This window comes from Paroedura picta, chromosome 12 (assembly GCF_049243985.1).
Source record: "Paroedura picta isolate Pp20150507F chromosome 12, Ppicta_v3.0, whole genome shotgun sequence".
Classification (NCBI taxonomy): Eukaryota; Metazoa; Chordata; class Lepidosauria; order Squamata; family Gekkonidae; genus Paroedura; species Paroedura picta.
In genome coordinates, this window is record NC_135380.1 from 14,014,314 (window position 1) to 14,158,128 (window position 143,815).

General features: G+C 47.2%; 2 protein-coding genes and 1 long non-coding RNA gene across 5 annotated transcripts; 1 reads left to right on the forward strand and 2 right to left on the reverse strand.

Moving 5' to 3' along the window:
- Nucleotides 1-2,618: 2,618 nt before the first annotated feature.
- On the reverse strand, nucleotides 2,619-6,027 carry PPIA (peptidylprolyl isomerase A). The gene is made up of 5 exons (XM_077306446.1): nucleotides 5,800-6,027; nucleotides 3,850-3,880; nucleotides 3,653-3,741; nucleotides 3,203-3,375; nucleotides 2,619-2,954 (listed from the first exon to the last, which is right to left on the reverse strand). The coding sequence occupies exons 1-5, from the start codon at nucleotides 5,866-5,868 to the stop codon at nucleotides 2,819-2,821; spliced, it is 498 nt and encodes a 165-aa protein (XP_077162561.1). The 5' UTR covers nucleotides 5,869-6,027; the 3' UTR covers nucleotides 2,619-2,818.
- Nucleotides 6,028-13,131: 7,104 nt separating this feature from the next.
- Nucleotides 13,132-18,095, forward strand: LOC143821935 (uncharacterized). The gene is made up of 3 exons (XR_013225982.1): nucleotides 13,132-14,420; nucleotides 14,538-16,472; nucleotides 16,958-18,095. It is a non-coding gene; the product is annotated as an uncharacterized LOC143821935 (long non-coding RNA).
- Nucleotides 18,096-19,578: 1,483 nt separating this feature from the next.
- On the reverse strand, nucleotides 19,579-121,181 carry ZMIZ2 (zinc finger MIZ-type containing 2). Of its 3 annotated transcripts, none has more exons than XM_077306443.1 (20): nucleotides 120,640-121,181; nucleotides 82,866-82,924; nucleotides 56,467-56,603; nucleotides 54,263-54,377; nucleotides 50,497-50,699; nucleotides 46,661-46,853; nucleotides 45,153-45,416; nucleotides 40,961-41,140; nucleotides 40,163-40,243; nucleotides 38,852-39,023; nucleotides 35,910-36,051; nucleotides 34,115-34,325; nucleotides 32,243-32,348; nucleotides 30,502-30,659; nucleotides 30,044-30,111; nucleotides 29,411-29,479; nucleotides 26,384-26,631; nucleotides 25,626-25,798; nucleotides 22,988-23,242; nucleotides 19,579-21,422 (listed from the first exon to the last, which is right to left on the reverse strand). In XM_077306443.1, exons 3-20 carry the CDS (start codon nucleotides 56,514-56,516, stop codon nucleotides 21,315-21,317), a joined length of 2,796 nt encoding a protein of 931 aa, XP_077162558.1. In that variant the 5' UTR covers nucleotides 56,517-56,603; nucleotides 82,866-82,924; nucleotides 120,640-121,181; the 3' UTR covers nucleotides 19,579-21,314. The 3 variants fall into 3 exon arrangements, with proteins under 3 accessions (XP_077162558.1, XP_077162559.1, XP_077162560.1); XM_077306444.1 differs by having other exon boundaries at nucleotides 121,064-121,085; XM_077306445.1 differs by lacking the exon at nucleotides 82,866-82,924.
- Nucleotides 121,182-143,815: the final 22,634 nt, after the last annotated feature.

The following is a 143,815-nucleotide window of genomic DNA, read 5'->3' on the forward strand; positions in this document are numbered from 1 at the left end:
ATCATGACCCAAGCGGAGCACATCTCAAAAGCCCTTCGGCACTGACTGACCTTTGCTCTGGCTAGGTCCCTTCTGTGTGCGGGGACTGACCTTAGCGCTCTTGGCATTTTTTTCTTGATGCACCTCTGATATGTTAAAGAAAAGCCAGGGACTGAGCCTGCTCCCTGCTTGGGTGGAAGGTACTGTATTTTTAAGCCACAGCAAAATGGGGACCAGTGTCAGCCAAACCCCAAAACCAGCTGCTTCTCAAGAGGGAAGTCACATCCATTAACGAGCTACAATCATTGCCATACTTTTGAGGCAGGCAGGTACCACCATGACCTGCAACACTCCCCCAGGATGCCCAGAGGCCCCAACCTTAACCATGGCTAAACATTTTCTAACTGAAATGAATTAATGCAGCTCAACAAGTTTTTGTGCAAGCAAAGGGCTTTCTTGGAAGACGGAAGGCTAGGTGGGGTCAGTTTAAAATCTCTTGCCATGCTTGGTGTGGGTGAATATTGGGGGATGGTGATCATGAGTTAGCCCAACCATTTCTCTCCAGTGTATTTTGCTGGATTGGTACTTTAACAGTATCTCTTCTTTTCCCAAAATGTTGCACCTCATGCTCGGTACTTTCAGCCAGAGTGCTATTCTTAAAATACAAAAAGGGGGAAGAATTCAGGAAATGATGACTTTGAGGCCATCCATAGCACAACAGAGGCTACTTAATACCACTGAATTTTATCCAGTGCCTGCTACTCTTGTCAGCTTTTCTGGCTTCCTGGTGCTACAGATGCTAAGGATTCATCTCTAAAATGTTCTAGGGCAGTGCATGCCAAATAGTTCATTAAGCTAAATGCTCCGGCTTTTAAACAGGCTGCCCAAATGAAGCCCTACTTCTAATGGAATTAGCTGCAGTTTCCTTAGGATGCTTTGGAGCAAGAGCAACTTGGTAGATAAACCTAGCTCTCAGCACAGCAGGATCAGTGGATGACGTAATACACAGCAGTGGCTCCTTTCTGCTGTGTCCTCCCTCCCATCTCAATTTCAGCCAGCAGACAGGATAGGAATCTCCCTGTTGTATAACGCCTGCAGCACCACCTAGCTGTCTTGGCTACTGGGGAGGGGGGGAGCTGCAAATATGTTGACTGGTTCACATTTACTCTGCACCTTTTTGTGGTCAGATGAGTTAGATCAAACGGTATAAACATGGGAAAGATTTCAGTTTTCCTGCATTAGAAGTGAGGCTTGTTGCACACACAAATCCTACCATTTATAAACTAGGAAGCAAACTGTCAGGTCAATAGGGAGGTCAAGTCAACCAGGTGATTCCCAACCAGATTGCAGAGACATGACAATATAGCAACTGGGCAGGACAACTCTTGGATTATAAATGAGCCATCCTGTAATGGAAAGTACCAAAAAGCAACCACCCAATTACTGCCCAGGTGTTATAACTAAAATTTGTGAAGGCATGATGGGCCTCTGAAGCAATAAAAATACCATCTGCCCAAAAATATCCTACAAGTTTTTGACAGGCAAGAAGTCCATCTCCATGGAAAGCAAGTAATCCAATCCTGATTTATGCTCACAGCTGATGCCTAAAATGTATGCAGCATATTCATGCATTTGAAATACTGTCATTAAGCCAGATGGGTCCCAATTTTAGGTTTTCTAAGAAGTTCCAATTGCTATCCTCACCCCAAATATTGCAGGCATTAATTATGATTTCCTGCTTGTGATGCTAATTAACTGAATCAGAAGAGCCTAGTATAACCTAGTATTGTTTGCACCATATTCTTTCAAGTAGCAGGGGGAAATTCCCTTTCAGGTATACACATAAAGCACTTAAACACATGAGGAGTCAAGTAAAGGACAAGGTGAGTTTAAGTCCATTATAACCCTAAAAGATGCCCTTTTTGGGGAGACTACAAGGCATACACAATTGAATTTGCTCATTTAAGACACACCAAGTCCTGCAGCACAGATCAGGCCAGACATAGTTGTCCTTGTTGAAAGCATGCGCATTTTAATATACAGAACACTACATCGATTAGGATGTAGACAAACATTGAAGCTACTGGAAATGAATATGCTAAATCACTTCCCAGGTGGGCTTCCTTGGCAGAAAGAGCCCATTCACTTCTAATGCCTTGTGGGATACTATTATTCAGAACTGTATGGAAGCAGTTATCTGCTAGTTAGCAACACCTTTTCCTGTGAAAAGCAGGATCAAGACCAGAGAGCTGAACAAGTGGAACCTGCCTTACCCTTGCTGCGTTCAGCTATCAAGTTGGGTGGAGTAACAGATTTTAATTGACAGTTATGTAGACATGGCTAAACCTTTACAGTGCTAATACACCATTTTGAAATTTTGTGTTGAAATGAGAGTCTAGCAGGCCAAGTTTCTTGTAACCCTCTCCCCCAAGTCAAACTACTTGGTTCCACAGATAACTTTTGTTTCTTCTGTTAAACAAATAAATACTCTTTAACAGATGTTATCAACACTTTTACTCTGATATACAGAAAAGTCCTCATTCAACGCCTGGTTTTGAGAACTGGAAGTGCCAGGGGCAGAAGCTAATCCATCAAATTACCCTAAAGCTTGGCCCAGGGCAGAACACACCAAACTAACATGTGGTTTAACTTGTTTTATTCATTTTGCAAACAAACTTGTCTTCAGTCCAGCTGGACTTGTGAGGGAGCAGAAATTGAAACCCAATAAAAAAGCAGCAGTAAATCAGGAACACAAGGGTCACAGGGGACTAAAGCACTCCAGGTGGTGTGCTAACCCCAGCTACAGAAGGAATGGTTGATTGGTTAAGACAAAGGAATTTTATGACAGCTGCCCACAGTCAGCGATGGTGATCCTCTCGCTTGTCTTGCCGTTCCTGGACCCATAGCGCTCCATTGCTTCCACAATCTTCATCCCATCTTTCACCTGGCCAAAGACCACATGTTTCCCATCCAGCCTAAAAAGAAGACACAGCTCAAGCCAATGCTTGAATCTCTAATGCATTATTGTTACCACCCCCCTCCCAACCATTTCAAAGCACCTCTTCCTTACAAGCTACTATTTGGAGAACACTCAGAGAAGGTTCCAGAACAGATACAGAAAGTAACAAGATACTAGGAAGCGATAGTTACAGCTCCACTTTGATTAATGCCTTAATGCATACACAGGGCATTCTACGGAGTCACTGGTCCACCAATTACTCACCAATCAGTCTTGGCAGTGCAGATGAAGAACTGAGATCCATTTGTATTGGGGCCAGCATTTGCCATAGACAAGATGCCAGGGCCTGTGTGCTTAAGGAGGAAGTTCTCATCAGCAAACTTCTCACCGTAAATTGATTTGCCACCTGTTCCGTTATGGCGAGTGAAGTCACCACCCTGTAGAAAGGCAGAGCAGTATTTAGCTGCAGTATGATATGATGTTTTAATGTTCGCCATCTTGGGACTTTGTGTCGGGTGGAATGGCAGCATAAAAGTGCTTTAAAAAAGGGCCCACGTTTTATGGGATCTTAGGGAAGATGAGCCACTGTATTAGGACACTGACGGCTATTTAACACAGTCACAACAACAGAATGTTAACACTACAGATGTAAGGTTTTTTACACAACAAAACTGCAACATCGACTTATAAAAACCACATAGAATGGCTACATACCTGGCACATAAACCCTGGAATGATTCTGTGGAAGCAGGACCCCTTGTAGCCAAACCCTTTCTCTCCAGTGCTCAAGGCACGGAAGTTCTCTGAAATAAGAGAAAAGCACTTGAGTATGCTTTCATGTGTGTTTTAAGTATTTGAAAATATAATGTAACCAGGCAAGCAGCAATTAAGTTATTGACAAGTCTACAAACCTGCTGTCTTTGGAACCTTATCTGCAAATAACTGTTGGGGAAGAAAAAAAAGGAGCCATTAGTGAACTTTGCATTTAGCTAAGATAGGCACACTCATTTCTATATTGTGGCCTGCAAGAGAGACAGCAATTCCACTCTCACTTCTTCTAGTAGCTAGACTTAATAACTTAATCTCACTGGTTTTTAACCATTAGAACTAGATAATGTAGGATAACAAAAGGTCATTTGTCCCCCAAAATATGACACATAGTTATAATTAATCAAGATTGGGATTACATCTACCTGCCACATGAATACCAACTGGATTATGGAAGAAAGTGTTGCCAGCGTTAATTTAAATGCAATTTCAAACAGTGCATATAGTCAGTCATGTCCGCAGATGAGCAAGAACCATGCAACAACAGAAGCAAATTTATGCATCTAAAAAGCTCTAATAATTCTGATGGTCAAGCCATCAATGAATTCAAGCTACAGGATTCTAGCCCAGCATGCTTGCGGGTCAGTGAAGAGCCCTAGAGGGAGCTCCAACAAAAAGCACAGAACTTGACTAAGGCATACTCTGGCTAAAAAACAGTGACTTGCCATCTATGAAGAAACCAAGAAGGCTAGCTAATCTGGGAAGGAAGCCATTTGTTCTGCAGATTGAGACTCATCATTTCAACTACTATCCTATCAAGTTTATTGCTTATGGCTTTTGTCACAGGAGGGATTATCTGCCTACCCCTCCTTCAAATTAACAGCTTTTTAGTTTCAAGATATGCAGCAGTCACAGCTACCTTCAAGTTACTTGCTGTCGACTTATTAGGAAACACACTTCATGTTCGATAAATTTTAGGCCTGCTCATAAAGTCAACAGTGTATATAAGTTTGACAATCAGTGTGCTCCTCAATTCCAATTTCCCTGGCCTCTGGAGGCCATACAATCTTAACTTTACAACAACAAAACCCATGCTGCTACACAACAGCTTGGGGTTCCCTGAAATTCTGTACTCCTAAGGGATCTAGATCTGACCATGAAATTAAAAAGCGGGGCGCATTAGCCCTTACAGGGCAAGATGAAGCGGCCTCGGCCACTCAGGCCTGCAAAAAGGCACGCACCCAAGCAGCAATCGCCATTCGGACACGCGCAGATGGCAGCCGCGCCCGTTAACCAGTCTCTTCCCCCGCCCTCCGCGCACGCACCCGAATCCTGGCCGAGCGCAAGCAGAAGGGCGGTGCAAAGCGCGGAACAGGAGCGGAAGCTGCACCCTCGGCAGCAGGCGGCCACTTGGGAGCGGGGGGGGGGGCTCGCTACCAGGAAGAGAGCACAAGCCGAAGAGCTTGGTGGGGGCAAGTTGGCGGAGCAGTTGGGTCAATTGCCTGTTCTGCACACGAGAACGAGCGAGGCGCTGGGCCTTTGCGAGCAACGCGTGGCCGGAGGGGAACCACTCGCCCCCCGGGATTCCCTCCTCGGTCCCGGCGCTTCGCCTGGCGGAGGCACGCGCGCCCCTCCCTTCCCCGGATTGCGGCACGAGGAGGAGGAGGGAGGGGCGCGCGCAGCTGCTCCCCCTCCTTTCGGGGGGGGGGGTGAAGGAGGAATTGACGCCGGATGCGGCGGGGTGGCCTGGAAGGAGCTGAGCTTTATTCGAGGGAGAAGCCCCCGGCCGGGGAAACAAAGGTGGCGGAGGAAGCCGCGAGAGGGAGGCCACGTGGAGGCGCCGCCCGACCGCCCCCCCCGCCAGGGCCGCGCGCCCCTCCCCCCTCCGCCGCAAAGAGGCGGCCTCCGCCCCTCCCCCATTTCAGCGCTTCCGCCCCCTCCCCCAGAGCCCCTCGCCGCTCTCTCCCTCTGTCTCTCTCTGGCGTCCCAAAATGGCCCCGGCGCTGCCTGCCTGCCGGCCTCCCTCCCTGCCGCCCCACCAAGAAATGGCGCCCGCCGCCTCAGGCTGCCTGGCCGCCAACCGTCTCTTATACCTCGAACGTGACGCGCCCCAGAGGCTTGCCGTCGGCGCATACGTCGAAGTAGACGATCGGATTGGCCATGGCGGGAATGAATCGAGTGAGGAGGGGGGAAAAATAATAAAAGCAGAGGTGGCGTTAGCACCAGCAGCTACGGCTCTACAGGGGCGAGCGCGGCGCAGCAGAAAGAAAAGCGGGCGGCCGCGACCTTTATATAGCCGGCGTGGCGGCCGTTCCCTCCTCCCCGCCTCGACCTTCCCTCACGCGACTTTGCGCCAATCACGGCTCGAGAGAGGGGCCGAGTGAAGCGTCCCGCCAGCCAATCGGCACTCGCAGTTAGGGTCGAGGGCGGTGCTTCAGCGTCCCGCGCCTTTCGGTGAGGGCGGTGTCTCGGTGAGAGGCGGGAACCCAGTAAGGTATGTGCTGTGGCGCATGCGCTATGCTGCACTGGGCGGGTGTCTGGGGAAATGGGGAGCTGGGTGGGGGAGGGGAGTGGGGGGTCACAGATGGGGCGGGGGGGGGGGTTAAGGGGTGCGTCCCGTCGCGATTTTATCCTGGCCATGTTTACACTGCAGTTAAATATAACTTCCGAGGCGTTTGACTGTGCCCAGGAAGGGTGCATAGGATTGCAACCTCTATGGAAAAAATGGCCTGGGGCAAAGGGGAAGACGGGCGTGAAACAAACCCGAGATTTGAGCTCCTAAAACGGGAACAGCGATGTGTCTGGACGGGATGCTGGGCAATCCTCTTCAGCGTCACTTCCGTGTAAACGCCCTGCTTTCTCAAACAAATTGAAGTGGAAAACCAGTTGAAATCAAAGGGTTTAGATTGCAATGATTCTGTATTGTATTGTGCTGCTTGATGATATTTTGTCAAGTTTAGGGAGGGAGGCACTATGTGCTAGCTTGTCCCTTCACCCCCTGGGGGTGGAATCAATCCCTTAATTGGGATTCAGGCAGTTTTGGAGGTCTGCACCCATGGGCTATTCTTAAAAAATATAAATCACAAGTACATGAGTTGCACATTCATAACCCTGTACACAGTAATAGCGCTGCCTGGTGCTGTCTCTCTTCTCTCCCCAAAATAGGCACGGGTTCTTCCTGCGGTATTTTTGGCATGAAGTCATAAATTTCTCGCACATTTTTTTATTCCAGTCTCAGATGGACTTGCTCCTCAAGGAGCTCCATTAGTTTTGGTAAGGAAACCACTGCAAAGAACAGCAGCCTGGTTCCCCTCAAGAGAGTGGGAGACAAAATGGATATCCCTGTTTCAGCCCTTTACCTGAAATCATTTTTCAGTGTCAGGCATCTTTGGGGAGTTTCACATGTCCCCTTGCATGTGACACCTGTGTGAGAGTCAGTGTGAGAAGCAACACCTGTGTTAATAAGTTGGCACTTTTATTGTCTTGGTGAATGTGGCGCTTGAGGCAAATGTGACAAGGCTCTTTCCATCCCTTTGCCTCGGAACTCTGTGTTATGCATTATCAAATTATGGCAACCCTATTAATTATCTCCAGAACATCTATCATTATTTGAGAGAGAAGATGGGGAAAGGAAAAAAAAACTTTGCAAACTAGGTAGGTGCAATTCTCACGCTTGTCCTTTTATCCCTGTGATGGGGACCCTGTGGCCAGCTACTTCCACAATCCATTGTGAGGGGACAGAAGATCTGCTAATTCCTTTAATTTAGGATGTCGGTCAGGACAATCCCACAAAAAATAAAGTGTTGGGGAAAGGATACATTGTTTAAAGGCAAATCCTCAGCTATACAGGAGACTACCAGTTGGTCAAAATGTATTCGTCCAGCAACAAATTGTGACGTTTCATAGGAATTCCCCAACCCAGAGAAGTAGCTTATAGGGGAAGTGTTTGGAAACCCACCTTTAAAAATGCAACATGTACACAGTAGTGGTAGTACAAATGGTTTATTTTGTGAAAAGCTTCTGAACTCCTGCAGTCACTGAAGCTGTGACATCAAGATGCACTTGAACCTATAACAATCTAAACCAGGAATTCTTAATTTTTTGCAAAGTGAATCAGCTCTAGGCAGTAGTCCTAAGTAGACTTGGTAGGAAGCATGTCACCTTGAACTCAATGGGATTTATTCCCGAGCATACATTAAGAGTGTACTGCATACCATGAATATGGTTGTATCCTGGAGCAAATGTTCATATCTCCTTTAAAGAAACTCACTGCGCATTTTGAGAATCATGGTTGAAGACAAGAGAACTGCTCTATGAGGAGGGAAAAAACCCACCCTGATAATCATTCCACTAGAACTTTCCCAACAGCCTGAATGGCCAATCTCCCTATAGGACAAGGGATACAAATAGGAAACCAGTTTTGGAGTTTGATGCCACCCTCCTGATCAAAGTACCAACAAAGCATTATGGGTGTCCATACAAAAGATGGTACCTGTTTTCATTTGTTGTAGAGCTCTGCACAAATTCTTTAGGAAAATAGTTGAATCCTATTAATTGCAATAGAAAAGATCCCTTGGATTCCAGAGAAGATGTCGTTATTTATGTAATCCTGGGGCATCTGAGTGGCCATAGGCATCTTAGGCAACGTATCACAATGGAACATCCCACCCCACCTTCTTGGTAGATCCTGGAACCCTGGGATCTCATAGCCACTCATCTCACTCAGTTGGTAGGGATCCAGCGAGACCTTGTTCCACCTGCATATATTCGCACAAATGTCCAAGCAAACCTCTCTGCACTGAGAAGGAATCCTCCAAGCTTGCACCTTTCTCTGTATCAACTGAGCTCCTGTCCCTCAGTTACCAGGTTGTTGCTCACTTCCTCATGTCCAGGCTTTGGTCAATTCCTAAGGAGTTCTGTCTTCTTGCCCAAGCTTTTCATGTGCTTCTGTCCTGACAAGCTGCTTCTTGAAGCATTTACCTGTACTCCCAGGATGCACTGGGAAGAGAAACAGCCCCAAGTCCCTTGCCTCTGGAGAAGATTGGAGCAATGGCAGCTCCAGTATTATCCTAAACATGTTTGGGGGTTATGCCCAGGACCAGAACGACAAGGCCTTTAATTGCATTATTGACTCTGAAGCCAATAATGAAGGGCTGCAGACAGCACCTTTTGTCTTGCTCTTCCCTTTGACTTTGTTGCTGTTTAGTTGCTGCTCCAGCAGTTTGAACATCTTGGGGTTTTGATCTCTCTCCCCACACACGGCCGCCTTGCTGAATAAGGGATTTTTCCAGCATGCACTGCAGTTATATGTAGGTGACCTGGTGCTTTGCAGGGAAGGAGGTGATGGCTGCTTTGGCCAAGGTGATAGCAAGAGCTCAAGTCCCACTTCTGTATGTTGAGCAGGAATGGTAATTAGTCATGGCAGATTCTCTACTCTGGAAGCAGAATTTGTGTAGCTGAACAGATGCAGCCCTTTGCAAAAGACAACACTGTCTTCAGAGAAGCCCCATCTTCCCCGATATCAAATTCTCGTGGGCCAGTTGAAGCGCTTTTGAGTCTCCTTCCTTCTGTTGGTGTGTACATATGCAAAACAGAAAATTATTTTTAAATGTGTTCAAATTTAGTTTCTAATTTGATTGATGGGGAGGCACATATGTCTGATTTTTGGCCTATGGTTCCTTAGCATGCAACATTTAAATGTTTAAGAGCATTGTTCCATTTTGGATCTGGTGCCCTAAGGCTGGGGGTAGTCAACCTGTGGTCCTCCAGATGTTTGTAGACTACAATTCCCATGAGCCCCTGCCAGTATTTGCAACAACAACTTCTCTTTCTGGCCTCATGCTTTTATGTTCCTTGTTGGATTGGATTGAAAAAAACACAGGTTGGATGTGAGTGAGAATTGCCTCCATGATATGCATTTAGGAGCTTGTCTGAGGAACTGGCTGGTAGGGGGCAGGGAACCAACTTCCCATCCCTTTCCAAATGCAGGTTTGCAGCTTTCCTAACATCTCCCTGTTCTGCTGAGTCCTCTTCCTTCTCTCCTATCCACATCATGGGCCCCACCCCTAAATTTGGAGGATTTAGTTTAGGTAGATGTGAGTATCTCCGGAACCCCATAGCAAGTGATAGGAAGGAAAGAAGATAACAGAAACACACAAAAACATACCTCTGCTACAGATCAGACTAAAAATAGGCCCCACATCCAGTGGGCCTAAACACTGAAATGAATAAAAGCAATAGGCTTCCCATCTCTTTCTGTTGTTACTTGTGGTCCACACTTACTTGGGAGTAAGCTCCACCATACAATAACAGCATAGGCTCTCAGCCTTCATCTGAAAGCTATTGCACAAATTTCTTTGGGGCATTTGAAATTGCTGATGGATTATCCTAAGTAACTAGATCAGCTTCAATTAGAATTATAGTTAACTCATGTGGTCATTGCCACTGATGAGCTAAGTATAATTCCTACAGTGGGCAGTACCCTTCCAGCAGTTGTCCACCAAGCTAGTGGGATCGCCGACATAGATTCATTTTACGTTAGTTACGTGATGGAAATGTATAGATCTTCCGGGTCATGAACATGTTGCTGATATTTTACTCCACCATTTAGGCTGGTCCCCCAGTGTTGTGAAACACAGGACGACTATATTTTAAACAGTTTAAGGCGTCCTCAATCTTTTTATCACCGGGGTCCTCAATTTTACTGAGGCCCGGGGGGGGGGTAGTCTTTTGCCAAGGGATGTTGTCACCGCCTGAGCCTCTGTTCCACTTGCTTTCCTGCTGCCCACTGGGGGGCACTACCAGCAGCAGCTGCACAGTGCCACGCCAAGAGGGAGCCCCAGCCATGGCAGCCGCTGGAGAGCACCAAAGGTGAGCCGGTGGCAGAGTGGCAGGGCAGCCCCCAAGGCAGCAGCCAGGGAGGAGGACGAGGAGCCGTGGCCTGGTACCGACTGATCCACGGACCGGTGCCGGTCCCCGGACCAGGGGTTGGGAACCACAGGTTTAAGGCATGCACTTTTATGCATTCTAATTTAGGATTAAACCCTACCGAAAACAATAGATCTGATACATGGGATCAAGCTATATGTGCAGCATCCTTGTTGCAAGTGGCTGAAAATATTGTTTTAGGATGACGCTTGCTCCCGAGCTCATTGACCTAGTACAATCAAGCTCCTTTGAGTTGCCTTTTTGTCGGCTTCTTTGAGTCAGACCCTGCATTTAGGGAACATACAAGGGACCTGCCCACACCATGTGATGCCTAATTTAGCTTTGGAAGGGAAGAATCTTGCCATTCATCAGTTCATCAGTTCTCGCCTTATCTAGCCTTCCTCCAACGAGTTCAGGACAGCTCTTGCAGGGTTGCCCCATTTTTATGTCTCTGTGAAGAAACAAAATCTACTGGATGTTCCGGCAATTAAAATGCAGTGTGAATATCAGCTAATTATCATGTGACACACACACAAAGCGCAGGCATCTCTTTGATGCCGTATACTGAGCCAGACTGTTAAGGTCGGCATGCTGCGTTCTGATTGGCAGTGGCTCTGCAGGGTCTTGAGTGAAAGTCTTTTGCATCATCCATTCCATGATCCTTTTAACTGAAGAGGCAGGGGGTTGAAATCTGCAGTCTCTTTAAGTACTCTGTCCTGGAGCCATAGCCTCTACCTTGTTGATAAGCAGTCCTTAATTCAGATGGGATCTTTCTTATCCCAGCCAAGAATGGATATTTATAATGTTGTAACACTGTGGGACAAAAATGGCACAGGAGCAATTGCAAATAGTTAAAAGTGTTGGCCTAGGATCCAGGAAACTCAGGTTTGAATCCCCAGTCTGCCCTCAAAACATGCTGGCCTAGCCTAACTTTGGGGGATATTATTAATGAATTAATGAATGCGTACTTAAATTCCACCGATTGAAGGCAATGCAGCCTTTAAGGTGAGTGGCCGATCATACTTGTGTGGGCCATGTTTTCTATGAAAGCCTATTGCATGGCCTCTGCATACATCGCAGAAGCACCTGGGTGGCAAAAGTCAAGCTTTGAGATTGTATTGCAATCTGCCAGTGGGTTGGATATCAATGGTCTATCACCAGCGGTAAGGGAGTTATCCTGTGCCAGGTAAGCACACCAGTATCATTCCTACAGTGGCATGGCATCAACCATTTTATTTATTTAGAAAATTGCGTGTGCCACCTCTTTAGGTCTGCTGGTGATGGCCTAGAACTGAAACAATTCTCTCTAGGAATTGTGGAAAACTGCACTTTTACCAGGGCAGTCCTCTTTTAAGTAGTTTAAGCTGAGTGTGTGTGACTGATCCAAGGTCACCTTGCAGGTTTTCTTGGCAGATTGGAGATTTATCATGAAATCACAGAATCCTAGAGTTGGAAGGGGCCGTACAGGCCATCTAGTCCAACCCCGTGCTCAATGCAGGATCACCCTAAAGCATCCATGATAAATATCTGTCCAGCTGCTGCTTAAGACTGTCAGTGAGGGGGAGCTCCCCAACTCCTAAAACAGCCTATTGCCCTACTGAAGTACTCTATGAATCCCCCCCCCCCCAATATCTAGCCAGTACCGTTCTACACGTAGTTTAAACCCCTTTGAACTGGGGTCTCGCAGCTGTAGTCTGATATCATGTCATAACACTGGCTCTCCTTCCAATCCTTGTTCGGAGATGAACTCACTTGGTGCCTCAGCTAAATCAGTTCCCCAACTGCATGGAAAGAGTCATAACAGTCGCTTATATGGAAGAGGTAAAGATGAGGTACTTTCAATTTCTTTTGTACTTTTCTGAACTGTTTCCTTTCCCTGTTCTTAACTATTCGTTTCATAGATTCATCTGCCTTAGGTAGGCACATGGTAAGATTCTGGACACAATTTACAAGATACAATTTACAAGTATGTGCATAATGTTGGTCTGGCAAACAACCTGGAGAATGTGTACTTTTTATGGCAAGGGGAAACAAACGGCCCCCCAGATAAAAAGCCATGGATTTAATCTGCCCCTGGGAGAAATGGAACAGATATTAGGACAGTTGAGCCAGAAAGGAAGGGGTAATGAATTCACAACCATCACTGGTTGGGAGCACTAGTAGGGACTGGGGTGCTCTTTGCACCATAAAATGCTGTGAAAATCTTGGCAGAAATCACAGGGCCTTACCTTCGTGGCTGACTTTCCCCTCCTAAATCGCCTTGTGAAGTTATGGCAGCCTTCTGGTTTTTACCAATGCTGTTAGCAGTAAGGCCGTGTCTTTGGGGGGAAGGGAAGAGCAGTGTTTAATATTGCATTGCCTTGGAGATCATCGCAGGAAAGATTAACAAAAAATGAAGTAACTCAAAAGAGGTTCGGAAGACGTCCCCCTGGGGATCCTCAGCCGTGGTACCACCGTGCAAGCAGTAACAGCATTAAGTCTGCCACAAATGCTGGTGGAGAGGAGCACGCAGGGGGCTGGCCAAGCCTTGGGGAGCCCCATATCTAATTAACCAAAGTGGTGGATGTGAAAAATGCTAAAAGCCTTTCTCAGCAGTGCAGGGTCCTCTGGGCTGAACGGGAGAAGCTACCAGGCAGTGCTGCTCTCTCAGCTGCAGCTATCCTTAAGTAACATTTTTAGACGAGGTAGGTGCAGTGGGAGGTGGGTGGGAAGACTGCAGCAGAGACTGAACAAAGAATAAGGATGCAAGATGAACTCTGTTTTTTTTTTTTTCCTGGTGGAAGGAGCTGGCCCTCGGAAAGACCGGAGACGGAATTGGCAACCTTTGAGGCTGAGATCTGACACGAAGCGCACACAACGTCCCACAATTCCTGTGCTGTCATTTTACAGACACATAAAGCTGCGTCATTCTGATTCACTCCATCTAGCTCAAGTCCGATGTCCTCTAGCCAGCAATGGCTCTCAGGGGTTTCAATTTAGCAGAGAAAGGCCTTTCCAGTTTACTCGCTGAGATCCTGCACTTGGCCAGGGATTGCGCCTGGGGCTTTCTGGGTGCAAAATAATTGCTCCACTGCAAAGCCATGGCCCACCCCCAATTTAACTTCGGGGACAAGCTTGTAGATAATTTTGGGGCTGCTTGAGCAACTTTACTTATTCAGCATGTCAGATGTGATGCAAAGTGCCAACAAGTTGCAGCCAACGTCATGACAGCCCCACAGGACAGGGGTAGTCAAACTGCGGCGTTCGGTGGCAGGGGCTCATGGGAATTGTAGTCCATGGACATCTGGAGGGCCACAGTTTGACTACCCCTGCCATAAGGTTTTCAATGCAAGAGACATCCACAGATGGACTGCCACTGCCTACATCTGTGGAGGGACCCTGGGCTTCTATCCAAGCACAAACCAGGGCTGACCCTGCTCAGGGAGTATATAACACCCTCCTATGTAGGCACCACATCGAACAGCTTTTTAAATTAACATTGCTCAAAGCTTTTGGAAATAATTGTTATTTGCAGCATTAGTCATAATTGTCAAGAGTCCCTGGAAGGAAAAGCAGGGCAATATTTTAAAAACAAACTTTTCTAGTTAATTCATACCCCTTCCTCTGGTAGCATTCGAGATACGCAAATGTGAACGGGGCTTTAGCTGGCAGAGAAAAGCCGATGGTCAAGTTAAGGATTATAATGTGGTACTTCAGTCAGCAGAGGCCTTGTCCCCCCCAGTGGCCATTTACCCATATAATATCAAGTGAGCAGGTCTTTTTGTCTGTTGGGTGCTATAGAGCATGGGTAGTCAACCTGTGGTCCTCCAGATCTTCATGGACTACAATTCCCATGAGCCCCTCCCAGCGTTTGCTGGCAGGGGCTCATGGAAATTGCAGTCCATGAACATCTGGAGGACCACAGGTTGACTACCCCTGCTATAGAGCATGGGCATGCTGAAAGTTATGATGGCCTTCTATGACAGCATATTTTCTTTGCGAGAGGAAGATCCCAAGGTAACTTGTTCGCATAAGCAATTCTTCAGAACCTGGATTAAGTCGGCCTTTCTCAACTTTTTTACCACTGAGAAACCTCTGAAACATTCTTCAGGCTTTGAGAAACCCAGAAGAGGCGTGATCCTACAGAATATGGTTGGGAAGCATAGCTGTGTACGTGCCCACTTGGAGGCCCTCCCCTTCCCACCCCCTTCCAGGCTTGTCAATGGCCATTATTTTGGGGGGACAACAACAGGCCAACATGATCATAAGTGGTCATATCACCCGCTATACATTTAACAAATTTAAAAAATAAATTAAAAATTAATGAACTCTCACCTATTTGGGAAACCCTTCCAGGGCCAGTTTCCTGAAACCCTGCTCAAGAAAGCCTAGATTGAGTTTTCAAAGGAGCGAGACACAAGCCCTGACCCTGCAAATGAGCTGTCCAAGGGAGGCCTAGTCCCTTTCTCTCTGAGTGAGCCATTCTTGGGTCATGGATTTAGCATCACTGCAATACACCCTAAGCAAACAACATAATCATTTATTAATCAAAGTGAATGAAACACCCTACAGAGGCTGCACCTGCCAAGCTGTTCTGAAAAATGCTGGCGTGATTGAAACTCATCCTGCACATGCCGTGCAACAGGATGGCAAAGTCCTCAGCGGGTCGGAGTGGGATATACTGTTTCAGCTGGCAAATGGAAGATAATTAAACGCTTCCCCCCAACCAAAAAAAAAAAAAAAACCCTGCCAAACAACAACAAAGTACCAAAGCAAGAAAAAGTTCTAGGCCAGCCTTTTTTCGAGCAACTGGGCATCCTTACCTCAAAGGTGGGGGTCAGGCCAGACACAGCGTTCCAGAAAGGTATGCTTTTGTATGCCTTCCTCATGTAAAGAAGCGCTACAGCTGTGAGCATCTCCTGCAATGTGGCTTTTTTGGGAGAGAGGCAGAATAATCCCCTGAGATTAGACCCAGTGGAAGTGAGAAGGGCATCTGGCCCCCACCTGTTCTCTCGAATCTTCTCCCCTCCCCAAGCAGCAGCAGCAGTCCTGTACCTGTCACTTGAAGCTGTGACCATCTGTTTTGGGAGGGGGGGGTTCTTATTGCAGCCAGGCGTGTAAAGCAGCCCTGGTATGCAGTGTGCAAGTTTCTGATTTAATCCACCCAGCAGCTGCCAAGGTTTTTTGATGCTACTGACTAGTAGACAAGCTCTGTCTCCTGTCACTGCCTGGCTTGGGATGGGGCTGTGAGTGAGAATGTGAACACTGCTCCCTCTGCAACAGATAAATTAAGTCCTTGAAGGGTTTTTACGCCCTGCTTTTGACTACCCAAAGGGGTCTCAAAGTGGTTTACAGTCACCTTCCCTTCTTCTCCCCACAACAGACACCCTGTGAGGGACAGGACTGCGGCTGTATGACCTGATGGAAGAGACCCAAGGCACAGAAATGTAGCATGTGGCAGTAGGTGAACATGGTGATTTCTTCCAAATCAAAAGGCACTGAATTCTTTGTTAAGTGCAGGCAAAACTGAGCAGAGAAAGCAGGAAATAAGCAACAAAGCTGCTCCTTTACCAAGAATGTAAAATAACAGGAAGGCAAGGCCTAACTCTTATTCTAGGTACCTTGCCCTCATCTGGAATAGCTACCCAAGTCGTGCTCTTTTCTAGCCTGGCAAGCCTGGGAAATTCCATCTGTCATTTGAAGGACACAGAACCAAATTGCATAGAAGGAGGGGGGGAATTTTCGATCACTCTCTATTGGTAGCTGATAGGAATTCTCCATTGTTCGTAGGAAGCTGCTGGATGCTGAGACCACAAGAAAACAATCCCTTGCTCAGTGAGCTAGTGGCTCATGCCCTGAGGTGTGTGCATGTGGGGAGCAGGGGGGGGGCGTTATGTGAATGACCCAGATCTGCTTTCCCGGGAGAGAGGGAGGAAAGAGCCAGAACAGCCATGAAAGGTGGGGGTGAGCAAGATGACGCAAGGGCTGTGCTAAGTTTTCCAGTTGAGAAAGATGGCTGTAACCAATATCATGAGTATTGCATCCGCTTTGTAGAGATGGCGGGAAATCAGCTCTTCTCTGGGACTGATGTACAACCTGGGCAAATAGAAGAAGAGTCGGGTTTTAATTAAATTCTTCTTAAAGGTGCTACATACACTTTGGCACCATCTAATCCAGGGGTTGTGGCCCTCCGTGGACTACAATTCCCATGAGCCCCTGCCAGCGAATGCTGGCAGGAGCTCATGGGAATTGTAGTCCATGGACATCTGGAGGGCCGCAGTTTGATTACCCCTGATCTATTCTATTGTGGATGAATGGCAACCTGTTTTTTTTTTTTTAACATAGTGTGACATCCTTGACATAGAATTCATCATGCAGTCACTGGAGGTCCCTGTAGGACCTGGTGAATGTCAGCAATTAACACAAGTGCCCAGAATTAAGAAATGGAGACACTTCATCTTAAAAAAGGAGACTGATATGTGAACAACTGACGGACATCTGGTAAGCCATTTAACGAGATGCGGAAAAGACTCTCTTGGTGATCACTGATCTTTACATAGACGCAGTTCTGAGCTGATTCATCAACTAACTGGTTCTTGAGCTTTCTTTACTCACACGTAGGCTGTATGTCAAACAAGTGCTGGAAAATGTGTGTGTGGGGGAGGAATGGTATATGGCAGGGACAATGAGGGACAGATCATGAGATTAAAGAGCAGAATGTCTGGAATATTCAACACCCCTTGATTTTTAGACTAATGCTTCTCTGAAGCAGAACTTGCTAGTCCTTGTTTACTGGAGGAGTCAGCTTTGATCCACTGTGGGAATTTCTGTCCTTCTCTAGGCAGTTTGTGCTTTTATCTATTGGCATTAATTTCCAGCATCACACTAGAGCAGTGGTTAGCGCCCCCTGGAAATTAATTTTTTAAAAATTTTAATAGCAATTAAACAGAAAGAGGTCATTCCATCACCACCCCCTGGATCACTGCAGCACCCACCAGGGGGCGGTAGCGCCCACTTTAGGAATCACTGCACTAGAGTAGCGATCCCCAACCTGTGTGCCATGGACCACATGTGGTCCTTCAACTAATTGGAGGTGGACCCCGAAGGACGCCTTCTCTCCTCCCCCCCCCCCGGCCCTTTACAACACACTTTGGGTGTCATTGTCTCCCATCAATCCCAGATGGGACTATCTCGTTGCAGAGAAACAAGCTCAGGGTTCCCATTGATTTGTCATTGTCATGAGTTAAAATTTCCATGAAAATAAAATGTTCCTTATGTTCATTGTTGTGGCGTGTCTGTATCTTATTTTGAAGGGATGTTTAAACATTACCATAGCGATCAGAGAGCGTTAGGGCAGGGGTTGAGAGTAGAGGAGTAAGCTACCCCCCCCCCACTGGACCTCAGTAAAAGGCGTTGAGTGGTCCCCGGTGATAAAAAGGTTGGGGACCACTGCACTAGAGAGAGGGTTCGCTCAGCCGTCGGCTCATTTCCAGGGCAGCTGTACTTACCTTTTTTCAAATTTGGTACGTTTGTATGTCTTCTTTCCCTGAACAATCCAGAACTTTAAATAAAAAACAAAACATTGGCACACCAAAACGTTTCCAGGATGCAAAATAAGTGGGCCAGATAAGGCCATGCTTATTCCATGCTTCTAGATGCCTGTTAATTTGTCATTTCTCCCCTTATTTGTGAAAGATTTCAACGATCACTATGTGGCCATTTAAATTCTTAGTGATACCATCATCTTCTCCAAAGAACTTTATTTGAGCTTAAAGTTTTCTCTGCAGGCAGGCATGTTGTTCTTGGTTAGGAAAACTGCCTCATGACATTTGCTTCCCTTTGCTCTGCTAGACACAAGGCATTTGTATTAAATGCCTGTCACATCTGGGATCCCTCTTTGGATTCCTGTTGTTTCCCTACCTGTTTGAGCAGAAAGGATTTCCTTTGGTGCCTCGTTGTCTCCTCAGAATCGCCTTGCTCAAATCCCCCCCCCCCTTTTGCAGGTCTTTTCAAGTCTCCCTTCCTGCTTGATGCACTAGCAAATTTCCACCTTTCCTCACTCCTGCATTGTATTCTCAGATCTTTCTTGGTCCTCTGCATTTCCTTTTAGACAGTCACAATGGCGTATGAATTTCTCAAGTTAGTTGCTTTGTAGTCAACTTTCAGTTACATCCTATTTCTTTTAAGCTAGAGACAGATCGGGAGAAATTCTCTTCCTGCCTTTTCTCCTGGGATCTCCAAACTGTCGGCCAAGATGTTTTGATAGGAGTCGGCTTGACTGTTACCCAGAGGCACTTCAAGTTGACAGCAGAATCTGATGGGGTTTTCTGCAGTGGTTCACATTTCAACCTCATGTAGTGGCAAGATGGGAGTGGACAGTTCTGATCACTGAGCATGGTCTTTTCTCATTTTTCACCCCAGGCAGTATTTAAAGAGGATACTAAGACACCTTTGACTAAGAGATGGAGCCTAATCCTGATCAGGGACTTAATCCAGTAGGTTTGTATATTGGGGATGGCCAGGATAATGTAGCCACAACATAAAGAAGCTAGGATTTAAAATGTTTCTATGGTGAGAGTGAGGGCAAGGGACACCAGGAAGGGGAAAATCCCTTATCCAAGGATTTTCCTCCTACTCTCTTCACTGCCAGATTTTACCACTGCAATACCACGTTCAGTGCTGTTTTCTGCTTGGCTCCTTTCAAGAAGAAGCAGGCCGCTGTCTTCACAATGTTTCCAGTGACTCCTTGGTGCACATAATCTTTGGTGCAACATAATCTTTGATTATTTAAGATTTTGCCCTTCAGGATTTCCTGGAAAACGAACCTGCGCATTCCTTCAAGTAGAAAGGAAAAGTGTGCCCCGGGATTCCCTTCCCCTGCAAATTCCAAAAGTGCTTAAGGACCCTGCTCGTGAGTCCCTTGAAACTGCAAGCACTGCTGCTTTAAAACGGACAGTAGACAGGTATTTGGTGAGCCCCACCAAAAAGAATCCTTTAATATATATAGCAATAATGAAACAGGATACACAAAACTCAACAGAGCTGTCAGCATGGGACGCAGGGACTCCCCGGCTCAGGAAACCTGGCCACAAGCCGGTCTGGTTCTTTGCAGTCAGGTAACCTTTGGGATCTTTTTTGTCACCATCCCAAACGCAACCTCCACTCAAGTAGGTTCCCGAGCGGGATGGAGGGGAATGAATGGCAGGCTCACGTGGGCACACGCATTCATTCGCACGGATGCACGCACACACATTGTTTTGGACTGACTCGTTGCGCTTATTTCTGGGGCTCAGGATTAAAATGAGTTAATGCTCAGCATCCAGATCCTACTTTGGTGGGACGCACAATGTCAAATGCAAGGGACTGGCCCTGGCTATGGCTAAATGCATCAAGTCTCTGGATGGCGCACGCAGCCCCATGTGGAATGGTCTATATTACAATCTAGGAAGCTTATGCACATTTATACAGAGGACTCTTGCCCCAAGGCTGGGAAGCCCTAGAGACTGTACAACAGAGTGATGCGGCTTGCTTTTAAATATTTTCCCCCTCCCTTCCCTCCCCTCTCTTTCCTTCCACCCTCGCTTTTGTTTCCTTTAGTGTTTCTACATTATTTACATTGTTGTGCTTGTAGACCATCCATCGGCAGATGGAGACAGTCTGTCGGTTGTGTCCAGGGAACCGCCTGTTCTTCCAGCCAGAGATAGGTTGCTGTGCTGCTGTAGTCCAGTGGGAAGCAATGGAAAAGTTTCCCAGCTCGTGTGGCTCTTTGATGGGAACCAACCCTTTGGAGCAGGGAATGTGGACAGGTTTTGGATCAGGATTCTGGCTCGTTTGGACACATCCAGGACACTGGGTGCTGCCAAAACAACCTCAGCTGCTATGTCCACCTCAAAACTGTGGCGTTGGGCTAGGCAGAGCTGGTTCCTGGGGGGACTCCTGGTCCAAAGACATGCAAGAGCAAAGCAAGCAAGCTCTGTTGACTTCACCCAGGCACTGCAGATCTCTGCCCTTCCGGGCAGCTGGTAGCTGAAGAGCATGTGGAAATGGATCAACAAAGAGGGGGAACCTGTTCCACTGTACAGCTTCACGTGTTTAGGCAGATCTGATCTTCCCAAGACTAAGATCAAGCAAAATGCATAGGAAGAAGATGAGAGCCATCAGTCCTACCAACATTTGAAGGAACTGTTCAGCTTTGTTCCTTCCTTCCTCCCTTCTCTGGCTGCAGGTTTACAGGATATCATGTGAGTAGGTCAGCAGGGACAATACAGCTGCCATGTGACTTGACCAGTTCTTTTAACCGGGTCTGAGCCTCTTGATAAAACCAAATTCTTCATGAGCAATCCCCACCACCAGCACCACTATTTCTCCTGGGCCAGAAGGCATCATCCCCAAACAGCTAGAGCAAGTTGCCCCAGCGTCCACAGGACCACCTTCTCTAGGGTAGAGGCAATTCTGACAAAATGGGATTATAAAATGCCTGCCCAAAGTCCCTGGGCTGCCTTATCACGGTTCTGATTTGCTGGTAGGACCCCGGGGGAGAGGGCCACTGCCACTGTACAAGGCAAGATCTCTCTCGTGAGGAGAGCCTGGGAAGTTATGGGATGGATTGTGTGAGCTTGTGGGGGTCTGTGTGAGAGAGAGATGTGCAGGTGTGTGTACATGGGGCGTGGAGCTTGGTGATCGTGTTCCACGAGCGGTGTCTTCAGTTGTTCTCAAACAAAGAAAGCAGGTCATCGTTGCTGTTGTTGGGGAGATCGGGAGGTCCCAAGTAGGAGAGCAGCTCATCTGGATTCGTCAGTTCAGGAAGAAGCTGAGTACAACACACAAAGGACGGGGTTACCGTTAAAGCTTTGAGCCGCGGAGCACCACAAAACACGTTTGGAAGACTAACTTTGGGATGAAACCTTTTGGAACTGGGAGTGTGGACTCTAAGCATCTTACAGCAGGCAGAGAAATTTTGGTAACTGCTCACGGAAGAGCCACCCCATCTCGTACCTAGCAGCCAAGCCACAGCCCCCCTGACCTGGCTGATCAGTATAATCTGAACAGAAAACACTCCCCCTTCCTGATAGAAGTGTCATGACTCGGAGCAGTACTCTATTCCCCCTCCCTGATTTTTACAAACTCTGCTTTTAGAGGAGAACCACGTGTGCTCCAGGGATCCCAATGTCCAGTCACATTGCCGATTCTGCCATTGCTCAAGTGCAGAGAAACCACTCAGGTTTGGCAGGGGGAATTCATTTCACCAGTACAGAGATCCACCCAAGCTAGCGGACTCAATATGCAGATGACACCCGAGCTCTCTTGCTTTCGTCTAACTCTGGGAAGGCAGCAGAACTTCTGAAATGGATCGACAATGGAGTGCTGAAACCAGTTCTCTTGAATTAGCAAGCTGCCTATGCTGCTGGCCAACTATACTCTCGCTGGCTCTAGTGGTGATTTTTATTCCATTCTGAGCCACTGCATCCCATTTATCACTTTTGATCTTTGATTTCCCAGCTGGCTGTCAATGTGATATGCTGTTAATTTTATGCAGAGTATGTTGCATGTTTTATAACAACTGTGTATTTACACAGTTTTAAATTGATTCTGCACTCAGATCCCTGAGATCCCTATTAGGGTAGATGCGACAGAAATGTTTCAATTAAATACAATAAATGGGCAGCCATGGAGGGGTAGATTCTAGTGGGTATGGATATGGAAAAAGAGAAGAGGTGGCTTCCAATTCCCTGTGTGTCTAGGGAATACTACCTAATCTTAGTCACAGTATAGGGCAGGAAAGAGCCACGTATACCACAGCAGAGAGACCAAAAAAGGTCACTCTTGTAGCTGACTAATTCTCAGAACTCTCAGAATTCCTGAAGCATTGTCCTAAAAGGCCAGAAGCTTGCTAGAAGAAGAGTGCAACATGATGGGAATTAGCTCTTTGATGGGGCAGCATCTCAACTTGGCTCTCTTAGATGCACCAGGATAGCTGAGGCATCAGTTTAGAGGGACCACTGAACCCCAGGAGATCACCCGTCCTGTTTGCCAAGCGATGGGAGCAACCAAGAAGACTGCTTTGCAAGGGCTTCCTTACCCAAAGTCCCATCCTGTCTGTCTTCTGGGCAAAAATAAACCTTTATTGGATAATGTCTGGCTGGACCTCTACTCCATGGTTTACACAAACTGCCAGCTTAGCAGTGATTTAAAAGACAATTAGCCAATTCCACCATTACTTCAGTCCTGGCTTGTCAGAAATTCATTACTTGACATTGTTCCAGAATTAGGCCTTTTAAATCTCTATAGTATTGTCAGAATGGCTTTATTGCCCTTTGTAAGGCTTATAGGAAAAAGAGAGGAGTTAGCTTGAAGAAGGAGACTCATGCTACTTACATCAAGGGAAGGCTCTGATCCTTCCGTGGCTCCGGGTATCCCTGGCTGTCCCACCATCCCAGGACCAGGATTGAAGGAGAGATCCCCTCCATGTGCCTGACCTCCAGACCCTGACTGTCCAATGGGCTGTCGTGACTGTGGTGGGGGAGGGTTCCGATGATGCAGCTGCTGTCCTGGTTGGCTGGTGAGGTTGGGGTTGTTTAGCCCCTGCTGCACAGGGTTGTGGGAAGGATCCATCCTGCTAGATGGAGGCATCTAATGGCAAAGAAGAACAAAACAGTCGGGCACAATACTGTGGGAGCAGGCTGTTTTCAGAGCATTTCTAGGTAGCATATCCACTCCCATATCTTTATGGTTCCCGACTCCTTAAACACATTAAGCTCCAAACACACCGAAAAACTCTCAACTTCTCTCCAAAATGATAGAACAGGTAAGATCTATCTATTATGATGAATTCCTGTTTCAGGGTTGTGGCTCCAAGAAAGACATATGCATATATCCACTCCATTACAGGAAGTTGCATATTCTGTCCCTGCACTCAGAAAACACACATTTCCCTTTTTCATGTGAGTCTGGGAAGTAAGGAGAGAAAGCATAACATGTACACAGAGTATTCCAGGGATGAATGGTATCTCTGTCATGCAAATTGGCACAATGTCATCTTTTTACTCATCCAGAACTTGTTCCCGTTTCATCAGCCATCAAAAAGCTTTGGCATAATTTTAGTTGCTCAACTCCTGGTTGCAGCCAGGCAAAACACCTGTTCTTACAGAAGGCCCAGAGAGAGGATTTACAAGCACAGATTTCAAAATAAGGACTATTGAAATTTCAGGGCGTTTTTAAGCTTGATGTTTTTCTGCTTTACAAATCCCATACAGGTGGCCTTTTATCTGACATGGAATGAGAACGATGTTCAAAAAGAGACAGAAAATGTTATTGTTCTTCCACATTTCTATAGCATGACATCAGATTCATATTGAAGTTGTCAGGAGAAAAGAGCATCAGTTGAAATCATTTGGTTGTATGTCTTTGTCAGACACATGCAACCCAGGGTTGTGCATAGAGACCTTAAGTTTGGGCTGTCTCTAAAATGATAAAGGGATTCAATAACTGAATTTGCTTATATCCATACATCCTGCAGCAGGGAGGACATGGACCTTGCTTCATGTTTGAACTCCTGGTGGCAGCAGTATGAGCAGTATGCTGGAAGAGAACTGGGTAGCTGCTGGGAACACACTGGGAATCAATAAGAGGGACCAGGCATCGTGGGAGCCATTGCACCTCCGTTTTCCATTGCCCATTTAATGATGGCAGGCTTTTAGTGATAATACAACACAACAGCAGTCCAACAACAGCAACTGCTTATACAATCCAGCTAAGGGGAAGCTGTACCTTGGCCACTTGGCGGTTCTGGGAGAAAGGGTGAGATAGAGTGTGATGGTGGTAGATCAATCTTGTTATACAACTGGCACAAACAAATGATTGTGGCCAAGGATGAGAAAGCACGCCCCAGGACTGCCAGGAGATGACCGGGGGACACCAAAACAGCAAATGCTCAGTTCACATGCACACCACTTCAGACCAATCATATTTTTATGGGTTTTTCTTTAAATGTCAAAAACCCCTATACGATGCACATACAGAACTTGTGTCAAGAGTTGTATCATCCCTCCTAAGGGTCTCAAGCTTGATTTTGAAGAGGATTTCATTGGGGGAACCAGGAGTTCAAAGGTGGGAACAAAACACAGAGTAGATGCCAGCTGTTTGTAGCTGCTGCCCCATCTGCAGCTGTACCTACATACAGCAGCGCTTTTCAAAAATACACAGTTTCAGCAATCCTTTACAACACTGAGGAATCTCTGCCATGGAACCTCCCTGGGAACACTCAGTTTGTACCTCTGGATGCCACCATTGCTGTATAAACTAAGCACACCTAATGCTCCTCTGCAACTGTTAATTTTAGAGGACGATCGGTGGGGGTGAGAAAATTTCTACAGCAGCTTTGTTGCTACTGTTTCCCCTTGAGAAATGTTGAATAAGCTGCTGAGAAATCCCACCGCCTGAAAATCCTCATGGGCTACAGGGGTAAGGATGCGCCATCAGCCCCATGATGCCCCCTGGTGGCTAGTCCAAGTAACAAAAATCAAAATCCAGGAACCATCTCAATTCACATTCAGCGTTACATGAGATGTGTGGAAATGAATAGCTGTGTGTTCACTAACTCTTTGAAAGCAGGCCTAAGAAGAACTCTTCCAAGACAAAACGATTTCTGAAGCAGTAAGCTTTACTACAAAGTCAATGCATCTATGACCAGGTCAAAGGGCTCAAGTCCATTTGTATCTTCAGGGAGCTACCAGTACATCATCTGTTCTCCCTCTCAAAAACCCGTGGAACTTTTCATGCATCTACAATGCAAAAGTTATTCCTCCATCCACCATGAACTCCGCAGAATCCAGCAGCATCTGCCATGCTGGAAGAAAATCTGGCAAGCTGGTCCCAGGTACACCCAGGAAGAGTGAGGGCTGGACAGCTGTGGATGGTTGCAGGGTAGAGAGCCTGGAAACAGCAGCAGGCCAAGCCACACACCTGCTCTTCTCTCCCCACCCCTCTTCCACTCTTCGTGGAGTTTCTTACTGACCTGTCCAGCGATAGAGGGAGCTGGTGGCTTTTCCGGAGTCAGCAAGCTGCTGGGAATGTCTGATTGATAGGAGATTGGGGGAGGTCCTGGGTTGAATTCGTTTAACGTTGGGGTGCTGGGGTTCACGGCAGGGAATGAATCTGGGAATGTTCCAGGGCCGGAAAAGCTTGAACCTGCAAAACAAATCCAGTTCAACTGAGCAACAAAAATCACCAGCCCCAAAGTGCCGCTTACTACAAACGTAATCCCTCCTCCCAGCACAGTGCAGAGACAGTAGACAGAAAGGGTATCTGGGCACGAGAGAGGAACACGGCATTGAAGGAACGGCTCTTGCAAGCTGATTGATGGCCCTGCCCCACTTTTAAACCCCTTATGAGAAGCAGAAATGGGTTTGTACTTTCTAGTGCCTAGCAGTCAGAAACTCAGGACTGCTGCTAAAAATGGGCTTTTGCATTTGCTGAGCTGCCAGAAATCATGTCTGTTTGGGGGCTTGCAGTGAGCTGTTGGGAAGAGTACGATGTACATACATTAAATTTCTGACGGTAAGTAAATGACAACGGCACCGATGCTCTCTGCATCAGTGGCAGTGGGAAGACCAACTGCATGGGGCACAGAAAAGACAAAAGACCCAACAGCTAAGGATGAATAATTTTGGGGAAGGCAACCCTCCCTCTGAAGAAAGGACAGTGCCCTCGGAGAACTAGAGCCCTTCCCTTGGGCCCCATGCAGAAGCCTTCACCTCTCAGAGTCTGACTCACTTTGGTTGGTGTAGTCGCTGCCTCCACTGCCGGCAGACGGGGGCTGCAGGGGGACGAACGGTGCAGGGCCGGGTCCCAGGGCAGCAATCATCTCCATGACGTTGGGCATCACCATGTGGGTGGGACTCATGGTGCGGCAGCGCTTCAGCACGGGCCCGTCCTGCTCCTCCTTGATGTGGATGTCGGGCTTGATGGGCACGGGCTTCCAGCTGCACGTCGGGTCGATGGTGATCTCTTCATAATCGGAGCTAGGCAAAAAAGACAGGTGCCGGTCAAGGGAGGGGCCTCATGCTGCGGGTGTGGGTGTCAAGTGCTGACCCATAGGGTTTTTCAGGCCAGAGACTAACACAGAGATGGTTTACCAGCAACTGCTTCTGCATAGCAACCTTGTTGGAAGAAGAAAAGCTAGCTTTCCGTACTCTGCTTTTTACTCCCAAAGGAGTCTCAAAGTGGCTTACAATCTTCTTTCCTCTCCTCACAACAGACACCTTGTGAGGGAGGTGAGGCTGAGAGAAGAAGAAGAGTTGGTTCTTATATGCCGCTTTTCTCTACCCGAAGGAGTCTCAAAGCGGCTTACAATCACCTTCCCTTTCCTCTCCCCACAACAGACACCCTGTGAGGGAGGTGAGGCTGAGAGAGCCCTGATATCACTGCTCAGTCAGAACAGTTTTATCAGTGCTTTGGCAATCCCAAGGTCACCCAAGCTGGCTTCAGGTGGGAGAGCGAGGAATCAAACCCAGCTCTGCACTCCTAACTACTATACCAAGCAGGAAAAAGGGGTCCCAGGTTGGGAGGTCTCCTGCTATAGCTGGACATCCCCCCCCCCCCCACACACACTTAGCTCAGACATCATTTAAAACCACAGTTTATCATAATAATGGTGAATCTGCAAAACCAGGATTTGGCTCAGCAACAATCACTCAAACAATGGATGGCCTTAACAACTGCCAGTTGCATTGTCTTCCTTGTGGCTAGGTGCTTCTAGTGAAGGGGGGGTGGGTTTGCTGTGGAATGATCCAGGAGCCCCTTGTTTATACATCACATGAAACCACCATTTCTTTCTCTGTGATTACTGACCTGTGGTTTAATTAACTTCAGGCCACAGCTGCAAATCCTGGTTTGATGGCCCCTAATTAACCACAGAGAGTGGGATGGTTCACATTTGGATGATCAAACTAATCGCTGTTGGCTAAATTATATGGGGGGGGGGGAATTGTGTGCTACCCCAAATGTTTTTAGGGCAAAGCTATTTGATCCCTTCTTTGGCTGCCCAGGTAACTTTGCAAGCACACTCTATCACTCTTGGAAGAGCACACAACCCCCTGGTATATCCTGGCCATCCGTGAGATCCAAGACTAGATCTAACACTACCGAGCCTTATCTTGGAACACTGTGTCTATTTATTGATACTCCAGATTCCAGAGATCAATCACCCCTTCCTCTTTACAAGTTTCCTTAAATTGAGACAAACAGCAAATCGTATTGAAAGCTTTTGCTTCACTCCAAGTTGGCCTTCTGGGCTTCAGGGAGGGCCTCCTTGTCTAAAGCCAGAGGCTTGAGTGAGGTCAAGGACTTCCATCTCAAAATAAAAACCTTCTGTAAACAGCTCCCCCCCCCCTCCAGCTTTTAGCAAAGCCTTTGCATGGGCTGAGTCTTCTCTGCTCAGGTTTGTCCTTGGTAGTGTCAGATCTATGGGGGATGCTGCAGTGGATGACTCGCCAAGGCCAGGACACTGCTGCCTCGATGCCCAGCAGGTTCTATCTGGTTCTTTCTTGTTTATGTAAAGCAATGCTGTCTTTTTTATTTCTTTTTTCAGGCAGTGAAAATTTGGAGCGGGAGGCCCTCAAATGGCAGAAGGGAAGTTCTGCATGCGAGCTGAACCGCTGTGCCATCTAGGACAGGAAGGCTCATCTGGGCTGATCGGTGAGGCTGGAAATAAGCTAGCTGGATCTTGGAAGCAGAGAGAAAATGCAAAATCGCCTCCCGGGAGGCAAAGGAAAGGATGGGGTGACATCTGCGAGAAGCAGGGAGAACCAGGAGGTGGGCTTGAGCCTGTGTCCGTGAAGGGGATGAAGATGCCTGTTAGCATTCAGTGGCAAGGGTGAGTGGCAGGAATTCAGAATGGAGACATCAGAACGTGTGTGGTATCTTTCGGTATACAAAACGCTTCCCAGATCAGACGTCTTGTGAGCAAAAAACCCACAAAGAAAGGCAGGACTAGAACTCACGGAAAATACAGCTGGGCCTCACACTCACTGGGATTTCACCTCCCACTTCCCAGATACTATTCAAAAGGGCTTCATGGGCAACACACTGTGAAACCCTGGCTTATTTTAACTTTGGCTAGATTGTGAGACCAGGATGCGAGCCGCAAACGATAATTCAAATTCCGATTTTCCCTTGACCGTCATTGGCTTTGTCGTCGTTACTCTCTCCTCAGTGTTCCTCACGGGGACCCAGCTGGTATTCTGGCCCAGCAATGGGCAGTAAGCATGGAGTTCATACCTCGAATGAAACCATAATTGAGGCCAAGTCTGCTTAATAAGCCAATGGGAATCTCGGTTTCAGATCTAATGAACCACAGTTGGTGGAATGGGCTGCACCTGGATCATCACACTGAGCACAGTTTAACACAGGGGTAGTCAAACTGCGGCCCTCCAGATGTCCATGGACTACAATTCCCATGAGCCCCTGCCAGCGAACGCTGGCAGGGGCTCATGGGAATTGTAGTCCATGGACATCTGGAGGGCTGCAGTTTGACTACCCCTGGTTTACCAAACCCTGGTTTCCCCTTATGTCTGCAGTTCCGGTGCTCAAGAACTCTGATCACAACGAGCGGCAAACAGGACTGCCAAAAGCAATTCCGCACAGCGGCCTGGGCCCTAGAGAGCTTTCTCCCAGCTCTTTTCCCAATGGAGGAGTTTCATCTCAGGCTGAACCCCAGACTGTCCTCTGGGGATAAAACAGCATGGGTCACGGCCAATACTGAATACGCGAACCAAGGAATAGATAAACCACAGGACTTACTTCTGAATATAGATCAGAATCCCCAGCATGTACTGATCCACCTCGAGTCCCTCCAACAAGGCTGTTTTACTGAGAATAAAGCAAAAGGGGGGAGGAGGGAATCAACACACAGGGAAATTTGCAACCTCGGGACTCTGACTACATGCAATTATTGATTCTCAGCAAGTTCTTCACTTCCCCCTCTCTGCACACAAGTCCCTGAGGTTATTGCACTTTTACCAAGCATTATCAGATACAGGGAAAGGCAGGGAGCTTGAGACACCTTGCCAGAGTTACACAGTTAGCAAATGGACTGCTGAACCTCTGGTCTGTGCTGCTAGACGTTTAAGGCCATAAGTGGCCAACCAGAGGCCCCTGAGAGGTCTACAAGCAGGGCACGGAGGCCAACGATTCCCTCTGTTGTGGCCTGTTAACATCTAGTATCCCAAACTCCACTGCCTCTAGTCATGGAGGTTCTGTTTAGCCATCGTAACTAAAAGCCACGGACGTACCTCTCTCCCACAACTGCATCTAATCCCTTTGCAAAGGCATCTAAGACAGTGGCCATCCCTACCCCGCTGTGGCAGTGAGTTTCACTGTGTTTGCTTCAACATCTCCTTCTGCAAAGGCCATGGCCCAACTGTAAATACTCACTTGCAAACTGGACATCTCCAAGTCCCCCTTTCACAGTTCAGCTGCAAGTAGGATTCCAGGTCGAAGCACTGGAGACAGAAAGTGGGAGAATCAAGCTGAGGCCCTCAGAAGCTGCAGACTTCCCTACTCGCAGGGAGGATTTGGATTCGGGGACAGCAAGCCTAGCCTCAGAGCACCAAAGGAGAAGAGGCCTTCAAGATGCAGGCGTCCACTTAGTGAGAATGATCTGAAGATGAGTGATGTGCTTCTGCTGCTAAAATTACGCAGATCTGGGCTCTCTCAGTGGCCTGGGAGGGAAGGTCCCCTGAGAAAAGTACAGCCACTCTGCACTCATCAATGGACAGCAGGAACAGAAGCAACAGATGAAATGCAAATATGGCTGGCAGGGCTTAATAGGGCCTCTCTGAAATTAGGCTTCTGCAGGAACATGGGAAGTGGGGACAGGGCGGGGGAATCACCTGTATGTGCCTGCAATCATGACCCCTCGCAGGAAGCTGAATTCTCCGGAAAGTGATGGGGCACTTCAGAGACACTTTGATGGCTGTCTGCTCCACGCCATCTTCACCATTTGGACCGGGAGTCCCGGGGATTGTGCCACTGCTGAAGTTTCGCTTTACTGGGGTGTTGAGAAAGAAATGGTGTTGCAAGCTGCAAATGCTACGGACATCACAGATGACGTTGCTGGGAACAGCACTTCTTGGCTGCAGCTCAGAGATCTCTCCTCATCTCGAGCCTGCCCAACCTCCCTTGCCCTGGTCCCGTCACCAGAGAGACTGCAGGGCTGCTTCCACATGGGGATGAGACCCCATTCTTCTCTCACTGCAGAAGCATTCACACGGGCAATGGAGGTTTCATGCAGCATCTTCTTCTGCCTGACATCAACACCCCCCACCAACTATTGGAGTGCTTTTTGCCCACTTTAAAAAAATATGGTACCAACCCTATTGATATAAGGACGCTAGAGTAGAATCCTAGAATAATGTAATTGGAAGGGACCTCCTGGGTCATCTATTCCAGGGGTAGTCAACCTGTGGTCGTCCAGATGTTCATGGACTACAATTCCCATGAGCCCCTACCAGCAATTGCTGGCAGGGGCTCATGGGAATTGTAGTCCATGAACATCTGGACGACCACAGGTTGACTACCCCTGCCCTAAAGTACAGAGGCGCACTTGTGAGTAAAGGAAACGGTGCATGAGTGCCACACTTTATACCAACACAAGCCAGACTGATGGTCCATTCTGATGCTGTTTACTTCCCAGGGTTTCATGTTCTTCCCTGTACCTGCTGTTGCACTTAATGAAAGTACTTTGCTCCCCCCAAAAGAGAACAAAGGTGGCTTTTATCAAATTATTTTTCAAAATGATTGTTTATAAATAAACCAACTGCCACAACAGCTGCTTGCCAAACCAACATCACAAAATCACCGTAACCCACACAAACCACAAATGCCATCTTAGTCCCAAATCGAGGCCTCCATGGGTCAAGGGCAGACAAGTCATCCAAGGGATGCTTTCATCTGATGATGCTGAAGGACGAACCCGGGGCCGTTGGTCCGTGCAATTATCGTTCCTTCCCTCCACAAGTCCTCTGATTTGCTCACTGCAAATCAGTCCCATTAGAGGCAATTTTGTCAACAGAAAGGTTCAGGATTTTGCCAGTGACAATGCATTCGGTATGAAACGCTAGGAAGGTCTGCTGGACCAACACACTTTTAGGATTTGAAAAGGCTGGCCAAAATCTTCTGTTGAACAGGAGTTTGGGATGGCTAAATTGATTTGTGCATTCTTTGCCACTAACTCTGTTACGTTTCCAATCTGTTTTCTTGCTCTCTATTGTAGTTTTAATGTTTAAAGGTGGCATTTTTTAAAATCATTTATTTGTGATTTTAACAAAAGCTGCCTTAATTTGGATTAAACATCAGGACATTTTGTAAATAAAAATCAAAGAGCACCGTAAGCTAAAGCATCCTTGTGCTTTGAGGCAGAAATCAAATCCACTATGGAACAGAAAGAACTCAAGGGCTGTAAAGCTACCCTGTCAACGCACTTCATACTTCTAATGCCATGAGGGCCCTGGAAGACTTGGCTCACCGCCCCTATTCTGCAGGAGAAGGAATTCGCTGCCTTGAAGAATCCAAAGGGAGAAGCATGGCTGCTTGGTGCAAATGTATAGATGATGCAGGGAGGCGCATACTTACTTTTGGTGATGCAGTGCTCGGCTGGCAAGAGGCGCTTTTTTATCAAGCCTTGCAAAACAGACCGTACAGAGGGCCTATGCACCAGCTGCAGGACAAAGAGGTGAGACTGCAACAAAGAAGAAAAGGAAGAGAAGGTTAGCTCCGCCAAGGAGGAGCCCATGCAGGTGAGCTGCTGCTTCTCTGCTTCAGCCATCACATAGAACAGGGGTAGTCAACCTGTGGTCCTCCAGATGTTCATGGACTGCAATTCCCATGAGCCCCTGCCAGCGTTTGCTCCCTGATCAGCTTTCCTGTCCTGCCTTAACAGCTAGCCTAGAGCAGCAACCAGGAGCATGAGCTTGGAAGCCCCTGATTCAAATCTCACTCTGAAATGCAAACTCACTGAGTGGCCTTTGACATATCACTCACTTGCTGTCTCAGCCCTGTCATCTGCAGTATGGGAGTGATACTGCTGACCTAACTGACGGGAACTATTGTAAGAAGTGCTGAAAGAAGTTCTGCACAGCACTTGGGGAAAAACACTAACCGCAACTGTAGGTTTTGCAGCGGCAATCGCAGTGCAAACTGGGAAATTGCCAATGTGCACCAGACTGTCCATTCTGCCTTAAAGCTCCTGCTGCACGAGTGCCAGAGTTGGTCTCCAGTGCAGTTTCCTATGGTTTCCCACAGTAAGGCTGTTTCCGAAGCTGGTTGGCATCTTTATCAACAGAGTCTCACTTTGGCTGTCCAGAGGAAAGAGCCTGGAACGTGGAGGTTTTGCTCTGCCCCCTAGCCCAAGCAGAACCGGGGGGGGGGGGAATCCATGAAATATTACAATACAATCAGTCACCCACCTTCCAGGTTTCCCCCAGCTTCACTGGTTTCCTCCAAACTTGCTTTGGTTTAATTTCCCTCCCTAAAGATCATACTCAAAGCAGGTTTATGGAGCATGGAACTCGCAGATTTCTGCACTTCCCTCCCCGCATTTGGTTCCATTTCTCCTTTCATTTCCCTTTGTGCACCCTCCAGCCCCACCCCCCATCAGTGGCAGGCTTTTTGTTTTAATATATATTCACGTGTACCCTGCCTTTCTCCCCACTGGGGACTCGAAGCAGCTTACAGCATTCTCCTCTCCTCCATTTTAACCTCACATCAACCTTGTGAGAGAGCTTTGGCTGAGGAAGTGTGGCTGGCCCAAGGAGCTTCCGTGGTACAAACAGGGATTCAAACTAAGGTCTCCCAGATACCAGTTGGACACGCTTGACCACTACACCACACTGGTAGTAGATATCTCGTTATAGCAGCAGACAGCGTGGTGCTATAGCAATACATCTGTTATCTTTTTAAAAAGGAGACAAAACTACTCGTATGGCAAAGGGGAGGTGACAGGCACAAGGAGAAATGCTACAGAGAACAGAGAATCCCTCTGTGTGGAAGTTCTGTTGTCTTTGCATTGGCAGTAACTAGGAGAACACAATTGGAAAGCATCTTCATATGGAAGCAGCTGAGTTATGTACTGCCTGAGACCAAAAGGAAAGCAGCAGAGACACCCCTGTCTCCCTAATCTAAGGTAGGTTTATGCTGGATTTCAATTCTTTTGCTTTGGGAGCTGAAAAGCAGAGACGTCTTACCATGTATTTGTAAGTGCTGCAAAATAAGCAGCTGGAAGCCAATGTAGCTGGCTCAGCAAATAATTTGGATGTCTTGCTACAGGCTAGTTTTCTTCTCAGTCTAGCATTCACACCACTGTGTCTGGAAGAGCTTTTAAAGTAGGGCAGTGTATAAAGTGACATTTGGTGGACGTTTTGGATGAAATCCGCACAGTGGTATGGCTTCAGGCTTTCTCCAGGACAGACAGGTGTCTCAAAAACAGTCAAGAGCCCAAGAACTTACACAGCAGCAAGCGGTGACGGTGATCTGGATGGTGTTTCTCCCAGGCTGGCACACCTGCTTTAGGTAGAGGGGCTTGTGTGACGTCTTGTTGTCTCCGCGCTCAATGGTCAGGGGTGTTGCGTTCACGCTGACCTGGACTGAGGCCGGCCAGTTGGTGTTCATTTGTCGGTCCTCGTGGTGGTAGCATTTAAATTGCAGCTCCAAGTCAGGCCTACAGCAAGATGAAAGACAACTGAATAGGAGAGAAGACTGAAGAATAAGAACCACAGGCCGGTTTGGAGTGCTCCTTTTTGGAATTCCCTGGTGGATAAAATGGCCTCCTCTGCAGGAATACCCTAGTTAGAATCATAGAGCTGGAAGGGACCTCCAGGGTCATCTAGTCCAGACCCTGCAGAATGCAGGAAATTCACAACTACTTTCCACACACATGATGGATATGCCAAAGCTGAGGGACCAAGGTCTTGTTGGCAGGGAATAGAGGAAAGCTCTTAATCCTTCAAATGCCAAACTCAAGACCTCCAAGTCACTTTCACTTTGTGATGAAGGTTCTCAACTCGCTGTGGCTACTCTTGGGACATGACCCTTGACAGCTTACACCTAGTCAGCCCACTGATTCATCGCCAGTCTTATTGACTAGGAGCGACTCTGTGATCTTCAAGAGAGCCTTCCCCAGCACCTGCTGTCTCAGATTGACCCATTGCACTTGGGCCCTTCTGCATTCAAAGCATGTGCTCCACTGCTGAACAATGCCTCTCTCCTGCCCAAAGGAAGGAATGTTAGGAGAGTACAGCCCAAGCAGGACATGTTCTTGCACCCAAGCTGGAAGCAACTGGTCACCGAACGGTATTGGAGACTTCATATTTGTCAAACAATGCCTCACAGAGGTCAGGAGCATCTTAGTTTAAGAATATGAAGCTTCTGCAAACTAATAAATATTCATATCTACCCTGGAGGAATAGGCAGATGACAACTTGTTCTTTTTAAAAACAAGCACACAGCTGAGTCAAATAACCCCCTACTTGTTTTAGTAAAAATGGTTAAGTGGCATCAAGTTGCAACTGATTTACGGCAATCCCCGTGGGCTTTTCCAAGCAAGGACTGAGCAAAGGTGGTTTGCCATTGCCTTCTTCTGCATAGAAACCCTGCCTTCCGTGGTGGTCTCTCATCAAAGGACTGGCCAGCACTGACCCTGCTTAGCTTCCATGCTTGGGCTAGTCTGGCCTATTCAGAGCATGCCAAGTAGTAGCTTGTGGGATCTCCTGTTAGCAATTCAGAAATATGCTCAGGCAAACCTCCGGGAGAAGAGAGCCACAAAACTATGGAGTGGCTTATGAGAATGTCCCTCTGTATGCCTGGATATGCGTCTGACAGTGAAGAGGAAGTATGAAAGGAAAGGATGCAGGCCCAAGCAAGACAGAGCGATGAAGCTCATGGTCAGTACCGTGAGCCGTTCCAGGGTGGGCTCTGAAGCTCTGCTGCAATGCATTTCCCAGCAGATTCTGCCCTTCCCTGAGGCACAGTGGGGTCCTGTGTTGGCTACACAGTGTCTAATTAAATGCTGCTCTATATCGGTGTCAAGGCCAGTGGATTAGAGAGAAACCGTTGCAATTCTCCTGTTGAGGTAGAGGAGGTTATAAATAAGCACATAAGAGAAGCCATGTTGGATCAAGCCAAGGGCCCCTCCAGGGGCCCCACCCTTTGTCACACAGTGGCCAAAAAACAGTTGCCAGCAGGAGGTTCACCAGTGGCCCCAGAATTCCAGAAGCCCTGTTGCCCCCCAGCACTTGGCTCTCACCTGAGCATCAGGGTCTTGTAAACGGAGTCCCTGAGCTGGAAGACATGGTTGCTGACCGCCAAGTTGTGCTGGAGGCGGAAGGGCTCCAAAACCACCCCGTCCCGCACAGGGAAGGTCAGCCGCAATTCATCACACGGGTTGCCTAAGGGGGCAAGAGGAGAGAAAGCGCTGGTGAAGGGACAGGTGGACGGGAGGGACAGAGGGGAAGGCACCAGCAGGTACGGCAGAGGCACAAGAGTGGGCCCGACGTGATCTGGCAGCCAGGGATGCAACAAGCGGTAGCCAGCCTCTGGGGACCAGCAGTCTGGACCAAGTAGCATATGATACGAAGAACAGCTCCCTTGTGGCGCCAGGAGCCTCCTTTCCCTCAGCACGCTGAATTTCCCGGGCATCGGGGCTGAGGGGACAGAGGCTGCCTTCCGCATGCAACCCAGGAGATCGCTCGGGGTCCCGTCCCCCCCCAGCACTCCGCCCTTTGCCCAACTGCCTCTTCCAACTGCCGCTCCTCAGGTGGCCAACGTTCTACGGAGTTCTCGTTGGCCTCGGCCAGCCGAATCCAGAGCGAGCGGGTCCCTTCAGCAGAATTCTGCACTACGAGCTTCTCCTGCAGTGTTCCTTACCAGGCTGCAGAGTTTGTGTGTATGTGAGTGTGTGTGACATTTTCAAATTTAAAGCAAACAACTTTCCGCAGCTTTAAAAGCAAGTTGTTAAAGACAAAGCTGAGCTAAACGCTTGATCCTCGACAGATTTGTTTTCTGCAGGAAAAGGTAGCGCCATGCACGTCCTTGGCACTTTACAGAGTACAGGACGGATCTGTGCCCCAAAGAGCTTACAATCTTACGTTTGAGACAAAGAAGGGACTGAAAGGGATGAAAAGACGTGGGACTAAGTGGGTTGTGTCCAGATTTTCTTGAAAGACTTTGGGGAAAGTTTTCGGGAAAGATGTGAAAGGAAGCGGGTGAGGGCATTGTGTGGGTGTTTTAGGAGACAATTCCAGACATAAGGGGCTGCGAGTCATTGGAGAGGGTAAGAGATGGCTGTGTAAGGATCATGATGCCTGAGGAGTCAAGGTCATGGGCAGGAATAGAAGAAAAAGAGGAAGACTTGGTTTTTATACCTCACTTTTCACTGCCCGAAGGAGTCTCAAAGCGGCTTACAATCACTTTCCTTTCGTCTTCTCACAACAGACACTCATGAGGTAGGTGAGGCTGGGAGTTCTGAGAGAAACTGCTCTGTGAGAACAGCTTCTAACAGGACTGTGACTAGGCTAAGGTCACCCAGCTGGCTGCATGTGGAGGAGTGGGGAATCAAATCTGGCTCGCCAGATTAGAAGCTGTTAACCACTATATCATGCTAGCTCTCATATCCCAATTTGAAAGTAGAGAAATAAGAATCAGAAAGCTAAGGAAGAGTCTAAGGACAAGAAGTTCGTAATGGAACTGGGTTTTGCTCAGGAAGCAGAAAGGAAGGGCTGTTTGTTGCCAGGGTGTGTGTGTGTGTGATATTCAGGCATGCCACCCACTCCTAACCAGGAGCCTGAAGCAACAACCCCCATGAACAGCCTTATCACTTCATTTTGTTGGACGCATAAGCCAGATCCAAATATATTCCAGGAAAAGGATTCCAAATGGAATGTTCCCTTTGCCTATCTCAGGAGCTGTTGTGTGTGTGTGTGTGTGTGTGTGTGTGTGCATGCATGCACACGTGGGCTTTTTTTAGCAAAGCTCCCACAGTCTATTCTTAATAAATGCTTGGTGAAGCTATTTAATTACCACTTCAGAGGCTCCAAGCAGATAAGAACAGTCTGTTACTGTTAACATTAAAGCAAATATATAGTACAATTTGTCATCCAGCAGCACCAAAAGACTGCACAAACAAAAGCTTCTTTAATCATGTAACAATATACTCAGTTTAGGACTCGGGGCAGGGACTATCCCATGGGAGGGGATTCCCGAAAGGTATGGCAGATACAGCATGCCTTCTAGCGGTCTTCATAGTTCAAACTTAGCATAAGGATGGCCTTAAAACAGCCTTCTTGTTGAGGTCAGGAGGTGGCACCAGGGCACACGGGGAAGGAAGCTGTTTGAAAGGTTAAGATGTTAACTTTGTACAGCAAAGAAAACTTTTAAAAAGTCTTGCTGAATGACTGACCTGTCACCTCCAAGGGCAATGCAGGTCATCAGCCTACTGAAATATGTAGTAACTACTTAGAGCCTTTTCCTGGGATGGCGTGTAGGGAAGAGAGGAAGAAGAAAGCCAAATTTGGCCACCATGTCACAGCAGTGGCAGACTTTAAAGACTTTTTTTTTTAAAAAGCTTGTGTGTCTATGTGTGAGTGTGTCTGCGTGTGTATGCAAGCACACATATATGAGCATGCCTAGGGATACTAACAGGATTGTCTGAACCCAACACATTAATCTCCCACTCCCACAAAATCTGAAGACTTCCTCCTGCCTACAGAGCCTTCTTCGCCCGTTAGCTAATTATCTGAAGAAATTGAAATTCAGCTGTGTTAATGAGAAACACTGGATTAAAATGATACTAAATGTGAGGGACTCAGCAACTATTATAAAAGTAGCAAAGTTTTTACTGGCAATTTTAAATGAAAATCTTTTACGATAGATTTTACATCTGAAACTGTTTGAAATTTTCATTTTATGCCTTGCAATTTTATGCCAATAAAGGTACTCTGAATCTGAATCAGAGCCTTCTTCCAACTTAAATGGCTCTTCCTCCAAAGGAAGAGGAAAAGAGCAGGAGGCTCCTCGTGGGAACTGCCTCAGGCCCATGCTAAGATACCACCTGATATCTAGCTAGAAGAAAATAAATAAGTGGTGCATTCAGGTCCCTGTAAAGGTCCTCCATTCCTCCTTGTTGATCTGCAGGTTTGGGTGAATACATGCCATTTGGGCAGACTTCTGGGGCCTTGACTTAAAACTTACCGGAGGGAGAGGGGTGCAAGGAATTGATATTGGGTTTGATGTCTGGAAGGAAGGGTGACTTCACATCTTGCCCTGGAGACATGTATGCAGGAATGTTACTTCCGGGGGTCATTGGAGGTGTGGGGTTGCCAGGTAGTGGGGAGCTGGGGTAGCCAGGCATGGACCTTCCAGGCTGAAAGGAAAAGCAAATGTTAGGCTAATGCATCTCTGAAAGAAATCCTGGTGCTAGATGTAGTTCCATCTCAAGGAAGTCAGCGAATGGAAACGGAGGGCAATGTTGGCAGCATGACTGACACGTGCTCAAGACTGCTCAACAAAGTCCAACGTTGCAATTTGCTTTCTCTACATTTTGAGGAATAGATATGGGGCTGTGGCTCAGTGATAGAACCTCTGATCGGTTGCAGAAGGTCCTAGATTCAAAGGACTAGGTAGTGGGTGATATGAAAGACCTCTGCCTGAGGCCCTGGAAAGCTATTGCTAATCTGAGTAGACAGTTCTGATCCTGATCGACCAATGGTATAAGGCAGCTTCATACGTTCAAACCATAATAGTGACAGAACACAGGCTGAATGGAACACAGTCTTGCCTGTGTGGTCCACAAATCATATGCAGACAGCTGCACGTGTGTTTGTGGGTATAATGTATCGATGGCTTGGACGGACTGCAACCTACATCTGCAGAAACAACAGCTGCTGTTCAGTGGGGCCATTTTTCAAGAGGTGCTCATTTAGCGTATTCATCACAGCTACACACCCAGAATACCCATCCATCTGTCACGGGAGGCCAGGGAAGCATATAAGGTTCTGCCTTCCTCCATTTTTTCCTCCATTTTTTCCTTACAGCAACTCTGTGAGGGAGATTAGGCTGAGAGAGTGATTGGCCCAAAGTCCCCCAATGAGCCTCTTGGCCTACTGGGGACTTCTGAGCCCTAGCACCACATTCTAACCCAGCCCTTTTTAACCTTTTGACTGTGGAGGAGCACCTGAAATAATTTTTCAGGTTTTGAGAAATCTGGGAAGTGATGTCAGCTGGCCACGCCCCCTGCCATGTCCCCGGAAGTGACACCACTGCCCCCCCCTTAGCGTTTCCTTTTGCTCCCTCCCCCTGCTTTTACTACTACTATGGCAACTCTGCCTCATGTAGACCGGAAAGAAGAGTAGGAGCTGAGAAGACAGCCTAGACCGCCCCCCCCCAATACCATGCCACTTCAGAGCTCCTGCGGACTCTCTTCAGAATTTCCATGGACCCCTGGTTGGGAATCCCTGCTCTAATCACATCATACAAGTCCTGGACTGGCACAACAGGACTCACCCCATTCATGGCAGCCTGCCCATAGCTGCTGAAGTTGCCTCCGTTGAAATTGGCATTTTGACCATTGAACTGATCGGTGGGCTGAAAAGGAAAAAATCCCAAAGACCAGTGTTAGCACAGTAATCTAAGCCTCCCAAGACCACTCCTTTCTCAAGACTGGCTCAGCCTTAACCATGCTCCTTTCCTGCTCAGCTTTTTAGACTGGGCTAACTTACTGCATCTCCAGGTCAGTAGTGACCAACAGAGCCAGGGTCAGCCTAAGCAGAGTCCCGCTCTTTGAAACCAGGTGACCTCAGCAGCAAGGTGGAATGGATTATGCTGACATTGCAAGTGGTTTCATCATCTAAGAGAGGTCAGTTTGAGGACTAAACTCTTATCAAGGATTGGATCCTTTTTATATTCCTGCCACTGATTAACACAGAATGAGGACACGAAAGGAAAGAGTACCCCCCCCTTTTGTCCTCCTCATATAATGATTAGCAACCATTTTGTGCATTGGCTGAGGAGAATTTTAATGTATTAGGATCATTTTGGGTAGAAGGTATTATAAACACAGATGTGAGGGGGAACCAGTGACAAAACCCCCCATAGGGTTTATATATTCCCCCTCCCACCTCACATGCCCATCTTGCAGACAGATGCAGGTAGCTCAGTCTGGGCCCTCCCTGACAGGGCTAGAACTCCTCTTGTTAGGTTATGTCCCTCATTTCTGACAGGGAGTCCCTTTCCTCCTCCATCGGAAAAATTCCTTCACATTCTCTAAGAATCTTGGAAGCGGTTACCATAGTAACTGGGTACCTTATAATATGGGCCGCCAGTGCCAGCGGCAGAAAGATACTGGCTCATTCCCTGTTGAATGGGCATCCTGTGGCCAGGATATGAGGGGGATGGAGCTGATGGCTGAGGTGCATTGGGAGCGTATTGTCCAGCTTGGGAGGGGTACTGGCCACCTTGTATGTACTGCTGTCCTGGATAACCCTGGAGGAGACAAAGAACACAAAACATAGTTATATCTTGCATCCCTGGGTTATTAAAAGATTTTCCTTCAACAGAAACTCATTGAAAAACAGACAGCACTCAAGCTGGGACACCTCCTACCTAGGACCTTCACCTGATGTGGCATCTAAGCCCAGATGCAAGCGATTTTATCTGCAAAACGCCTTGCAGACAAGTCACCGAGAGTGAAACCTGATTAGAAGTCAGACCGAGCTTTATCGAGTTTCTTCCCATTTGGAAAAGCTCCCCTGGACAGCATGATATGGATTGTTAGGTCCCTGAAATACTATGGAAAAGCCTGGGAACAACCCAAAGTTGAATAAAACTTTGTTGGTCTTAAAGGTGCCTCTAGACTCTAAATGTGTACCACCCAGGTTGATTCCCTCTTGTCGGAATTGGGTAGAACTTGGACACGGTGATCAAAGGAGTAAGTGAACATCCCCCACCATAAGGAAAGAGCGGCAGAAGCAGCAGTATTAAGGGATAATTTCAATAATGGGACAATAAGCTAAACACAGAGGGAGTGACTGGTGCATTTTAGAACACTCTTACGCTTCCTTGGTGGTTCTATAACTCAAGGCCAGCTGCTGTGGAGAAGCCTTTGCTAGAATTCATTTATTTATTATATTTTATCTATATTTCCATTTCAATACCACCACTCCCAAAATGTCTCATTTGGTTTTTTACCTGTTTTGATACCTGTTTTTTTATATGACATGTGCATGCTACTGTGGCATAATTGTTTTAAGTGTCAGCCTACACCTGGGGAGGTGCAAGCTCTAACGCCTGCTGGGTGACCTTGAGCCATTCATTTCCTCTGAGCCTAGCCTCGCTCACAGGGCGGCTGTGAGGATAAAAATGGAGGCAGAGAAGACCACACATCACCTTGTGCTTCTAGGAGGAAGGATGGAATAACAGATATAGAATCTAAGTTAGTGGAGATTAATATGCGTGTGCATGCAAGTGTGTGGATTAACAGTTATTCTGGAAATAAATCAAAACGACATTTGCCAACTTTTCCTCATCACTCTCACAGGGTTACTGCTTTGTGTCTGGCCGTGGGGATACACGCAGGGGTAGTCAAACTGCGGCCCTCCAGATGTCCATGGACTACAATTTCCATGAGCCCCTGCCAGCATTCGCTGGCAGGGGCTCATGGGAATTGTAGTCCATGGACATCTGGAAGGCCTCAGTTTGACTACCCTTGGGCAGCAGCATGCTAAAACTCCTGTCTCCCCCTCTTCAGGCAGGCCTCTTTCTTTAAAAAACCCTTTTTAAATCAATGCCGCCAAATGTAACCCTCTCCCCCTTCTGCAATCTATATTTTTCAGTCGCCTAAAAGAATTGTTAAGCACAGGACTGGAAAAGTTTCTGCTGAGGATTTTCAGGGGCTCCGTTAATATGCCTCATGCTAAAGGAACGTCATGATTAAAGTACAACTGCACTGTGTATCTGTGTATTGTTTCCATTTCACTTTAGATTCCAAGGCGGTCTCAGTATGAATCGTCACACACAGGCCTCCTCTCTACATGGCTGCTTATCTCAGGATTGCAGTCTTTCCTTTCATGTGCAATTTCACCTGTACCAATGTTTGTGATGATCTGTGCAAAACAAAAGAGGGTTCCAGGAGGGGGAAGAACATGGACGAGATGTCTCTGTTGGCTTGTAAAATTAGCTGGGGAGTGCAAGGTCAAGACATGACCCTCTCATGGAAAAAAAGTGCCCTCATTTATGGGGAATGGCTGGATTTGTCCAAAACAGCCCCCTTGGTCCTTTTGAAAAAGAAAGAGGCCCCACTAATTGAGGTAAGTGGGGAGGAACAAAAGACAGGATGGAGAGCATCACAGACCATTTGGACCTCAGTAACCCAGGGAAAAGATAGCATCTCTTTGATGAGTGGGGGAAGAGGAAGTGGAGGGCTAATCAGGGGCAATCGTGGACAGGAAAGAGGATGGGAGGCCGACGGTGCTGCAGAACCTTCTCAACCAGATCCCAGGATAATGGCCTGGTGCAGATATAGCCTTGGGCCAATAGTGGCCTTCCAGCAGCAAATGGCCAGTTGGGGGTAAGGGGTGGGCAAGAGAGTCCTCAGCACAGCTCATGGATGGCTAGAGTGCTTCCTCCTGCTCTTGCCCATCTTGTCTCTTTGTTTATGACATTACAACAAACACTATCATTGTACATAGATGAAATCCCAGAACACCACAGAAGAGCATTCCATCCTTAGCTTTATCACTGCAAGGTGTCATAAAAAGAGGCCATTTCTCATTAAACCTATCAGAATTTTTCAAAGCATCCCTAAGATTTCTACGTGAATTACGTTTTCATAACGGAGTTATTTTCCAGGGCTAACTAATCTACTACACTAGGTGCTTCTTTAGGCTTCTACATCAGAATGATGATGGGCTTTGGTGGAATTTATACAATGAATTCTAATAATCGATTCTAGGTCCTTATTCCAGAGTAGCCAGCTTTGGGAACATGGCTAAAAAAAATAACTTCCAACGCTTTTTAGAGGACGCAGAATATATATATATATACCTGCCTTCTGTGGTGCATAAAACGATGCATAGTTTTTAAACAAACCTCTTTTAAGTCAGATGAAGTCACACTTCATGTTATCTGCATCCAAATCCATTTCTAATTCTTCCTCCACTATATGTAATATTCTCCCCACTCGTTCTTCAATATAATGTCAGGCAGGGTCTTGTACAGAATCAGAGTACAAATGTCTGTAACGCTACACTGAATGCTGCTCTTATCAAATAAAATTTCAAATTCCACTTTTCTCCAACAGCCATTGTAATTTCTAATTAGACTAGATAAAACCTCACCTCACCTCAAGATACCAATCAAAGGCTATCCTCAAGTCACTTCTATAAGGCGAAATGTTACATGATATGTTAAAACATATCACCCTGTGATTAAAACAAAACACACCCATCTTTGCTTTTAGCATTCATGATCTCGGGTATTCTTCTAGGACTGTGTAAGGGAGAAACCCACTCTTAAAACCATCTAGAACTTCTCTGCTTCTGGAAGAAGCTGTCACCAGGGTGGATCCAAGATGAAGCAGGTGAGTACAGCTACATGTCAAATTTGTGGTCATCGTGGTCCCACCTGTGTTTACATCCAGTGGCTTTCACTCACCAGATGATCTGTACTTTACACATACACAGAAACGAGAGCCATCCTAGGCATGCCACGCTGCCTACAGCATTTCCGTGCCAAGTCTAATGAAGACTAAGAGGATTCTTTGGAGATCCACCAAGTGCAATTGATCCAATTTCTAAGCACCTTGTCCAGAGGGTCCATTATGTCTTTTCCAAGAAGTGACTTCCACTCTGGATTTGAATCAGAGGTTGGAATAATGTTGAAATTAAGGGTCGATAGTGCGGGACCTCTTTGTGGCACCTTCTTTTCCTTTAGTATCACTCATTTAAATACATAAGGGCACCATCCTAGAAGGCTTGGCAGGGTGAGTGATAACACTTGCCAAAAGAGTCAGAACACACTCCGTATTCATAGCACCCGAGACAGATGGGGAATAGAACTGCCATGCTTCACTCTACACCTAGACGGAATTCAAAGATTTCCCTGAGCCTGGGAGAGCTCCGAGTGTGAATGAACCTGCGGATGACACCGAGTTCTGTGGCCCCACACCTCCCAGCATTCAGCTCCCCAAATCTGCTTGAATGTTCTCCCGTGGGAAGGTGCATGAGTCTATTTCCCACAGAGAATCAGCTCAGCAGCCTGCAGCATCCCCGGGTATACCCAGGGAGGGGCTGCATGTCTGTGTCAGAGCATCTGTTTTGCATGCAGAAGGTCCCGGGTTCAATCTCCAGGCTCTCCTGCTAAACAAATCAGGGAGTAGGTGACAGGAAAGATTTCGGGTCCAAAGCTCTGGAGAGCTGCTTCCACTCTGACAGAACAATACTAGCCTTGAGAGACCAAAGGTCTGATCCAGCTTCCTGGGTACCCATCTGGTTCTCACCTCAGTGGAGTAGGTTCTCTTGACGCTCTGCCGTGGGATCTGCTGGCCTTGAGGGGGGCCAGGATATCCATGCTGGGGCATCCGCTGTCCACCATACAAGGCATTTATGGAAGGAGCCCTGGCTGCGTTCATGCTCATGGGAGACATTCCAGAAGCACCCATCACGCCACCCATGTTGGCAGGATTCATCCCAGGAGGTACGGCTGGGCCTCGGGGCCCTGAGTGTGGAAGGAACTGGTTGTTGAAGGGCTGTCCAGCCCCCATCTCCACAAAGAAAAAGAAAAAGAAGACATAAATAAGGTCAGGAGTTAAGACACCCGGGGTTAGGAGAACACAAACTATTACACCAGCAAACACCATGCAAACCATCATTCCAGCCTGTTAGGTGCCCCACTGCATCATCTCTTCCATTCTTACAGATCATGCAAACTGAAAACTTCTTTTTAAAACGTTGGTAACTAGTTTTTACTTCACAAAGAGATTTTGGGCTGTGTACATGTGAGGGCAGAAAGACTTCTTGCACAGCTTGGTCTGTTCCTAATGACCGTGGTAATCATTATGACCCATTATTTGAATAGTCTGACCCGGATTAAAATGTTACTGTTCCCTCGCACTGAAAATACCAGGATTCCCCAATCCTGGCCAACAGCTAGTGTTAATTTTGACAGCCCAAGAGATCTAACAAGAGGAACAAGTTCCGCAGTCCAGCATCTCTTTTAAAAGCGTACCTTTAGCACGCTAAGATAGCAGGTGATATCATTAACCAGTGGAACAAGGTTTTTCTGTCTGCTCCTACTGAAACACTGTTACTTGATGGATAACCTGGATTTGTCCAGCCGTGCCTTCAGCCTGTTGGTTTGGGCAGTAGTTTTAAAAAGCCTGCAAATCTCGTCTCTCCACAAGTATGAAGACCACAAAACAAAACATGTGCCTGGGAAATCTTGCCATCTGAACCTCCAGACAGTAATCACCGTGTCCTCTACGCTTGCTCTGAAGGCATGTATGTGGTTCAGGAGGGCAGGGTGCATAACCTTCGGAGCTAAGGAGCAGAAGATCCTGGGGAATGTTCTTAATGCCTGCCTGTTTAAGTGTGCCACTGATTTGCTCAAAGCAGGGCCTTTCTCCCCACTTCACTCCACAGCTACAACTGATTGTCTTGGCATCTGTATGCCTCTCCCTGTCCTTTACCCTTTGAGGTGGCACCATGGTGTTCTTAACCAACCTCCTTCCATACACATGCACAGCCCCTTAAAAATAAAATCAAACCCTTTTCCTCCTCCTTCTACCCGATGCTGTTCCTCAGTCAAGTCCTGGTATTATTATCATATATTGCATTTATATGCCTCCCCTCTCTGTTGGCTCAGGGCGGCGCGCAAGTGATTAAAACGCACGCTACATAATATAAACATTTAAAAATACAATTATAGTGATTTAAAACAAGTAGCTCTTTCCATCACCTCCCCCAAGACTGAGCAGCTCCGTGCATGGAATGACAGCCCGTATCTTACCGCTCCGTACTGGCTCAGCTCCTGGCTCTGCTTCTCTTGCAGAGCTGCGACTGTGGCTGTAGCCGTGGCCGTGGCCGTGGCAGCCGCTGCTGCAACGGCAGCGGCGGCGGCAGCTTGGGTGAAGTCTGCAGGGGGCCTCCCGGAGTGTGAGGGGATGCCCATTCCCCCGGGGCCATTTGGGCTTCCTGTGTAACTGGAGAGAAAAGGAGGTTTCAGAGAAGGGGGTGCGCAGTCCTCAGACGCAGGAGACGGGCAGAATGTGGCAACGGAAATGGATTTTGACATCCTTACACATGCAGCTCCAACACACTTTTGGAAAGCAGGACTCCAGTCCCTGCAGCCCTCTTCTAAATGGCATGACGTTGCACAGAAAAGTCAAAATCCCAAGGAGGAGCCTTGGCTGGGTATCTGTAAAGCCTAGAGAGCACATGTTCATCCTTTTGACCCCTGCTCTCTCAACTGGTTTTTCCCCAGCTGTACGAATTATTTGAAATCTAACATGGGCCAGTGGTTCTATGTGGATGGCAGAGACCTGGGTTTGAAATCATTCAGCTGCAAGTCAGCCAGTCTCTCTGCATCACCTCCCTCACGGGGTTGTCAGCAGGATACAAGGGAGGGAGACCATGTACACACCCACTCCGGGTTCTTCGGAGGATGGTTGTGGCAAAACACACAAACATTAACATCCCTAGACCCTATTCAATGTACCCCAAGACTACAACTGGAACAAATTAAACAATGACTAAAGTAGGGGTAGTCAAACTGCGGCCCTCCCGATGTCCATGGACTACAATTCCCATGAGCCCCTGCCTAGCAGGGGCTCCTGGGAATTGTAGTCCATGGACATCGGGAGGGCTGCAGTTTGACTATCCCTGAACTAAAGCAAAGGGTTGAACTTGGGCTCTCTTGGTGTCAAGTGCGCAGCCCTTGTTAGCGAGCAAATTCATCTCTTCCTCCTTTCGTCTTCCTATGGACGGTGCCTGTCAGACAGGTCAGATTGCTCTGCCCCGTCACCAGCCGGAGCGGTGGTGCAAGCAGAAGCCGCAGGATATTAGCTGAAATAATTTGATCCCGGTAACCCACGCCCTCCCTCGTCACAGCCAGATCAGCCGACTGTAACTTGATCTACTCAGGGCCGTCTTTCTGAAAGCTGTTTGGGAACAACAATTGACGGGAGGACGTGACAGCAGGAGTCCCAACAGGGAACTGCTGTTTGGGAACCCCCTGTGAAGCTAATGGGCAAGAGACGCCGGACAGACGACAGGGAGTCTTTCACTCAATGAGTAATTAAATTGTGGGACTCTCTGCCAGTGGATGCATTATTATTATCAATACAAAATATTTATATCCTGCTTCCCCCTAAATCTCAGGCTGAGTGATATAGTGATGGCCGCTAGCACAGACGGCCTTAAAAAGGAAAGCAGAAAGATTCATGGAGGCCAAGTCCATCGGTGACCACTAGCCAAGGCAGCCAAAGAGAACCTCCACATCCAGAAGAAGTAAACCTGGGGAAACCGGTGGCTAAGAAGCAATATCAGGGGAAGGCTTTGGCCTCTATATCCTGTTTGTTGGCTCTCCAGGGCAACCAGGTGTCTGCCTTGTGAGACCCAGCAGGGTTCCTCTCATGTTTGAATAGGTGTAAATTATCTTTTTTTCTAGTTTCCAATTTGTTTCTGGGCCCATTTCAGAGTTGGTTTATCTTTAAAGGCTTGAATGGCTTCGGATCAGGCTAGCTGAAGAGTCAGAGGGTACAAAATCTCTCCCTCTTTTTTAAAATTAGGATCCAGTGTGATTTTTAATAGCCAGAGAGGATGGTAAACCTGTTACCAAATCTGCACGTGACCATCGCAAGGCCTAGGGCAGGGGTAGTCAAACTGCGGCCCTCCAGATGTCCATGGAGTACAATTCCCAGGAGCCCCTGCCAGCATTCGCTGGCAGGGGCTCCTGGGAATTGTAGTCCATGGACATCTGGAGGGCCGCAGTTTGACTACCCCTGCCCTAGGGCTTTAGGCTCTAGCAGCGACTGGGCTTTGGCATCCCAGATTGAGGCAAGAATTCCTATTCGTCCATTAGCCTGTGGGAAGAAATGGGGGGGGGGGAGGAAGCTGCTGAACAGCAATTAGAGGCCCAGTCAGGGCAAGATGACAATACAAGGATGGTAGTTACGCAACCGGGCCTGATGACTATGAGCCGACAGACATTCTTACTCACATACATCCCCCCCCCACTCATCGGTAACGACACTAAGAGGGGGATGACGCCTTCTGCAGCCAGCGAGATGCGTCTGAGGGCTTAGTTTTTCATGCCTGTGTCTCATCTCAAGTCCTGCCCTTCCTTCACGCAAAGAGTTGATTCACATTTTATCCTCTTAATGAGGCTGGTTCCCCCTCCCTTTTCTTTTTCAAGCAGTTCAAAATGGAAGTGAGGAAGGCCATTTATTTGGTTGCAAGACCCGAAAGGTGGCTTTCGAGAGGGAAGCAGGGAGATCCATGCAGGGAAGGCCCACTAACGGCTATTCGCTAGGATGGCTAAACAGAAGCTCCAGGTGTGGGGGGCAGTATACCTTGAAATACCAGCTGCTTCCGCCAGGGAACAACCGAGGGGCTTCACAGACATGTTCTGAGAGATTATGCCATTGAATGCCAGCCATTAGAGGAGAGGGTAGTGAGGAGTGAAGGGGACTTCTTGTCTTGCTTGTACGCTTCCCAAGGCCATTACATTGGCCACTGAGAGAACCAGACACCTCTGGTCTTATCTGGCAAGACCAACCGGCAGAAACATGCAGTGGGGAATTCTCAAAACCAGCTTGCCTCTTGCCTATCACTGGGATTCCTGGGGGGGGGAGCTGTTTAGACCAGGAGTAGTCAAACTGCAGCCCTCCAGATGTCCATGGACTACAATTCCCATGAATTGTAGCTGAAGAGCCAGAGGGTTCATGGGAATTGTAGTCCATGAACATCTGGAGGGCCGCAGTTTGACTACCCCTGGTTTAGACTATCCCCAGCTTATTGGCTGCTGGTAGCAGCTGCTAATAAACTTCCTAACAGAGGCCAGGCACACCACAGCCAACCAAACCTGCCTGACAGATTCAAAATTGGCCTGTTCCATCGGCCACCTACCTGCCGAGTCCATCTCGCAGCAGCACATAAAGTGATTTGCTTCATGGAGGCCCTGCAGTTTTATGAATCTGCCAAATACTCACGTTTGACAAAGCAATGCAACATCGCCTCCTTGCAGAGAGAATTTTAATGGCTGGGTTAAGCAGCCATGGGGGATTTTGATATGGTGTGTGCATGCATATATACGTGTGAAGTGCTATGAAGCTGTTTCCGACTTGTGACGACCCATAAAATACAGTTGTTGTATTTTTTATCATGTTTACTGGCTTTATTGGGAAAAGGGGGGTTGGAAATATACAGGGAAATCCTAAGCAGAGTTGCCCCTTTCTAGACCCCCCTGCCTTTTATGGAAATAGAGGGCTATAACCATGCACAGGACTTCATTGTTAAATAAATATATTTGCATGTAATTATTTATACCCTGCTTTTCTCCAAGAGGGGGACCCAAAAGCAGCTTTCATCATTCTCCTCTCCTCCATTTTATCCTCACAGTCACCCTGCAAGGTAGGCTAGGCTGAGTGAGAGAGGCAGGGCAAAGCTAGCCAGCAACCTGCCATGTCATGACGTGTGCAGACCGTGGGAGAGGGCCAATGTCAAAATCAATTAACCCCTAGCACTCCATGGGCCCTGAGAGCCCTCAAGAAACAAGGCAAGAAAGAGACTGCACTTCTTACAAAGAGGCAATGCCACTGAATAAGGCTGTGGTTCTAATCTTACCTTGTGGTAAAGCCTGGCCCTCCTGGGTAAGTGGTGCGCCCATACATTCCTGGCTGCACATAGCCCTTGCTGGTGGAGCCCTCTTGGAAAGGCTGCTGTCCCATAAACGGAGGAGAGTTCATTCCAGAGCCACTGCTGGCCACACTGGGCATCATGGGATTGCCAGAGGTGTTTCCCCCAGGGCCCATGGGGTTGCCAAAAACCTGCAAGAAGTCAGAGCCCAAGAGATGCAGTGAGAGGAAGCAAGGCAGCACCACAAAGACCTTCTTCGGGTTGTTTTAGAAGGAGAGAAACCCCGTATTAATTTGCAGTGGCAGGTATTATTCTCCTTATTCTATGCAAGCAATAAGCTGAGGGTGGAGCTAGGAATAAAAAGCCTATCACTTCTTTAAAGTCTTTATACAGCAGCCCAAGACACAAAAATGTAGCAAGTGAAGCTTTCCCTGTGCCAGAAAAAGCTTCATCTGTCTAATTTTCATGCAGTTTAAAAATGGCAACTTTAAGCGGAATAAGGCAAGTACAGCCATGTGGGTGATGCTGAAGAAGAGCAGCATGAGAAGGATGAATGGCACAAAGGAAAGGAGATTAGTTTCCATCCGCTGCAGTTGCCATTCCCCACCGTCGTGTCCCTGGTTTATCGACTGACGGTAAAGATTTCAAAAGTAGGAGGGATACTCAAAAGATCTCTGGATTCATGCAGGCTGTCATCAGACATCACTTTGAGGGTTTTACACATTTCAACAAACAAATAACAGGCCAAGATGGAAAGGATACAAACAAAGAGACTAACAGAGGTATCTCCTGCTTGCCGGCAAAAGAAGCCAACTGAAAGGGAAAAAAGCCAAAAACTCTGCTACACCTTTGCCAGCTAAAGGAGCTTAAAGGACGAGCAATACAGCCCTACTACAATGGGCTTACACCAGGCCGTAGTAACACCTCATAGGATTGTAGCCTTGATATGAGATATCTGGGAGCCTGCAGAGAAGTTGAGTAGAGCTGTGAGCTATGTATGATACTTGTTTTCTTCAAGCTTCTGGGCTTCCTTCATTTGCTTATGCAAAACATTTTCACCCTGTCTTCCAGTTCAAAGACTTCTACAGAAATGGTTGAAATTTAGACCCAATCCACATGTGCTATATTAGGTGATAAGAGGTGGTAAAACAGGCCCTCGTCACTTGAACTTGCAGGTGGAGAACAAGAAATGGGTCACATTTATGGAGGCTACCCTATATAAACAACTCCCTGCAAACAGAAAACTAGCATAGCGCAAAGCAGGCTGGGTTAAAGCCTCTTTTGCCAATGAGCTAGCTTTGTTTTCCCCTTTGCAGGCAAGTTGTCTACGCAACTGGTATTCCTCGCCTTCAGTCTGTAGTGCCACGATCCACTCTTCCAGTCCAGGTTCCACCACTTTAGTCTATCTAATGCATGTGAAGACTAGGCCCAATCTTTAAAAAAAAAGAGATCTGCTTCAAAATGGGAAAAGACAAAGAGGAGGAATTTTAAAAATTGGCTGCCTCTTTTCCAAAGGGAAAAGTATGTGGCAAGTGAACACGTCTCTTTTTTTTAGATACAAGTGGGAAGCCGTGTTGGTCTGAAGCAGCACAATAAAACAAAATCAGAGTCCAGTGGTACCTTTTAAGACCAACAAAGAAAGGTGCCACTGGACTCCGATTTTGTTTTAAGTCACTTTTTCGTGTTTTTTTGGATTTAATGGGCTTAGTTACAGAAGGGGCTCCTAAGAATGGGAAGCCCCTCCTGCCATCCAACTTTGAGCTCACACAACAGTTTATTTATGCACAAGGATGAAGGGAAGCAGCAGGTCCTGATGGGAAGTAACTTTATCTTATCTTTTACATTCTTTGCAGCAAAAGGGGTCTCCTCCCCCTCCCTCCTCCTCACACACCAGTTTTCGCCTTAAACACCAGGGGGAGATTGCAGTGGTTCTCTGTGAGTGAATCATCTGCCAGTCCAGAGGAAGGGGGGAGGGAAAAGGTGGTCTGTGCCCCTGCCCCCATGAAAACCTGTATGCAGAGCCTCTAGCCTCATCTCTACCCAAAAAGCAAAACTCCCTCTGAGAGAGAGCACAACCTTCCCACTGATTGCGATGGGGCTTGGCCCAGACCAGCTACAGGCAGCAGGGGAGGGGGGGCAGCCCTGGGAGCCATCACCCCTCTCCCCCAGGACCTTTACTGTAGGGCAGGAGTAGTCAAACTGCAGCCCTCCAGATGTCCATGGCAGGGCCTCATGGGAATTGTAGTCCATGGACATCTGGAGGGCTGCAGTTTGACTACCCCTGCTGCAGGGGATCCCTACAGTCACTGTTTCTCGTTTTGAGGGAGAAAAGCAGAATATAAGGAATAACAGTATTAATAGCCACATAGACACACAGGAGAAAAAGGAAGATTTAAAAGAAAGGCTCAGAGTAACAAAAGAAAGGAAGTGAAGGTACAGGTATTGGAGGTACAGGGAAGGGAGAAGGGTAAGAAACAGATCAGAAATCGAGGAAGAGGAAGACCAACAATAAATACATGTCTAGTTCACTTTCAGTGGTTACATCAGGTCCATTGCCTTGTTGAATAAGGTAGGCCAGTACTATTATGCCCATATTACAGATAAGACAGGGTGGGTAGGTTGCTTGCTTGAAGGCCACGGAAAGATTTGAGCTACGGATCACCCAAAGCACAATTTGCAATTCTAAGCGTAGTTACACCCAGCTAAGTGTAAGGACACCCATCTATTGGAAGGCCCAGCCTAGCCCAAACCTTCTCAACGACCCTGGTTTGTATTTGGATGGGAGACCACCAAGGAACACTATGCAGAGGCAGGCAATGGCAAATCACCTCTGTTTGTCTCTTACCATACAGGGTTGCCACAAGTTGGCTGCAACTCGATGGCATTTTCCACCAAGTTAATGGACTTAGAAGGGTGTAATTTTTCTTAGGGTTGAAAGTTGATACAGAACACCAATTCAAGGAATGGTTTTGATGGAAGGGAAAAGGCAAGCTGATGTGGAAGGACTGCTTAGGAAGTAAGTGTCAAAGCTTTGCTTCCTCATCCAGGGCAGCAGTTAAACACAGTTTTCCCTTTTAAAAAAAGTTCCATGCTGTAAAAATAATACAGATCCAGGAGAAGACCCCACCAAATCTTCCAGGCCATGTACCTCTGAGATCATCGGATATTATAAAAGCTGTTTTGTGGAAACAATGCATGTCTGAAAACTGGGATAAAAATAAAGGCTGTGACTCAGTTAAGGAGATCCAGAGTTAATTACCAATTATACATAGCACCGAAGCTGCATGAATTTGAGCATGAATAAAACAATAGTTCTCGGGATGGGGGGGGGGTGAGAGTACTCTTTGTTTCCAGATCTTGTAAGTATGTGTTGCTGCAGGCACTCTCTGAACAGGCCTTCCATCCTGTATGAGGGAGAACAGGAATGCCTCCCAACAAGGTGCCTGTTTACATCAAAAGTCCTGAACAACATTTTAAAAGTTTGCTGTCCCCATTACTGGGACTGCAATGGCTAGCCAATTTCATATATATGAAAATGACTAACCACTGCAGTCCCGTTTTCAAGGTGGACCACAAACCAGTTTTCTCTGAATTGCGAGCTTCAGGCAGTAAACTGGTTTTCTAGAGGCCACTCTGCAGGACAGTCAAGAAAGTGTAGCTCAGATGCCCCATGCTTCACCCTCTCCCCCCATCTCCCTCTCTTGCACACACACCCTTGCCCGCTCCCGCCATTTTGGAAGGCTGTCCAAGCTACCTGACTCTGGGATGTGTTGCTGACTCCCCACACCGTGGTTACCACTGAGAGAGATCCTGCAGGCTGATTGGTATTCTGTTGCCAAGGTACTGACTCGTAGGCATATGAACCATCACTAAGGGAGAAAAAAACAACAACACGGGCACAATTTAATTAGGAGCCTTTGGGGAAGTGACAGGAAAGCAGCACAAGAAAAAGAAAAAAAAAAGGCAGAGGTTTCTAACCAAGCAGGGGGAAGGAGTGGGTGATGGGCACAAATGATGGGAGATAGGAGAATTCACACATGGAAATCGGTTGCTTGGTGGATGCAACATCAGAACTTCAAGTGTGAAGCAGATATCATGGATGGAAACTTTATTTTCTTACATGGAAATAAATGTGAGAGCAAGGCTCTGACGACCGCTTAAGAATACACAAGCAATATCACAAAAAACATGAGATTGCCATAAAATATAAAGCATACTACACAATTTTATTTAAAAACCCTCCATTCTAAGCACAAAAAGGCAGCTGACACAACATCAACTTAACGTTAAAGCAACCGGAATCCAGGTATCGGGAGGCAGCATAACAGAAGTTGGAAAAAAGAAGAGGAGTAGATTTTTATGTCCACCTTTCTCCATCTTCAGAAGTCTCAAATCGGCTTACAATTGCCTACCTTTCCTCTCCCCACAACAGGCACCGTGAAGAAAGGTGGGGCATAGAGAGCTCTGAGAATTGGGACTGGCACCATTCAAGGCTTCATGCTCTCCAGATTACATCCCACCACTCATTTTATGGGTTTTTAATGGGATTATGTACTGTAACCCGTCATGAATCTCCAGAGAGTCAACCAACCATCTAACCAACCAACCAACCAACCAACCAACCACCAATACACCCAAGCGAATCCTACTTAACCCCTTCAACAAAAGATCTGGTATACTGCAGTGACTAGGACCTGGACTGACTGCGTTCAAATCCCTTGCTCAACCAGGGAGGCCTGCCATGTGACCTTGGGCCTGTCATGATCTCTCAGCCTAACCGGACCTTCTCGAGGCTGTTGTTGAATTAAGTGGAGAGGGCAAGAGCAATGTGAAAAGCTGCTTTGGGTCCCCGATCAGGGAGAAAGGCAGGAAACAATATAAATTAAATTTAAAATAATAACACGATGAATATCAACTTCTTTGACTGCTAAAGTCAGCAGATCAGGCATTTTTCTATTACCTCCAGCACCATAGCAGAGAACGATGAAATGTTCAGGGCTTGGGTAACCCTGCTGCTGAGGGTGTGTGTGTGTGTGTGTGTGTGTGTGTGTGTGTGTGTGTGTGTGTGTGTGTGTGTGTGTGTGTGTGTGAGAGAGAGAGAGAGAGAGAGAGAGAGAGAGAGAGAGAGAGAGAGAGAGAGAGAGAGAGAGAGAGAGAGAGAGAGAGAGAGAGAGAGAGAGAGAGAGAGAGAGAGGTTACTATAGGGATGTTGATCCCAAGAGAAAGTTATCCACCTCTTAAGATCTTGCCACATGATATGGTATTATCATGGCAATTATCCACCCATGCCAGGGGCTGGTACTCTGATGCCTGTCGCTAGGTAAGATCTCAAACACAAGAAACATATAAAGCTGCCTTCCACGGAGGCAGACCCTGTTTAGCTCAGTGCTAGTTTTTCCAACAAGGCGTGTGCAGAACCCTCAAGTTGCGCGAGCAAATTGACGTGGAAGGATTCCACCAAGGATTCTGCACAATTCTACATCATCCCTATTTTTTTCTTTTTAAATTGGACTATATGTGTTATTGAAATTGTATTCCTGTTTCACTGGTGCTACCTGCCCTGAGTCAACCAGAGAAGCGCAGGTTATAAAAATAAATTCATTATTATTATTACTATGACGATGATTGTTATTACATCGTTCTCCTCACCTCCTTTTATCCTCACAAACAACCCTGTGAGGTAGGTTATGCTGAGAGTGCATAACTGGTGCCAAAGGTCAGCTAGGAAGCCTGATGTATTTACGTGCACTTTCATGCTCCCTTGTAGTCCCTAAGGGCTAAAAACCTGGTCTCCTGAAAAACAAAACCTGCATTTCCCAGACGGCTGAATTCTGTGCCCGGCATAACATCCTCCTGCAGAACCCAAGGCATGTGCCCAGCCCAATTGGTTCCCAAGGGCGACAAAGAGGCAAGCCTATGGACCAAGCCTGAGGATGACACCGGCTGAGCCATACTCACCCATGTGGGGTGGGTGGGAGCGATGGTTTCATTGGGTTCATTGAGCTCATTGGCTACAGGAAAGCAGAGGGGTTGGGTGCGGGATCTTCCAAGGCAACGGTGGCAACGGCAGCTTCCGAATCTCAGCTCCAGCTGGGCTAGGGAAAAAGAGACAAGCAGAAGGCAAGAAATTAACCGCCAAGTGAGAGCAGCCATGTTGCGCGCAGAGAATGCAAAGCCGTCCGCTGGCAGATTCATCAGGAAAGGCGTGCAACAGGAATCGGTCCAAATGCTGGCTGTTGCCGAGCTCTCCGGTCCCACCCACTCGAATACCCCAGGAGGCTCAGAAGGAAACAGACCGGCATTTCTGGCTGTTCCCATAGTAGAATGACCATATTCAGAGGAGGGCTGAGAGTATTCTGAGGAGGACTGAGTCGCAAGGAACAGGTGGTTGGATTTTTCATTTTATGACACTCAAAGCAAATCTGCTTGAACGTTTTAAGCACCGAAAGGCTCTTGCAGACCTAGATGAGTATCGAAGCTCCAACAGTGGACGGGACCCTTTTTTAAGTCTCTCTCCACAACCAGACACACAGTGGCATTTACAATACATAAAACTCTCTAAAAATATCATCCAATGGCAGCTGATGCCCAAGGCTCCACCCAACAGATGCTTCCTAATGCCACCCACCAGAATCTCCAGGATCTCTGTCCATCAGGCCCCATCCTTTTGCCTTCCTTGGCAACTCTACTGGCCTCTCGGCGCATGCATGCGCACCTTTTAAATTATCTTTGACTGGGTGAAATGCAAAGCAATGCCAAAAGGGGCCTGTGAATCAGGATGAAGAGTTCAAGCAAACAAATAATTCACAGGGGAAGAGGAGGGCGATGAAGGGCCAGCAGAGATCTGTGTCTCTGCCTGACAACTGCAGAATCTGCAGATGTAAGGCAGACTCTCACCAAATGAAGTCGGCCAAGTGAAAGCTGAGGCAGGGAATTCCTTTACTTTGAAAGGAGCCGGTGTGCATCCATTGTGACACAGAGCAGCACCAGGCACACAAAGAACACTCAGCTCAGCATGTCCTAAGAACAAACATGTATCAGCTTATGCATCTGCAAGCTCTTTGTAGGTCATTTTATTTCTCACTAGACTGTGCAGGGATTGCACTGCAGGTTCATTCTGAAACCACTCTCCAGATTGCATACGCACACACGTGTGAGTTACAAAATATAGCGTGACAAAACTGCTCTGCCCCCATGAGTGTACCTATGCCTTCCTTTATGGAAGCCGATTTCAAAAGGGAAGAACATCCAGGGTTGCTCTGCAATTTTAATCTATGCTGCTCCTTTCTAGTGCGTGTACCAATCAAAACACGGCTGCATTTCATTCGCAGGAGACCGACACGCACAAACCGAAAATCCGATGCTTTTAAAGGCTCCTACCCCAAGAAAAGAACTCCTCCCTAATAACCACAAAGGAGACAACGGTTAACAGCCCGAACAATACAGAGCTTCTGTCTCTAGGCCTTGATTAGGTGATTAGATTTCCTTGTCCTCAACTACCCTCCAAGATCAAGGACAAGGACAGAGCTGGCTGGCAAACCTGGGCCCACGCTCCATAACTGCCTCCTCACTCTTTTGTTTCAGATCCCCACCACGCCCCTTCCCCACACCTCTGCCTCAGGCCACCACCCTAGATTTCCACGTCCCCCGCCCCAGACCCCCTCTGGCCGCCAGAAGGCATCCTTCCCCTGCCCCCTCCCCAGTGACATGCTTGCCCCTAGTTTTCCTGAGGGGAAGTGGCCACATTTGTTCAGCAGAGGCTTTTGCTCTGACTACGTCAACTTTATGCTCTGGCCAAAAGGAACTTGGCGTACTGCCCAGATCTGGCAAAACAAGGTCCCGGCAGGAGCAGGCTGGAGGGCCTGGCCTAGTTATACCAGATTAACTCTCTGCTGCCCACAGATTCCTTGCAGACGGAACTACGGCTAGCTAGGCAGCCGGAGTTGTGGACTGACGATTGTCTTGACCAGGCTGGGAACCCCATCTGTCCTAGTCAGACTATAAAATCCTGAACTCTTTGTAGGAAAGAGGGGGGGGGGGAGGCTTAATAACCAGCACTGATCAGTATCAGCAGGACAAAGGGGGCCCAAGTTTTACCAGCAATGGGCTCTCAGCGGCAGGCTGTCGTTTGGAATGCTCCTGGCGGATTATTAGAAGTAGTGCAAATAAGAGGAAGTGGAACTCTCTCCAGTTAAAATCCCAGGTTGCCTCTTTCTGCCTCTCTCTCCCCTCCTTTGCTTGCAGGCCTCAGCTTTGAGTTAGCAAAGTGACTCTGGCTAGAACTGCTTTGACAAGGTCTTGGATCCTGTTTTGTTTAAAAAAAAAAGAAAGGCCTCAGGCTGAGCCAAGCAAAGAGCTAGGAGAGCGGGAATCTCTGCTGCCGTTCTGTCTGCCTCCCAGATCATCCGGGCTAGGGGAGGGAAGAGGGGGGATGGCAAGTCAAAGGCTAGGCTGGGTCTGAGGAATGACCCGCTTAGAGAAGCCACTCCTGGATGCCCCTGCTGTTGTGGTGGGGGGAGCATTGCCAGGTCCCCCCTTGCTACCGGATGGGGGGGTAGGGTGGCCGGATCAGGGTTGGAAACTCCTGGAGATTTAGGGATGGGGCATGGGAGGACAGGGACCTCAGTGGGGTGGATTGCCTTACAAAGCAGGGGTAGTCAAACTGCGGCCCTCCAGATGTCCATGGACTACAATTCCCATGAGCCCCTGCCAGCATTCGCTGGCAGGGGCTCATGGGAATTGTTGTCCATGGACATCTGGAGGGCCGCAGTTTGACTACCCCTCCTCCAAAGTGTCCATTTTCTCCAGGGAAGCTGATCTCCATAGTCTGGAGATGAGCTGGGATTCCAGGTCCCACCTGGAGGTTGCCATCCCCAGGGAGCAGGGAAAGGGAACAGCACAGGAGACAGGCCAACCTTTGAGTCGCTTCTCATTGCACAGCTTTCTGTACTAAAAATACCTTACAGGCAGAGGCCCAGGTAGGAGATTCTGCATTCTCCAATGGACCCACAGCACCAGAACCCTAATGCCCCTGGTGCTGGCGTTCCAGAGCTTTCCAAACATATTCCTTTCCCAGGGCAGGAAAGATTCCACCAGCAAGAAGGCAGAGAGGACATTCCATTCCTCCATCTGCTGGGTGAAAGAGGAGTCACTGGAATCTGGATTGCAGGGGGGGGGGGGAGGGAAGAAGGCCTTGGAGCAGCCCCAAAGGCAGGCCCCTCATTTGCTAGCGGAAGGGGGAAGGGAGCCTGCCCAAGGCAGTCTGCCAAGCTCCCTCTCTCCTCTTTTTTTAAAAAACATTTTTATTTTCGCAATCCTTTTGAGGAGGTCGGCCAGTTGCCGATATCGTTAACCTGGGTAGCCGTGCGCTGGCAAAACTGGGGTGATAATGGGATGTTTTTCATGGTATGGAAGAGGTTACGTAAAGCGGCTTGTGAATCTAAAAGCAGGGTAAAACCTGAGCAAAACATGAAAGGAGAGGGGCTAGGTCCTGTGCTGCAAAGGAGAGGAATGGTTGTACGGGAAAGCCCTACACAGCAGTGAAAAGCAACAACAGCAGCAGTCTATGGTGCAAAACTCCGACAAGAGAGACGTATGGAATTCAATTTGACATTTACGTGGATTTCGTGTCCATCAAACGCCCTGTGGCGACTCTGCGTTTCTGTCGGAAACAGCAGTCCCATGATGGACGCTGAGGCAAAGATCCCTTCTGGGTTACTCCCTCACAGAGTGAATTCAAATATCGTATGAGGTCGATCTTTCCATCTCCAAGCCCCCCACCCCCCCTGCATCCAGGATCTCCAGGATTTTAGCCTCCCAAGTACCCTACACTTTGGGAGTCTCAATGAGCAAGCTTACTCTGCTGTGATTTCCAAAAGCATGTCCAGGCCCCTCCTCTCCCATACACACCATTCAAGGATGTTTCATATGAGATAGATTCAAACAAGTAGCCGAGTTGGTCTGAAGTAGCACAACAAAACCAGAGTCCAGTGGCAACTTTAAGACCAACAAAGATTTATTCAAGGCGTGAGCTTTCGAGTGCAAGCACTCGAAAGCTCACGCCTTGAATAAATCTTTGTTGGGCTCAAAGTTGCCACTGGACTCTGGTTTTGTTGTTTCGTATGAGAGGCGGTCATCCTTACCTTGGGAAATATATTCTGCTCTTCTTCCAAGGAGCTCAGGGCGGAATGCATGGCCCTCCCTTAGGGTGGTCAACTCCAAGTGGAGGCTGGGGGGGAGGGGCGGGTTTGGGGAGGGGCCGGACTTTAGCAGGGTATAATGCTAAGTTAGGGTTAGAGTTCCCAGTTCCAGGCTTGGAAACCCCTGGAGATTTGAGAGTGGCGCCTGGGAGAGCCGAGTTTACGGGCAGGGGGAAAGGCCTTGGTGGGGTAAAAAGCCATACAGTCCACCTTCAAAAGTAGCCATTTTCTCCAGAAGGGGGGATGAATGTTTTAAATTAATAATAAGCAATGAATGCCGTCTGGAGATCAGCTATAATTCTAGGGATCTTCGGTCCCCACCTGGAAGCTGGCAACCTTACAGAGAAGCCATCCCCAAAACAGCTGTTTTCACCAGAGGAACTGAACCCAAATCTGGAGATCAGTTGTGATTCGAGGAACCTGGCAAGCCAATTCTCCTCTACTACATGCCATATAATAATGGCAGACTAGGTTGAGAGAACTGTCCTCAAACCACCCAGCAAGCTTCAGAGAGCAGCATGGAGTTTTGACCCCGAGACTCCCCTGTATACCATAATAGTTTCCTGTACTAGCTTCCTGCACTCTGTTTCTCATCTGTTGAACCCTTTGAACCAAACCTCTGAGCACTCTCTAACGTTGGAAGAGCTATTTTTTTTTGTACCATGCTTTTTACTCCCTGAAGGAGTTTCAAAATGGCTCACAATCAGCTTCCTTTCCTTTCCCTATGACAGACATCCTGTGAGGTAGGTGCAGCTGAGAAAGCTCTGAGAGAACTGTGACTGGCCCAAGGTCACCCAGTTGGCTTCATGTGGAGGAGCTGGGGGATCAAACCCAGTTCTCCAGATTAGAAGATGCCACTCTTAACCACTGCACCAAGCTGACTCTCTCTTATAATATCTATAGTCACCAAACCCAAATGCAGGATAGTTCAGATGTTATTTATTTACTTATGCATGCCCCCTTTCTCCTCAATGGGAACCCAAACTGGCTCACACTGTTCTTCTGTTCTACATTTTATCCTCACAACAACCTTGTGAGATAGGCTAGGCTGAGGGTGGCTTCCATGGCAGAGTGGGGATTTGAACCTGGATCTCCCAGATTTAATCTGACACTATAATTATTACATCATACTGGCCTTAACAGCGGGGAAGGGAGTGGGGGAGTCCTTCCCATTTGATTTTACATGAAGGAGCAACTAAAGTTGCCAAGTGGCCAGGAAAAATATGTCCTGCCCTCTTAATAGCGATTTAATGAGTGCAAATGGGCCGTTGAAAGTTTTCGTGACATAAAATTAAATAGCACAGCCTGATTATTGCTGGCAGAGCAAACTAATTTTAAAGGTAGAATTGGAAGGGCTAGTTCAGAAGTTGGCAACACTAGGAGCTGTTTAAGGTGCCTGCCACAGCCCCTGAGACTTGAACCATTCTGATGTGCTCTTGAACGATCAGTGCAGTTCTCTGAAGTTTCTGCACTTAGAAGGACGTTAAATCTGATCAGGACTGCGCTCCACGAGCGTCAGGATCATGAACATTCCCAGTTCAAAATAAAAGTTGCAACTACTTATACTACACATTTAAAAAATTAAGTTAGTCGCCTTGCTACCATTTAGCAAAGCACCTGCCATGTTTACAGTCATAAGGTGAAGAAGAAGAATTGGTTCTTCTATGTCGCTTTTCTCTACCCGAAGGGTCACCTTCACTTTCCTCTCCCCACAACAGACACCCTGTGAGAGAGGTGAGGCAGAGAGAGCCCTGATATAACTGCTTGGTCAGAACAGTTTTATCAGTGCTGTGGCAAGCCCAAGGCCATCCAGCTGGCTGCATGTGGGGGAGTGTAGAATCAAACCTGGCATGCCAGATTAGAAGTCTGCACTCATAACCACTACACCAAACTGGCTCTCTGGTAGAATTCAGGGAGCACCAGGTAGAAAAATCCTAGGCCCCCCTGTTCTCCAAAAATGGCCCTTTTCCATGGAAGCTCTAATACAGGGGTAGTCAAACTGCGGCCCTCCAGATGTCCACGGACTACAATTCCCACGAGCCCCTGCCAGCGTTCGCTCAGCGTTCATGGACATCTGGAGGGCCGCAGTTTGACTACCCCTGCTCTAATATCACAAATGTTTAACGCCTGTTTTCCCAAAAATTCCTAGACAGGTCAAACCAATGCAGCAGGTAGGGCGGGGCACAGACACACCTATTCCAGGAATCTCACGATGGCTCCACACTCTGGAATCCATCTTGCAAGCCATCTATACAGAAATCCTTGCTACAGTTAAAGGTTTAATACCCCAAAGCCTCTTGAATGAATATATCTGTGAACCAAAAAAAAAAAAAAGCAGAACAGGGAAAGCAGCTCTCAGTCTGAGCTAAACAATATATAATCTCACACAGTTCCCAACTGTCAGTTCAAAACCCCACTTCCCCCAACCAAAGCCACTGCCTCAGCTGGGAGTGACCGCAAGGCCTCTAACGGCTTTCTTCTGTACATTAAACGAGAAGGATGCTCAAAGAAGGCTTTTGCAAAGCAGCACAGGATTGCTTGCAGACGGGGAGAGAAAGAGAGAGAGACAGCATATGGCTGATGATGTTCAGAGGAAAGCCCAAGACTTCTCTCCGCTGGTGGTGAAGAGCAAGAGCGGTAAGGAGACACCTGGCAGCCCCACAGCAGCAAGAGGGCTAAACAGCCTAGAGCAGGGGTAGTCAACCTGTGGTCCTCCAGATGTTCATGGACTACAATTCCCATGAGTCCCTGCCAGCATTTGCTGGCAGGGACTCATGGGAATCGTAGTCCATGGACATCTGGAGGACCATAGGTTGACTACTCCTGGCCTAGAGCAGATAGAGGGGTAGGGGTGTGGGGAACAAGATATGTTCAACAGGAAAGAGGACGCAGAAGCCCCCCCCCCCGGTTTTTCCGGCATACAGTGCTGCATTCAGATGCTGCACTGTAATCCACCCCCACGCACCTCCCCGGAAGAAAGACAGACACAATGGTCACAGTGTAATCCTAATCAGAACTGCATTGTCCTACATCCACTGATTCCAATAGCAGGGTACAGTTCTGTTTAGGATTGTGCCGTTAGTGTTTCTTTAAGAACATGAGCAACAAACCCGCAGGTTCAGACCAGTGGACCATCCAGTTCAGCATCCTGTCTCACCTAGTGGCCGTCCAGTTACTCTGGAGGGCCAGCAACAGGGAAGAGAGGCCCAGGCCTTCAGCTGATGGGAGAACTCCACAAGCCTGCCCTGCCCTTGCCTGCACAAGCAACAATCACTCTGCCATGCTCCTATCCCTCAATAACATCACCAGCTTTTAAAAACGGCATCCTACTGCTTATATCCATGCTAAGAAAAGGGACACCCACTGATTTCCACGTGCAAACAGAGAGGACAAGTCTGGCCAGTTGGCAGTATTAGTTATTTATGAATCTTATATTCTTCCAATATTCATTTTGACATCGCAACAACCCTATGAAGCAGACTAGGCTGAGACTGTGTGCAACCCCCGCCCCAAGTGAGTTTCATGGCAGAGCAGAGGCCTTATCTGAACTTAGGTCTCCTTAACCACTCAGCAACACACCAGAACGGCTCTCCTGTCCACCCTTTGGCAAGCTTTGCAGTGGCCAACAGCACAGTGCAAATTGGGCTGCTCTGACGTTAACAAAGCAGAAAGAGAGGCAAGTAAAATGTTACACGCTGAGCTTCTTGGCCAAAAGGCAGGGCAGAAATGTTGCTAACAAGACAGCCAGCGTAGTTCAGTGGTTGCAGTCTCTGATGGTGACTGGGGAACTTCAGTTCAAGCACCCTTTTGCCATGAAGCTGGGAGAGTTCGGTCCAACTGCGCTCTCTCAGCCCGATCTACTCCAGGACTGTTGTTGAAAGGATACTATGGGAAGATGAGAGACCCATGCACTCCTCGGAAGTACTAAATAAATAAAAATAAACAACAAAAAGGGCACTAGTGGATATGTCAGGAAACACAAGCTCCCGTCCCATGGCCATTCTAGCGTGTATTCATTCACTAGCATAGCATTGCTCAATTTTATGTCCACATCAGGTGGCGCAACTCGCACGCAGAGCTTGCAGGGAAACTGCCTCCCCTTTCGTTATCGGCCAAGACGCAGCCACCACCACTGCATGATGCCAGGCCTCTGGAGCAAAATCAAGGACCCAGCAACCCCCACAAACAAATGAAGGGGCTTTATACTAAGCCAGACTACTGGCCTCCCCCCCCCCCACGGCTAATGGCTGACTGACAGGAGTTCTCCAGGATCTCAGGCAGAGAAAATCTTTCTTGAAGACATTGTTATCTGAGACTCTTTTACTGGAGCTGCCAGGGATTGAACCTATGACCCTCTGCTTGCAAAGCACATGCTGTGCCACTGAATCACAGCCACACTACAGGGGACCCCAGAGAAGCCACATTAGGCCTTATGCCTCAGAAAGTTAAGTGCCTGTTCTCTGCCGAAGGATGCTTCATACTGGAAGCCTCGTGAGAGTCACCAACTTAAATGCATAATCCTTTCCTGGGGTAAGCCCCACTGAAGAGACGTGAGAATGATTCTGAATAAAGCTTCTTAGGGTTGCTCTCGAAATGTCACATATTTGTACTGGGCGGAATACACAGGTTGCTTCATTTATTAAGAAAGCCATTTGATCGGAGAAAAATAAAGCAACACGCTTTGTGTGCTGAGGGAAGCATACGCAGTTGCTGTGCTTTGTTCTCTAAATGAAGGCTGAGTTAACCAGGGTGGGTTTTGTTTTCTTGTTTGTTTAAATGGCACTTCCAAGGTTTTTCATCATGATAAAAACCATTGCTTCTGCAAATTCTTTCAGCCAGCTGAGTGTGCTGAAGTTGCAGCCCACAAGTAGTTTCAAGATGAATCTGCAGCTTTAAGCTAGCTGTGCAAACTTACAGACAATAAAATTATTTCTCTCTTCTCTCTCCCCCCTTCCCTCATAAAAAATAAGGAAAAGAGAGAAATCAACCTCCTAATGATCTTCTTTCCCATACTAAAGCTGCACTCTTTGCAATAACACACCTCAATCCTGGACAACATACGTTTTAAGAAATGCACGGCTGAGAAAAGGAAATGCAAAAGGAAAGCCTCGCTGTCCACACCTTACTGAAACTAGAAAACAGAAACCAAGGGACAGAATTATTGTAAGATTCACTCCCTGTAGTAGTCACTGGAAATGATGACTGCAGTTCTGAGTATTCAGGATCTCTCTGGCTTTAGAGCAGTGGTCCCCAACCCCTGGTCTGGGGACCAGTACCAGTCCGTGGATCAGTCAGTACCGGGCCACGGCTCCTTCTTGTCCTCCTCACCGGCTGCTGCCTCGGGGGCTGCCCTGCCACTCTGCCACCAGCTCACCTTTGGTGCTTTCCAGCGGCTGCCATGGCTGGGGCTCCCCCTCGGCATGGCACTGCACAGCTGCTGGTGACAGCGCCCCCAGCAGGTGACAGGAAGTCAGGGGCACCAGCGGGAAAGCAAGCGGAGCAGGGGCTCAGGCGGTGGTGGCGACGTCCCTTGGCCAAAGACTAACCCCCCCCCCCCCCGGGGCCTCAGTAAAATTGTCAAGCGTTGACCGGTCCCCGGTGATAAAATGGTTGGGGACTACTGCATTAGAGGATGCCCCTACAAGTTAGCCAAGGGCTCTAATTACCCTTCCCCACTTAGCTCTCTTATTCCCACTAAGGGCTTCAAAGAATTTCGTAGGAAAACCAGTCATTTCTTCACCATCTACAGAATCTCCTACAGTACACTTGCCATCCTTTTAAGTCTACACATGCTTTTAAAGTTTTTAGGCATCTTTAGCAGAGCCATATATGCAGAATACAACATAAAAAAAAAACCAACCTTATAAATCTCTGATAATAAACACCTTTCTTACAGGGCTCCTCATCACTTCTGATGAGATTTTCTTTTAAAGCGAGAAATGTTTGCGCAATTTTCTTAAACACAGTTGCCACAGATTTAAAAGCCTGTTGTTGACTTTTATACTTCCCTCTTAGTTTTGCAAAATCTGGCTCTGGGTCTGCCCCAGAGGTCTTGCTGTGTAGGGCCCTATCTTCTGAGGCAAGTTAGGTGGGGCTTTCTTTCATGGGGCCTCCCCTGCACGGATTTTTAAGTACGAAGAATAGAAATTATCCTTTCCCTCACACTTCTGGCAATAGGTAATTTCTTGGTTTGTATCTCTATGTTCTTGCTCTGCTTTTCTGTTGTTATAATTACAACCACGACTGCTAGGATTTATGGGAAGAAGCCCTGGTTTAGTGATACAGAATCTGCTTGGCATGCAGAAGGTCCCAGGGCTCAGTCTCTGACATCTCTAATGAAAAGGTGACATGACCTCTGCTTAGGACCCTGAAACACCCTAGCTAGTCTGAGGAGACAAAACTGTCCCTGATGGACAGATGGTATCAGGTAGTTTGATGTGTCTATGTGCTGTCTGAGTCAGTTTCTTGTGTATCTTTTTTTTTTTTAGCAGTAAAGTCACAGTTGACTAATGGTGACCCCATAAAGCAAGGATAGTCAAACTGTGGCCCTCCAGATGTCCATGGACTACAATTCCCATGAGCCCCTGCCAGCGAATGCTGGCAGGGGCTCATAAGAATTGTAGTCCATGGACATCTGGAGGGCCACAGTTTGACTACGTCTGCCATAAAGGAAAGGAGCATTCAGAGGTGGTTTGCCATTGCTTGCCTCTGGGCAGCAACTCTATAGAGTAGGGTTGTGTGTTTTGGCTGCCAAAGCAGCTGTTCATGCCCAAAGTGGCCAATGGCCACTTCGGCAGCCGAAGCGCACAACCCTATAGACTTCCTTTGGTGGTCTCTAAGTACCAACCAGGGCTGACTCTGCTAACCTTCTGAGATCTAACAAAGTCAGGGCATAAGTTTAATATTGGCACTTTTTATTATTGGCTATTCATTGTTTTCCTCTGTGAGGTAGGTGAGACTGATAGTCACTGGCCGGCCCAAAGTCATACAGCAAGATGCTCTGAATTCAGAATTCTGGTGACATATAAGCAATTTCAATGAATCTCAGGTAACACCGCAATGCACTGTCTGCCAACACACCATATGAAAACGTGAATCAGCTGTATGACTTGGATCCTATGACTTCCTTCCACTAAACCTCCCCTTGAGGGAGAAAGACTTGGTTCCATGAAGAAAGGAGAGAGAAGATTTTGTTGGAGAAAGACTTGATGCGAAAGACTCAGTAGGTCCATCTGAAAGGGAGTGCATCCAACCCAATATTTCTGGAGGGATATGAATTATCTCAGCATCCACACATGCACTGTTATCCAGTATAGCATGTCCAGGAAGGAAATGCTGTGTAATCCAAGCAGGAAGTCTTACCCAATTCTCAACACAGCTACTCTTTAGTTTATGGGATTAATATCCTTGGAAGAGCCTTTCTTTAAAGGGAGGAATGCAGAAACAAAGTCAAAACAGCTAAACAACAGTGAGGTGCAGCTGAACTGTACGGCTTCCAGAGCATATTTCACATTTTTTCACTTGATCTATGCCATCATTATTCTTCACAATGGAGACCCAAAGCAGCTCCATTTTATTGTCACAGCGACAATCCTGTGAGGGAAGTGAGACTGACCCAAAGTCATACAGCAAGATCCAGGGCATAACAGCTTGGTCAAGGATTGAAAAAAAGATTTTAAATTAATTTACTGGAGCAAGTATGGCAGCCCTACATTTCCTCCCTTTAGGTTTAAACTGAATTCTGACTGTCTTACAGGTCTATACTGTGCTCACATTAACTCTCTCATGACGAGGTTAGTGTTCGGTTCCTTGGAATGAAATGGGGCAGCACTTGAGATGCAAGCCATTCCTTCCTTCCATGTTGATCAAAGCTGCATAGAGGCAAGACATTCAGCACAGAAAAAAAGGTGTTCTGCACATGCTCACGGCCACTGTCTCCTATTTATTCTTACTTCGCATCTCCTTGGAACTGAAAGCAGGCTGGGGAGTCAAAATTGAGCCATGACTGAATTGCCTCTCTTAACACTGCTTCCCCCCCCCCCTCTTGTGTAGCCAGCAGGCTTCCAGAAATCTTCGCGGAAGATGGCTGAAGCAGTCTTCTGTTAACTCAGATAATAAGATTATTTTCCCGGTAGAGAATGGCATTCTCCCAGGGGACAGGGGTTGAAGCCAAGGAGTTAATCGAGGACAAATATATCTGAAGTCCAAAGTATAACAGCTGTTTATGACCCGCCCCCAACATCTCTGAGTTCCATGTCTGGCACTTTCCTTCCCCATTTAATTAAATTAAAGAAATGTTATTATTTTTCCCATTTCTTGTTCGGGTAGAACTCTTCCTTTCTAAAGGGTTTTTTTTTACCCCCAACCAGCCAATACAGGCAGAAACTGCAATGCTCTGTGCGGGGGGGATGGGGGTACGGGAGGGACAGATCAAGAGACACTTGTGTTTTCCATATCACTCAGTGGTATAAAGGCACAACCCAAATCCCCCTTTCCACACCCAGGCACAGGAAAGGAGTTTCCTATCTCGCCCTATTTTTTAAAAAACTGAAACAGCAGCAATTTGGCAGGGGTGGAGGTAGACTACAGGGGAGTCAGATGAAAAGGATTCTTCCTGAAGCAGCTTGTGCCACACTCATTTAGTTAGCCTTTAAAGCAGGGGTAGTGAAACTGCGGCCCTCCAGATGTCTGTGGACTACAATTCCCATGAGCCCCTGCCAGCATTCGCTGGCAGGGGCTCATGGGAATTGTAGTCCACAGACATCTGGAGGGCCGCAGTTTCACTACCCCTGCAAAGCATCACCAGGCTTCTTCTATAGATTCATATGTGAGCAGTATGGTATAGTGATTGGTGTATCAAAAGCCAACCCCCCATCTGCTTGTCTAAAGAGACCATGGGCTGGTCCCTCTCAGTTTCACCTACCCCACAAAGTTGTTGTCATGTATAACATGGTAAAAAAAAAAAACCCAAACATATACAAGGCACTGAAATCCTTGGAGAAAGTTCAGGATTGAAAAAAAAAATCAGCCTGATCCTGACTGGGGGGGGGGGGGCCTGTACTAGCGGGCCTGCATGGCCCCTTCCAACCCTACGATGCAGCCCTCATCACCTCACTTTGTACCACTGTTTTCAAACAGAAGGAATTTTAACATGCATAGCATTCTTCTAGCCCACCCCACCAGGGTGGGGTGACCAGGATTCATGAGAATTACAGGATTCATGAGAATTACAGCTTCAAAACTATACCCAGACTCAAAACTGTTCCAGCTTGTGGGAACAACAAGCTGGGTGGGGGCTTCCTAGTCCTCCGAGGCAGTGCTAGATTTAAGCAGAAACTACGTAAGATACAGTTTAGGGCAGGGGGAGTCAAACTGTAGCCCTCCAGATGTCCATGGACTACAATTCCCATGAGCCCCTGCCAGCATACGCTGGCAGGGGCTCATGGGAATTGTTGTCCATGGACATCTGGAGGGCCGCAGTGTGACTACCCCTGGTTTAGGGCCTCAGATAATCAGGGGCCTGTAAATTAAAAAAAAAAAACTACTGAAAATGTATAATTTAAAAAAATAATTGGGGAGGGGGGTGTGTGATTCAGGGCCTCTTAACCTCGACATAGCCGAGGGCCTCGGCACAGCCCTGCTCTGAGGTAAACCAGAATGAAGCCTAATTCAGGTGGTTAGCCGTGCTGGCCTGATGCCTCTCGCACAGGTACAGCCAGCAAATGGCTTCCGCACACGTGCAGAAAGGAGCCCTCCCCTTGCCTCCGCAGCCACCCTGCCGGGAAGGTGGACTGGCTTCTCAGTGCCCACGACAGTGTCGTCCGCTCCCCCTGCAGGCCCCAGCCGCGTCAGGCGGCCTCTGGAACAGCACGTCCTGCTCACTCGACTCAGCCTCCTCCAGCTGCAGGGAGCCAGCCAGCGAGACCACAAGAAAGCAGCACCCGGCTGCCCTCTCCCCTCCCCCAGACTGGGAGGCAGCTGAGGTTGGAGCGGGCCAGCGCGCCTCTCCCTGTCCCTGACATTCCAGAGAAAGAGCGAGAGGCAGCTCCGGAGACGAAAGCAAGGCCTTTGCACCGCCAAACCTGGGTGTGGGGGGGGTTCCCCAGCACACACAAACACACTCACACACACCTCAGCAGCAGTGAAACAGGATTCCGCAGGCTCAAAATGCCCGGTGTTGTCACTCTAAAAAAAAAAAACCCCACTGTGAAAATGTACATTTTGCTAATCTACGCTGCTGCCCTGTTAATACAGGGTTGTTGGGTATCCTTTATTAATTCAGTATATACAGATTTCAAATCCCTCCAAAAGGATCAGGGCAGTGGGCGCCCTTTCCTTCGTTTTATCCACACAACCTCCCTGTGAGGCCAGGGCTGAGATCTGCAATTAATACAACTGATGTTATCCAGGTAACAGAGATTGGTTCACCTGGAGAAAATGGCCACTTTGGAAGGTGGGTCCTGTGGCATTATACCCCATCGAAATCCCTCCCCAATCTGACTCTCCTCAGACCCCACCCCCAACACCTCCAGGCATTTCCCAACCTGGAGCTGGCAACCCTACGTGAAGTTACAGCAACAATATAACGCTGGAGTAGTCAAACCGCGGCCTTCCAGATGTCCATGGACTACAATTCCCATGAGCCCTTGCCAGAGTTTGCCAGCCCTTCCCAGCCTAGGAGTAAGACCTTCTGAACACAGAGGGACATACTTCTGAGTAAAATCAGAGTCCAGTAGCACCTTTAAGACCAACAAAGATTTATTCAAGGCGTGAGCTTTCAAGTGCCTGCCCTCGAAAGCTCACACCTTGAATAAATCTTTGTTGGTCTTAAAGGTGCTACTGGACTCTGATTTTATTGTGTTACTTCAGACCAACACAGCTACTCACTTGAATCTATACTTCTGAGTAGACAGGCACAGGAATCTACAAGCCCCTCTCTTCCATTCCATTGCAAGAAATTTCAAACACCAGGGATCAGAGTTTTATCACACCTGGCAGCATCTTTTTGTTTCCTCTTTCCCTCCGATCTTTGATCTTAATTTCATATGCATTCTGACAAAGGGTTGAAAGAAGCACTGCTGGTGGCATTTCCGCAAAGAGAAGAAAAGGATCAGCGGTAAGATGACAAAATGGTGTTTTAAATACTTGGAATTTCACAGGGTGGTTGGGGGGAAAGGAACAGGAAAGTCCTTCTAAGTAGATCTTTTGGCTGCTTCCACATTGGGATAACCCCCTTTTGGGGAAAGCAGAAGCAATCAGAGCAGCAAAAGAATATCCACACTGGGGGATTCTGAGACTTTCCTTCCCCTTCCTCTTGTGCCTGCCATTCCTTGCCTTCCACATTGCCAGGAGCCTTTTAGACAAATCATCAGTAGGAATATTGCAATAGGGTGCAATACGGTTATCATGATATACTGACTACCTTTTAAAGCCGGAATAAACCCTTCTGGTGCCTGGAGACTGAGAATAGGGGATGTAAAGAACTGGGGAAGGAAAACAGTACTAGATATGGGTGCCAGGTCTAGAAAGTCACACCATTCCTGTTCACAGGTGGGCTAACCCCACTTGGACTCTGATGTTTCTGGAAGCAGCAAATCAAAGCAGGCTCTGAGAAAACACCACAGCAAAGGAGGAGGAAGCACAGAAAGGAGGGACAACATTGTGTGGGTGCTCTTCCCAAATCCTACAGCAATAGGAGAGCGGCGGGGGGGGGGGGTAAAAAACCTACGTGGAAGTATCTGTTATGTAGCCTCTGCACTATCTAACATGGTTCTTAGGAAAAGTGAACCTAAATACCAGGAGCTATTGGGCTCTACTCCTGTTTCCTTGTATTCTTCCCCCCTTTTCCCTCTCCTAGCTCTTAGCACATGTACATGGACACACAACACACACACACACAAAGACAAACAGTAGTCTGTTCCCAGGCAGTAGAAGTTGTCCTTCACAATGCTATCTCCTATGATGCATGTTATGGCTCTTGCGAGTAGTTCTGGCTACATTTTGGTCACTAGGTGTAAAAATGCAGATTTTGCTTTGTTCTCGGTGTCCTTTGAAGATAAAAGCCCTCCTACCATGGGAATAGTGGGAGGAAAGTGCATTGTGGGAAAGGAGGGGGGTTGTCTATATGTACCCTAAGACTGGCCAGTTTGATGGTTAGGACTTCCAATCTGGCGAGCTGGGTTCGATTCTGCACTCCCCCACATGCAGCCAGCAGGGTGGCCTTGGGCTCCCCACGGCTTTCAGCCTCCCCTACCTCACAGAGTGTCTGTTGTGGGGAGAGGAAAGGGAAGGCGACTGTAAGCCACTTTGAGACTCCTTTGGGTAGAGAAAAGCAGCATATAAGAACCAACTCTTCTTCTTCTTCTGGCCAAGCCAGCCATTCTTAACAATAATATATTTCATGATGCTCCAGATGTACCCTCTTGGAAGTAATAAACATTTATTTTCTATGAAAAAAGTCTCAGCTGTCTTGTCCCCTTTGAGAGAGTAACCTTGAATCATGGCAGCATCTGTCTACTTGGTGTTGAATACCAGATGCAGAAGAGTAGATTCCCACACAGGAGCACAAGTCTGGCTGCCTCTCCCCCAGCATGACAAAGCTGCATCACACCCACACCTACACAAAAGTACTGGGAATACTTGCAAGGTATCCTTGAGGAGTTCCAAGCTTGTAGCTCCTAATTTAGGTGCCTTCCATCCCCTCCACCACCACCTTGACACTGTCTTCCACACCTTTACACAATAAATTCCTCCAATAATTGGGATAGCTTCTATTCTTTATTGCTTAACTTAATTAAGGACACCCAGAACTCCAAAGGCTGTGTGCTGCACAGCAAGCAATTTTCTATCTCCATTTTAAAGCTATGGAGCTGGCAGGAACACTTTGCAACGTCCGTGTACCAGAAAAAGGCTGAAGCAGTCTGGCATTGTAGACTTTACTTCCATGAAGGAGGGCATCAAAGGTGGGGGGAGGGGGGGCAGGAGGGACAGTAGTAGAAATTGAAGCCTAGCAAAATGTTCTTTTTAAGAGAGAAGTTTTGCAGAGCTAAACCTGTTTTTCTTTTTTTCTTTTCATAAGACAAGGAAACCATTGAGACTAAAGAGATTTGTACACAGGGCAATGCGATATGGATGAATGGCTAGCAAAATATTGTCTGTGTTTAATGAATCTCAAGCACCAAGGAAGGGTGAGATGTTTCTTACTCAGCCAGTACAGGAAGAGGCGGCATCCAAGCAGACGTTGGCTGGATTCTTTGCCCCAAATCCTTTCTAAAAGGGGAAGGGGATAAAGCCCATATTTCCTCCCCCTACACTCTCAACCCAGCATCAAAACACCAAGTGCTAGTTTCAAAATTTGAAGAAGAAAAAAAGAGCCATTCGTTCATTAGAGCCTGGATGACATGAACTAATACTCATACACACATGTTGGGTGTTCCCCACCCCCCACCCCCACCCCCATACACACATCTAACTGTTACTGAAGTTGAATTTGGTGCCCAGTTTCCTACTTGCAGTCCCTGGTTCCCTATTTGCAAATCAAATCACAAAATATAAACAGCCCCGCAAAATAAGCTTTGGGTTACTTTACATCATACGCTCCAGATCAGGATTCAAGATCAGGACAGAGGCAGCACTCTGAGAACGGCCACAGAACAATGCCTGGTCCAAAAAATGGATTTTGTGCAAGGAGCTCCAAAGCAGACTGCCCCAGCAATCCCACAAGATTGCTAAAAACTGACGAATAAGGAAGCAGAAGCTGCGGTATGCCCAGATTAATTTTGGGTCACTTGAATTCATACATTTACAGAATCTGGAGACACTGTTTTGCTTCAGCCAGCTTCAGGCTTACCGTTACCTCCAAGAAGGAAAGGAAAACCTTCACCAGGTCTGGTGTTTTAGATGGATTGGGGAGTTTTGGCTTTTCTGGTGTGCAAAATGCTTTGTAATTTTTACCTCCTGTTGTTATACTGGGGGCTTAAAATAAACTGGGCCTTTAAACATAGAAACCTTCCCCGTAAGGGTGTTCTTTGGAAGATCAATATTTGGGACTCCAAAAACTGATATTTACTTGGACTTTTAGGATACTAAGAACTGGTGTATTCGTCCTTCCTTTTTGCCGGGTTGAGCCAGAACTTCTTCTAGTAACCCAGTGGTTCTCAACCTTGGGGTCACCTGGCCCCTTCCGCGGGGTCGCCAGGACAGGTTGGTGGCGGCAGCGGCAACATCCTGTGCGGTAGGTGGGGCTGAGAAAGCCCTGATATTACTGCTCTGTGAGAACAGCACTATCAGGGCTGTGATAAGACCAAGGTCACCCAGCTGGCTGCATGTGGGGGAGGAGCGGGGAATCAAACCCGGCTCACCAGATTAGAAGCCACTGCTCAAAACCACTTCAGCAAGCTGGCTCCAAAGCCTTTGTGTGCCCCATCCCTTCAGATCCATAGATTCTTCTAACCAGACATACAGGTTTCAATTAGTGATTTTTCTGGCTGTTTGGTAATGAGCTGTCCATAATCTGTACTCCGTTCCCTTTAAAACGACCACCCACAGACATGTGGGAAGAAAGATGGAAGAGCGGAAGTACAGGCTAAAACAGACTAACTAGAAAAGGTCATTCAAGGAAGTTTCCATCACGAAATAGCAACTCCACTTTAGGATGGGAGCTACACAACATGACATGACCTGTCAGATCATTAATTCTAGCTTAAGCCCTAAGGACATACTCAAGAGAACATCCTTGAGCACCCGTAGCCATGGATGAATGTGTGAACCAACTTCAATGCAGAATGTGTTTTAAGGAAATATGGAAGTTCTCCCAGTGGAGTTTTATTTGCAATATTTGTTCACATGTACAAATCACTTCCAACCATGTTCAACCTGGCCCTCACTCATAAGAACTAAGACAGGAAACTTCTGTTTTGTTAGATTTGTAGCTCCCTTTCCACCAAATGTGTCACCTGGGGGGCTTAACAGCAGGCGGAATTTCACCGGCTCCATCTTTTCTGCATCCCAGTGTTTCAGAGGGGTTGAATAAAGCTACGTTTGCAGAATTTCCGCCTGCCACAAAACTGTTAAAAGAGCATACAATTCTGTCCAGAAATAAGTGCCCAATAAGGAGACGCAAAGGAGGACAGGGCTTCTGTGCCTTTAAATAGGTGTGTGGTTTTTAACAGGTACAACTTGTCATGCAGAGACTCCACCTGCTTCTAACACAACTTTTGCAAGATACTGGGCGGTCACCCTCTTTTACATATGTTCATCGGAATCTCTGCAGATGGAATATCACTGAAAAGGCTGCAATCCTATGCATACTTCTCAAGCTAAATTAAATATGTCTCACGTTAGAGTTAAATATAGGAGATATAAAGACCCTTACTTCAAAAGCACACATAAATTCCATTTTGCAGAGAGTGAACTGAGGATAAGAATCTGTGATAGACATTCCAAGAGTTAAGGAAATTGAGATTGTATTTCAGCCTGGCCCATGGGAGGGGGGAGCATGGGGGGGATTACTATCAGGGGTGGATCCTTTTCACACACTAAGAAGCAAGGATGCGAGAACCAGGCAGCAATGGGTTAAGGCTATGAGATTCTAAGCATCTGATACTCATTGAGCAAACAGGATCAGCAGCTTTGTATGCACAGAGGGTGGATAGCTACTCCAAAGTGGAGAGGAGACAAAGTTTTGTTTGTTTTGGGGAAAGGCAGCAGATGATACAATCACTGCTCCCCAGTATATGTCCAAGTGTTTCCCAAGCTGGATAAAAACATCTCCTCCTCTTTGTTTTCTAGTATTGCTATTATTTTCCTTGCAGAAATCCTGTGGCAATGAGTCCCACATCTCAGATCAATACGCTGATTTAAGAACTTCCCCAGCATGCATACGTACATACTTTTGCTTTGTCTAATTAAAAAGGTATTTGAGAAGTGAGCATACAAGAAGGATAGGCTCTCTCTCTCTCTCTCTCTCTCTTAAGAATCGGTTAATTCTCATAACAGGGTCACCACGCTAAATGACAGAAGGGGCTCCCATGCAGAAGCGGTTGCACAGAAGGAAATATTTCAGCTTCTAGCGTTACAGAGCTGTATTTGGTGTGCGAACCTCCATCTGCAGAAAATTATCCCTTCTAAACATAACACGGCTATTACAGGCACTCAAGCTCCGTCCTGAATCTGGAACTCTTGGATGAGATGGATTATCTTGACCCATTTAAATCTGGCTTTTGGCCGAGTTTTGTGACTGAAGCTGGTTCGGGTGCCCTGGCTTATGACATTGACCTGGAAATGGCCACAGTGTATAAGCCTGTCAATTCTCTCGAACCTCTCACTGTGGCTTTCCATAATCATCACATCCTACTGGACTGATTGTTTGGGTTGAGAGCCGGAGGCCGCACATTACGTTCTGCTTCTGTAGGACAGCCAGATTTCAAAAGATGCTGGGAGATTTCCTCTTAACTTTGTGGGAAGCATCTAGAGCTAGATTTTAATATAGTAGCACCTTGCAAACCCACAAGATTTCCAAGTGTCAAAGCACCCTTCCATAGTTATCTGACAAAAGAAGCGCTGACTCTCAAAAGTTCATACACCGTTAGTCTCCAAGGTTCTACTGGACTTAAATCCAGCTGTTCTGCCGAAGACCAAGGCCAACATACCCTCTCAAACACCTGGGGAGAAAGTTTCATTTCTTCTGTGCTTACATTTCCTTGAAGCTCCAGGGAGAGATTCTGAGAGGTTAAGCTGTCCTCAGCATACTGATAACCCCAAGTTTATTTCACTCTGTCCTCTCAAAATGGATCAGATGGCTCAAAATCATGTTTAGGATTAGTGAGGGATTGGAAGGTTAAATGAGACCCAATTCAGGTATTCAGGGACGATGAATAACACACACATGAAGCTGTCTTATAGTGATTCAGATTATTGGCCCATCGAGGTCAGTACTGCCCACTCAGACTGGATCTCAGATAAAGGACTTTCACATCATCTATTGAACCAGTTTGGTGTAGTGGTTAAGGGCGGCAGCCTTTAATCTGGAAAACTGGGTTTGATTCTCCGCTCCTCCACATGCAGCCAGCGGGGTGACGATTTTGGGCCAGTCACAGTTCTCTCAGCCTCACCTACCTCACCAGGTGTCTGTTGTGGGGTGAGGAAGGGTAGGCAATTGTAAGCTTCTTTGGGATTCCTACAGGTAGTAAAAGTGGAATACAGCCCCCACCAGCTCTTCTTTTTCTATTGCTTTTCCCTTTTTAATTGAAAACTCCAGGGGTTGAACTGAGGATCTTTTGCATGCCAAGCAGATTGCTCTGCCGGTAAGCCACAGCCCTTCACCTCAGAGCCAAGTAGGTGAGAGCACCTTCCTAAGGTGGTCATATTCCCCCCTGGAAGATCACTGTCACAGTTAGAGGGTTCTAGATCAGTTCTACAGCTTGATCACTAGATAGTATCTGTAGTACTCAAGGTGACAAAGTTCCTGTCTAGTAGCAAAAGGCTACAGCTGGAAAACCTCACAAACACACCCCAGCTTTGATTGGTTTACCAACTGTACCTCTTGCTAAGGGACCTGGACTTTGGCACCTTGGGTACACATGATGACAATTTTAGGATGGGATTACTACCATGTTTCCATGGTGGTTTGCCAGTGAAGAGCGGTAGGAAACTGCAGCGAGTCCCAAATACCAGGGATGGGGGATTATGTTGCAACCAGGAGTCAGCTGTACTCACCTGGTTCTTAAGATGTCCCTTGGAGAGCTGTTACTAGATTGCTTAAAGCAGAAACATTTCACCATAAGTGCTGGCAATCAACCAGAGCTGAGTGCCCATGATTCTGAAATAGTACTATTGCCCATGCAAACATCTCTTTCAAGGACTATTCAAGGTCACCACCTTTCTTCTTTGCCCCATCCTGAAAACTACTCATTGTGGGGATGAAATGGAGGAGGAAAGAATAATGCATACTACCCCAAACTCCGAGGAAAGGCTAGAAGAAGAGTTGGTTCTTATATGCCACTTTTCTCTACCCGAAGGAGGGTCAAAGCGGCTTACAGTCACCTTCCCTTTCCTCTCCCCCACAACAGACACCCTGTGAGGTGGGTGAGGCTGAGAGAACCGTGACAGGCCCAAGGTCGTCACCCAGCTGGCTGCATGTGGAGGAGCGGAGAATCAAACCTGGTTTTCCAGATTAAAGGCCGCCGCTCTTAACCACTACACCAAACTGGTTCGTTAGATGATGTGAAAGTCCTTTATCTGAGATCCAGTCTGAGTGGGCAGTAATGACCTCTGAGAGAGCCCTGATATCACTGCTCAGTCAGTTTTATCAGTGCCGTGGCGAGCCCAAGGTCACCCAGCTGGCTGCATGTGGGGGAATGCAGAATCGAACCCGGCTCGCCAGATTAGAAGTCCGCACTCCTAACCACTACACCAAACTAGGTAAACATATGTATATTAAATAAAATATGCTAAAGGTGGGACAGGTGAAGTTTCTCCCACCACTGCATCTCTTTGCCATGAAAGGCAGTATTTGGACAATTTAGGGAGGCTCAGTGGTAGAGCATCTGTTTTGCAAGCAGGGGGTCCCAGGTTCAAAGCCGGGTGCTCTGAAAGCCTCTGCCGGAGACCATGGAGATCCCCTGCCAGTCCCAGTAGAAAACTTTGACATTGTCTGACTTAATAAAAGACAGCTTCAGGTGGCCAACAGAAATTTCCACCTGTCAGAAAATCATTCAAGGCACAGGAGCCTCGCTAGAAAAAAGTAACCATCTAAATCAGCTCAGGAAAATACCACTGCAAAAAAAGCATAGGACACCACAGGCTACAGGGAGATGTGAATTAAGGGCTCACCCCAAACAAACAAACAACTTTTAAAAACCCTCTAAATTAAGATTACATGCTATTCAAATGTCATAAACATGGTCCTTTCTGAACATGTTTTGAACAGTTGAAGGATACGAGGGGGCGGCCATTAATCCACAGAAGCACAGAAAAGTTTTTGCAGTGTCCTTGGTTTGGGACTTTTCCTCCCGTGTGTTTTGGAAGACCACTTGTTTGGATGGAATGGCTCCCATCTGAACAAAGGGGGCCCAGCGGAGGTCCTCTGAGTGCTTCCAGCCGCTTCTCCACAGAGCCACGCGAGGTAGCTCCGGCGCTGCAGGAGTTAATCCAATCTGTTCCAACTGGCAAGGCTGGGTGTGGGAGGCTGGGAGTTTGGAATAGAGTTGGACATGGTATGCAGAGGCTTCTAGGGAAGGGGGGGGAGGGGGGTTGTGGCAGGATAGGCGAAGGAGGCCTGGAGAATGCACAAGCCCATCCTTTACAAGGGAGTATCCCATAGATGAGTACGACAGAGAGAAATCATTCTGCTGCCCTGAAGCAGGGGTAGTCAAACTGGGGCCCTCTAGATGTCCATGGACTACAATTCCCAGAAGCCCCAGAAGCATTCCCTGGCAGGGGCTCATGGGAATTGTAGTCCACGGACATCTGGAGGGCCCCAGTTTGACTACCCCTGCCCTGAAGCCTCAGCACAAACTCTGCAGAGGGGGGGGGGCAGTGCAAAGGCACAAAGCAGGCTAGCACCGGAGAGTCGGGGATATATAGCACAGCGATGCTAAGTATTTTAAAGCTCGGACAGTTCATGATGCAGAAGGGACTGTCTCCCCCTCCCCCATTTGAACATCTGGGATTGTTCACTCAAGGCTACGGTCCTACAGGCAGTTCCTTAAGATTAACCGAACCATCCTGAACAGAGCTGACACCCTTCTATTGAAGGCAATAGGCTCTGAAAGGGTGCAACTCTCGTATAACTGCACTGTAAGTTCCCAAGAGAGCAGGACTTGCATCCCAGTAAGCGCACACAGGATGTGGCAGCAATAAGGAGGCGACAGATTTCCAGCAAACTGGATAACACCAGCCCCTTCCCCAAAGGCTACAGGCAAAACCCTGCATGCATTGCCAAAACAGAGATAGCCAATGGGGTGGAGGGGCAGACTGTACCTCTCCCCCCTCCCCACTCTGCTGCATTCTAACCCTCTTTTCCCACTCTTTACATTTCTAAAACATTGGAACCCGGGGACCTGCCATCTGTCCCGCCCCACACTGCATTAGAGCTGACCACTGCAACCTCCAGAATTGATTTGCACGCAGGTTGGCTTAGACAAATTCCTATCCCCCCTATCTCCCAGCAGCAAGCCTGTTTTTATCTTCTCAAGAACCCTAGAAGTACGTAAGGGACTAAGTCAAGTTCATCCAGAGCACTTCCTTGCCAAGTTGGGAGCTGAACCCAGGTTTTCTTCCTTGTCCCACCACTGGCCCACCATTTTATGGAAGGCGCAGTGGTAAAAGAGGTAGCTAGCGTGAAGCACAGCATCCTCTGCATCTGCCTACAATATTGTTGTGGAGTACATAATTCAGCATTAGCAACAGGGAAGCCAGCTGTGCTCAATTCTAGGGAGACCAAAGAAAAAGTATCACACCGTGTTGTTAGTTACTGCACGATGACAAACAATGGAGCTCAGAGAGCACCTGGATACCTCTTGGCACCTCCACCCCTGCTCCACCCATTTCCAGTCTGCACGTCATGCCACTCCAGCATAGCATCTCCAACTTGAACGGGGACTGAATCATGCTGGACATGACTGAAGAAGAAGAGTTGGTGCTTATACCCTCCTCTTCATCACCCAAGACCTCTCAAAGCGGCTTACGATCACCTTCCTCTCCCCACAACAGACACCTCGTGAGGTAGGTGAGGCCGAGAGAGCTCTGAGAGAAACTGCTCTGTGAGAACAGCTCTAACAGGACTGTGACTAGCCCAAGGTCACCCAGCTGGCTGCATGTGGGGCAGCGAGGAATCAAACCCGGCTCACCAGATTAGAATCAAACCCGGCTCACCAAAGGCCTTAAATCCAGCATAGAGGGGTAGGCTCGCCCCCTTGATATGCAGAGCCACACAACTCATGCAGTTATTCTCATCTGTGTTCTGCAAAGGATAGACAGCTGTGGGCTCAACTCCACCTCTGCTGAAGAAGGAGTCATAGGCCGTCCTTGTACAAAGGCAGATCCTCCAGCTTTCTTCCATTCGTGGGCTTCAGTATAATTACCATGTTCCACATTTTGTTCCTGCAACCTGGCTTGTATCACCTGGAGCAGAGCACAGCATATGAGAGGGGTCTAGGCTGGCAGCAAGCCACCTCTCCCTTTATTTCGTTAGCCAGAGTATAGCAAGCCGCACTGGCCTCAAGCCATGAAGACCACAAAACAACACTGCTGGATCAGACAAGATGGCGCAGCCAGTGCCACAGAGGTCCCCTACAAGCCTCCTCCCTCTCACATCCAGAGGCAGGGTGTCTTTGAAGGCACCACTTAGTCATCCTGGTGAACAGCCACCGAATGGGCCCATCCATCACTGTTCTTTATAATGCTCTTTTCAACCATCCAAGGCCATCTTGTGGCATGGCATATAAACATAGTGTTTTGTTGTTGTCCTCTGGCCTGAATCCATTACCCATCTAGTTCCCTGGGTCCCCTTGAGTTCAAGGATTATGGAAAAGAGAGACAAATTTCTCTCTTTCCATTCTCCCTTTAAAAAATAGTTATCTTTTCGGGCCATTGTTCACACAACCAAAAAAGCTACCCAAAAGACTGAACTATCCTGAAAGAAATGAAGCAAGGACAAATGCACCTGGACCTAGCTTCTCGCTAGGCAGGACTTGCTGAAGAGCTTGCAGAAATGTAAAGAGCAGAACTGCAGGCCCACTCTGGATTGTGATATCCCCTGTTTACAAGGGTTGTGTTTACAAGGATGTATGACAACCAATGTGGCATAGTAGTTAAGAGCTTTGGACTGGGGCTATGAGGAGACCCTTTTCTCTTTGAAGCATCAAGGGTGACTCCAGTCACTGTCTCAGTCTAGACAGCCAGTGCGGTATAGTGGTTAGGAGTGCCGGATTAGTATCAAGAAGACCCAAGTTCGAAACCCCACGCGTGCCATGGAATCTTGCTGGGTAACCTGGGGCCAGTCACATGTTCTCAGCCTAGACTACCTCACCGGGCTGTTGTGGGGATCAAATGGAGGAGAAGGATGTAAGCAGCTTTGGGTCCCCATGAGAAAGGTGTGGGCTTGCTGTGGAGTACAAAGGCATAAATGAATAAAATAGATAAATATATCTGACATACCTCACACGGTTGCTTTGAGGGTAAACTGAAGGGAGGACCATGCATGTCACTCTGAGCTCCTTGAAGAAAAAATAAAAAACATATTCAAGTAAGATAACAGAGTTCTATAGGTTGTTGCTTTTGTGTTTTTTTAAAAGGAGGGAATGCCTGAACTGATCATGCATGTTTTAAATAGCAGAGTCCATGACAGGGTTTCTTTTTTGTCCTGGAGGATCATGTTCCGCGAAGGCTATTCCCAAATTGTTCTTGGCTCTGTTTCCTACGGCACAAGTAACCGTCCTCTTGGTAACAGACAGAGGCACCTGAAAGCGGGGAACGACTGAGGCATTCTCCTAGAGCAGGGGTAGTCAAACTGCGGCCCTCCAGATGTCCATGGACTACAATTCCCATGAGCCCCTGTCAGTGTTCGCTGGCATGGACATCTGGAGGGCCACAGTTTGACTACGCCTGTCCTAGAGCATTCACACACAAAACAGATAGTTTTAATCTTTTTTGGGAGGGGGGGGGAGTCTGTACCATGGATCTTATTCAGTTTAATTCCCCTCCTAACATCAAGAGTACAGATGTTACATTCAAGGGAGTAGCCAGGTTGATCTGAAGTGGCAGAACAAAATTTGAGTCCATTGGGACCTTTAAGACCAATCAAGATTTATTTAAGGTGTGAGCTTTCATGTGCACGAAAGCACATGGTTGGTCTTAAATGTGCCATTGGATTCAAATTTGGTAGTACAGAAATTTGAATGTCAAAGGTTTGCCTTCCATGTTAGGCTTTAACTTGTTTGTGTGACTGTAGCCAAATGTGTAGAAGTACTGACAGAAGGGCCTGTACAGTCGTCTTCAAATTCTATTAGCCACAGGGCTAACCTTCAATTACTCTTTACCAACAAACCAGCTCCTGTCAATTTAGTGGGCCTCTCCCCCTGGGATCGGGGCCTTTCTCTCCCACTGGGCAGAATGAGATTTCTCTCATTTGCAGAAGACCAAGGCAGTGGTTCTTCGACTTCTCAGAGTATTGCCCTCACCTGTTCCCCTTACTGGCTACTATGAACTAGTAGGGTGTAGCCATTTGACTGTTGGACTGAGACAAGAGAGATGTGAGTTACAACAGAGCCATGGAGTTGGAAGGGACCTCCACAGTCATCTAGTCCAAACCCCCGAACAATGAAGGAAACTCACAACTACCTGCCCATCCACAGTAACCTGAATTTCTCGGTGCACAGCCTGGAGCGCAGTGCAAGGAAGCTGGCAGCATTTGGCCAGTTTTAGAGGAGGAGGAAAGATGGTGGAAGTCATACTTACTTAGTTTTGATTCCTAGACAGAGGCATGGTAGGGCAACTGAACTACATCTATTCACAGTTATTTCAGGCGACATGGCCCTGGCATTTGAACTGTCACAGCCAAGATATGCATGCTCATCACTTACCACCATAGAGCGCCAAATATATATATGTGTGCAAGCTCCTCTACATTTGCTCTATATCCTTGGTTGGGGGAATGGAGCCTGTTGGAATGGTCAAGTGATGCTGACTTGAGCAGCAAATGTCACCAGTAGCAGAGCTGAGTCCAGAGAGTCCAGCTGCATCTCCCCTGCCTGCCTGATGCCAACCCACTGAATGTAACACAGCAAGCACACACACTTTCTCTCCGAACGCCAAGTGCCTCTGTACAGAACATGTTCCCAGAACAAGGAAAACAAACTGTTCCATCCCAGAACTGCAGCCTGGAACTACAGCATTGCAGGAGGTGACTGGCTAGTCAAGCAGAGCCCTTGTGCAAGGGGGGGGGGGGAGGACACAGAATAGCCCTCTCACTTTAATCCACACTGCCCACCACCTTCTTCCAGGCCAGGTCTAATCAAAGCCATGCAAATCACTTGCTCATCTTTTACTGAGACTTGCAGAGCAGGAGTGGAAATATATTAAAAGAAGATTCCAGGACAGAAGGCAGAGGAGAGTCCTCTCTCTCTCTCTCTCTCTCTCTCTCCCCCCCCCTCCCTTGCCTGGTTAAAAATAAATCAACATTCATTATGTTTGGAAGGTCCGAGATATTCCGCAAGGATGAATATCCCTGACAAGTCAATCACATCTAAACAAACGTGCCCTACTGCTCACCACCGACAGCCAATTTGCATTTAGTCCTTTCTATCTAATCTCGCCTGCTTTGGTTTTCAAAGTTGGGATGATTTCCCCAAGCCTGCCCATTTCCAGAATCTGCTAAATCTGCTGTCATTGTCTGCACTGAAAGGTGGGCTTGGCTGTCTCCAAAGAAATAGTCCCAAAACCACACACTGTAAATGAAACCAAGAGGAATCTTGTCTCCAGGAACATAAACTGAGCATCTCTCCCCTTCCACCAAGTTCTACTTGGCACCACCAACCTCTCATCTCACTGTGATACTAGCTAAATACTAAGTCAGCTGGGGCAAGGATGTAGCTTTGGCTCACCTGGTTTCACAAGGCAAGTCCTTGTTACAAGGCTGTGCTTGCATAACGTGGCAGCAAATGTCAGTGACACAAGGCCAAGCCATCACCCCTTCAGGACTGGGTGTTCTAAAACCCTTTCTCCAACGCAGGGAGAATAAAATCAGGTCATCAGACTAAGAAAGATCCTCCCTTTTTAACTCATTTAGAAACTTGTCTGGGAGTCAGCCACGGAAACAGGCCTCCCAATGGGTTCCCCAAAGAGGCCGCTTCACTTTTCAAGGCAAGTTCTGGTGAGACCGGAAAGGGAGGGAGAGTTATAAAAATGAATGATCCCACAGCGTGATAAATCGGCATCTTGTTGAGAGCCGAAACCCAAGAGTGACAAGGGATGAGGTTTAACAGTACGCTACAGAAGGATAATCCAAGGTATCGTGGCACAGGCTGCAAGAGAGTCTAAGAACGGTTTGCTGTTAAATTCATCAGTTAAATCTCTGCCACACAACAACAAGGGACCCTTCAGACCGCTAACAAACCCAAGAGAGGATTTTATCATGCATGTTTTTAAAGACCTTTTCTGTAGTACATTTCATACACAGAGCGTATTCTCATTCATTCCCCATGTTAGATACTATCACTTGACAACTAGTTCAACCTTTATGCAGAAAGATACAAATCTGAAATAAAAAAATGGGAAACATTCAGAAATCAAACAGGCTACCTTTCAGTCTCCCAGGATACCTTGCTGCTGCCTCAAGAGCTAGCACTCTTCAAAGGAAGGCTCTGGGGTGAAATGGCTAAACCAGAATTTATTAGCAAGTTTGATTAGAGCTTATTTCAGAACAGGGATTTCTCTCCTATTACAGCAGTTATATTTATACCACAAAGCTAGGAAGTTTGTGTTACTGCCAGACACTGTTTTTTTTTTACATTTGGACAGAATTTAGCCAGCTGAATATCTTCTCCCTCTTGGCTTTTAAGACAGTTTACAAACACATGTACCATATCCATATGTACGCCTGTGTATACATATATACAATTTTATTGACACATAAGCCAGAAAAAGACATGTACTCTAATCCCCCCAAAAAACATATGCTTCAACAAACTGAATTACCCTTTACAATACTGCAAAAGATTCCCCCGCCCTCCTTTTAAATTGCTCGCCTCATATCGGTAAACCACCTCGGTAAACTACTGTTTAGCACCAAGACAATAGATGGATTTTTTTTTTTAAATGAAGAAAACAGAGAAACTTGTTGGCTAGAATCTGACCCTGGGACATGGTAGCTAAAAATGCAACAAACAATTACTTGCTTGTCACAGAAGTAACCATAACCATCCTCTAACACATCTAGCATTCCAGGCCAGGAGGCATTAAATTTCCAGCATCTTTGAATCTCATTTACGAAATTTGAGCGCTTGGGAGCCCAGGAACCCTACACGGAAAGGCAGAGCATGAAATTTCACTTACTACCTGCTGAGCCCCTAGAGGAAAAGGGAGCAGAATGGGTTAAGAGGCCAGGAAGTGCCTCAGAGGCTTCACTTCCTGTCGCTGGCTGTGGTGGTCCCCCACCCTTTGAAAGGCATGGCTGTGTGCATGAGAGGGTGGTTTATGAAAATCCAAGGGAGGGAGGGAGGGAAGGAAGAGCAACAGAAACTGTGGTGGGCTGCAATCCATTCACTCCAGGGAGAAACTGAGGAACTCGGGACCACCCCCTCTCTCTTTGGAGCTCTGTCATCTCCAGTCCACAGCAAGAGAAAACCAAGAGGAATGAGAATCAGGGTAGCCAAAAATTGCTTTATCACCTGCCTTAGCCAAATCCATTCCACTTAGGTCATTTGCTAGACTATGGATCAATAAATACACTACCAAAATACAGAGTAACCTGCTGCAATTAAGACCAACAAAGATTTATTCGAGGTGTGAGGTTTCGAAGGCAAGCACCCTTCGTGCTTGCACTCAAAAGCTCACGCCTTGAATAAATCTTTGTTGGTCTTAAAGGTGCTACTGGACTCTGATTTTATTGTGCTACTTCAGACCAACACGGCTACTCATTGGAATCTATCCTGCTGCAATTAAAGCTCAGTTACCTATTTACAAAGGTGGCCGGGGGAGGGATTTCCCAGTGTTCGTTTTGTTTACTGTACTTTGCACAGGCTGGCAGCCTTAACAGGGTTCGGCAGGGCAAGAGAAGGGAAAGGCAAAGAGTGGAAGCTCTAATCTTTGGCTTATGATGTCCTAGCCAAATGTGGGTCTTTCTGTCCCAAGCAAAAGGGAAGCTCTCTCAGGCTTTGAAGTAAGAGCCAGGATAGCCAAATGTAGCTAGAGAAGTGGACTCAGGGCCCAATCCAGGGTCTGCTTCAGGAATTATAAGAAACGGGTGCAAAGATGATACGGGTGACTCTTTCAATGCTCCTGAGCATTTTTGAAAGCATTCTCCTTTCTACACATGTGAAGGTGGGGAAATGCCCAAACCAGTGAATGCACTAGTTCCTTCTCCCTTTGCACATGCCCTGAAATCATGGAAAGAGAATATAAAACTTATACGGTTTTATTATCTCCAACTCTACATTGTTACAGTGCATAGGGTTGCCAGCTCCAGGTTGGGAAATACCTGGAGATTCAGGGAATGGAGCCTGAAAAGGGCAGGATTTGGGGATGGGACTTCAACAGGGTCTAATGCCTTACAGTCCATCTTCCAGAATGGCATTTTCTCCAAATGAACTGATCACTGTCAACTGGAGATAAATTGTAATCCCAAGAAATCTCCAGCTACCACCTGGAGAGTGGCATCTCTACTGATGTGTACTGCTTCCAAGCACAAGGATATGCACGGAAGGGCAGCTTGGCTTGTTCCCAGCAGGCAAGATGAGGTTGAGGAGGCTATTCTCATCTCCAACCAAGTCTCTTGGCCTCAAGGCTATACTTCCAAGACACAGCCCGGCCCCGAGAGGCTGTCACTTATGGATTCTCATCCTGAAAGCCCTAGTGATGCCTCAGTGTGCAGCAGGCAGCAGCAGGTCACCTGATCCCAGGAACAGCGAGACATCCTAGCCTTGGCACAGATGCAGCCGAGCGCAATTCCAGCTGAGAGCTTGCCTGGCAGTCCGCCAGGAGCCTGCAAGGTCTGTGTTGTGGCTCTCCTGCCTGAAGAGCAGATGGCAGCTCTCCTTATGTTTAACATGGAGGCGCCGGCCCTAGCAACTACGTGTCCCAACATGCAATTCTTTCGGCTAATGTGAAGACGCCTGGGTGGGCCAGTCAGAGGGAAATGTATAAGGATGCCATTTGAGTACCCAATGTTTCCCCAGAATTCAGTTCAAAGGTTAGAGAGGGGAAAACATCAGCAACAAATCTCACAAGAGCAAGCATAACGCAACTAAATCCGATGCGAAATAAAACCCAAAGAAAAAGCGTAATAGCTGCAAATTGAACATACTGGCTAATTTGGAAAGCGACCCTGTCAATCCAGCCCCGACTGAGACAGTTGCCCCAACAAGCTCAAGAGTCACTGGAAAAGCCGATAACGCAAAACAGCGAGACCTGAAAAGGAAGCTCAGGTTTGCAATAATGTTAACAATAGGATGTTTTAGAGGACATTAATTCATAGGGTCACCATAGGGTGGAAGTGATTTCACAGCACTTCACACACCCAAAACTTTCCCCTCAGTCGGTGAGGGCCCATCTCCTTCCAACAACGAGCAGCATAAAAGAGTGTCCAGAACAGTTCTCTTTTATCCCATGTACCCTAAAGCAGGGGCAGTCAACCGGTGGTCCTCCAGATGTCTATGAACTACAATTCCCATGAGCCTCTGCCAGTTTTCTGTCAGGGGCTCATGGGAATTGTAGTCCATGGACATCTGGAGGACCACCGGTTGACTACCCCTGCCCTAAAGACCAACACAGCCTCTTCACATGTGAAAAAAGTTTGGTTGAAAAACCAGGACCACCTTTCTACTTTCATTGGTCCTGACAACAATTTGTTCCTCCTGTGAGACTCTTGTTAGGTAACCAATCTTAACCGTTACCTTGGCTGTCTCGCTGGGTGGTTTTGGGCCACTTCCTTGGCCTCTGACAAGGGAGCATCAACAGCCTGTTTTAATGGATCTGTGGACAGTGGACACCGTGTAAAAGAGCGTTCAAGCATTTCCCATGCTGAGAGTGGCAGAAACTACGAATAAGGGAATCAGCTGGCAAATTGTGATCACGCTTCCCTGTATAATTATCCACATAGTCTTTTAGGCATAGAGGAACATGCCTTGAGCTAAGGCAGAAGATACCACGGTTTCTGATGGTCTAATTGTTCAGCATTACCCTACCTTTCTCCCCTTTCTGACACCTACACCCACGACTTCCTCTACGTTTGAAAGACAATAGGATGAATTACATTAAGAAAGTGCAAGAAAATAATTACCAAGCAGGGGAAAAACTATTTCCCAGTTCTGAAATCTGACATTCTCCCCCCCCCCTTAATAACTGTAAAAATAAAAAGAATCTTTTTGCCTGTGATGTTTGGATTCAGTTTTGCCTCCAAGAATAATACTGGATTAAAAACACATCCCTTCTGCTCTTATAATGAGGCAACTTGTGGGCAATTACATCACAGGAAAACCTGTCACGTATATGGTCATAACCAACAAGCATGGAGAGGGAAGAGCCTCATTCAGAAATCCACATCACCAGAGGTGACTGTCCATTTCTGGCAAAAAGCTCTCTCTTCCCACCCCAAGTTCTCCAGGTATGTGTTGAAAAGAAGGAGGAGATTCTCTGTACTGCACCTGTGACCAACCTTCCCTTGAGCAGAAAAGGTCTCTCTGCTGGACTTTAATGAGAGTCAGTTGTGCCATTCCCATGTGGCCTAGCATGGAAAGATATGAAGACGTTGTGGGCACAACTAAGGTGAACAGGGTGGGGATCACTAGGGCAAGCTCTGCCCCACTATCACAGAGCCTAGGCATGTGCGGCTCTCTCTCTGCAATCAACAAACCTGAACACAAAAGCCAGCATTGCAGGTTGTACGGAGCGAGACTGAATATACCCACTGGCTCTATGCACACCTTCCCGTAAGTGTATGTAGGTCAGGGTGGAACCTGCTGCCAAATCTCATATATTCACATATGTTTGCTCAACCCAGAAGGAAAAGAGCGAAGATCTCTTCCTTGCCACCCTTCGTGTGCTGGCACATATGCACAAGGAGACACACAAGGAGACAACTTCAGGCACGTGTGCACAAACACACACATGCCCCCAGAGAAAACAAGACACACAAATACTCCCATAACTACATGGAGCCTCTCCACCTGCGGTCCCCTCTTCCCCTGGGGGTGTCACAGCTGGCAGTGAGATTTCTCCTTGAGCTGTTAAGAAGGTTCCCATCCTGCTGTATTTTCCTGCCCAGGCTTGACCCCCCATCCCCTTATGCCACTGCCTCTAACTTTCTTCAAAGCTTCTTTCGGGGCTTCAGCGCTGTGCAACGTGAAATGAGATCAGACTACCTGGAAGGAATGGGAGCCAACATGGAATGAGAGGTCCAGATTCTAACCCCCACTTTGGAAGCTTGTTGAGCGACCCTGGGCCAGTTGTACATACATAGCTTAGCCTGCCTCTCAGGGCTATTGTGAAGACACAATGGAAGAGGAGAGCTGAAGAATGTAAGCTGCTTTGGGCCCCCGCTGGAGAGAAAGGAGGAGAATAAATGAAGGAAATGCATAAAAACCAAACCAATCTGCTTTTGGAGAGCCCAAACTACCTCCTCCCCAAACACTGCTCTCTTTGAGGCTGAAAAAAGCAAGAGGGAGGACATTAGGAACTTAGGGTTGGGCGCTTCGGAGTCCGAAGCAGCCGTTCGTGCTTTGGGCATGAATGGCCACTTCGGACGCCAAGGTGCCCAACCCTAATTAGGGTCTTTGGGGGAGCCATTTTTCTCCTTCCAACATCAGTTTCTCTTCCATAATATGGAGAGAAGAGCAGCCTACCTTACCAAGATCACATGTTAACATGTGAGAAGCTTTTTGAATACTGAAATGTCATATACATTCTGAGTACTGCCGTCAATACTTTAGCTCTGAAAACCGTCTGAGCTGGACTCAACATTAAAAAACATGCATACTTCTGCTCAGGTTTCCTTCAGGGCTCCTGGACAGTCATTCCGGAAGGGCTCCTTATGAGTCAAGGCATCGTATTTGAGAATGTAAAGCAGTGGAAGATTTTGCTCTCTATTTATTTGATTGTCGCTGTCTTGTCTATAAAGGTAAATACCCAATCCATCCCTTCTACTGGATCAAATTTGGGAAATGGTGTACTCCAACTTGTTAGTTGGAGGCAGCAGGTAACAGCTGTCAAATGCCAAGGCGGCTGGGGTGGGGGGTAAAGCTAGACAATGTCAAAGGTTTTCTGATAATATAGTTGATTGTTTGACGTTACAACTCGTTATTCTGGTCCCGTGTTTAGGCGGCTACTGCTCACTTTTGTATATCTTTTATTTGTTGTTAACAATCGGGGTTTAACAGTAAATCAAATTTGAATCTAGACACAACTTGCTTCTTTTCTAACACTTCTTGTGCGGTTCTTCACATTAACCGTGAGTCAGACGCAAAACCACTTCACTCTGCCAGGGAAAAGCTGGTTCTACAGGCAGGTCTACAAACACAAAAAGGTCTACAAAAGAACTCCCAAAAAAGTGACCATGTGAGTATTGTGTAGAAGGTCTCGAACGCTGGCTGCCTACCTTTATTTTTATTTTTTTAAGCAAACCCAAGCTGAACTGAGCAAACATCATAGCAGGTGTACCACATATTGTACGTATGTTCGATGTAAGCTCATTTTCGCAAAATTTGGAATCAGTTTGGGCTGGGAAAGAGAGAGGGGAAAAGGACATATACTCCACAGTAACACTCATAGTTTTGTGTGCATGTGTATTAAGTGCCGCCAAGACACTTCCAACTCATGGCGACTTTGCAAATTAATGTCTTCCAAAATGTCCTATCATTAACAGCCATTCTCAGGTCTTGCAAACCGAGGGCTGGGACTTCCTTGATGGAGTCCATCCATCTCTTGTTGGATCTTCCTCTTTTCCTGCTGCCAACTTTTCCTAGCATTATTGTATTTTCCAGTGTCTCTTGCCTTCTCATAGCGAGACCAAAATTGATAGCCTCAACCTAGCCACTTTTAGCTTACAGGGAGAGGTCAGGCTTGACTGGATCTGCAACCCACTGATTTGCCTTTTTTTTCAAAACTCTCCTCCAATACCATGATTTAAAGGGATCCACTTTCTTCCTGTCAGCTATCTTCATTGTCTCAACTTTCACACTCATATACAGAAACCGGAAATAGAACGGCATGAATTAACTTCATTTTGGTCCCCATCAACCAATTTCAACACTTAAGAATCTTTTCTAGCTTCTTCATGGCTGCCCTTCTCAGTCTCAATGTCCTGATTTGTTGGTTGCCGTCTCCCACACATCTTACTGCACTTCAAAAACTATTTGCTATGAAGTTACTTCTGCTGCACCCAAGGTAAGTTGGCTACAGTCTGGTTTTTGACCTGTAATCACTAGCTTGGTAAATACCTGAATGGGAACCTGCCTTGCAGTCCCAAGATTTTCATTTCAACCTCCCTTGGTAAAAAGAGTTGGATACAAAACCAAACAAAAAGATATCCAGAGAGATCCTATATTTGTCATTTACCTTCCAAAGGTTCCTAAAACAAACAGCCATCGGTGAACTGCGATTGCAGCTTGCATTGTAGAAGACGGCGGATTCTTTTTTTGAAGTGCCCCACACTTTCCCCCCTTCTAAGCACTAAGGTAGTTAATGCTAACGATATTAATCTCGCAACAATATAAATTGCTAATTGCAGACGAGCTTTTAACAAACCCCAATTAAACAAACAAGTCAGGAAACTGGGGGAGGTGGGGGCACAACCCAGTCAAGTCCTTGTTTTTAAAAATATCTGGCAGGTGACAGTCCTTGGCAGGATGTCCAAATGCACCCAGGCAAGTTATCCCAATACCACCTCTTCCTCCCCCTCCTTCCCAAAGCAAGCCTCAGCCTGTCCCAACAGGAATTAGATGGTGAACGGAGACAGGAAGTTCTCGAGGGAGGCCCATGAAAGCTGCCAGGGCAAGAGCTGGTCTGGCATGAGTTGCCCAAGAATGCCTGGGTGTGAGATGAACATTTCTGAGCTAATAAGGTTAAACTAGGATGCTGTGCACACTGTTCAGCACGGAGGCATGACCCGGGGAGCCATTGTTCTCAGACGGAAGATTTTAGGAACCGGGAGAGGCTGCCTTGCTGCTTTGCCTTGCTGTGAAACGCTGCCCCATTGCCTACCCATCCCAGGATCTGGCACAGCCAATCCTCCTTCCTGGAGCATTTTAGAAAAACGCGGAAAGCTGCTCATGCCTAACAGGGATTCCCAATTGGTCATGCACAGTGTGCCATGCTGTCTAACAGCAGGTGGGGAACGAGGAGGGAAGGACCGTTTGCTGCTAGGGATCCTAGGTGGGGATGGGACAGCAAGAGGGAGGGAGGAAAATGGAGCAGAGTCTTCAGATAGAGGGAACACTGAAGCAAGGTGGAAAACATCACCGGGAAGTGCTTGCGGTTGCCTAACCCAATAGCCTCAGGGCACCCCAAGTGCAGCAACTCAGTAGCCTGTGGCCTGGAGTGGCCACTGGGAGACTCACAAGTGGGACATAAAGGGCCCTCCCATTCTCCCCCCACTCCAATACCTGGTATGCAGAGGTACATTGCCTCTGAACAGGAAGCTACCATGGCTAGCTTGGTGTAGTGGATAGGAGTGCGGACTTCTAATCTGGCGAGCCTGGTTTGATTCTCTGTTCCTCTGCCACATGCAGCCAGCTGGGTGGCCTTGGGCTCACCACAGCACTGATAAAGCTGTTCTGACCGAGCAGTAATATCAGGGCTCTCTCAGCCTCACCCACCCCACAGGGTGTCTGTTGTGGGGAGAGGAAAGGGAAGGCGACTGTAAGCCACTTTGAGATTCCTTCAGGAAGAGAAAAGCGGCATATAAGAACCAACTCTTCTTCTTTTACTAATAGCCATTTAGACCTGCATCTTCCATGGCTTCTCAAGGCCACCTCAGTATCCAGCGGCAGCGATTCCCATAAGCTAATTACACATTGTGTGAAGGACAAGGACTTCCTCTTTGTCTTGTCTTCAATCAGCTGCCCATCGATTTAATCAGGTGACCCTCCGTTCTAGAATTACAGGAGAGTCCTGCTCTCCGCTTTCTCCACTCGATATACGCTGTCAAGACAAGGGGAAGGGGGAAGAAAGCCAGGCCTCAACCTTGTCATAAATTAGCCTTGCTCCCTAGAAATAAAACCACAAGGGCATTTGTGTCACATGCTGAGACGTATCTTTGTGCATCTCTCATACCTGCTTAAAGTTTTAGCATCAAGCTGCGCTCCCCCCGTTCACTGTGGGACACGAGAGTGTGTCTAACTGTCCTCCCATAACAGTTTTATAGTACTCCCATAACCGTTTTATCAAAACTATACTTCCCAGTTTTGCCTGGATGTTTTAATTACTCCCAGCATCATTGGTCCCCATCTGCTCTGATTTCCCCTTACGACTGTTCCTACTGCCAGAACTCTCTGACCCTTTCTTTAATGCTAGTCTCTAAGGGATGTTCTAAAGCACTGCTACAAAAGTCTGGCCGAGGGTCTGCTTCACACACACTCTAATGAAAAATACTCCCAAGGCAGCGCGGAAATGCCCCACTATGCTGTAAAAACTCTCCAAACAGTGATTTGCAAAACCTCAACAATTAGGGACATTTCCTGCAGAAAATCCCACAGCAAAACTTAGCAAGTAAATGCTATATGTGAGTAATGCCAGGAAGATATCATGTATGGCTCCAGCCAAAAAAGAAAAGAAGAAGAAAAAGTAAAAACAGTGTTAAAGTGCGGTGAACATACATCCACATGTAATCTCATTCCTTCCGCAACTCCCTCACCTCATTTTAGCTAGACTCCGTGCCAAAACCTGGTTTTCATTTATTTGTTTATTGAGAAATTAGTCTTTCTGATATTGTAACCTCCTAGTACCTGGATGGGATATCATGCACACCGGGACACAGATGGCATTAATCAATTAGATATTAATACCCTGTTTTTCCACGCAAGGGGAAACCAAAGTGACTTCTATCATCATCTTTCCTTCCTCCACGGTTATCCTCGCAACAGCCCCTGTGAGGTAGGTTATGCCAAGAGAATCATAGAACCATAGAATCATAGAACCATAGAGTTGGAAGGGGCCATGCAGGCCATCGAGTCCAACCCCCTGCTCTACGCAGGATCAGCCCTAAGCATCCTAAAGCATCCAAGAAAAGTGTGTATCCAGCCTTGGCTTGAAGACTGCCAGTGAGGGGAGTTTACCACTGCTGAACTACTCTGACCGTGAAATTTTTTTTCCTGATATCTAGCCTATATCGTTGTACTTGTAGTTTAAACCCAGAAAGTGACCGAGCTTTCATTTCAGATTGGGGATTCAAGCATGGGACTCCCAAACCCCAGTCTGACCCTCTGACCATCGCTTCATGAACACAGAATGGATGAAAAGAAGATGGTGACCATGGAAAGCTATTTATCCAGAGGTGATATACTCAAGGGCCAATCTTTTCACAAAGTAGCAAACTGAACATTCTCACTCACAAAGCTGGCTTATATCAAATCAGATGGCTGCTCCACTTAGTTTGGTGCTGAAGAGCAGACTCTTTCATCTTTTTAACCATTGAGAAACCCTTGAAACATTCTTTGGGCTTTGAAAAACTCCAGAAGTGGTGTGATCACGCAAAATACGGTTGGGAAGCATGCATACGGCCACCTTGGGCCCCTCCCCTTCCGAGCCCATTTTGGAAGGGGGGGGGGAAATGGGTTGACATGACCATATATGGTCATATCACCTGATAAATGTTTAACAAAATTTAAAAAAATATATTAAAAATTAATTGTCACACCCATTCAGGAGACCCTTCCAGGGCCATCAAGAAATTCCACGGTTTCACAAAACCATGGCTGAGAAAGCCTGCCCAAGAGGGTCAAGCAGAGAAATTACCCCCCCCCCCCCCCCGTGTAACATCCATCACTGGTGATGCCTGGAAGCAGGGCAGGGGTGAAGCTAGAGGGACTGGAAAGACTAGAGACAAAATTATGAAGGTCCCTATCGCCCCAGAGGCACGTGGGGCCTGGAAAAGCATGCAATTTATTTTCATACAATTTATTTTCATAAAAAGGTAAAGGTAAAGGTATCCCCTGTGCAAGCACTGAGTCATGTCTGACCCTTGGGGTGACGCCCTCCAGCGTTTTCATGGCAGACTCAATACGGGGTGGTTTGCCAGTGCCTTCCCCAGTCATTACCGTTTACCCCCCAGCAAGCTGGGTACTCATTTTACCGACCTCGGAAGGATGGAAGGCTGAGTCAACCTTGAGCCGGCTGCTGGGATCGAACTCCCAGCCTCATGGGCAAAGCTTTCAGATGGCTGCCTTACCACTCTGCACCACAAGAGGCTCATTTTATTTTCATACACCCCTGGATTTACTTAGGGGTGGCCAAACCGTGGCTCTGCAGACATCCACAGACTACAATTACCATAAGCCCCTGCCAGCATGGCTACCGGGAGTTACTCATGGTAATTGTAATCCATGGGCATCTGGGGACCCACAGTTTGGCCACCCCTGGGCAGGGCTAATGGTGGTGGAATCTTTTCCTGGGAGCCTATGGTTCTTTTATCAGGGAGCATAAAAGAGAGGGACAGATCGTCCCGTACTGCACGGCACCTGATCAGAAATCCAGGTAAGCAGTGGGGTTCTTCTCACTGCTTGACAGGACTGCAGACCATATCTTGCCATGAGACTACACACAATGGCAATTAACAACCGCAGGTGGACCTAGCATAGGTGGACCTAGCACCCCTGAGCATGTGCTAAGATTCTTTCTGAAATCAGAAAGCTTAAGAACAACAAGTTTCAGGAAGTTTCATAGTCTAATACAGAGGTAGTCAAACTGCGCCCCTCCAGATGTCCATGGACTACAATTCCCATGAGCCCCTGCCAGCGTTCATGGGAATTGTAGTCCATGGACATCTGGAGGGGCGCAGTTTCTACCCCTGGTCTAATAATGAATAACAATACCAATAATAACAAGGCAGGAGACAAACAGAGGCAGTTTGAAGTCGCCTTCCTCTGCACAGCAACCCCAGATCTCCTTGGTGGTCGTCCATCCAAGTACGAACCACAGCTGACCCTCCTTAGTTTCCGAGAACTGGTGAGCTTGGGCTAGTGCCTAACACATCTCATGTTAGGATAAAAAGCCGAACGTTTGGTGCGACCGTTTTAGCACGGAAACACGTATGTGCACGCTTCCGCCCCCCAACCTCGGCAGTTGGCATTTCTTTTCCTCTGCCTGGCATGACTCCGACCGCCCACCTTTTCAATAACACAACCGAGCTCCTCGACACAAAGAAAGGGGAAAAGCTGATTGCCTCCTTCAGTCCAGTCACGGCTGGTGCTGTGAGTCGTCACAGAAGGAGCAGCAGGGCCCTCGCAGTGGGAGAGGATGACACAGATCAGTGGACTAATGCACATCGGCGCTAAGAAAGTCAAGCATGAGCAAAGCCACCTTTTCGGCCCCCTCCCCAGCCTGGTGTCCCCGCTTCACCTCCGAGGGGAAGGGCTTGGGAGAGAAGCTAGCAGCAGCATAGCATCAACAGTGACTTGCATATTTCCGATTATGCATTATGAATGCATTTCAACTGCCCAGCTGGGAGAAGCGTGTCAGCCGGAGGCCCCGAGAATCTCCCACCCTCTGAGGGCAGGAAGGGACCAGCGTTTAGACAAGAGGCTGCACCATGCAAGCAATAAGACTGTCATCTCCTCACATGAACGTGGGGTGCTGGACACTGTGCCCAACTTGGCGTAGTGGTTAAGGCGGCAGACTCTTAATTCTCACAGAACTCTCTCTGCTCATCTTATCTCGCAAGATTCCTGTTGAAGGGAGAGGGACTGTTACCCGCTTTGAGACTCTTTAGAGTAGCGAAAAGAGGGGTATATAAACCTTTTCTTCTTCTTCTTCTCATCCTCTGCTGTTCCAAAAGTAGCACAACGCTTCTGGCCCTTTGCTACATGAACTTGCAGGCCAAGGCAGCTGATAAATTCAACACGACTCTGCCTGGAGTTTTGAATATTACCTCCCCACAAGCAGACGGTAAGTCAAGAGGCACATTTTGCAGGATGCAAGGGAAGGGTGCTTTCTCTCTCATACTCCCATGCACATACCCTTTCTTTTGCATCGGGTCACATTCCTTTGCTGTTCAAGAAAATGACAGCTCCATTAATATGGCATAATTATCAGCCATAGGTTTTATATTCCGCCATGATGCAGAAGTTCTTGCAGGGCACAGTAGGCTGTGAAAGCAATTTAGAAAAGTAAACCGACCCCAAAAGGACTCTTGTGGCCATTTAAAGGCACGCTGATTTATTGTGGCATAAACTTTTGTGGACTGCTCATGCCACCAATAAATCTGTTCAACTTTGATTAGCTAAAAGACTCCTTTCCCTGTCTCTTATTGCCCCAGTATGTCAAGAGCTGGATCTCACAGCTGCTGATGCAGTGAGAACCACACACTGATAAGCATGTAAAGAGAGAAACCCATGCACCATCTTACCGATCGACAAGCACTTTTAATTTTTTTCAAAATATTTCTATGACACCTTTCCACCCACGGTAGATGGATTGTGGAAATTAGGTCAGATTAGGCGATTCTGAATTTTCCCTTACATCACGAGAGTTTAAAATAAAAACACCACAGGGACATGCATCTTTTTAGCCAGTGTAGAAATGTAGCCACTCCCTTTTGAACAATATTTGCACAAACAAGGGGAGGGCACAGAGCTGTAGACTTAGCTTTCTGTATGTCGCATTGATGAGCCATGGTGACTCTCTCCAATCACTAGCCTCTCCAGCCTCTCAGCCAACTGAGTTTCCGTGGGGCCCTGGCAGTCAGCAGAAAGAGTATGGAGCTCTCAAGACTTCAGACATGGGTAGACCTCCCTGATGGCCTGGAATCCAAATCTAAATTGACTGGGGCCCTTCAACTCGAAGACATGTCCCCTTGTCTTCCAGGCCAATGGTGCTTTTTCCCAGCAGGCATTCTTAAGCTGCAGCAGTCAAAATTTTGCCAAATTTCCCCCCACATATATATCTGTTTTGATTTTCAGGCATCAAGTTAGCACACGTCCAAGTATGGCCAACCACCACTAACATTTCATCAATGTTTCACTGATGAAAGCAGGGATGAACAATGTCATGCCCTAAGGCAGGGGTAGTCAACCCGTGGTCCTCCAGATGTTCATGGACTACAATTCCCATGAAGTCCATGAACATCTGGAGGACCATGGGTTGACTACCCCTGCCCTAAGGCCCTCAGTGATAACTAGTCCTTGGGAGGTGCAAAAAACACCATGTTGGCTGTTCCTTGTTTTCCTAGCACCTCTTTTAACATATATTTAGGCCACAACATTGTGCCGTTTGCTCAAAATATGTACATCAGCAGCTGCATTGCTGAAAGCGAACTTGATGAGATACAAAAGGTTTGCAGAACCAAACTGGAGATTACAAGCAAATACCTGTAGTCTATTTGTTTTGATGGGAGGTAGTCATCATCCTTTAACTGGTCCAAACCTCAAAGAGGGTTTTCCATCCTGAGATCAACTATGGATCAGTGGTTTCCCTCTACACAGGAAAGAACCAATGAGCTAACATTGTAAATTCTACTCAGAGACAAGGTCATCCTATTTACTTAGCCACTAGTGATCTGTCAAGAATGAGTTCTTTCCAATGCTAAGCCATAGCCATGCTTTCAAATTGTAGGTCAGAACTGACTCAGATGGGCCCAGGTGGGGATAAGGACATTTGAAACCTCAGATGGCATGAACAGCCAGACGGTATAATTAGGACTTTTCCCCTACTCCCCTTCCCCCCTAGTGCCTAATATTTTCATCATGGTAGAAGGAGGCATCTTGTTTTGGCTATTTATATTCAGCATAAAGTGTCCAAATGATGTATTTATTAGCATTATTTTAAAATCACTGAAGTATTCAAATTGTTTTTCGAAATCAATTCCTGAAAATACATTTTAGACAAAGTTACTATATTTGTTTAAAGTATATAAAACGGCTTTATTAAAAACGAGAGATCAAACTAGGAGCAAAGCTTTTCTTTGGTCTGCAGTCCCTTTTAAGACTCTTTTTGTGTGCGTGTGTGTGTTTTTAAATTTACCTGTTTAGTTCTCATTGAGAAGGAAATGAATTTTTTTCTTTTTTAAAAATATCACTCAAAAAGTCATACAAAATTAATATATACCTTATATATCTCTCTGTTAGCTTTTATTCTAAAAAATAAACACTTAACAATTTGGGGCAAACCACGATGTTATTTTTGTAATGTTTGAGCTGACAAATATCAAGATTCATCATCATCACTCCAGTAGAAGATTTAGAGTGCAAATCTAAACAGAGTTATACCCTTCTAAGACCTCTGAATTCAATGGACTCAGAAGAATGCAATCAACAATTCAGAATTACGGCTGGCATTGACTGAACATTGTGAAGTTCTTATGACTTAACAGAAGGTTCTTAGATGCTGAAACTGAAAAATCCTTCTCCTGACAACGCAAGGACTCAACTGCACAAGGTAAGCAGAGTGCTCCATTTTGGCTGGCATCTTCCTTCTCTTCTAGACAAACCAGTTCCTTTTCGATAATCCCCTTCCAAGCCCTGAAACACAGAAAGGATCCCTTGCGAAAGCTAACCTCCAAATGCTCCTTTGCCACACAACCGGGTAGATAAAAACCAATTGTTTCAGGGGAGCGAAACCATAAGCAGGGTTGCCAATCAGATGGGAAGGGCCTCTCTGGCATGAGTTTGGAGCGCAATTGGGTTGCACACCCGCCCCCTTCTCCCAGAGCCCAATTTGTTCGGTTGGCAGAGGCCTCCGCGCATCCCACCCCCCAGCAGAAACAACCCAGAGCTTCTCTAACCCAGATTCCCAAAAGCTTCCCAGGCCACAGCTGATCATATTAGGTCGCTGCCGTTTGCCATACGTTGTAAACTGTTTTAATTGTTTTATGGGGATTTTAAATTGCATGGATGTTTCTATTTTGTTAACCGCTGCGAGCCAGTTATGGGAGCGGTGGTATGTCACTTGGCTCATGGGCCAAGTCCTGTCACTTGGCTCCTTCCTCAGAAGTGTGGGAGAGTTTCCTTCTCTGTAGTTTTTCGGCTACCCCCACCCCACCCCACCCAGCTTTACCCCTCTGTTTATCATTCCCTAAACTACTGCACTGTGGTATTTCTACACCTGAGCGAATGAGCTGAAAGGAGCCGAAGCAGTTTGCTGGCAGGGGCTCATGGGAATTGTAGTCCATGGACATCTGTAGGGCCACAGTTTGATTACCCCTGCACTAGGGAGAATGCAGTCCACTCCCCCCCCCAAGGCCCAGATCTAACTTTACGCAAAGGTAGGAGTGGAAGGTAGGGTTGCCAACCACCAGGTGAGGCCTGGTGTTCTCCCAGAATTACATCTGATCTGCAGATGACAGAAATCTGTTCCTCTGGATAAAATGCCTGTTTAGCGAGTGATTCTAAGGCACTAGAACCTGCTGAGGCCCCTTTGTTCCCAAATCCCATCTTCCCCAAAGTACCCCCAAATTTCCCGGAATCTCCCAATCAGGAACAGGCAATCAGAGTTGGGTGCTACAGCTGCTGAAGCAGCCATTCCAGCCTGGCTGCTTTGGTGGCCGAAGCACCCAACCCTACGTGAATCTTGGAGAGAAAGGTCCCCTTCTCCAGGCTTTTCCCACTACTGCAGTGTGACTCCAGTCCACATTTGCACCCCACCCCCCCAGTTCCTCCATGAAATCAGCAAAAACCAGATTTGAATCTCCACATTACTTATGCGAATGAGCCCACGAGCAAGAGATAAAGCCCCCCGTGAACCAAGTTTCCACCACCCTCATGGGATGCTTAAAAGCAAGATGCGTCTGCATACAAGGGGCTCGTTCACAAAAGTTTTTAACAAAGCCAGTGGATGGCCATGAGGTAAAAATATTCTGGGGTATGTGTAGCCAATCAGCATGAAGTGATCTTCACATATAAACCCGCAGCTGGAAGGCCTGAAAGTTCCCCACCCCACACCACCCCTACAGAACAAATGGTCAAGATCATTCCCGGGGAAGGAAGATGGTGGGTGGGGGAAACAACGGTCTATGATGAGGCAGCAGTGTCTCTGGGAATTTCCCCTGTTACGGGGATTCCCGCAAGTAAGGGTAAACTAGGTCCCTAACATGGCCTGTTTTGAAAGGGGCTTTTTGTTTTGGTTATTTTTCCGGCTATTTTTGTCTCACTTATTTGCCTTCCCTTGGACAGGAGCAACCATGAACGTCTGACAAACTCCGAGCATTTAAATGAAATTAAAATAGACCAGCAGAACCAGCAACTCCTCCTTCCTCGCACGGAAGGAGGGCTGGATTTTTGTGCCCTGCTTCTGACTACCCATCGGAGTCTCAAAGTGGCTTATAACCCTTCCTCTCCTGACAACAGACACCCTGCGAGGTTGGTGAGGCTGAGAAAGCTTTGAGAGAACTGTGACTCATCTAAGGTCAGCCAGAAGGCAGCATCTGGGATAGCGGCTCGCCAGATTAGAGGTTGCCAGTCTTTACCACGACACCAAACTGGCTCTCTGCAACAGTCAATGCTGGTTTCGGAATTAGGGGTTTTTACCGACACTAACCAGTTTCCTCTGACAAGTCAGATGTCTCAGCACTAACAGACTCACACATGTAAGTAGTTTCGGGTTGTACGGCATCCAAATAAGTCGGCAGCAGCAAAACGAAATTCAAGTCCAGGAGCGCCTCTGAGATTAACAACATTTTCTGCATGTCAGTCATTTTGGAGCAATCTCCTTTGTGCCTCTGCCAATCTAAATCAAACACGTTTCTCCTCACCCTCATGCCTTTCGGTGCTTTCTCCTGCCTCTCTTACAGTCCTAGAGAGTGTAGATGTGAAGGTGGACCACGCAACCTATGTTCTCAAGCATCTCCAGAAGCTGGATAACAACTGGTTGGCTTCCGGCAGAAGAAACAGCTAAAAGTTGCTGCCAGTTGCAGCACATAAATGTCTGTTTTAGGGGTAATCAAACTGCGGCCCTCCATGGACTACAATTCCCATGAGCCCTTGCCAGCATTCGCTGGCAAGGGCTCATGGGAATTGTAGTCCATCTGGAGGGCCACAGTTTGACCACCCCTGGTCTGTTTACTCTTTTTAACTGAAATGCAACTGATGCACTATGCTAGGGTAACATCATTGTGTGGCCACCAAGAACCCAAGTGGTTAGTTTATCCTCAGCCATCTTCACAATCAGGTCCATCTCTGTAGTAGTCTACGAAAGAGAAGCTGCCCCCACATCAACACCTGTTTACATCCGGACACAGGTAAATCGCGGTAGCCATAACATTTATGCAGAACCAATCCGACTCTACTTTCTTGAAAAATCTCAGTCAACTAATGATGCAAATCCTACGTTAAATTACTCTAAGCCCATTGATTTCAAAGGGTTTAGACTGGATTAATTTAAAACTAAACAGGCTGAAATATACATGGATACAGGCCAGAACCTCTAAGCAAAACCCTGGGCAGAACAGACATCCTTTAAATGGGAAGAGGGTAGCCATGGGAAAACGTCCAACAAACTAAAGAAAAAATACAGTAGCTGCATGCTAGGGTATTTCAGAAAGTGACTGCTATTTTCAGACGCAAATAATCCAAGTTGCTAGTAGGAACAATAAAATCTTCAATAGGAAAAGGAAAAAAAGATTTAAACATATCCAGGAGGTGGTGAGCTCCCCCTCACTGGCAGTCTTCAAGCAAAGGTTGGATACACATTTTTCTTGGATGCTTTAGGATGCTTTGGGCTGATCCTGCATTGAGCAGGGGGTTGGACTAGATGGCCTGTATGGCCCCTTCCAACTCTATGATTCTATGATTCTATGATTCATATTTTGCGACTTCCTAAAGCAGGCTGTTTGGCCAAAGCGAAAGCATTCTGGTTACATTTGGAAATTAACACAAGGCTTTATGTTTGTAGTCATTGTGAAGAAGGAAACTGGCAGTTGTCTAGTTGGAGATCAACAGCTAGAAAGAAGTGTCTGGGGAGAATGTCTGCTAATTCCAGCTGATGTGAAATCCCTAAAACACACACAGAGAGAGAATGCAGGAGAACAAAAAAAGCCAAGTCTATCGGCAAAGATATTTTCCTTTGACAATAACAGGTTTCCAAGTACAAATTAAGCACCCTGATCCTCAGCCAAGAACACCCACATTTATATGACGATCGGCATATTTTCCTGCACTATTTTAGCATATATCCTTTTACGGAACGCCATACGGGAATATTTCAGGTGGGCAACTGAGTAAGTCTGTAGCGGCAAGACAGAAAAGGAGACCTGCAGTGCCTAACAAAATTGATTCCAGCAGAAGCTTTCATGAGTCAGAGTTCCTTTCATCAGAAGAATGATCTGTTCATCTAGTAGGCAGGAGGATGCATACGCAAAAAGATTACCCAGCTAATCTGGCAACCGAGCACCCACTGACTCTGCAGGTGGGCACATCCCACAAGCCACACTTAGGTCTTGATTGCACAGACCCAAGGAGAACAGACTCATACAACTGCCATGCTTTGCTACTGTGGAAGACAAATGGGAACTTGCAGGAAAACACAGAATAGAGGGGTTAATGGCAGGGAAGTTTCTCCCCCAGCCTGTTACCCTCTCTCTCCCTAAAGGGAACCTCCACACTAAGCCAGGGGTAGTCAAACTGTGGCCCTCCAGATGTCCATGAACTACAATTTCCATGAGCTCCGGCAGGAGCTCATGGGAATTGTAGTTCATGGACATCTGGAGGGCCACAGGTTGACTACCCCTGCACTAAGCTTTTGAATCCCAGAGTCATAAAGCAACATCAAGGAAAGACCTCACCCTCTATGTCCTGTTGTTGGTCCTCCAGAAGGACTGGTTGGTCACTGTGTGAGACAGGATGCTGGACTAGAGGGACCATTGGTCTGATTCAGCAGGGATCTTCGTCTTGTTTTCCTTCCGGTCCCCACTCATATTTTCTGACATCGTTGGGTAAGCTCCAAGGATGGCCACTGCAGCCCCTCTGCTCGTGGCAGGAGGCATCTGATTGAGGAAGGAACTAGCTTTGGAGGATTCTTGCCACTTGTCCTCCAAGACCAGTTTGGATCTTAGGATCCAGGGCTAAGGAAAGGAAATGGTGGCAAACCACCCAAACTAGCGTGCACCGTGCTCCCTACTGCCAGAGCTTTTCTCAGGCATAAGAGAATATTCATGAAATCTCTTTATCTTTTCACTGGGATGGCAGGAAGGTGTGAAGCCTTCCTGTAGTCCTTATTCAAGTATGGGGCGATAGTGATTTTACAGTGGTTCAAGTCCCTCTCCTATCCTGCACTCCCCACCCCTCTTCAAGCTGGGGATGGTGGACCTTCCAGAATACAAAATGCTTTCCCCAGTCTGTTTTGCAAAAAGAGCTTTGTTTACAAAGCTTGAGTGACTTTCACACCGACAGAAAACTAGCCAAATAAAATAGTTCTCTGACATCACAAGGTCAAAGTGACACTCTGTAGTAAACTGGGGGGGGGATTCTACCTTTTGTTTCATACTCACAATGTTGATTCGAGTGCACAATCATGTATCACATTTTTAATGCAGATAATCTAGATGTTATTGCTCTTTAACCTCTTTTAATTGTGAGCGAAACAGGGCAGTTTAAGGATTCAGTAATCTGCATAAAATAATCTTGAATAAACCCTCTGACTTTCTAGGATACGCATTATAGCAAATTACAGGCACACTTTAATGGTGCTCTCTACCAGCAATTTCTGTTCAAACATAACCTTGACTCTCTGCCTGTTTATTTAGGGAAAGTACAGCGACATCCTAAACAGAGTAATGCCCAGGCTAGCCCAATATTGCTCCATTGTGGAAGCAAGGCAGGGTAGGTCTGGGTTAATATGTGGACGAAATACCATCATCAGAGCAGTCCAAAGAATGCTTTCCACTGAATAGACAGATTCTGAGGACACCTGTTTAAGAGTCTATTGAAGAGTCTATTGAAGTCCATGGGCCAAGACAGGCACCACTCTGCTCAGGATGGCCGCATAAATCCAGGAATGGCACCTGACAGATTCAGTCCCTGGAATTTAAGACCGTAATTTCCCCCGTGCTTTATTTTTTCGGCTCATGCCAGAATCATGTCACCCTAATGCCAAACTTAAAACTCTGCTTCGCAGCAGCTCCAGGGAGTGAGTGGGCACATAGGGGGAGAGCTGGCAGCCATTAAGCATGTCTTTGACTCAGAGATGGAGCTCTCCTCATCCCACTGTTTTCCATTTCCTGGGGAACTTGGCACATTTCTTTCGGCTCAGAGCAACACCCTGTGCTACCAGCTCCTACTCTCTTTTCACTTTCTGGCCAACCACCTACGCATCCAGAGGCACCATGTTCAGCAAGCGGCCTACAGCAAGGGCCAAAATTAAGAACAGCAGGACTCAATGGAACCTCTCTGCAGAAGCAGTATACCTCTCAAAACTAATGGGGGGGGGTAGGGTGAGCATTTGGCTTCTATGCATCTGCTTTTGGGCTTTCTGTGGCATCTGGTTGACCACCTAGGGGGAAACGGGATCCTGGATTAAGTTGGATTACTGGTCAAAACCAGAAGGCTTTTCTTATGTACAAGGGCATCTTGGCACGATGTACAGACAATCCAAGTGCTGTGGTGAGATCGTATTTTTTTTATCCTGCTGTTTCCAAAGCTTCCCCCTCCTCCCATTTTATTCATACAACAAACCACAAAGGTCGATTAGTCAAAGGGAGAAAGAAGGAATGACTGGCCCAGAGGTCTTCTTGGCAGAAGAGGATTTGAACATGGATTTTCCCAGTCATCAGTGATACGATAAAGACACAAAATCACATTAGCTTTAGTGTGGATACTAGGGTCTCAACAATGACCATAGGATAACACGCACCCATTCCATTAGTGTAAAATAATAATAATATATTATTTCGTTACTTCATTTATACCCAACCTTTCTCCACAACTGGGACCCAAAGTGAGTTACATCTTTCTCCTCTCCTCCATTTTATATACCTTATAGGCCAAGATGGTGCAACAGGCCCAGGGTCACCCAGCAAGCAAAAAATGGCAGAGCAAGGCTTCAACCCTGGATCTCCTGTATCCTAGTCAACCTGTGATCCTGCAGATGTTCATGGACTACAATTCCCACGAGGCCCCTGCCAGCAAATGTTGGCATGGGCTCATGGGAATTGTAGCCTAGGGACATCTGCAGGACCACAGGTTGACTATCCCTGGGTCATTCTATCTCCTATACACCATAATGGCTCCATTGTAGAAGGCTTCTTACTATGCTTTTCACACACACACACACACACACACACAAACAGGCATGTTTTTAAGCAAGCATCTAGCCCAATTCATTCAGAGGTGAAAGAACAGTCCAATGCCTGCCTGAAAATATAAGTCTGAATTGGTGGTCCATAGAAACAGTTGCTCAAAGGTGTTTCTCTTATGGCTGCAATTGTAATCATCATGACAATTAACTTGAGGACAGATGCATCAAAACTGATACACCTGTCATCAATTGGCCATTTGCATGTTTTAAAAAAGCTCCGGGCAGATGACCTAAATATTCTCTTTGGAAAATCATCGCAATGCTGACTTCAACTACCAACATCCGTCAGTGAATCACCAGCGTACCAGCTTCCTTAAAAGCAGTGGGATCTTATAGATGGCTACACCTCAGGACACCTCATCTCAAATCTCTAGATCAAACATCTAGCAAGACCGGTGACCTATGCCTCTGTTGCTTGTCCATCACAAAAATTGCCCCCAGGCATAAGCATCACAATTTACAAGAAGCCATAGTAAGATTTACCTTTGATGTAACCCATCTTCTACTACAAAGTGAACGGTACACAGGTCTAAGGGTGCAATCTTAAACTCACATTCCTGGGAGAAGTCACATCAAGAAGGCAGTTTAGGACTGCTCTGCAAGCAGTGAAGAGTCGTCTGTAAATCAGGCCAAGCAGACCTTGCCAAAGCACAGATTTAGATATCTTATTCTGCCTTAAGAGAGGATTAATTCAGGTCTGCTGCTTCTTCAGACAATACAAAGCGGGTCAAAACCAGGCATCGTGACATACAAATACGGACAGGCATGGGCCGCCAGTGAAAGAAGTTAAAAGGTTGCTCAGACTCTTTGAAAGTTGACCCCTTCAAGATTCTCAACCCGCTCTAGCGTCAGGGCCTTTCAAGCCCAACTGCAGGGCTGCCAACCTCCAGGTGGTGTCTGGAGATCTCTTGCTATTACAACTGATCTCCAAGCGAAAGAGAGAACGACCACTTTAAGAGTGTGGACTCTGTGATACTGAAGACCCTCCTCTTCTCAAACGTCACCCTCCTCAGGCTCTGCCCAAAACATCTCCAGTGATTCCCCAACCTCGAGCTGGCAATCCAGAGTTCCCAACCCAGAACTGCCAACGATCTGTCCCATGGAGGTGAACATGCAGAAAGTTCCCCAAATGCAACCATCTGTGAGAGGCAGGGAGGAATGGAAAAGAGGCCTGTAAACCCTTTATCTGCACTGGAATCCTCATGGACTCCCATAATGTCACCTCAGGTCTGTTTCAACCCTGGATCTCCTGTATCCTGGTCCAGGGGTAGTCAACTTGTGGTCCTGCAGATGTCCATGGACTACAATTCCCATGAGCCCCTTCCTTCTCTGGAGGAAGTCAGAAGCCAGCTTCTGGCACCTGTGGCCATCCTCCCCTCAGCTTCAAATCTTGCAAGCAAACTCCGGGAATATGTCCATCAGAGGTCCCCTACGTGGTGCCCTGAGTGTTGACAACAGAAACCTTTCTTGGTGCCAACCAAGTGTTTTTGGAATGTAGGTGGGTCTGGGGGTGGGGGCTCTTGCCCAGCATGACTTCTGACAGGCTACTGAAGATCTGATTGACTACACAGATTAAACCAACACTGTTTCAGAGGCAGCTGTCGAAGTGCTGGTTTCAGTCTCTTATTCCTCTTTCCAAGGGCATTTTAAAAAAATTACCCTCTCTTCTCTTGCACCTGGACTTCCCCTGGGTGGCTGGGACTGCCACCTGAGACAGATATCTTGTAGCTGAGCCCACCACCTTATGTCAGAATTCCAAAGGTGCCCACAGGCTCAAAAGGACTGGGGACCCCTGATGGACAATCAAGAGGGAGGAAGTCCTGTCTCTGGTGTCTGGCCAGATGGTCATCCTCGTTCTCCCCTCATGAAGCCTGCTCTTATGCTGGGTATCAAGATGACGAACTCTGAGTCTAAAAATGTGTGGGAGGAGAGCCAACATGATGTGATACCTAAAGAGTAGCAGACTCTAATCTGGAGAACCGGGTTTGATTCCCCACTCCGCCTCTACATAAGGCCTACTGGGTGACCTTGGGTCAGTCACAGTTCTCTTAGAATTATTCCTGCAGAGCAGTTCTCTCAGAACTCTCCCAGTCCCACCTACCTCACAGGGTGATCGTGGGGAAGGGAAAGAGGCTTGTAAGCTGCTTTGGGACTCCTTCAGGTAGTGAAAAGACAGGTGTGTGTGTATATATATATACACAGCTCTCAGTTAGAGAAGCCCACATGTATCCCAGGGGAAATGTGGCTTTGTCCAGATAGCAGCTCCCTGGGTTCAGGAAAACAGTGCAAGACTGAGGCCCCTCTTCTATGTATACTGTGAGCCTGATCCAGTTTGGTGTCCATACCCAATTTGGTTTAATGGTCAGAATGTTGAGTTAGAAGGATCTTGGGAGACCCAGGATAAAATCCCCATGCTGCCACAGGATTCTGCTGGGTGAGCTTAGGCCAGGGGTAGTCAAAGTGCGGCCCTCCAAGGTGTCCATGGACTACAATTCCCATGAGCCCCTGCCAGCGTTTGCTGGATTACAAAAAGGGCAGGAGAACATTTTGGCGCAATCAGGGTGTTCTTTGAAAATCTGCACAACACTGTGTGACATAATCACAAATGGACACCACATCCTTTTTTTCCCATTCTCTCTGAACACTGTGACAAGGGTCTCCCACTAAGGTCTCCCACCACACAATTAACACCTGGAGAACAGTTAAGAAGCAAGGCCTGCAAGGAAAAACTTGTAAGGAGCACCAAACAGAACAGATAGGGACACCTGCCCACTAATTCATGCCTTGGGGATTTCTGGCCTCTGGCTCAGATACTCTATTGAAAGGTAACCTGCCCATGGGTTGTTTTTCCCCTCCCCGACGTATGTATGGGGGATGGAGAGAGACAAGCTGTTACCTCAGAGCTAGGAATGTGCAATGTATGCATGGGATCAAACACTACTCCCTTTTCTCTTTTCCACATACCACAGTGACCCTATTTGAAGCAATCTGCGGATTTTAGGCGTATCGACCAACAACTTCTTCACCGTTGCAGAGCATTTATTTCTATCAATGAGATTATTTGTCTGCTCTTCTTCTGAGGAACCTGGTGAAAGTGCAAGGTTCCGCTTTATCTGCACTCCTCTTCCGCTTTATCTGCACTACAATCTCATGAGGTAGGTTATTTTGAGAGAGGCTAACTGTACAGTCCTGGAGGGGAGTTACTCCTCCAGAAGCCTGTTAAAATCAGTAGCCTTGGACAGGAGTAACTCTACAAAAGGACTGCCTTGACTCAAGTGAACTCCTAAACAGAGTTTTGCCAACGGTAATGACTGGGGAAGGGAATGGCAAACCACCCCGTATTAAGTCTGCCATGAAAACGCTGGAGGGCGTCACCCCAAGGGTCAGACATGACTCGGTGCTTGCACAGGGGATACCTTTACCTTTACCTTTATAATTCTACTTAGGACTGAAACTGCTACTGAGATTTCTGGGAAAATGTGGATTTGAATCCAGGTCTCCCAGTCCAATACTCTAATTCTCAGTGCACCACATTGCTTCTCTCGTTTAGGCTGTAGGCAGAAGTCTTTCACAGGGCAAGATGTTGCATTGTGGGGACTCTTTGTTTCCAGAGCTTTGGGTGTTAAGCTTGGTTTGCTAGGTGCTAAAGGTAATAATAAGTTTGCTTCACACCCAGTAACACAATACAGGGCAGGACCATTCCAGGGAGCTCCAGGAAAAATGGGCAACGTTTCTTTCCTGGGCACGCAGCCGATGCCAGCAGCAACCCACCAGAACTTCTTCCTCTCCACCTCTGCAGATCGTGGGCCATTATTGCTGCAAAAGCACACAATCTTCAGAGGTCTCTGCCAGCAGCCCGCCCAGCATTATATAAACGAGGAGGTGGATGACACCATACTTAACCTAGTTACCTAGTAAACTGTTTCAGTAAACGTAAGAGCTACCCGGCCATCTCCCCAGGGTAGCAGGTATGAGGGCACACTGCTGAGAGCTGGCTGTGTTAAAAAAAGGGAAAGTCCCAATTTGCCCAGGGAAAGAGAAGAGGAACATCATGTAACTGGGTTTGGCAGGATAAGTTGAACAAATGGCCCTTGCTACGTTTCCAAGGCAGGTCTTAATGTCTGAGCCAAGGCACTTCTTACAAGTCGGGGTAGATTCAAATGAGTAGCCGTGTTGATCTGAAGTAGCACAATAAAATCAGAGAGGAGAGTGCTTGCTCTCGAACGCTCACGCCTTGAATAAATCTTTGTTGGTCTTAAAGGTGCCACTGGACTCTGGTTTTATTAAGTCGGGGTAAAGTCCTTTCAGAAGAGGCCATGGCAGCCTTCAGGTGAATCAGACTACAGATCCACAATATTGTTTACTCTGACTGGCAGTAGCCTTTCATATCATGTACAACTGGCGATGCCATGGTCTGAACCTGGCACCTTCCGCATGCCAAGCAGTTGTTCTACCACAGCTCCTTCCCTTTGTATGTGATGACTCTTTCACCTTGGAATTTTGTCACTCTTTAAGGTCTTACTGCCTTAAGACTGTTGAGACCACTGGGATTTCCAGAAATTCAGGAGGACGTCTTGCATATCGCCAATTCCCTGATCCTTTTAACTGAAGATGCCATATTCATTTATTTATTATATATTTGTATGCCGCCCTCTCCTAAAGCTCAGGGCAGTTCACATGGAACATAAACAGTACATGCTGAGGATTGAACCGGGGACCTTCTGCATGCAAAGCACATGCTCAGCCATTAAGTCACATCCCCCTCTCTTCTCATTCCTGTTCATTCTGTCATTCTATTAACCAGGGGTAGTCAAACTGTGGCCCACCAGATGTCCATGGACTACAATTCCCAGGAGCCCCTGCCATATGGAGGGCCGCAGTTTGACTACCCCTGCTATTAACTGTGGGCAGTTAAGCAGTAGTCATGAAGGAAGCCTTTTGGGTTGAAACTTTATAATTTCTGATGATATCAATAGGATATGAGGTGTGGCTGATTTTTTTCTTTGTATTGTATCGTGGGTAAAGAGCCCTTCCGCCGTATCTGGTAAGAAAATGCTATCACTTAGCAGAGGTAGAGATAAAACAACTGCCTGCAAAAGAATTGGTATATTCCTAACAAATCAGACAGCTTACTCCTCTATCTCAGTCTGCACTACAATGATCTCAAAGATTTCCATCCCTGTTACCTGGAACCTTTTAACTGGAGATGCTAGCTATTGAACCCGGGACCTTCAATATGCCAAGGAGGTGCTGGGCCACTGAGCTACAGATTTTCATTAATTGCTTCAAGAGCATCACAACTGATAAACGTGAAAAGAATACAGTCCAAGGCCTTGTACAAGTGGGGGCCTATCTTGATCAGAAGACCCACAAGTGTGGAAGAGACAAAAGCATCTTGACTTGGAAGGTATGCAGTAAACCATTTGTGTTTTATTCACATGTAGGTACTTAACTTCCTGGCAAGTGGAGTAAGGAAGAAGGGAAAATGAACAGTCTTAAAAATCATGCTCACCTGAAGTTTCTCTTGAGTAACTAAAACTGACTTTCAACCGATGTGCATTGTACCACACACAGTCACCCCCCCCCCCAGAAGTTGTATCACTGGCCAGGACAGAACTTGGGGTGAGGGGGGATTATATAGGCTTTTGGGAAACAACTGAAGCAGGTGCCTCTGACTCACTGAGAGCAAACTTAAGCAGGCTTACTCAGAAGTAAGTCCTACTTCAACCAATGGATCTTACTGCTAATAAAATGTTCTCAGGATTGTAGACCACATTCCTCTCGCCCCTTACTCCAGCTACTAAGATGCTGGCACTTGGGGATTTTTGCACTCCAAAAGAGACATTCCCCATATTTTCAAAATAAGATTATATTTAATCGTATTATTTTTTGTATTAAAAAAATAAAATTCAGACTTGGGACAAGAAAACAAGCAACTAGAAATGTACGGTGTAAACAAGCAACTATAAGATGTACACCTCTTATACGGTGTTCAGAAAACGTCTCCCCACCCCCTTCAGAATTATTACAGGAACCTTCTGGTCCCATATTCAACATCTCTAACCTCACCATGAATCACACCACACCCAAAAAAGAGCATGCTGAAAGTGTGAGGGAAAAGGGAACTTACAACCTTCCACCCTTTCAAGCTGCATAAGAGCTGCCGGATTCTTGAAAGGCCAGGGCTAGGCCCTGCTCTCCCATAGTCAACTGACCGACACACGGAAATGAAAGAGATGGCGCTTCCTCCATCTCTCAGCTCCATGACAGGAGAAACAACACACACTATGTTTCACTATGTTAAGGTTTCACTATGTTAAGGTGGACCAAGGAATAGCAGGGGGACATCCTGCTATGCCTGTGCTGTTACACTCAGTCATGTTCTCCTGCCTGCTATAATTTTGCCTCATCTGGAACAGGGGTAGTCAACCTGTGGTCCTCCAGATGTCCATGGACTACAATTCCCATGAGCCCCTGCCAGCATTTGCTGGCAGGGGCTCATGGGAATTGTAGTCCATGGACATCTGGAGGACCACAGGTTGACTACCCCTGACCTGGAAGACAATGGTGGACAACAGGACCGATGACAAGGATGATTACATCTTCCCTTGGTGTTGTGAAGTGTGCAAAGATACTGTCACCATCTTGGGATGAGGACTTAATGCCACCCTCCCTGTGGAGCTACAGGGCAAACAGGTAATTTTTTAAAAGGTATGTGACGGGATAACTGAACTGCATTTAGTGATGTTCAGGGGTGGCTTTTATTCGTGCGTACAGGTTCAACAGGGAAGGTCCACCTCTCGCCTGGAGAATCTCTAGCACAAACACAAGTTGGCCTACCTCAGGAGACACCTGTGGGGGTAGACATTTAAGCACAACAGGCATCAATTCCATACCAAGCATCAGTCAATTTTACCTCAATAATGTGGAAAAAGACAGTCGCTTGTTTCCTGAAGCTCTGGGATGGAACCTGTTCTGAAATACAGATACAGGCTTCAGGCATAGCAGGTCATTATGGGAAAAGATCTCTCTGGTGCAGTGATTTTGCTTGAGGGACAAAGAGGGGGGAGTCAGATTCTTTGTAGCTCTGTGCCAAATGATGGCCATTAGTGGTACTCCTGGATGGAATACATCCTGCTAAAGTTGCCAGATTTTTTACTGCCCCCCCCCCAATAGCTGTGCTTTTACAGGGGAAAAATTCCTTTACCTGCCCGTTTCTGCCAATTTAACAGCTGCTGTACATATGGGAGGCAGTCAGAACAGGGTGACCCCTTTCCCATCAGTTAATAACCTTGCATTCCACCTCTCTACTATATATCTCAGTCAAGCACTATGCAAAACTAACCAACGGTATCAATACCAAGAAGAATAGCCAGATAACAGCACCCTGCAAGAGCCGAATGCCATGATCCGGGGTCAACACATACAAGTCAGAAGGCTAGTTTTCTACCAGGAGGGAAAAGAACAATTTCATTTCCTCACTGTAGCCTTAAGGGTGTACAGTACAACAACAGGTGCATCACACGAGCATGCCAATTGTGTAGTTTGGCTCCAAGTCCTGCCCAAATCTCAGAGATGGAACTTTGTTCTGGAAGGCTGGATGCCAAACTCTACAGCACAGAATTCTGTTAAGATTTAACTGAACTGAATCTCTGCCTAGCTTTGCAAATTCATTTCCATTCTCTTGTCTTACCTAGGTTTCTCAGGACCTAACTGGGGCAAAGCATGCTTCCTAGGGAGTAAATCTAACAAGGCAGAGGTTGCAGTAAGAAGGGGGAATTGAGTGAGACTGAATGAAGAAGCAAGACGGACGATGCATTCATTATTAGCTAATTTTTTTTACAAACAGATGACCTGACCAGGGAACCAACTGTTCAGATATGTGACAAGAGTAATTTATCTAGTTAAGCTCTGAGGATCTGTGTTTAAAGATCAACATTTTGCTTATTTGGTTCAAAGAAAGCACTGCAGCTTCTTCACTCAGCCTGTTTCTGCGTTCCTATTAGACAGTCAATATTAAGTAGAATTAGGAAGCAAAAACAGTTCCATATGCCCAATTAAAGCCTCCTACACAGTTCTTTATTTTCAACTTTGTTTATTAATTAAAATGGCTGCTATCCAGCTACACAGTCCTCGTACCCTTAAGTTTCCTTAATTTAGTTACTTTATTTATAATTCGCCTTTCTTGTTGAAACTCAAGGTGCAGCAAATTCCACCAATTCGTGCGGGCGTACACTTCCTCAGATCCACGAAAGCTCATACCTTGAATAAAACTTTGTTGGTCTTAAAGTTGCTACTGGACTCTACATTTGTTCAAGTCCAAATTCAGTCAGTAGAGTGACCCACTTAAAAAACAACAGGGAATGCACAAATAAAAAACCTGGGTTAAAAGCCTGGGACCATTTTCATAGGTGTCATGATCCACAGGTAGGAAAATATTTTAGTAGCCTATTTCTGTCTTGCTTACTATTTAACAGTTCCTACAGACCATATATCCTTGCTTTTGATTTGCCCTTCACCTCAAACTTCACTCTGTGCTGATAACCTTTGCAAATCATTTCCTTGCTGACATTCTAGCTATGAAAACAGGGATGCTGCAACCATGAATTTCTATCCAGCAAAAAAATAAAGCAGGTGCTGGATCGGAACATATTCCTTTTAGAAAGCCTATAAGATTTCCCCCTACAAGCGATGGCTGGCATGTATGAAGCTGCCTTCACAGATCAAATACCAGAAACACAGAATACAAATTCTTCATGTCACCTCCTTCATAGTAACAGTGCTTTTCGATGAAAAGAGTTCAGACCTCCAGCTGAGAGTCAGAAGAAACCTGTGAGGTTTATGCACATATTAATCAGCCTCTTTGAAATACAGGAGGAAAAACTTATGAAGGAGGCACCCGGGCAGCTTCATCCTATGCACAGAAGCCATTCCTTTTTGTAAGCACAACATGTTTGCAAATAAGGGTGCATCAGATTTTGGCCTTAGGAGCCTACAAAAGCCAAGAACTTGGAAACTAAAACTTAAAACTGAAGAAGCCAGCCTGAAATGGAACAGAAACTTTCAGAGCAGCAGGAGTAATTAAGTATTTAGACCAGGGGTGGGCAAACTGTGGCCCTCCAGATGTCCATGGACTACAATTCCCATGAGAGTTTGCTGGCAGGGGCTCATGGGAATTGTAGTCCATGAACATCTGGAGGGCCAGTTTGCCCACCCCTGATTTAAACATTAAAAATACCCTCTGTGAGCCCATCTTCCTCTTCCCCTTCTTATGTCTTTTAACATCGAGGTTAAGGAAGTGTAGAGCAGGGGTAGTCAACCTGTGGTCCTCCAGATGTTCATGGACTAAAATTCCCATGAGCCCATGCCAGCAAACGTTCATGGGAATTGTAGTCCATGAACATCTGGAGGGCCACAGGTTGACTACCCCTGGTGTAGAGGATATGGCCAATGTATACTTCATGCAACTGGCAAAGGATCTACCAAGCTTGTCTACTGAGCCTCTTCTACACAAACACCTGTGTCTCCTACCATTTTCTTCTCCCTCTTTAAATGTTCACAGAAGCAAAAGTTTCCTCAGATTTAGTCTTTATCCAGCACCCAGACCCAACACACACCACAACATGCTTCCAAAGGTGGAGGTGACCAAGACAGTTGATGTCACATTGAACATTATCTTGATCAGTGGCAGCAGGCAATACCCGGATCCAGAAACAAGACTTGGCTATGTCAGCATCCACAGCACTGTGGATGAGCCCCATCTCCTGCACCCAGTTCATGAGGGCCATAAAAGTGGCTTGCAGAGAAGGACTGACGATTCTTAGGTACGGCACGAGCTCTACATACACAAAACTTTTTGATTCTGCTTCCATCACATTCTGTCCATAAGGATCTCTGAATTTGCAGGTAGCCAAACACGAATGTCGTGGACTACCTCTTATGAAAATCAACCCCAAGAGCACAGAGATCCTCGCAACATCTTCTCAGGGTCCTTATCCCAAAAGCCCGAAAGAGGTGAAGTTGGCCTTGACCATGGCCGGGCCTTTTCAGCCCTGGTTCCAGCCTGGTGGAATGAGCTCCAAGAAGAGATCATGGCCCTGTGGCTCTGCAGGGCATACAAAATGGAGCTATTCCACAGGGCTTACAATCATCAACAGCGCCCGCCATGGAAGTCTGGCCTCACCACTAGGGGAGGGGGAAATAAGGAAGGGGAGATCAGCTCCTGACAAACCTTCCCCATTCGGGATTCTAGTCTGGGATATGAGATCTAGAAACCTGGAAAATGTTTTAAATGGTTAATCTTTGTATATGTTTGAATGTTGTTACCTCCCCTGAGCTTTTGGAAGGGTGGGATACAAATGAAAATGTCTTATTTATATTATGTTATTATATAGAAGAAATCATGGTTGATCATGAATTCCGGCAGAACTTGAAAACTTGCAGAGTGTTGTATTGTTTTGACTGCACCTAATTTAAATATTTAAAGGATCTCTGGTAGAAGAGGTGGGAAACCTTAAGGCTGTGACCTTGGAGAGTCTCTGCTAGTCCGAGGAGACAGTACTAAGTTAGATGGACTACTGGTCCGACTTGGGTTGTAAGGCATCTTCGGAGGTTTCTGGATCTCATTCATCCCTTCCAGTTTGGTGTAGTGGTTAGGAGTGCGGACTTCTAATCTGGCATGCCAGGTTCGATTCTGCACTCCCCCACATGCAGCCAGCTGGGTGACCTTGGGCTCGCCACAGCACTGATAAAACTGTTCTGACCGGGCAGTGATATCAGGGCTCTCTCAGCCTCACCCACCCCACAGGGTGTCTGTTGTGGGGAGAGGAAAGGGAAGGCAACTGTAAGCCGCTTTGAGCCTCCTTCGGGTAGGGAAAAGCGGCATATAAGAACCAACTCCTTCCTTCCTTCCTCCTTCCTTGGACAGGTAGGATTGATTTCAGTCATTACCCTGTGCCACCCTAGTAGCCCAAGCAGACACGTAGACAGAGCAAGATTCTCTTAAGCATCGGACCATGCCTGTTATCTTCCACTTCCAACCCAGTCAAAGCAAACAGGACACAAGCAGTTTGTAGATCTTTCCACCTGCAGGCGACCCAGCCATTACCATGGCTGCCCTGCCATACACACGCACTAGCTTTACAAGCCAGCAGTTTGGCCGAAGAAGCCACACCACCAAGGTAAAAGAGCAAGCAACAGGAGGAACTAACCACACAGGATCACCCCAACGTTGGCTGCCACCCCCTACTCTGCGGTTTCTGTCTTCATTCAAATTCTCATGAAGTCTGAGTGCTTATGTATTTATAGACTCCAGCAACTTCCTGGGGCCATATTTCCCTCCCTCCCTCCCTCCTCCAGGCAAATCATGGGTTAGCAAAACTCCCGAAGAGACAGGGAGCATCAACATCACCCTGGTGATCAAAGACAGACCCATCCTCCTCAGATAATCTGGAAAGATCCCTGCCTGGGTGTTCCTACTTCAGCGACTTTATCTTCTTCTCCAATAAAGTTACAAGAAACTATAAAAAAACACACACACACACACACACAACAGCACCCTGAGCCTAGCAGCGCCTACAGAAGCTAAGAGCTGTCTCAAAGGGCTGGCCAACCAAGGAAGAGATGCTTTTTCCTTTAGTGGCTTCCAGTTTGCCAGAGCAATAAAGCAAAAGGCCAGAAGGGTGGCAGAAAAAGATCTGGCACCCGCTGTGGAGCTACAGCCCTTCACACTAGTCGACCAAAACTGTACCGGGGGGGGGGGGGGGAGAGCACTCTGAAAACCAAAATAACTCTGAAGTTGATACACACACCCCCACACACCAGGTATTGGAAATGAACTGGAATGGTGCAAATATCAGTGTGGTCTGGCCCATCTATAAGTTTGTCATCCCAGGTGGGTGCAACAAACAGTCCCCCAGTGGAGGGTAGGACCCCCCCCCACTCTTCCTGGGCACGGAAGTTTTCTCAACCAATGACCCCAAAACGTGGGCCAAGCTGAGGAAGGGGACTGCTCCCTAACGAACAAAATTAAACAGGAGTCAAGAAGCATCGGTAGCAAAATTTATTTCGGCACCAACTTCCCTGAGTCAGAGCTCACCCGAAGTGTACAGCGGAGGGGTCTGATGGTATCTACGGCGAGGTTAAGAGTCCCTCCCAAAACAGAGCGGGCTGTGCCATTCCCAACTTCCCGGGAGGAAAACCCCAAGGGCTTCGCCTTCCCCCCAGACGGCCCATGGGAAGAGAGCTGACCGGCCAGCAGGTGCACTTTGCAAACAACCCCGCCAAGCCCCTTACGCCCCCCCCCCTCCAGTGCCCACCTCTCCCACGGCAGGTGCCACATCGGTGCCCACATCTCCCATGGCATCCGCTTCTGTTGCCATAGAGACCCACTTGGCACGGCTTCGCCCCAAAAGCACCGAGCCAGAAATCAACACCACAAAAATATTCTTGCTCTTCTCTTCCCTCCTCCCGCACCAACAATAAAACATGGCAGCTCGGCTGGGCACCTCCAAGCCCCGGGCAGCGGTGCCCAGCGACTCTCCCCGCCGGAGCCCAGCAGCGAGCCGCCGGCGCTGGAGAGCAGCGCCGTCGACAAAACCCGAGCGGCTTCCTGCGGGGCGGCTGGAGGAGGGCATCCAGGGGGCTTTAAATGGAGCCCCTCTCCCCGTCCTCCTCCTCCTCCTCCTCCGCGGCTCCACCACCTGGCCCGTCCCCGGAGCGGCGCCAGCCGGGCCCCCGCTGCCCCCCACCCTACCCCAGCCCCGGGGCCAGCCGAGCCACGTACCTTGGCGAGCAGGCGAAAATGGCCCTTGCCTTCCTGCGCTGGGCGGAGAGGGAGGGCCCCGAGGAGCCGCGCTCCCGAGCTGCTGCTGCTGCTGCTGGCGGCTTCTCCTCCTCCTCGGGATTATGTTCGCGGACGGGCTGCGTGCGAGTGTGGGTGGCTGGATGGGTGGCTGGGTGCGTCCGCCCCCCCTCGCTCGCCCGCCTTACAGCGCTTTCTGCCCTGGCTCCATGGTGGCTCGCTTCGGCGACCGTGTGCAAGCTAACAAAGCCCCGTGCCCTGCGCTCGCTCGCTCGCTCCCTCCCCGCCTGCCTGCTGCCTGCCTGCCGCCCTCCCTCCTTCCTTCCTCTCTCTCGCTCTCGCCTCTGCCTGCCGCTGCTGGCTGCTACTGAAGCCGCCGACCTACGGGCGCATCGCACTTCCCCACCTCCATCCTGCCTGCGCTTCCACCTCGCCGCCGCCGCCGCTCCAATTGCACAATAGAGCCCCGGCGAGCTCATCCATATTCATCGCCCGAGCAGCCCTCCTCCCCCTCGGCCGCTTAGGCGAGAGTAATGGAGCTCCTATCGCGCGCCTGGCTCGGGCGGGGGGGGGGCAGCACAGGGCGGGGCGGGGGGAGACACAGCCCGGCAGAGGGAGAGAGAGAGGGAGGGAGGGACAGCAGAGCCTCGCCTCGGCCAGCCGCGCGTTCGCGGATGCGGCCGCCCCGGGGAGGGCGCACGGAGGACTGCGCCGCTTGCAAAGCGCTACGACTCCGCGGGCGGCTGCTGCTGCTGCTGTTGCAGCCCAGCCCGGGATGGGGAAGCGGAGGGTGGGGAGCGAGGCAGACAAAAGGGGGAGGCTCGCTCGCCCTCGCTCGTCGCCAGCCGCTCCCCCGCTGCAAAGATTACACGGCGGCGCGGTCGCTGCGTCGTGCCACTCGACGGGGGAGGGAGGCGCCTGGGCTGGCCAGAACCCCCCCCCCCAGGTGTGGGCCCCGCTTGGCCGGGAGGGGGGGGGGAGGAGGGGAGGTTGCTGTCCCTCAGCTAACCCGCCGGAGACTCACGAGCCCGCGGGGGGGGGGGGGGAGGGTGACTTGTGGAGTGTCAGCCTGGGACTCCCCGGGGCGAGGGGACACCGCAGCCGGGAACACGCTCAAAAGCGGCGCTGCTGGGCCAAGGCAGTCGCCACCAACGGCGCCCTCCTCTTCGGCTGAAAACGCGCGCGCTTTCTCGTTGCCAAACAGCCCTGCAAGGGAGGCCGGGCGAGATTTCCCCTAAGGTGACCAGATTGACCCACTTTTGGAGAGACATCTGGGGGCACCGAGCAAATATATATTACAATACTATTTTTGCGTTCTATGAAAAAAAATTTTTGCTCCATATAGACCAAATTTTTAATCAAGACCCCTCCTCTTCCCCCCCCCCCCCGTCAATGGTGTCCCGTTTTACCAATGTTTAAATCTGGTCACCTTACCCTAATAATGCAAAGGGAAAGGGGTCCGAGTGTAAGCTCATAGGGTTATATATTTATATATTGTGCTTCCCGTAGTCAAAAAACGCTTTGCCTACCTTAAAGGTAAAGGTATCCTCTGTGCAAGCACCCAGTCATGTTCTAGACTTCTTCCATGCGGTACTATTTGGTGGTCTTTCATTTATTCTACGCTACCAGATGTTATGTATATAATATAATTATACATATTGTTGTACACAAAGAGAACACGTAACACAGGCTCTTCCCTCTACTACACTGTGTCTCCGTTTTAAGTATTCCAAAAGGATACATATCTACATATGTACAGGATATGTGTGTGTGTGTGTGTGTATCTATCTATCTATCTATCTATCTATCTATCTATCTATCTATATATATATATATATATATATATATATGGTAATGACTGGGGAAGGCACTGGCAAACCACCCCGTGGTATACACACACACCTCCCACCAGGATCTGGAAAGGAAAGGAACTGTTAGAGCAGTGGTCCCCAATCTTTTTTCGGCTGGGGACCGGCACATGCGCAGAAGCTTCCCGGGCCGCAAGCTTGTGGCCTAGGAAGTTTTTTACTGCGGGGGGGGGGGGGGGAGAGGGAACCGCGGCCCAGCGCCCTAGCCTTCGCGGCCCCAGCTTGGAGACCACTGTGTTAGAGAACTCACCGGCAGGGACAGCTCTCACAGCAGAGATCTGCAGCCTCAGAGGGAAGTGGAAGGAGAAGGGGGTGGTCATGGGTGGGGAAGGAGGGTGATAGGCTGGCCACTGGACAGACAGGCAAGCTGGTTTGAGGAGGCGGTACTCAAGTGCGGGACAGCCGCTCTGAGTGGTTGTTAAGCGCTGAGTGCCACTTAAGCCATGAGACACATTCCTCCTCCAAGCCCTTACCAGAAATATTAAGTGGAACAGATATAGTCCTCCCTTTCCACCACAGAGCTCAAAGGTGCATATGTGCTTCTGTCCTCCAGTTTAGCCTTTGAGGAGGATAAGTCTGAGAAAGAATCATTGGCTCCAGAAAACCTACAAGGCTTCACATCCGGGGGGGGGGGGGGGTTGAATCCAGGTCTTGATAGACCAAGTATGATGTCCGGTGATGACAGCCTTGTTCTTGTGTATCCCTGCTGGGGATCTACAACTCCCTCTAGGTGGGGAGTGTATGAAGGGTTTTGTTTCAAGAACTGTGGCTCAGCGGAAAAGGCCCTGCTTTGTATGCGGAAGGTTCCAGGTTCAGTCATCAATGTCTCCCGTTAAAAGGACTAGACAATAGGTTATGTGAAAGACCTTTGCCTCAGACCCCGGAGAGCTGCTGCCAGTCTGACTAGACTGTACCGACCTTGATGGACCAGCAATCTGATTCAGTATAAGGCAGCTGCGTGTGCGTACATCCTGGTAGCAAGGTGACAAATAGTCTCTTTTGTGTCTGCATAATCTATATGCAAACCTTAAAGGGCTTCTAATATCCAGAAGGGTCATATTATTGCTCCCAGGTACAATGGCAGGCAGTTAATGCAGTTCAGTAGCAGAGAGAGATGGAGGCCTGGAATTGGACTCATGGATTCAGTGCTGAAACTCGGTAGGCCCTCAGTTTCTAAATTGCTGTTTAATAGCAGAAGATTTAAGAGTATCCGTCATGAAATGTTATGTATGATTTTTTAAAAAGAAGGGCATTCTTGCAAAAGTTTGCCCTGCTGTTCCTGTTGCTCTGCGATGCTAACTTATGATGCCTACCACACACTCTGGGCTAAAGGTGAACCCTCCAAAAACAGTCCCCAAGAACAAAAGCTAAACTGGAGCCATGTGGTTGTATCCTGTTGCCAACCCTCTTTAGATTAAGAAGCCTGGGGGGGAATGAACAGCCACTCAGGGCTGAGGACTGTAAGTTGATTCGGGAGGCCCATGGACAACTCATTCCTCTGCATTGAACCTGGAGCAGAGAATTAGATGTGACATTAGCCCAAATCTGGTCTGGGGGGGCCTACGACCAACCTCATTTGCTGTACCCCCAAGAACATAAGAAGAGCCCTGCTGGATCAGACCAATAATCCATCTAGTCTAAGTTTATTTATTATATATTTATGTATTATATAAATATAATAAATATAATAAATAAAACTTCATGCCTTGCACAGTGGCCCACCACAACCAACAACAGGACACAGAGGTCAGGGCCGTCCCTTGATGCTGCCTCCTGGCTCTGAGATTCAGAAGCTCTGAATGTGGAGGTTCCCCTACTACTTAAGCTATGATAATTGCGACCAACTAAAAATATTCCTTCCAACCCCAAAAGAGGACAGTTTCAGCAGGATTTTAAAAAGAGCCCAAGAGAGGACATATCTTTTGCACACACAAAAAAGAGAGGACATATCTTCTAAAAAGAGGTGGAGCTGGGAAATCATACAAGTCTGTTTGGAACCCATTTGGGATATTTGGTTAATATAGCAGAGTTTGGCCAGCCATAGAAGCAGGACCCTGAGAGCAATTAGAAAAAAATTACCTATATTTCCATTTCCATTTAGTTTTACATTGTATTTTAGCAGACTCATAGTCTAAGTGTTTAACATAAGGCTATTTTATGAGTAAAACCATGTTTTAGCCATATTATTTCTGTAACTGAAATAGTTTTGATTTTGCTGGTCTACGACCGTAATAAAGATACGTATGTAGGACACTGAGTACAGTAAATCAATCTCCCAATAAGTAAACTGCAAAAAAAAAAAGTAAACTTACATTTATTCAGGTAGGTCCAGTTCACATTCAGGATGCGGTCAAAAGAAATGAAAGAGGCCTATTTCCCTCTCACAAACAGCCAGCTAATCCAACACCACATGTCTGTGAGTCTGAGGGAACTGTAACCCCAGAGACCAGGGAAGGCCACTTAAATAAAGAGGACAAAGAAAGAGAGGGAAAGGAGGGGTCAGAGGGCAGGTCCCAGGTTAAGACAAAGAGAGGCAACCCATTCAAGGAGATAACACCTAAACACCCCTTAGAGTGATGTAGTGCCTGCTCCTCCCAGCGTTCGGCCATGCTGAGTCACTCACCCCAACAGAACCCACCTCTTCCAAGGGCACATGCCAACATAAACAACTCAAGGGATGAACCGGGCAACATGGAAAGAGAGATGACTGTGGCAGACTTACAGGGCATTGGCTTTGCATGCAGAGGGTCCCAAGTCCAAGCTCCACTATCTTGGGCTAAAGATGGATTTGGTCGTGGCGGGTGTGGACATTATGGAGAGTCACCAGCAGTTGGAATCCACTCTGATGACCTTGGTAGACCAAGGGTCTGAATCAGTGAAAGGCAGCTTCATGTGTGGTTGGCCAGGGGTAGTCAACCTGTGGTCCTCCAGATGTTCATGGACTACGATTCCCATGAGCCCCTGCCAGCGTTTGCTGGCAGGGGCTCATGGGAATTGTAGTCCATGAACATCTGGAGGACCACAGGTTGACTACCCCTGTGTTGGCAATAACCCTGGTATCATGACCATGGATGGTGTTGCAGCGGTAGCAATCTCTCATTACCCAGTTCACCAGTTTTGTTTCATTTCACAAATGCATATAGGTAGAACAGACAGGGCTGCTCTGATTGAGAAAAAATGCATTCACTTGTTCTAGTTAACAGCATTTACACTCCCAAGAAATAAAATATTGCTTGCTTGCAATATTACTTTGTTCAAATTTGTCCAGACAGCAGAATATTCAGGGCACTCCTTCCTAGTGAGTTTCCTTTTGAGGAAGAGAGAGAGAGAAATCCAAAGATTTCTGCTATCTTGGGTGGTTGTTTTTTTTTAAACACACACAACAAGTTCTACACATAGGCTAAGAAGAAAATGAAGGGAAATAGCAGCAAGGAAGAGGCCCCAAGATCAAACAAACTCAGAGCGCACTAAGATCAGCTTCACAGATTTACATTTTCAGGTGTACTTAAAAAAAACATAATTAGCTTACACATTGATATGAGGCTATGACAAATCTATGTTTTCAAATAGGCATCTCTACACATCCACAGGTAAGAGGATAGGCTGCTAAGGAGGTGGTGAGCTCCCCCTCACTGGCAGTCTTCAAACAAAGGTTGGATATACAATTTTCTTGGATGCTTTAGGCTGATCCTGCATTGAGCAGGGGGTTGGACTAGATGGCCTGTATGGCCCTTCCAACTCTATGATTCTGTGATTCTGAACCAGTTTCTGCCATGTCACAGATTCAGCGGCAAACTCAGGACTGCTCCTCTGGAACATGTGAAATTACTTCTTCTAGCTCTTAGCACAAATCGTACAAATTAAATTTATTATTTACTGATATGCCACTCATTTTTTAGAAGTAGGTAATTATAAAACATGCATCAAGATCTCACAGCAGAATATAATCTTTCAAGTCAAAACTCATACGTATAAACTACTTACATACATACATTCTGCAGTCTCCTCCCTCCAGAGCTATGAATATGGATGAAAGTTTAGACTTCCTAAAGGCCTGGCATCTCCAGCCAAGGTGCCAGGAACATGACAGAGAAGACTCCACCTCACTGGCCTCAGCTCTTGACAATCCTCAGCAGATCCTTTCCAGTTGATCTGGATTTCCAGACTCTACTGGCAGTCTGGTCTGAGACAAGGATTTCCCTTTTTCCAGAAAAACTGGTTGTGACCAGATCGTTGGCATGATGGCCTCTTCATCTACATGAGTAGCTGGTGGGGCCCACCCTATGCAGATGGCCCTCCAGGCAGAAGGCGGTTCTCCCATACTAGTTACCTGGACATTTGCAAAAGAAATGCAGTGACTCCCATTTCTGTGGCATGTACAATAATGTCTACAGCAGCCTGTAATATTTCTCAAATCAAGACCATTCCTACTAGGTGGCATGTTATAATTGTTTGGTCCAGCCATCCCTTCTTGCCCAACCTTATATTTGTAGTAACGATGTAGAGTTCATATGTAGCTATTGTCATCACTGGAGGTCTCCTACTTCAGTTAGGAAAATTAATTTGAACTGGAGATGTAGTGAGAGGGGGTAACCCAGAATCTCTATCAATGTCTATGGGAATAGTTTCCTTAGAGATATTTAAAAAACACAGTCAGGTGTTAAACTGGAAATGTTTTTTGTATTAACGGGACTTAAAAGGGTACAGCAAACACACAAAAACCAAAAACAAAGCTGGCTAAGAAAATAAGGGATGAACAGTAGCTTCCAATCTCTTTTGATTAAGAAAGCTTTATAATGTTGTAATGTTTCAGATAACCCCAATCCCTTCTCCTGACCTCTCCCACAATGAAAGAGTTAAAAACCCATACATCCTTTTCAATTTACTTACCTATGTAAAATTGCAAAATTCAATGACAAAAGTTTATGCTAAGTAATCATTATAAGTTCGGGTGGGGGCATAGTGCACCATGTTTGGGAGATTGAAAATTTCACAGAACCCTCAAAGAAAGCTTTGAGTGAGAAGAAAATCTGAAAAAAAAATTGTGCTACCAGCAGATTCCAGGAGAAACTGTGAACAGCAGCCTAGGAGGCATTTTTTGAATGGATGAGGGCTAAGAAGCTGAAACTTAATCCCCATAACATGGAGGTGCTGCTAGTGGGGGGGGGGGAGCAGGAGGTTTAACATAAGAATGGGCTATCCCCTGCTCTGGGTGGGGTTGTATTCTCCTTAATGAAGTTAGTTTGTAGCTTGGGGGTGCTCCTGGACCCGGGCTTCCTACTGGATAAACACGTAATGCTGCAGTGGCCAGCAGAGCACTTCCTTTTGTTGGTAAACCAGCTGCAGCCTTTCCTGGGTAGAAAAAATCTTGCCACTGTGATACTAACCCTGGTAACGTCAAGATTAAATAGTGCCATATGCTCTATGTGGAGCTGCCCTTGAAGGTCATCTTGAAGCTACAATTGATGCAGAATGCTGACTGGGGTGGGTCCAGTCAAGGGCTCCAATCTTGTTCCACCCACACTGGCTTCCAGTTTGCCTCCGGGTTCAATTTAAGGCGTTGGGATCAAGGTATCTTAAGGACTGAACCTGAGCTGAACCTGCGTTGAGCAGGGGGTTGGACTAGATGGCCTGTGTGGCCCCTTCCAACTCTATGTTTCTATGACTGCATTCTCCCATGCCAGCCTACTTCCTCCAGTCAGTCTGGGGGGGGGGGGTGCTTCCCTTCCCCTCGCCATTTGAGGCTGGACAGGGGGCAGCCTGAGAAAGGGTCTTCTCCATCATTGCACCAAACTCCCTCTCCAGGGAGAAAAACCCACCTTCCCTTTATCAGTGTATTTTGCCAGCAAGTGGAGAATTTGTTGTTTCTTCTGGCATACCCCAAGCAGTGGTTTTTGGCCCTCCTCTTTGTGTGTGTTTTCAACTGAATTTTATAATTTCAGTGTTTTAATATCATGTTTGTTGCCTTGTGGATCCTGATGGGGTGTAAAGGTGACATTAAAATGTTTTAAATGAGAGGGAAAAATAAAAGTTGTGCACAAAGGCAAGCACATCAAGGTGCTTCTAAAATTAAAAGTAATATCTAATTATATTTCCTTATTTTCCCCAATGGGGACCCGAAGTAGCTTTCAGCCACATTCTCTGCTCCTCTACAACAACAACCCTAGAAGGTAGATGAGGCAGAGAGATGGAGACTTGCCTTAAGTTACCCAGGTGAAGTTTCATGGCAGAGTACAGATTCAGCAAGATGCTAGTCTAACACTCCAACCTTTTTCCTACATTCTTCACTAAATTTCCCCCCAGAACAGGGACAAAGTAGTGACAATATTCATTTTTTATTTTTTAAATTTATTTATTTTTATACCGCTGCCCTCCAAAAAGTTTTGTGATGGTTCACAACAATGATAAAATACAATAAAATGCCATAAAACACCCTAAACACCCCTTAGATTACGGTTAATCAGATGGTAATCTATTCCTATAAAGAGTTCTAATCACCCACTCATTTCTATTCAGCCCATGGGTCAAGTTCTCTTCCGTTGGGAGTGAGGGACCAGATATAATCATACATTGGGGTGGGATCCTCCAATGGTAACACCAGGATCCTGCCCTGGCCTCAACTATATGCCTGGCGTATAGGAAGGAAGGTTAGCAATCCAATTTAGAAAGAACGGGCACTTCAATTATGTTTTAACACGAAGTCAAATCCAAATCAAAAGTATAGGGATTATTATCTTAATGGTTGTTTTAATGCCCCAAAACCAAAGGAAGTTTTTAAATCACAGTATCAAGTCAGTGCAAATGCAAGGTTTGGAAAAAAGGACAATCGCTGGATTAAAATACTATAAAATGCAGTCCAAAAGCTACAGATATCTACTCAAGTCCCTTACTTGGCAATACTTTCTCTCTTACGAATCCAACAAATATCAGTGATTGATCTTGGCTGCAATAACCAAGAAAGCAGTCCAGTAGATGCAGAACAGAATACCTTTGTGCATGGAGTCATAAACCCCTATAAGAAAGACTATGCATTTGGTAAAGTATGCTGTCGACTTCTTTGTTGCCCTTCAAATTCAGATGGCACTTACACAATGGTTGCCATCAATTAAACCAGCGGTCCCCAAACCTTTGCCAGTTTGATGAGAGAACCAGTTTGGTGTAGTGGTTAGGAGTGTGGACTTCTAATCTGGTGAGCCGGGTTTGATTCTGTACTCCCCCCACATGCAGCCAGCTGGGTGACCTTGGGCTTGCCATGGCACTGATAAAGCTGTTCTGATTGAGCAGTAATATCAGGGCTCTCTCAGCCTCACCCACCCCACAGGGTGTCTGTTGTGGGAAGAGGAAAGGGAAGGTGACTGTAAGCTGCTTTGAGCCTCCTTCGGGTAAAGAAAAGCAGCATAGAAGAACCAACTGTTCTTCTTCTTCTTCTTCTTTTTATCACCGGGGACGGGTCAACGCTTGAGAATTTTACTGAGGCCCGGGGAGGGGGGTAGTCTTTTGTTGAGGGACATTGGCACTGCCGCCTTAGCCCCTGCTCTGCTTGCTTTCCTGCCGGTGCCCCTGACCTCCCACCGCCCACTGGAGGGCACTGCCAGCAGCAGCTGCGCAGTGCCACACTGAGGGGGAGCCCCAGCCATGGCGGCCGCCGGAGAGCACCAAAAGTGAGTCGGCGGCAGAGTGGCAGGGCAGCCCCCGAGGCAGCAGCCGGGAAGACGAAGAGGAGCCACAGCCCGGTACTGACTGATCCATGGACCGATACCAGTCCCCGGACCAGGGGTTGGGGACAGCCGAATTAAACTGTAATCCTTACAATAATCTGGTATGGTGGTTGAGACTCAGCCTCACATTGCTGATTTGGGTGGATGTGCTGAGGCTCCAAGAAAGTTGCCTGAAGCAACCTAGTAAATTTAGAACAGGCAGCACTTGAACCTGGGACTTTGTGATGTGCAGCTCAGTTTCTTAGCTTTTATATTACACGAGGAGAATCTAGCATTTTTTAATTAAGAAAAACCTGTTGATCTCATTTAACTTTGTAAGGGATGATTGTCTAATGGAGCCTGATGAACTTCCTATGAATGACACAGATTTCTGCGTTGTTTTACTGGAGGCCAGGTTTAACGCTTTGCTTGGATTATTCCAATTGTCAGAGAAGACTTGGTGGGTGTTCCTTAATCCCTAAAATATATGGGAAAGTTGAGAGTAGTTTCTGGGAGCCACACCTAGTTACAATTTCAGACATCAGTCACACATGCATTGCAAAGATCAACTCTTTACAGAAGCAAAATACATCATGCGTCTCCATTCAGCTTCTCTAGGCTTGTTTACCCACAGCTAAATCTCACTGTACAGCATGGGATTCATCCCACGGAAGCACACATAGGATAGGAGCCCTTGTTGCAACAAAAACTAGCAAACCTAGTGATTACTGACAAGTCTGAGCAAACTTCTGAAGGTAGGTAGGAACATCACCTACACTATTGCTGTATCCAGGGTTGGGGTGGTTTGCCCACACAGATACTAATATATCAAATTAGGAAAGCCCTGCCAAACGCATTACACACTTCTCAGGGGTTCTGATCACAAAAGGACAAAGGCTTCTCTGGCCTCCACATGGGGATGGGCTTGAGTGGTTTCCTCACTGTTGATGCATCTTCTGATAAAAAGTGGCAGCGAGAGAGATGTCTCCTGGCACTGGCCTTGCCGTCCCCTTTCCCTTAGACCATTGGGGGTTTTGCTTTTCAAAGAAATCAGTAATATAACATTATATGATACAACAATAGGTGTAACAGGTTCTTTCAGTTCCCAGCATTATTTTTTTTAAGTTTCCTGGCTTATTTCTCTTGCGGAGATTTCATTCATTCATTCATTCATTCATTCATTCATTCATTCATTCATTCATTCATTCATTCATTCATTCATTCATTCATTTCTATCCCGTCCCTCCTGACAACAAGATAAAACAGGATAAAATATAACAATCCAATCCACTAAAATCACTTTCCCTCGTATATCTCTGCAAGAGACGGGGATGGGGATTTACTGACGTCAGCTGCCCCGAGGAAGGGGTGGCCTAAAAATCAAAGAAATAATAAAATTAAATAATAATAAAAATAATTTTTAGAAAAGGAAGCTGGGGATTCAGAGAACCCATTACGCATATTATTACAATAGTACATTGGCATAACAATATTCTAATGCCAGGTTTATATATAGGTGAAGGTATCCCCTGTGCAAGCACCGGGTCATGTCTGACCCTTGGGGTGACGCCCTCTAGCGTTTTCATGGCAGACTCAATACAGGGTGGTTTGCCATTCCCTTCCCCAGTCATTACCGTTTTACCCCCCAGCAGCAAGCTGGTTACTCATTTTACCGACCTCGGAAGGATGGAAGGCTGAGTCAACCTTGAGCCAGCTGCTGGGATCAAACTCCCAGCCTCATGGGCAAAGCTTTCAGACTGCATTTTTTCTGCCTAGTTGAAACCAACTAAGTCCTTCGCTCCCAGATAGAGATTGATAGACCCACACTGAACGGGGGGAGAGGAGTGGGTTATATATATTTTATTATCCGCCATCTGGAAATTATGTTCTAACTATGTTTTAATGGGTGATTTTAAGGGACTTTATTGTATTCATGGATTTTGTAAACTGCCGCAAGACATTTGAGAGCAGTGGTATATAAATGTAAATGTAAATATAAACATCTTCTCTGTGGGCCAGGGGAGGAAGAGGTTACCATAGGGACTGTGTCAAGGGAAATGGCTGCAATGTGGGCAGGAAAATCAAAAACAATTACCACCCCCATGGCAGCCAGTTAGGCTTTACTGTGAGCTCTCCTAAAACTTCAGAGCAAAATAATTTAGAGAAAGAACAGCTAGGAAAAACCCAAGAGGTACACAAATGTACTTCTATGCTGTGAGGAAGCAGGAAACACCCCCCCCACACACAAACACACAAATACACTTCTCATTAGCATTGAACAGAGAGCAGATAACACATGTGGGAGCGGTCACAGAAAAGTGAAGAAATAGACAGGTATTAAAAGAAGAGCCATTTTTTTTCTAGTTCCCCACTTTTTACTATCCAAAGGAGTCTCAAAGCAGCTTACAATCGCCTTCCCTTCCTTTCTCTCCACATCAGACACCCTGTGGGGCTGAGAGAGCTCTGACAGAACTGTGACTGGCTGAAAGTCACCCAGCTGGCTGCGTGTGGAGGAGTGGGGAATTAAACCTAGTTCCTCCAGGTTAGATGCTACCAATCTTAACCATTACACCAAGCTGGCGAAAATCCAAGCAAATTTTTTTTACTAATATGCAAGGGAGAATATGGCATCCTCAAAGCATCACACAGAAAGGACATCATCCTTACAAGTGCTTATTTTTTAAATCACAGTGTTCTGCCAATGCTTACCAGTGCAATCTGAAGAAGAGTCCCGCTATTCTAAGGTCATGGCCTTCTATGGACTCTGAAGGGTAAAAGTGATTACTGCCGTGTCGTAAGAGGCGCATCCTTCCTATGGTTTGTATAAGACTCCTTGTTCTTTTAAAGACCTGTTGGCTAGAGAAACATGGGCTGCTATTCTTTTAAAACCTGAAAATAGTGTACAGAGCTTTACATAAGAGCACACAGGGTGTGACTTTGAAGAGGACTTTGAGCCGGAAATATCAGTTATGCATAACCCTTGGGATAGCCAGTGCCGGCTCTGAAAGGTGCTTTGAGGACCTTTTGGACAGGCTCCCAAGCGTCCTGCTTTCCCATGTAGCCTAGAGGGGATGATGGAGGAATGAGTCTGGAATGTAAGGAATAGGTCACTGCTTCTGTGGGAAGTTCAGGGCCCTGCCTACAGAGTAGAGGATGTTACAGGTGTTTGGCTGAGGGCCAAGCTACCTGTTAAGCTTTCCTGAGACTTCACTGAGTGGACTTGCAGCTGTAGTGCAACCAAGAGTCCCTAGCAACACAGCAGGGATCTAATTTGGATTAAAACCACAGCATGGGAGGCAGAGGGGCTCCTGTGCTCACTTCCCTGTCATCTTCACGAGTCAAAACAGGCCAAGAGCTGGCCCGTTCAGGGACCGCTCAACAGGGCAAATAACCCCACATGGTGCCTGGGCTTTTTCAGTTCCTGAAAATGACACAGGGCAGGGGGGAGCCAGAAGCCCCTCCTAGCCTGTACTACAATCCTAACTGGTTCCCTGCAACTCTTGTACAAAGGAGTTGCCATTGGAGACCCGCAGCTCCAACATGGCTGCCAGTCCAGCCATGTGAAAAGTAACGTGCAATTTGATCCCAAGGCCCCAAGGTGTTTTGCTGAGCTACCAGTTAAGCTTTCCTGAGACTTCACTGAGTGGACTTGCAGCTGTACTGCAACCAAGAGTCCCTAGCAGCACAGCAGGGGTCTAATTTGAATTAAAACCACTGCCTGGGAGGCAGAAGGGTTCCTGTGCCCCCTCTTCAAAAAGTTCTGGTCTTTGGGGTCAACAGCTGCAATGACATTTTAAACCATAGATGCAACACCCCCCCCCCTCAAAGACACTATGGGGAGAACACAGCAAAATGCTCTGGTCGTAGAACAAGTATGTGTCGGAATCTTCAAGCGTGCTGCGAATTCCACCCCGAAGTCAAGCAGCAAGGTCTGCTTCCAGTCTCATCCACTCACCCCTGCTGCTGTCGCTTTTCCTTTCAGCCAGCCTTTCCTCATAGCAAAGCAGCCAGCCTCCAGGTGAGGTGACAGAACCCCTTTCCCATCACACCAACAGGCCTCTATCTACTCAGCTGCTCCTGCACAACACCCTCATGCTGTCTGTCATCAGCAGCCCCTTTTGTCCCAGTGGCCAAGAGTAGGGATGCCAGACTCCAGGGGGGACCTGGAAATCTCCTGGAATTACAGAGATCTGTTTTCCTGGAGAAAACCAAGGTTTCGGAGGGTGGACTCACTGAGGTCCCTGACCTCTAAGGCTCCATCCCCAAATCTCCAGCTGTGACCCAACTTGGATTGGGCAATCCTCATGTCCCCTCCCCTGCTGGTGCCAGGGGGGAACTGGGAACCTTAGCCCGGAGGCAGTTCTGAGGAGGATTCAGTGCCCGTTAAGGGCGAAGGCTCCCCTCCTCCTCCCACAGAAAGCATGTGGCAAACATCTCCGGAAGCCGAACGAAGCGTGTGGCTTTCACCTTGGATGACTTTCCCCCACGTATATCAGAGACCGTTACTCAGCATCCTTCGCCTGATGTGGTTGCAGGCAGAACAGGAGGGAAGGGGTCTGTGGAAGAGATGAAGGCAGCCTCCTGTAGCGCACCCCCCTCCCCGATTTCTGCTGTGCCAAACTCTGCAAAGAAGGGGACTTCATGCATGCATCCTCTGCTCTCAGGTGGCATGTTGCCTATTGAATTCATCCTTCCCTTTCCTGACAACTCTAACTGACATTTCTGCATCGAATAGCACGCCTGAATCTGAAGGCACTGCCATTCCACAGCCAGCCTTCTTGTCTTGAAAGCAAGAGTCACAGGCAGAAACTCCCCAGGTGAAACCCACCCTGAAAAAGCAGCTTTGGGGAAGTAGCAACAATCTGTGGTCAGACAGTGATGATGTTGGGAATCCCCCCCCCCCGTCGTCCATGCCCAAAGGAGGGGGGAGGAAGAAGTAATGCCGAACTGGTTTTCTTTCAAAGCAAATCTGATGCAAAGAACTGCTGGAGAAGAGGGAAGAGAGAGGGCTTAGGAGACCGTGAGTAAGCCAAAGACAACGCTGTAGGGAGCTGCCTCAAGGCCACATCATTGACCAGCTTCCTGCTCAAGGCATCCACAGTGGGAGAGGCCGTGGCTTAGAGGTAGACCAGTTGCTTAGTGTGCAGAAGGCCCAAGGGTTGAATCCCCAGGATTTCCAGTTGAAGCATCAGGTGGCAGGTGACGTCAAAGAAGCTGACCCGAAACCCCAGATAGCTGCTGTAAGCCAGAGTGGGCAATACTGACCTTGAGGGGCCAATGGTCCTGATCCAATGTGTGTTCAAGGTGTATGTTAGATGAAATCCCTTTTTGACCTGGGTCTCCCTGCAATTAAAACAGTGATCCCCATTATGGTGCCTGCCTGTGATTTTTCTGATACCCACGGCTTTCTTCCCCAAAGCAAAGCACAAGTTTGGCTTCCCTGCACCACACTACAGCAGGAGGTGATTCTGAGGCTCCCAGGAAGCAATGCCTTCGGGTCTGCAGAGAGACCTCGTTCAGAAATAGCTACCACTACCATCAATGGAAGACTGCTCGGTTAGGGTTGCCAACAGGCCAGGAAAAACAGGTCTTATCCTTTAAATAGATACTTCATGAGCTTCAGAAATGTTTTAAGGTGCAGAATGGGGTAGTTGTAGTTTCTTGTGCCTTGGATGATGAAGAAGAGTTGGTTCTTATATGCCACTTTTCTCTACCCGAAGGAGTCTCAAACTGGCTTACAATCTCCTTCCCTTTCCTCTCCCCACAACAGACACCCTGTGAGGGAGTTGAGGCTGAGAGAGCCCTGATATTACTGAAGAAGAAGAGCTGGTTCTTCTATGCCACTTTTCTCAGCCTAAAGGAGTCTCAAAGCGGCTTACAATCACCTTCCTTTTCCTCTCCCCACACTCGGTGAGGTGGGTGAGGCTGAGAGAGCCCTGATATCACTGCTCGGTCAGAATAGTTTTATCAGTGCCGTGGCGAGCCCAAGGTCACTCAGCGGGCTGCATGCGGGGGAGTGGGGAATCAAACCCGGCTTGCCAGATTAGAAGTCCGCACTCCTAACCACTACACCAAGCTGGATGGCCGGAATGCTAACTTATCAAACCTCTGTTCAAGGGACAAAGCATTTTTCTCAAGCCTTGTTGGTAAGTTCAGGTGGGGCTATCAGTGGCAAACATAGCCAGAGAGGAGGGGGAAGCAGAAGTTAGGCTAATTATAATAGTAGATTTGCTGAGACTTGCTCCTTGTAGATCTCAACCTAGTTCGGGTGTGTTTTCCAAAATTGGAACCGGTTTGTGTGGTTTCCCGGTTGATCGTGTGGCCAACAACACAACACAGCAGCACATGGCAGGTTTTGCTACATTTCCTACACCCATGGTCTTGATCTAAATTGGAGTCCTGCACACCTGGGAAGTGAGTCCGCAACAGGCTGATGAGGCTAAGGGAAACCCTGAGCAATGATCCCATCTAGCCTGGCCCTTAAGAAGAGTCCTTCTGGATTAGACTACAGGTCCATTTATTCCAGCATCCTTTTTACTATAGCAGTTTCACATGATATTTACAGGATGCCTGCAAGCAAAGTGCCATGGCTGTCGCTCCCTCCAATCCTACAGCTGGAATTCTGCGGCATACTGCTCCTGACATTGGAGGCTCTACTATTTAGGTTCATCCGGCCTCTCCCTCAAACTGTAGCAGCAGCTAGCTATTCTGAAAGAAAGGAAAGGCTCCCTGTCACCGTTCTTTCTCCCTTTCATACTCCATCACAAGACAATAATCCTGAAGAATTGGGGTAGGATGGTGAACCAGACCCCTTCCATTGAGCAGGAGATTTTGAAAAAGGCAAATATAAATATGGTAAACAAATGACATGTAGCTATCATAGCTAATAGCTATCAAGAATGTGCAATACATGTTTTATCTACCAAACATTTTGCTTTTCATGTAAAGCATCTCGGGGGGCGGGGGGGAAGAGTCAATGTTTAAGACACAATAGTACACGCCTCATTTTTCTCCAGAGTAAAGACACCACTAAGCTCAACAGGAGGCAACTGGCTGATAAACCCAAACAGGAACAAGGTCAGAAAAAGAACAGGCTTGACAGAGAGTTAAAAGGATTTCCCAGCACTTCCCCTCCTTCTAGCCTCTGATTTCACTCTCGGTTAAACAAGGTGGAAGAGAAAGGGCCCTATTTGCCACCTTTCCAAATGCAGCAGCATGGATACAACCTCCTCTGCAAAAGGCAGGAAATAACATGGTGGCCACAAGGCAGTAAAGCTCCATTTCTTGACCCTAACAAGATAAAGGTCAGGCTTTTCCAAAAAGAAGCCTTTTAAGTTTTGGTCCTAAAATTGAGATATTTTTGCAGGTACCAAGCTTTGGGTCAAATGCTGACATTTCTTCTGATGCCTTATATCTGGTCTATGAAATAGGAAAGCTGAAACTAGTATGGTTGGAGAAAGAGACGAGGGCTTAGTCTTATGCAGCTCATCTTGGGGCCTGACAATAGTTTGGAACGGAAGACCTAGCAAAACGCACTCCATGGAGATCTTCATCTTCCGTGTTGGCTGAGTCTCATCCTAGCATCCCTTCACTTCCACAGGTGGCAATGCCCTGTATGGGGCGTTCACACAGCTTGCAGGCAGTTTGCTATCACCTTGACAAAATGGACAGTCCGTTTTCAAGCCAGCATACAAGACAAGTTACACATGTTTGGCACAACCAAGCACTTTCATACCAGGTTCCCAGTGTGATGCCCTTCCTGCCCTGGATGAAGTATTTCTACAGACTTTTCACATGGCGTCAAAAATGAAGAAATCAGACCTAAAGTTTTAGCACAACCCCCCCTCCCCCGAATATAAAATTAGACTCCTCCACTCGAGTAATAAAGACTACAGAATTTGTTGTTGTTGTTGTTTTGTTTAAAGCAGATTTTCATATGTTCTTGGAACACACGCCACATTCCACCTTTTATCTGGCAAGTATCCTGTGCTGTGCTAAGAAGTACATTGCCTGAAGAAACTCAACACAGCTTTACCCAGGACCGAAATGGGGAAGCTTCACTTGTTGAATACACCCACCAAGAGAGCCAGCTTGATGTAGTTGTTAGGAGTGCCGACTTCTAATCTGCTTCCCTGCTCCTCCACAAGCAGCCAGCTGGGTGACCTTGGGCTCACCACAGCCCTGATAGAGCTGTTCTGTCCAAGCAGTAATATCAGGGCTCTCTCAGCCTCACCCACCCCACAGGGTGTCTGTTGTGGGGAGAGGAAAGGGAAGGGGACTGTAAGCCGCTTTGAGCCTCCTTCGGGTAGAGAAAAGCAGCATATAAGAACCAACTCTTCTTCTCCTTCAGGGCTCTCTCACCTCCCTCACAGGGTGTCTGTTGTGGAGAGAGGAAAAGGAAGGCGATTGTAAGCTTCTTCTTCAAGGCACAGAACAGTGCTGCTGTTCTGCCTATCACATTTTAAAATCTGTCTTTCCTCTGTGAGGTCTACACGGTTGTCCTTGTCCTCTATTTTATCCTGACAATAACTCTGTAATGTAAATTAGGCTGAAAGAGGCTGACTAGGCTGGGGGGGGGGGGGGCTTCATGCCTAAGCAGCAGGGCTGTCAACAGGGCTGCAGAAAAATGTCCAATCCCTTTAGTTGAGGCAGTCATTTGTAGGAAAGGGCAATTTAAACCTTTCACAGCATGGAGATAAACAATAACCCATTAAGTCTCCTTTAATAGGAGGGGGGGAGGATTACCCTGACCACTTCCTGCTCTTTTCCCGTGGATTTGACACGCAGAAATCATAGCCAAAGTTTATCAATGTGGATCATTCGCACTACAGGAACGGCTCGTGGGGCCAGTGCAAAAGCTTACAACCCTTGATGTTTCATGAGCGGAACAAAAGGGGGCATCTTGATGAGTTTGTCGTCTATTAGCTCTGTGGTTTCTGGAACTGCACTCAAGATCTCTGTCAGCCCACAAGAATAATTGGTCTATTAGAAGAGGTTAGAGTAGTGGTTAGAGCTATGGACTCCTTTGAGGAACTCAAGGTTCAAATCCCTGCTCGAGGATAATAACCAACATTCTTAGTGCATAATATTACCCCAGTTGATGCCAGATGACAGCTTTCATTTGAAGAAACCCCACTTTACAAGGCACAACAAAAGCAGAGACCACTGGCAACTTTAAAACCAACAAAGATTTATTCAAGGCATGAGTTTTCGAGTGCAAGCTTGCACTCGAAAGCTCACGCCTTGAATAAATCTTTGTTGGTCTTAACGGTGCCAGTGGACTCTGCTTTTTGTTGTGCTACTACAGACCAAAACGGCTACCGTCTTGAATCTATCTTTACAAGGCATGGTTACTCTGCCCCTGCTTCCCTCCCCCAGCACCAAGACTCTGTGTCTTTAAAATCTGCATGATAGCACCTCAGGCAAAGTCAGTGTTGGACAAATTTGACTGCCACATTCCATGGGCCTCCTGTTAAGGGGGAAAGGAGGCAAGCCTCCATAAGATCAAAGCAGAAATCCCCAAACACTCCCCCCCCCCCACTACCACCATTCAGTTCTCCGGGCAATCTGCGTGGGCTTGGCAGCCTGATTATATGTTTAAGAGACATACCGTCTGCCAAACAGGGCCTGTAGGATGTCAGATAAGTTTTGCAGGATTTCTTGACTCTCCGCAGGAGCCTTAGATGATTGTTTTCTTCTTATGCAGACCCCCAAACAGCTTTGCCTTACCTTAAATAAACATAATGAAATGTGGAAGTTAATATATTTCTAAAACTGTATCCTTTCTATATATTTTTTTCCTTTACATTTTACATTCATCAGGCTTCGAGAAACCCCAGAAGTGGTGCAATCATGAGGAATATGGTTGGGAAGCGTAACTGAGGACACGCCCATCTGGGCCCCTCCAGGCCCATCGTTGGCCATTTGGGGAAGGTTGGGTGGGTTGACATGTCCATATATGGTCATATCACCCGATAAATGTTTTTAAAATGTTTTTTTTATATATTTAAAATTGTCACAATCATTCAGGAGACCCTTCCAGGGCTGTCAAGAAAGAAGAAGAAGAGTTGGTTCTTATATGCCGCCTTTCCCTACCCGAAGGAGGCTCAAAGCGGCTTACAGTCGCCTTCCCATTCCTCTCCCCACAACAAACACTCTGTGGGGTGGGTGAGGCTGAGAGAGCCCTGATATCACTGCTCGGTCAGAACAATTTTATCAGTGCCCAAGGTCACCCAGCTGGTTGCATGTGGGGGAGTGCAGAATCGAACCTGGCATGCCAGATTAGAAGTCCGCACTTCTAACCACTACACCAAACTGGCTCTCAACCCCCAAGGATTCACAAAGCCCTAGTTGAGAAAGCATGCCCTAAACATTCTGACACCATTTTGAGATCGGCACAGTGTACTGGTTAAGCTAATTAATATCTGGGGTCCCAGGTTCAAATCCCTACTCTGCTAGAATGTTTGCTGGGTGACTTTGGACCAGTCACTCTTTCAGCTTCCTCTTCTTCACATGACTGTTGTGAAGAGAAGATGGAGGAGGGGAGAATGGTATTGCAGGTTGCTTCGGGTCAAGCAGAGTATAAATATCTTTGTTTTAAAAAACCACTCCTGCATGAGCTTTGTTACCAAGTAAGCCAAATGTCAGAGGCCCCCTTCTGTGTCCCCTCATCACTGGAAGCAACTACAAACAGGTCCTTCTCTGTAGTGGCACCAGGACTGTGGCTGATAAGTTCTTTTTAAAAAGTCAATAAGATTTGCTGAACTTTTTTGTGTTTGCTTTTCTTACTTTGCTGTTTTATCCTGCATCACTGAAGCAACATTCCATTTTCACATTTGGCAAATATATTATGACTAGTTTCAAAGCCCCTTTATAAAAAGGGGTTTTGAAAGGGGGGTTGCCTCGTGCGGCGGTCTGACGCTGTGCGAGGCGCTTCGCGCCTCCCGCAGCGTCAGACCTGCAAGGAGGGTTCCCTCGGGCGGCGGTCTGACGCTGCGCGAGGCGCTTTGCGCCTCCCGCAGCGTCAGACCGGGAGCAACTGCGAGCCGCGCTGCGCGCGGCTCGCAGTTGCTCAGCCTGGGAATCGGAGGGACCAATCGGCAGGCGCTTCGCGCCTGCCAATTGGTCCCTCCGATTGTCTGTCGTGAGGAAGGGTCCAACCCGGACCCTTCCTCATCACGGACAAAGCCCACCTCTAGGGGGCTTAACGAATTATATAGTCCGTGGCGCCCGTGGCGCCACGGGCTGTTTAAAGATAAGGAAGAAACACTACAGTATCTGTTCTGGTTTTCACCTCTTCACTATCATCATGACGACTTCACAACGGGATAAGGAGCCTGACATTTATTTATTTATAATTTATAAGTCGCTCCTGTTTAATTCCATATGGCCTCCTTCCCAATCAGTGTGCTCTGCAGTTGAAATCGCCCTCTTTGGTATTTCAAAACTTGGCAGCTAGGGAAGGTTCAAGTGGCAGGTGCCAGGGGTAGTCAAACTGCGGCCCTCCAGATGTCCATGGACTACAATTCCCAGGAGCCCCTGCCAGCGTTTGCTGGGGTAGTCAAACTGCGGCCCTCCAGAGGTCCATGGACTACAATTCCCAGGAGCCCCTGCCAGCGTTTGCTGGGGTAGTCAAACTGCGGCCCTCCAGAGGTCCATGGACTACAATTCCCAGGAGCCCCTGCCAGCGTTCGCTGGCAGGGGGCTCCTGGGAATTGTAGTCCATGGACCTCTGGAGGGCCGCAGTTTGACTACCCCTGCAAGTTTAGGCAGTCAAGCAGAGCCAAAAACATGCTGACCTCTACTGGATGAAGTTAAAATTGTGGAATGAACTACAAAGGCCTTGAGAAAAGGCTTCCTTTCGAAATGGGCTTTTGAGTGGCCGAGCTTTCAGATCCATCCTTGCATTGCGTGCCAAGTTTTACCTGAGGCCACAACAGAATGTGTGTAGCAAAACTTAAAGGGGCGGCTGCATTCAACTGAGATTTCCCAGCACCTGAATAATAACCAAAATTATTAGGACAGAAATCATCTGATACAGTTGACTTTGGTCCATCAAAACCTATGGCCCAATAAATCCATGCGTCCTGCAGATGTCGCAAGATTCCCCCATGTGTTACTACGGAGTCCTAGATTCTTCTAGATTTGTATCAGTAAAACAGAAATCCTGAGTTTAGTCATGCCCTGAGCGCATGACAGCTCGCTAGCCAGAAGCTATGTGAAAACTGCATTCATCATGTTCTTCAGGGCTGCTCTGGTCAGGTACTTTGCCCCCAATCATTAACTGTAGCTGCGATAGCATCCTTGTGACACTGCTAATGTACCGGGGAGGGGAGGGGAGGGGGACTGACTGTTTACGTGAAAGTGCACACCTGAGAATGCACTATGGAAGATTTCCCTGTCTACATAAGCTCATGCGTTATTAGCCATAAAGGTGCTAGGAATATGCTTAGATACCATGCACAGTCCTGGTCAGTATATCTCAAAGAGGCTATTGTAGTGGTGGGAAAGGGTGTTAAAAGGGCAATCAAAATGTTAGCCTAATTTCTTGCATGTATTACTGGTTTTTCTAGTCTCTTCTCCAGCTTCTGTTTCTGGCAAGTAGCCATGCTTGTCGGTTATGGTGAAACAACTGAGTCCAGAAGCACCTTAAAGACCAACCACATTTTCAAGGGTGTTACCTTTCATGAACCAGAGCTCAGAGAAACTTATACCCTGATGAATTCATGGATGGGAGATCACTGAAAATCTCCGAGTCACTACACTGAGGCAGGCAATGGCAAACCTCCCCTGAACATCTGCTGCCTTTAGAAAGAGCACATAACAGGAGGCTTTTAAAATTACATATGGAATAGAGAGAAGTCGCCCCCCCCTCCCGAAATATTAAGTCTTTATTTACAGTCATTTAGGCCATTAAAGGTAAAGGTATCCCCTGTGCAAGCACCGAGTCATGTCTGACCCTTGGGGTGACGCCCTCTAGCCTTTTCATGGCAGACTCAATACGGGGTGGCCTTGCCAGTGCCTTCCCCATTCATTACCGTTTATCCCCCAGCAAGCTGGGTAATTATTTTACTGACCTCGGAAGGATGGAAGGCTGAGTCAGCCATGAGCCGGCTGCTGGGATTGAACTCCCAGCCTCATGGGCAGAGCTTTCAGACTGCATTTCTGCTGCCTTACCACTCTGCGCCACAAGAGGCTCTATTTAGGCTATTATAGACCCCCCAAAATAGTAGAATGCAGGGGCATCCGATAAAATAGATGGGTGATAGATTCATGACGGACAAAAGGAAATCCTTCTTTACTCAAAGAGTAAGTAAAGAGCAGAATTTGTAGGGAAGGCCACCATCATAGATTGCTTTAAAGGGGGATTGGAGAGATTCATGGGAGAGAAGGTCATCAGCAGCTTTTAGCCATGATGACTAATTGAACCTCCATGTTCAGAGTCAGTAAGCTTTGAGATAGCAGTAATGGGAAGCAACAACAGGAGAAGATGTTGACTTTCATTCCCGGCTGTGTGTAGGCCTTCCAAGGCATCTGGTTGGCTGCTGTATGAAAAGAGAAGCTAGATGGACCATTTTTGTGATCCAGCAGAGC

Excerpts from the sequence above, each read along its gene's own strand:
- ZMIZ2 (XM_077306445.1), bottom strand. The coding sequence starts at position 56,516 with ATGAGCTCAATGAACCCAATGAAACCATCGCTCCCACCCACCCCACAT. Across the intron at positions 30,660-32,242 it reads CGAGCACTGCATCACCAAAA|TAAAGCGAAACTTCAGCAGT; the intron begins GTAAGTATGCGC and ends TCAACACCCCAG. Across the intron at positions 21,423-22,987 it reads GATCAGAGCCTTCCCTTGAT|CTTCTTCCTGAACTGACGAA; the intron begins GTAAGTAGCATG and ends TGTTGTACTCAG.
- PPIA (XM_077306446.1), bottom strand. The coding sequence starts at position 5,868 with ATGGCCAATCCGATCGTCTACTTCGACGTATGCGCCGACGGCAAGCCT. Across the intron at positions 3,881-5,799 it reads TGGGGCGCGTCACGTTCGAG|TTATTTGCAGATAAGGTTCC; the intron begins GTATAAGAGACG and ends CTTCCCCAACAG. Across the intron at positions 3,376-3,652 it reads TTCCAGGGTTTATGTGCCAG|GGTGGTGACTTCACTCGCCA; the intron begins GTATGTAGCCAT and ends GCCTTTCTACAG.